Source organism: Neoarius graeffei, chromosome 2, assembly GCF_027579695.1.
Source record: "Neoarius graeffei isolate fNeoGra1 chromosome 2, fNeoGra1.pri, whole genome shotgun sequence".
NCBI lineage: Eukaryota > Metazoa > Chordata > Actinopteri > Siluriformes > Ariidae > Neoarius > Neoarius graeffei.
The window spans coordinates 106,904,888-107,032,606 of record NC_083570.1 but is presented as its reverse complement, the minus strand read 5'-3'; the positions used below and the strand labels follow the sequence as shown (position 1 = coordinate 107,032,606).

Sequence of the window (127,719 nt, the reverse complement as noted above, 5' to 3'; positions counted from 1 at the left end):
ACGGTGCAAGCCACTCATAAGCCTCAAGAATAAAAAGGCTAGATTGGACTTTGCTAAAAAACTTCTAAAAAACCAGCACAGTTCTGGAAGAAGATTCTTTGGACAGATGAAACCAAGATCAACCTCTACCAGAATGATGGAAAGAAAAAAGTATGGCGAAGGCGTGGTACAGCTCATGATCCAAAGCATACCACATCATCTGTAAAACACGGCGGAGGCAGTGTGATGGCTTGGGCATGCATGGCTGCCAGTGGCACTGGATCACTAGTGTTTATTGATGATGTGACACAGGACAGAAGCAGCCGGATGAATTCTGAGGTATTCAGAGACATACTGTGTCCTCAAATCCAGCCAAACTGATTGGTCGGCGTTTCATAATACAGATGGACAATGACCCAAAACATAAAGCCAAAGCAACCGAGGAGTTTACTAAAGCAAAGAAGTGGAATATTCTTGAATGGCCAAGTCAGTCACCTGATCTCAACCCAATTGAGCATGCATTTCACTTGTTAAAGACTAAACTTCAGACAGAAAGGCCCACAAACAAACAGCAACTGAAAACCGCTGCAGTAAAGGCCTGGCAGAGCATTAAAAAGGAGGAAACACAGCGTCTGGTGATGTCCATGAGTTCAAGACTTCAGGCAGTCATTGCCAACAAAGGGTTTTCAACCAAGTATTAGAAATGAACATTTTATTTACAATTAATTAATTTGTCCAATTACTTTTGAGCCCCTGAAATGAAGGGATTGTGCTTAAAAAATACTTTAGTTCCTCACATTTTTATGCAAACATTTTGTTCAACCCACTGAATTAAAGCTGAAAGTCTGAACTTCAACTGCATCTGAATTGTTTTGTTCAAAATTCATTGTGGTAATGTACAGAGCCAAAATTAGAAAAATGTTGTCTCTGTCCAAATATTTATGGACCTAACTGTATACCCAGAGCAGTGGGCAGCCATGCTAACAGCACCCGGCCTTGCTCAAGGCCATCCCATATTAACCAAACCGCATGTCTTTGGACTGCAGGGGAAACTCCACACAGAAAGGCCCCCGCCAGCCGCTGGGCTCAAACCCAGAGCCTTTTTGCTGTGAGGCAACTGTGCTAACCACTTGCACCACCGTTGCCACCCAGAGAAGTTACAGCTTTACTCCTTCCAAAAATCCAAAATAAATATCCCCTGATGGAAAGATCCATCCTTCCATCCATCCATCCATTATCTGTAGCCACTTATCCTGTACAGGGTCGCAGGCAAGCTGGCGCTTATCCCAGCTGACTATGGGCGAGAGGTAGGGTACACCCTGGACAAGTCACCAGGTCATCACAGGGTTCTGATGGAAAGATTCTCATTCTTATTCTTCACAGTTAAGGGTTATGTAACTATTGTGAAATAAAAGCTAAGCATGTATAGAATTCCATCAATCCATAACTGTTTATCCTGTGCAGGGCTGCAGGCAAGCTGGAGCCTATCCCAGCTGACTACGGGCGAAAGGCGGGGTACACCCTGGATGAGTCACCAGGTCATCGCAGGGCTGACACAAAGAAACAAACAACCATTCACACCTACAGTCAATTTAGAGTCACCAGTTAACCTAACCTGCATGTCTTTGGACTGTGGGGGAAACTGGAGCACCCGGAGGAAACCCACGTAGACACGGGGAGAACATGCAAACTCCGCACAGAAAGGCCCCCATCAGTTGTGAGATTCAAATCCGGAACCTTCTTACTGTGAGGCAACAGTGCTAACCACTACACCACCATGCCACCCTTATACGCCCCCCCCAGCTGCAAGTCTCTTGGGGTATGTTTCTATTAGCTTAGCACATCTAGTCACTGGGATTTTTGCCCATTCCTCAAGGCAAAACTGCTCCAACTCCTTCAAGTTAGATGGGTTGCGTTGGTGTACAGCAATCTTCAAGTTATGCCACAGATTCTCAATTGGATTGAGGTCTGGGCTTTGACGAGGCTATTCCAAGACATTTAAATGTTTTCCTTTAAACCACTCCAGTGTAGCTTTAGCAGTATGTTTAGGGTCATTGTCCTGCTGGAACATGAACCTTAGTCTCAAACCTCTGGCCGACTCAAACAGGTTTTCCTCTAGAATTGCCCTGTATTTAGTGCCGTCCATCTTTCCTTCAATCCTGACCAGCTTTTCTGTCCCATCAGATGAAAACCATCCCCACAGCATGATGCTGCCACCACCATGCTTCGCTGTAGGAATGGTGTTCTCAGGGTGTTGGGTTTGTGCTACACATGGCATCTCTAATTAATGTCCTCCTTGCCCGGTCTGTGAGTTTTGGTGGGCGGCCTTCTCTGGTCAGGTTTGTAGTGATGCCATATTCTTTCCATTTTGCTATAATGGATTTAATGGTGCTCTGTGGGATATTCAAAGTTTGGGATATTTTTTATAACCCAATCCTGATTGATACTTCTTCACAGCTTTGTCTCTGACCTGTTTGGAGGCTCCTTGGTTTTATGTTGCTTGCTTAGTAGTGTTGCAGAGTCAGGGTCCTTCCACAACAGGTTGATTTATACAGACATCATGTGACAGATCGTGTGACACTTTGATTGCACACAGGTGGATCTTATGCCCAGGTCAGACGGCAGGCTGCAACTAGTTTTCAACCACTTGCATCTACCTGCGATGATAAAATTGCAGGTAGACGCAAGACTGGTCTTGCGTCGACACACGACGACGCAAATAATGGCAGAGCTTTGCAGAGGGTCTTTAGTCGAGGCATGTTGATGCAAGTGGCTCACGATCTGTTCGAACTCTGGGACTTCCACAGTACTCATAGTTTATTAACTTTCTACAGCAAAATTCTCAGAGTTAATTTCCCAGTGTTGCGCAAAAGTGTTAAAATATAGAGTTGAAATGACGCTGTAAAAAGTTGATTTAACTTTAGGAAGTATTAAATTAACACTGCAGAGATTGGGACAAAATACACACCAGCTTAGTGTTAAAATTGACTCTCTCAGAGTTGATTTAACACTATAAAATTTGCTGTGTACACGTCGACCTTATGCCACACTTACAACCCGCCGTAGGTGTTTTGGAGACGCATGGGCCACGGGGTTTGGTAGCTCGCAGCAGGGTTGCGGTGAACCTGGGGTAAAGTTTGCGGGAGGAATGCAGGCAAAGTACTTGTCAAGTACAGGTTGCACGCCTGACTTCCTCGAGGCGTGGGGAAAATTGCGCCGTTAGCCCGTGGAAAGCCTATGTCTGATGCACGTGATCAGTGCGTGTTCAGTGAGTGTGGAGTGCGTATGACTTGCATTTTACCAGTTTCCTGCGCTAGGAGTACGGGCCCCACTTGTGAAGCACGTGTAACACACGTGATTAGCACGTGACAATCACTCATGACTTGCGTGTGATGCAAGCCAGGAGTGGGTATAAAACCAGCGTGTCTGCAGCATTCTGCAGCTGAAGAACAATATCGCTTCGTGCTGCTCCTCAGCTTCTATCATCTGCCTATAAGGGTCCAACTCCCTCAGTCGTTGCGGCGGTATGGCGACAGCCATCTTCTTCCCTTCTACAATGCTACATGTTACATGATCGGTTCCTTGGTTCTTCCCCAATGTATAGACCCAGAGTCTTGCCCCTCATGTCGCGTGCGGATCATGTGCGCTGCATGCACGCCACACATAGGGGTAGAAAGTGAGATGTACTTCTGTCTTGGGGGCTGCACAAATAGCAAGTGTGGCACGTCTCTTGTACAACGATTGTGCATCACTCGTGAGTCTTACTGTCATCGCAAAGCCCCTACTAGCCGTGTTGCTGACTTGATTCAGGCGTACAAAAGGAGTACGGGTCCCATATGTAGTGATTTTTCGCAAGACCTGTAGAATTTGCATGTGCAGGACCAAAAGTCTCCACGGCCAGTCTGCGACCTTCTACGGCGCTGAACACATGCGAGTGTCACGCAAGTCTCAAGCACGGTTTTGCCAAATTTTTTACCATAGACCGCCCGTAGTAGCATGTACAGCAGGTTGTGAGTGAACCTTTACCATGCCCGGTTAAACAGCTCCATCTCATCATCTCATCTCATCTCATCGTCTGTAGCCACTTTATCCTGTTCTACAGGGTCGCAGGCAAGCTGGAGCCTATCCCAGCTGACTACGGGCGAAAGGCGGGGTACACCCTGGACAAGTCGCCAGGTCATCACAGGGCTGACACATAGACACAGACAACCATTCACACTCACATTCACACCTACGGTCAATTTAGAGTCACCAGTTAACCTAACCTGCATGTCTTTGGACTGTGGGGGAAACCGGAGCACCCGGAGGAAACCCACGCGGACACGGGGAGAACATGCAAACTCCGCACAGAAAGGCCCTCGCCGGCCACGGGGCTCGAACCCAGGACCTTCTTGCTGTGAGGCGACAGCGCTAACCACTACACCACCGTGCCGCCCCCCCATCTCATCATACATGAACAAAACAGAGGTCGCACATTCCCTGAATGTTACTCTTGAGTTGAGGAGCGAAAAGAAAAGGAGCTCATTAACAGACATCCATTTCCAGCAAGGTGCACGGCTCAACAGAAAACACAAGCGCGAGCTGATGACGCCGCCATCTCTCGAGGTAACACAGCATGTCTTAAAGGCACATTTCACAACGTCTGACCACAACGAAGGATTCGGCGCAAAACGCCTTCGTCCACTCGCCACCCAACCGATCGCAGGTCGCAGCATGCGTCTTTCTGCCATCTGACCTGGACATAAATCAACTAATTATGTGACTTATGAAGTGAATTGGTTGGACCAGCTCTTATTTAGGGGTTTCATACAAAATGGAGTGAATACCTATGCACACTCCAGATTTCTGTTTTTTCATCTTAATTATTGTTTGTGTCACAATAAAGCAACAATGTGCAGCTTTAAAGTGGTAGGCATGTTGTGTAAATCAAATGGTGCTAACCTTCCAGAAATCCATTTTAATTCCAGCTTGTAATGCAGCAAAACAGGACAAACACCAAGGGGGATGAATAGTTTTGTAAGACACTGTATGCAGGTTTGGTAAACTACCCAGCCACTGAGGTTGTACAAGACAGTACATGCTTACTGCCAGTCTGGATAGATCAGGAAGGGTTGCATCAGGAAGGGCAGCTGGTGTAAAACCTATGCTAAATCAAATATCAATGTACAACGTATCTAGAGCAGCCTGGGGAGCAGGTTGGGGTTAGGTGCCTTGCTCAAGGGCACTTCAGCCATTCCTGCTGGTCCAGGGAATCAAACTGGTGACCTTTTGGTCCCAAAGCTGCTTCTCCAACCAATAAACCATGGCTTCCCCCAGATGATGTATAAACCAGTTGCTAGTCGTTGTTTTTGCACTGTCCTTCTTGTCTGCACTTTATGTTGTGTGTAGTTTATTGTCTGAAATGTTTGCCCTCGCTGCACTCTTGCACTTACATGTCAATCTGTAGTCCTGTGATGTTAATGTAGCACCATGGTCCAAGAGAAACGTTTCATTTTAACTGTACTGGACCAACTGTATATGGTTGGAATGACAATAAAAAAGCCTTGACCTTGACCAAAATTGAAAATTGTCCAGTTTCCTTCCACTGTCCAAAAACACGCCATACAGGCAGGTCTACTGTATCCACTGGACTCTGTGTGTGTGTGTGTCCCTGTGTCGTACCAGTGTCACATCCCATGTACAGTTGTGGTTAGAAGTTTACATACAGTGACATGAATGTCATCTTGGATATGAACGTCATGGCAATATTTGGGCTTTCAGTAATTTCTTTGAACTGTTCTTTTTCTGTGGCAGAATGTACAGCATACATCTTTAATTTTTAAAAAAAATCTAAACTAAAATTTGGTGCACAAGTTTTAATTTTCTTTGGGTTTTCTGAAATCAACACAGGGTCAAAAATTGACATACGCTCACTTAGATTATTAATTCAGAGGTGCTGAAACTTCCAAAATGTCTCATCTTGCCAAGGCCAAGGTCTCTTAACTTCCTGTCAGCGATCACGATTGACTACAGCTGGTAGCTTCTCTGTGCCTTCATAAAAAGGGTTTGTTTACAGCACTCATTGGATTAAACAACACATGGTAAAATGGGAAAGTCCAAGGAGCTCAGTGCAGATCTGAGAAAGAGGATTGCAGATATTCACAACTCTGGAATGTCTCTTGGAGCCATTTCTAAACAACTGCAAATTCCAAGATCAGTTCAAACAATTGTATCCAAGTTATTGTGAGGTGTAGTCACTTTGCCAAGCCACTTTGCTTCAAAAAAACCCCAAACGGTCACCCTCAGCTGAAAGGAGGTTGGTTTGGATGGTCAGGAACAACTTGGGAACCACCATGGTACAGCCCTGCCATGAACTGGAAGCTGATGGATGACTGTCTACAGTTCAGATCAACATGGACTAAGAGGCTGCTATCCAAGAAATAGCCCCCTGCTCCAAAATTGACACCTTCAAGCTTAAGTAAAGTTTGAAGCTGACCACACGGACAAAGAAAAAGCCTTCTGGAGGATAGCTGAATGGTCAGATGAGACAAAGATTGAGTTGTTTGGCCACAATGACCACCATGTACAGAGGGACACTGTACCAGCTGGTGGTGGTGGTAGGATCATCATGCTCTGGAGCTGTTTTGCTGCCAGTGGAACTGGTTCATTGCACAAAGTGAATGGAATAATGAAGGAGGAGGACTGCCTCAGAATTCTTCAGCATAAACCATCAGAAACTTGAATACAACTTGGGAGTTACAACAGGACAATGAAACCAAACACGCATCAGAGCTGGTTGTGGAGGATAAAGCCGGCTAACATTAAGCTTAAAACAAGTCCTGACTTCAACCCTATTGAAAATATATGGGTTGTGCTTATAAGTTGAGTCCATGCCAAGGAAAAAAAAAAAAAAAAATTTAATTGAACTTTACCAATTCTACCATGAAGAGTCGTGAAATATCCAACCAGAATTCTGCCAGAAGCTTGTTTTATGGTAAACAAAAATGTTTGGTCAAGTTGAATCTTGCGAAGAGACATTTTACCCAAATATTAGGCGTGCTGTATGTATAATTTTGACCCTGTGTTGATTTCAGAAAACCGAAAGAACATTAAAACTCGTGCACCAAATTCTAGTGGTTTTTTTTTAAATTAAGATGTATACTGTAGCAAGAAGGTCCTGGGTTCGAGCCCCGGGGCCGGCGAGGGCCTTTCTGTGCGGAGTTTGCATGTTCTCCCCGTGTCCGCGTGGGTTTCCTCCGGGTGCTCCGGTTTCCTCCACAGTCCAAAGACATGCAGGTTAGGTTAACTGGTGACTCTAAATTGAGCGTAGGTGTGAATGTGAGTGTGAATGGTTGTCTGTGTCTATGTGTCAGCCCTGTGATGACCTGGCGACTTGTCCAGGGTGTACCCCGCCTTTCGCCCGTAGTCAGCTGGGATAGGCTCCAGCTTGCCTGCGACCCTGTAGAAGGATAAAGCGGCGAGAGATAATGAGATGAGATGAGATGAGATGAGACGTATACTGTACAATCATTCTGCCACAGAAAAAGAACAGTTCGAAGAAATGACTGAAAGCCCAAATATCGCCATGACGTTCATATCCAAGATGACATTCATGTCACTGTATGTAAACTTCTGACCACAACTGTAAATGATCCCACCTCTGACCCAGTGTTCCTGCGACTGGCTCCGGATCCACCACAACCAATGATGTTTTCATTTTTGTTTTCTCGGCTCCACTTTGTCACGTGGACTTTAAAAAGAAACACAATAGTACAGTTTTCTTAAAATAAAATAAAAATAAAAGAGAGTCGATTTAGACTGACAAACCACCGTATCTCTACTGTAAAACTTTACTTATAATATTTTCATATACACAAAGGAGTACAGTACAGTTGAAGAGGATTCTAACATGGCAGCAATGACTTTGCCCCACTTTCCCCAGACCAAACCCGTGTGTGTTTCGTCTTCTTTGCAGCACCAAGCACACTCGGATTGGACAACTAACACGCCATACAAAAACACGCATGCACGCACACACGCACTCATACACACACACTGAGAAATGTACAACAAAAGTGTAAAACAGTGAGAACTCATTCTACAAAGTCCATAAATATGAAGAGACTAAAGGAAAGCAAACATGCTTCTTGGTTTGGGTTTTTTTGTTTTTTGTTTTTTTTTTGTGACAAGAGAAATGGCTGCTGCAAAGATTACAACAAAAAGGACAAAGACGAGCAGGGCAGGAAGTAACGTTAACATTCAGTGGATATCAAAAGAGAATGATTGTAAGGCCAAAACATTGTTCAAACAATAATTAAAAAAAAGTGTCCTTCATTTGAAACCACAGTCTGTCGCTTTAGTCGGGGAGTCAGATTTTCAGATCGAATGTTCTGTTGTTGAAAGTTTCATTGGATCGAAAAGAAAAAAAAAAAAATCACATCCAACCTGCATATAATGACTTTTTTTTCCATTATTTAAAGTCTGGTGAACAAGATTCAAAATATCCACGAGGACCCGATGTCGACCCTTGAGGTACGCCTTCTAAGCTAAAAATACAAAAAGGCACAAACCTGTGATCATCTAGTGCGTGTATTACGACGCTGAATTAAAATATCCGACGAGGCTATCTCTAATGTTGAAATCCTTCAACTTTTACGCTAGCTTTTGCCGTATTAGCGGTCACCTTTTCAGATTTCATACGTTCAGTACTGTCCAAAAGTCTTAGGCGTCCTGCTGTTTTCTTACAAACTTCGTTAGAGATTTCTGTTTTTTGACTTCTACATTATCGAGTGTTTAAAAACAAAAACATTTTAGAGTTCCAAACGTTCGTTTTTTCCAGCACAAAATTAAACATCACATTAAAAAAAAAAAAAGTTTCTGAGCAGCGTATTCCAAGGACTCCCTAAAGTGAATGACGCATGAAATGGAATGACAAGTAGCAAATTTGAACAATAAATGGTCCCTTGCCATTCAGATTCTTACAAATGGAATAACGATTGAAATATTTAGTTTTAGACCTCCCTAGGATAAGATAAGTGGGTGCTTGGTGGGATATCAGCTTTTACAAATGGAATGACAGGGTTTCTATATGTATTGACTTACTTTGAGCTAATGTTGTCAGTGATATCACCTTTTACAAATGGAATGATAAGGTTTCTAGGTGGAATGACATACTTTGAGGCAATGTTATCAGTGATATCAAATTAACAAATGGAATGACATTGTTTCTAGGGTTAGGGTTAGGTTATAGGTGATATCACTGATAACATTGCCTCAAAGTATGTCATTCCACCTAAAAACACTGTCATTCCATTTGTAAAAGGGGATATCACTGATAACATTAGCTTAAAGTATGTCATTCCACCTGGAAACGCTGTCATTCCATTTCATGAGCTGAAAGCATGTCATTCCACCTACATTTCAATCGTTATTCCATTTATAAGAACACTGTAAAAAAAGAATAGTTGAGAATACTTGAAATTTCAAGGCAACAGTCTGCATTAAGAATTTTATGTTTTGCCAATGATGTGCCCATGATAATCCAAACTATGATAAAACTGTTATCTTTATTAAGAATTCTTAATTAAGTCAATTTTCAATTCCTCATTCTGCCAACATAGATTTCTCTTTTTGCTGAACAGTGGCATTCAGAGTAGTACAAAAAGGCAATTGAGGTTATCAGACTTTTTGGGGGGCTTTTTTCACCTTTATTTGGATAGGACAGTGTAGAGACAGGAAATGAGCGGGAGACATCAGGAAATGACCTCGGGTCGGAATCGAACGCGGGTCCCCGGGTTTATGGTATGGTGCCTTATCCACCTGAGCCACGACGCCATACCCACGATGTGGGTTTTAAAAACTTTATTTCAATATTGAAGTTTTGTAATTGTGTAGAACAATGAAAAAAGGCATGTATAGTTTAATGATAAATTGTGGTGGCTCAGGTGGATAAGGCGCCATACCATAAATCCGGGGACCTGGGTTCGGTTCCGACCCGAGGTAATTTCCTGATCCCTCCCCGTCTCTCTTGCTCATTTCCTGTCTCTACACTGTCCTATCCAAATAGAGGTGAAAAAAGCCCCAAAAAAATCTAAAAAAAAAAAAATTGTGATAACCTCAATTGCCTTTTTGTACTACTGTGAATGCCACTGTTCAGCAAAAAGAGAAATCGATGTTGGCAGAATGAGGAATTGAAAATTGACTTAATTAAGAATTCTTAATAAAGATAGTTTTATCATAGTTTGGATTATCATGGGCAAATCGTTGGCAAAACATAAAATTCTTAATGCAGACTGTTGCCTTGAAATTTCAAGTATTCTCAACTATTTTTTTTTACAGTGAATCTGAATGACAAAGGACCATTTATTGTTCAAATCACTAGCTGTCATTCCATTTCATGCGTCATTCACTTTAGGGAGTTCCCGTATTCCACTCTTTTTTTTCAGATTAAAAAAGAAACCATAATGAAGGCTACTGGGTTTTTGGTGCTACATGAAGAAGCGAGCGTGACAGTCAAAGTGTCCAGAAGAACCGTGGCTGGTTCTGGAAGATGCTCGGTAAAACCTACAGCTCATTTCCGCATAAAACTGGCACTCGTTAGGACGTGAGACTTTTTTTTTTAAAGCAAAGGGAATTTCGTTTCACGCCAAATGCTGACTTTGTTATATTGATTTATTACGGCTTACTGTTTATTATTTTTCAATGTTGAAACATTTCATTGCATTATTTCTGAAGTCATTTTTGGTCGACAGGACTTCGTTACATGATGTGCCCAAGACTTTTGCACAGTACTGTCCTGCCTACTGATAGCAAGCATGACTGATAAATTACTGTCTAAACGTGCTTCTCACGGGAAGACATTTGAAGATCAGAAGCACGTTGACCTTGTTAGAGAAACCATGTAACAGAACAGAACAGAACAGAACAGAGATTGAGCGATGTAATGGAAGTATATTTCGTAAAACACTGGGAAAGGAGGAAGCAAAGCACCAGTGTGAAAACGTTTCATAAAAAGGGAGTCGTTGTTGTTGTTGTTGTTGTTTGTTTTCTGGTTAGGTCCAAATTTCTGCGTTGTGGTCTTTCCAAAAAAAAAAAGAGAAAAAAAACCCTGCAGATGAGGAAGCACAAGGAAGGGTACATTAAAAAAAAGACTAAAAGAAAGAAAAATTCCACCTAATTTTTTTTTTTTACAGTGTTTTCAAAAGATTTTCATTCTCAACTCGCACTTTCTTTGACTAGTTCAGCACAGATACTGATTTCTGCAAAACCCAAAACCAAAATGCTTCTTGAGAATATTTTTTGAAATGTTTTCACCGCATGCTTACACTGTGAACGAATTCAGTGCCGTGAGTACACGATTATTTTTAACTAATTAAACAGACAAACCAAACCATAAAGCTAGAAATAAGAACCGAAGAGTCGTATTTCCGTTAAAAGTGTCCATCAAACGGCGTTCACGAGTCCTGACGCCGAGTCGAGGCGTGTAACGTTTGTTATTACGACAGCAGTTTATTACCTCGGATGAATCCGTACGTACAAAACGAACGTGTCCCTACTCCGACGTGCAGCACAGTAATAACCATCACACCTGATGCCTGGAATGTCCGAATAAAGTTTGAACTGGTTGGTTTTGCCGTCGTGTCCACCGCAGAAGGCAGATCACCTCTTTAACGCTTAAAAAGTGATACAAAATTCACAGCTGGGGATTAAGTCGCTGAAAATCCTGTTTGGTCCACTTTAATCGCCACTGTACTCTTGATCACGTTCACCTTGTTTCAACACTGGCTATGTTTGTGTTCATCTGTTTAGTGCGCAATTTGAAATCGCAAAAAAAAAGGACTGGAAACGTGAATTTTGAACGAAACTCAAACAGTATCGCATTTCCCGACGATTCGATCAAGCCGTCTTTCGCAAAATTGAAACGGAGACATTTGTCGCGTTTGCGTCACGTGATCGGAAGAGCGAATGGAAAATGCTACCTTTTGCTGTGCAAGAGCTATCGCGAAACGAGAAAACTCACTCATCGCAGAACGTGAGTCGTGAAATTTTTGTTTTTCGAACGTCGCTTCTGTTCTGCGCAAAACTACGACGGAAACCCGGCGACTGTCAGGGTTTGTGATTGCCAAATGCTTTTGTTTTCCGCTAATTAAATTTATCGTCCCCGAATTCTGAATAGGACACGCAGAACCAGCTTACTGTTTATATACAAAAGCATGGTCAAGATCCGAAAGTGCTGAGGTCAGGGGTCGTATTACACTCGCCGGCCACTTTAATAGGAATAGGAACCCAATGTGTTCTGTTGCGTGACGAGATGCTTTTCTGCTCACCACGGTTGTAAAGAGTTACGATATCCTTCCTGGCCAAAAAAAAAAAAAAAAGCTCAAACCATTTTACTCTCAACAAGGCGTTGGTTTCCACCCACGGAACCGTCGCTCTTTCAGTCGCTCGAGAGACTGTTGTGTGTGAAAACCCCAGGAGATCAGACGTTTCTGAAATACTCAAACCGGCCCATCTGGCGCCCCTGGAGATGTTTAGATAGCTGCATTAAAAACAGCGGGTGGTTGTCTGGGTGTTCCTAATAAACTGTCCGGCGAGTGTATAACTTACTACAACTGGGTGGTACAGTTACAGCGTAGACACAAATGGGATTTGAGTCTCGATTCTGAACGAGATGTTCAAATCTGTCCGATATTTGTTCTTCACTTAATATTACCTCCCTGGATCGACGATCCCTGGAAACTTAAATAGCCAGAACCTGTTTTTTTTCGGGGGAGGGGGGGTTTGATGGAAGAACTGGGAAGCTTTTTGCCCCGAACGCCAATCAGAACCAGTGTTAACCATTTAAACCTTTTATCCTTTGAAACTCATGTACTCTAAGACATGGTGTCATCTTGGCAAGTGTTGCTGCTCCACTTCGAGCGTACCAGGTGTCTCCAGTCCCGTCCGTGGTTTACCAGAGATAAAAATGTAAACAGTAGGTGGAGATGACAAAACGAAAAGAAACACAAAGAAGCACCAGACGGTAACTCAGTAACTTTACACCCAATACAGGACTTCTGACTGAACAGCCAAAGGTCCACAGCACCACTGTATTGTTCTAGTCCCATTTGTCAATGTAGACTTGGGTCAAGAAGGCGAGCTGACTTCTGTCCCGATTACAGCACGTTGCCCGTGTCAAAACGTCAGAGTCAAAAACAGTTGCTTTGCATCCCGCTTCGAGTGCGTTCGCTGATCTCCGAGCCCCTCCAGATAAGAGCGCTGATCTGAGATCAGATTCCCTGCTTCGTTCCGACAGGCTACAAAGTGTAACTAACAGAGAAATGGCACTTCTCGCTGGCCGAGGCCGTCTAGTGAGCGAGCGAGGCGAGGGCGTGTCTGATGTATACATGGATGAACGGATGGATAGTAAACAAATTGCTCACTTCCCCCTGTATGACTCGTCCTCGAAACCGTCGGCGTCAATGTATTCGTCCACGCAGCTATCGTCATACTGCGCGTCCTCATCCCACTCCTTTTCCACTTCGTCGTCGTCTTCAAATTCGTCGTCGTCCATCTCCCCGTCCTCGTCTTCATCTCCGATGACCTCCAGGCCCACGTCCTCGCCCCCAATCATCCCTTCGATGACCTCTCCGTCCTCTACCTCGGCCATGATGCCATCTTTCACCTCTTTCGACAGAGAAAAGGCAGGAAGCAGGTCTCCGTCCAACACTACCTCGTCCTCGAAGGGCACTCGCTGGCTGCCGTAGGGCGCTCTTTTGGGGGCGGGGGGGAGGTAGAGGTCACTGGTGGGCGGGGTTAGGATGCACTTGGATGCATTAGATAAGATAGGCATTCTCGGGATGTACTCGCGAATCTCTCCGGGTTCCAGGGGGTCGGGGCCACACGGGTCGTGTTCGCTGCATGAGAGCTTGCCGTCCAGCTTGGAGATGAAGAGCATGCCGTCACGATGCTGCTTGCAGTACGAACTGGGGCACATCTCGCAGAACGATGCCGCTTCCTTGCCACACTCGTTACACTGGTGCCACGGGCACTCCCAGCGACCTAACAGCAAACACAAACACACACTTAGTTTCATCACAGGGGCATTTAGGCCTAGTTTCATATGTGTACCTATTATGATGCTCGCTCGCTCTCTCTCTCTCTCTCTCTCGTAATGCTCCTTGTGCCAAAGTGCCACCTAACCAGACAAAACCAAACTGACTTTTTTCAGAGTATTTTAGTCCCTCAAGTACATATCCACAGATATTCTATAACCCCAATTCAAAAAAAGTTGGGATGCTGTGTAAACTGTCAATAAAAACATAACGCAATAATTTGCAAATCATGGAAACCCTATAGTGCCTTTCAGTGAAAATAGTACAAAGGCAACGTATCAAATGTTGAAACTGACAAACTGTATTGCTTTTTTGAAAACTATATGCTCATTTTGAATTTGATCTCAGCAACGTTTCAAAAAAGTTGGGACAGGGGCGTGTTGCATCACCTCTACTTTTAACAACACTCTAAACGTTTGGGAACTGAGGAGACCAACTGCTGTAGTTTTGAAAGAGAAATGTTGTCCCATTCTTACCTGATATACAGTACAATTTCAGTTGCTCAAAAGTTCAGGGTCTCCTTTGTCGTATTTTGCGCTTCATAATGTTTTAAACGGGAGACAGGTCTGGACTGCGGGCAGGCCAGTTTAGCACCCGGACTCTTTTACTACACAGCCATGCAGGTTGAATATGTGCAGAAAGTGGTTTGGCATTGTCTTGCTGAAATAAGTAAGCCCTTCCCTGAAAAAGATTTGGTCTGGATGGCAGCATATTGCTCTGAAACGTGTATATATCATTCAGCATTAATGATGCCTTCTCAGATGTACGAGCTACCCATGTCATGTGCACTAACGCACCCTCATACCATCACAGATGCTGCTTTTGAACTGTGCGATGATAACAAGCCGGATGGTCCCCCTCCTCTTTAGCCTGGAGGACGTGGTGTCCATGATTTCTAAAAATAATTTCTACTTTTGATTCGTCAGACCTCGGGACAATTTTCCACTTCGCCTCAATCCATCGTAAAAGAGCTCGGGCCCAGAGAAGGTGGCGGTGTTTCTGGATATTGTTTATATCTGGTTTTAACTTGCATTTGTGGATGCAGTAATGAACTGTTTTCACAGACGATGGTTTTCTGAAGTGTTCCTGAGCCCATACAGTGATTTCCACTACAGACATGTGTCTGCTTTTAATGCAGTGTCGCCTGAGGGCCTGAAGATCACAGGCATCCAATGTCAGTTTTCAGCCTTGTCTCTTGCATACAGAGATTTCTCCAGATTCTCTGAATCTTTTAATGATATTATGGACCATAGACGATGTGATCCCCAAATTCTTTGCAGTTTTACATTGAGAATGTTTCATTATTCTTATATTGTTGCACTGTTTGCCTACACAGCCTTTCACAGAGCGGTGAACCCCGCCCCATCTTTACTTCCGAGAGACTCCACCTCTCTGGGATGCTCTTTTTATACCCAATCATCTTACTGACCTGTTGCCAATTAACCTAATTAGTTTTTTTTCAGCATTACACAACTTTTTTAGTCTTTTGTTGCCCCGTCCCAACTTTTTTTGAAACGTGTAGCTGACATCAAAATACAGTAATATTTCAAAAAAACTATAAAATTCTCAGTTTCAACATTTGATATGTTGTCTTTGTAATATCTCTCATTATCTGTAGCCGCTTTATCCTGTTCTACAGGGTCGCAGGCAAGCTGGAGCCTATCCTAGCTGACTACGGGCGAGAGGCGGGGTACACCCTGGACAAGTCGCCAGGTCATCACAGGGCTGACACATAGACACAGACAACCATTCACACTCACATTCACACCTACGCTCAATTTAGAGTCACCAGTTAACCTAACCTGCATGTCTTTGGACTGTGGGGGAAACCGGAGCACCCGGAGGAAACCCATGCGGACACGGGGAGAACATGCAAACTCCGCACAGAAAGGCCCTCGCCGGCCACGGGGCTCGAACCCGGACCTTCTTGCTGTGAGGCGACAGCGCTAACCACTACACCACCGTGCCGCCCGTCTTTGTAATATTTTCAATGAAATACAGGGTTTCTATGATTTGCAAATTATCGCATTCTGTTTTGATTTATGTTTCACTCAGCGTCCCAACTTTTTTGGACTTGGGGTTGTAAGAAGTGTTTGGCGTTTCGGTGTGACTACAAATACCGTACACACAAAACAGAACCAGGTACCTTCTACAGACTCGTGTGCATCTGTTCTCACCTGCGGGTCTCTTGGACAGGTTCAAACAGTCGGCGTGGTAAACTTTGGGGCAGCCAGGCTTCTTACAGGAGATAATTTGCCCGCCGTCGCCGCAGTAGAAACACTCATCCTCACGCTCCTTCACTACCTGGAGCTGGCTCTTCCTCTTTGCAGACATCTTCTTCTTTCCTTTGCGGGCCTTGTCCTCCGACGGGGGCTGATTCTGAAACGGCAGCATGTGTACAGGGTGTTAGGGGTGAGTTCAGTGTATTCAGGCTTTGGTGCATGTGGTGTGTAGGTCAGTGAGAACGTCTGAGGAAAATGGTCTGGGTCAGTTGCAGAAAGAAAGCGAGGAAGTGTATGAGGAAGCTTTTTTTTGGAGGTGCGAGCTGTTAAACGGACCTGCGGTGTGTAAACGGAGTCAAACGACGGAGCTGAGGTCCGACAGAAAGGCAGAGATTTTGACAGACAAACAACACGTGACGCACAAAATATTTCAAACTACTGTACTTGTTTCTATAATTTGTCACGGTGCCTGACGTTTTCCCTATGCTGTGTGCGCGCTTGTCACCTTTGTTCTCCTGATTGCGGCACACCTGAACCCCATCGAACCCGTCTTTTCATCCACTCATCACCAGATCGTTGCTTCACCCAGTGTGGTAGATCGTGTTTCTTTGGTACCTGAAACTGTCCGTTCCAAGTGCGACAGTTCTCGTGTCGTCCCCATCCTTTGAGATTATTTATTTACTTTGTCTCTCTGTGTCACAGGAGCCTCGCGTGCTGCCTGCCAACAACCATCCAGCCATGTTCACACCCCTCCTGCATCGACACTCTGCCTCGCTCCACCACCTGCCATCGCTGCCTGCGGTAAAAGTTCTCGCTGCAGCGTCCTGCGTGCCATCCCTCGTCAATATACACTCACTGGCCGCTTTAATAGGAACTTGTTCTTGATTCTAAGGTCCCTGTTCTTGGCTGCAGGAGTGGAACCCAGCGTGGTCTTCTGTTTTCTGCTGCACGCTGAGATGCTTTTCTGCTCACAGTTTGAGAACTGCATAAAACTGCAGGTGGATGGGTGTTCCTAACAAAGTGACCGGTGAGTGTATATCAGCCAAAATCTCAATTCCTTTTGTCACCCACATAACCCGCAATAAATTCTCCTGTCTTCACTTTATTCCAGAGTTTCTGCATTTGGGTTTCAACGGAACAAATTCTGGTCCTTTTCATTACGTGTAGTGTGAAATCAAACAGAAAAAACCCCACAAAAAAACAGCAAACAAACCAAAAGTCTGATTTTTGCTCTGATTTGGAGTCGATAAACAGAGTAACAGGGTGAAAGCCCTCTTTAGAAAAATGAGCCAGTAATGAAATAATCTACAATAACTGCAGGGAAGAAGCAGGGAGCAGGAACCATCATCCAATCATTCTGTTACCTCCATAAAATAGCGTCTACTATTCACTCTGTGTGTGTGTGTGTGTGTGTGTGTGATGAGTGTGTGTGTGTGTGTGTGTGTGTGTGTGTGTGTGAAATGAGTGTGTGTGTGATGAGTGTGCGAGACGAATGTGTGTGTGAGACGAGTGTGTGTGATGAGTGTGTCTGTGTGTGTGTGTGTGTGTGTGTGTGAGACGAATGTGCGTGAGACGAGTGTGTGTGAGAGACGAGTGTGTGTGTGCGAGTGAGATGAGTGTGTGTGTGCGAGACGTGTGTGTGATGAGTGTGTGTGTGAGACGAGTGTGTGTGTGTGTGTGTGTGTGAGAGAGACGAGTGTGTGTGTGTGTGTGTGAGACAAGTGTGTGTGTGTGTGTGTGTGAGACGAGTGTGTGTGTGTGAAATGAATGTGTGTGTGAATAGCCTTGTTTATAACAAGTGCTAATGGTGATTCCGAATAAAAATGAAATGAAATGTGTGTGTGTGTGTGGGGGGGGACGTACGTGTGTGTGTGTGTGTTTGTGTGTGTGTGTGTGTGTGTGCGCGTGCGTGGTGGTGTTGCCGCCTCTCCCTAATCTATTGATCAGTAGTTGATCATTAATAACCACGCTGCACGCTGTACCTTTGGTCGCACCCCCAGGAAGCCGCTGCAGTTTGACGCGCCGCATTTACACACCGTCTTGCCGTTCCCCAGACACTCCAGGTTATAGTTGAAGGTGAGCTCCACGCCTGCAAAACAGTCAGACAACGCCGTTAAACTTGGCAGGGAGGAACAGGAATGAACTCATAACATTCTCCATTTACCTTCACAGAAACGAAGGGCTTCACTTGAGTGATTCGTTTCGAAATCTTTTGGAGTCACACTGAGTGCACTGGCACTCAAAGGGTTACTAATGTACTCAAAGGGGCTCAAAGGGGCTCACGGTAAATATCGCCGAGATCGAAACACCAATCCAGCTGCAATTTTTGGGGAAAAGATGACGCACATGGAGCGACGAGTCAAAATACCAGCGTACAGAGCAAAACGTGTGGAAGTCAACAGCCACACACGGAGTGAATTACACTGCGGGTGAAGGAGTCGCTAAACGGCTTTCTCACCTGCAGGAATGTCCACGAGGGCGAAGAGCCCGACTCGCGTGTCTCCATTCACTGTCCATTTCTGAGTCTCACAGTTGGGCTGGCAGCAGTGGTTCATGAAGCGTGCCTGGTTTCCCTTCGGCCCTGCGTCAATGATGCGGTCCTAAACACGGGAAAATGACGTCTCGTGTTAGAAAGGGGAACAATCTGACATCACACGACGCTGAAAAAACAGATCACTTCGTAAACCGTGTGTTCAAGATGGAGACGTAGTTTTGTGCACAAATTCATTTATAAATTCACGGTCATGGAGTGGCATTAATATCGAAATGACACCATTTAAGCACGTATGAGTAAACGTAACAGTTTTACATAAGGAAATGAACATGAATAACTGGACAACCGGCTTCATACACTCACCGGCCATTTTAATAGGAACACGCAGACAAACATCTGCAGTTTTATGCCGTTCTCTAATCAGCCCAGCACTTGACCGCTGCATCAAATCGTGCAGATACAAATCAAGAGCTTCGCTTAATGTTCACAACGTTCAAACACCAGAATGGGAAAAATTGTGATCTCAGAGTGTGACTTTCACTCGGTGCCACATGAACTGGTTTGAGTATTTCGGAAACTGCTGATCTCCTGGGGTTTTCACACACAAGAGTCTCTAGAGTTTACACAGAATGGTGTGAAAAACAAAAAAAAACCACATCGGGCGAGTGGGCGACGGTTCTGTGGGTGGAAACAAACGCCTTGCTGGTAAGAGAGCTCAGAGGACCAGAACATCAAGGCCCGCCATCAAACAGAACTGAAATGTGACGACGTGAAAGAAGACCAACCTCCACGACAAATTGTTCACAACAGGAAAATCAACAAAGGACTACATTTTGTTCCCCGAGGAAAGGTCGACCCAAAACATCGATCAGGACTGAATTTGCATGATAAATGAGAGGAGATACAATTCTAATCAGAAGAAAATTCCTTAGGTTGACCTAATTACTAATTTGTTTGCAAAAAATTTGACAATACAATGACCAAGTGTAAGGCGGCACGGTGGTGTAGTGGTTAGCGCTGTCGCCTCACAGCAAGAAGGTCCTGGGTTCGAGCCCCGTGGCCGGCGAGGGCCTTTCTGTGTGGAGTTTGCATGTTCTCCCCGTGTCCGCGTGGGTTTCCTCCGGGTGCTCCGGTTTCCCCCACAGTCCAAAGACATGCAGGTTAGGCTAATTGGTGGCTCCAAATTGACCGTAGGTGTGAATGTGAATGGTTGTCTGTGTCTATGTGTCAGCCCTGTGATGACCTGGCGACTTGTCCAGGGTGTACCCCGCCTTTCACCCGTAGTCAGCTGGGATAGGCTCCAGCTTGCCTGCGACCCTGTAGAAGGATAAAGCGGCTAGAGATAATGAGATGAGATGACCAAGTGTTGTACAGAAGGTCTAGTTCTTTCAAACAAAACAATCAGAACTGAAATCCATTCAGAACTGAGGGAGGGAGGAAGGAGATATGATTTCACTGAAAAAAATAAACAAAGTTGTACAACAAGCAGGGCTTTGAACCAGAATTTTTTTCCTATTGGTTCGTTCCGAACAGAAACGGAATTTTAACGTTTCCGGTTTTGGGTTCCACCATTAAATAGACGTTCCCGAACCGGTTAGAACAAAAAAACTTCGTTCCCGGAACGGTTAATTACGTTCCCTGTCAGCTGTTTAACAAATGGCTATAAAGTTATGTCTCTGTCTCATCCGGCTTAAGCCAAATGTAGGCTAATTCTATTACAACCTTCATTAAATAAGACAAGAAATAATTCAAAACTATTATTATTTCAAATGTTGGCGATTTGGATTCTCAGTATGTCTTCCCATCTACACAAACAGAAAAAGTGCCAAAAATGAAAGATAATTCGTTTAGTGTGTTACCAAAGGCTAGTCAGGCCCTATAGAGGGTTCCCGCATGACGTCACCGCGCCGCGAGATTTCGGTAGTCGCCATATTGGAAGACCAAGTACACATCTATGCAAGTACATACATACATAAAACAAACTACACCTGAAATGTAGCCAGGGCCGGTTCTGCCCTAATCTGGACCCGGGTGCAACATCGCGCAACCCCCCCCCCAAAAAAAACACCAGTCTAAATCAGGACAACCATCACATAACTATAACTATAAACATTTTATATCAACTATTTTAACTAAATGGGCTATAATAAATAAGCCTGCAGGCAGCCACGGCGGGCTGCCTCAGAAAAGTAACCATTTGTCCTACCTTAAAACTCGTTTTGCACTTTCTGCCTCCTTTTTTGTATTTTCGACCCTCCGTTTATTTTCTTTCCTTTTCTGAAAACCCGATTTGTGTCCAGACATTTTGTTCTGCTACCAACGAACTAACTCGTCAGGTCTCGTCTCTCGAGCCCGCGATGATTCCCGTGGGAAGGGCAACAATTGCTACATTTTTACAAACAGCCAATAGGGAGGTTGCATCGTTGAGGCTCTTCTTTGCTCAGACACTCAGTAATTCACTTATTATCACATGGAGACGTGATAGTAGTCCACCTTCCCGCTCTCTCCATTCAGTCAGCGAACGTCACACAGGAAGTGAACCCCAGCGGGTCATAGAAACTTGCGCAGGAGAAGAATGACTTTTTTATTTGTAGGCTACGGAAACTTTGAGGAACGAAATAAAAACCGGTATTAACCGGTTACCATTATTTTTAATAAGCGTTTCTGTTCCGGAACATAAAAAATAATAAAGTTTCTGGTTTCGTTTCTGTTCCATGTGAAATAGAAAAAGTTCCCGGTTTTCGTTTTCGTTCCTTGAACCGGTTCAAAGCCCTGACAACAAGAAAATCAACAACCAACCAACCAAATTTGTTCTCCAAGGGAAGATCGACCCAAAACATCCATCAGAACTGAAATCGGGTGAGAACTGCAAGAGGAGATACAATTCTAATGAGGAGTCCCAAAAGTCCTTAAAGCAGATACGCAGAACCACGGCCTCACTGTGTGTTTATAAACGCCTTCAGACCTCAAGAACGGCACAGGAATAGTTTTAAGCGTTAACAATAAATCTAATATCGTAATTTTTACGATTAAAGTGATTCATATAGGTAGCGGTCTGAGTGAACGACCTTGACGTCTGTAATGTCACAACAGGAAGTCTGTCGGTCTCATGGCCATTTCCGCTAGACTAAAACACAGAGCTGGCTGCAACTCCGATCCTCCATTTTGAGCTAATTTATCGGCATGCCACGCAGATGTGTTGCTGGCCGGTGCAGCAACACGACAGAAGGTGGATTTACGTTGCATTCACGGCCCGAGAATGTTCAAACTGCAAAGATTTGGACGCGTTTTGCGAGGAGTTCACGGGCACATTGGGCGGCTATGAAGTGGTCTCTGCTCTGCACATTTTACTGAAGACTCGGACGAAACCTCTGATCTGTTGAGGAGTGTTGGCTATAAGCCCGGATTGAAAGAGGGTGCAGTACCGACAATTAAAGGAAAACTACAAGAAAAGAAAAGCAAGTTCCGTTGCACCAGTTCTCCCAGAGCGTGAGCCGAGGGTTGTTGGTAAAACCCGGGACGGAACAGGACATGACATATCGCTCGGGCAGTGACCTCCCCGCAGTTGTTGCTAAAACCGGTGATGTCCCGTTCCGTCCCTGGTTTTAGTACGGTAATTGCCTGAGCCGAGCAGTAATGGCGGAGTACGCAGGATGGAGAGAATGAGTGTAGCAGCCATCTTATTTCTAAACCGGATATCGCTGCCATCTCGCCCTTACGTGGAAGAAGCGAATGAATGGAGAACTGAACGAACAACTGAAAGTCAGATTGTTTCAAAAACAATCGGCCACAAGGTCGGCCTTCAAGAAGCGAGAACGCAGACGGGTAAGCTCCGACTCTCATTTGGATACAAAACGCGTTGCTTCCCTGCATTTAGATTAATCCATGTAACTTGTGTTGTGTGTTTAAATTAGCGGTATAAGATTATTTAATTTGCTTCAGAATGTGATCGTCTCAGTTCATCTGATTATTTAATGAGCCTTTTACGTTTTATCAGTGAAAATGCATGCATGTACATGTATGTTGCATAAGTTATAACACCCATCCTGTTTCAATGAGAGTCAATCCACAATCAATGAAGTCAAATCAGTCTTAGTTGAGCAAGTCGGTAACGGGATTTCTTTCTTTCTTTCACCATAAGTTATTTATATGACTTTGGTCTATAGCTGTAAAAGGCCTCGGCCTTAAAACCGGTTACCGCTGTGACGTCACGCGCTCAGGGCTGGCTGGCTCAGCGGGGCGGCTCCAATGCCAACTTTGCGGTCAATTTTAACTCTCAAAAATATATTTTTTTATTCCCATTTACGCAGCATACAAGAGTCAAGGATGGAGACACTATCCACTCAGAAATTTATTTAAAAATAAAGGTTCTGCGTATCTGCTTTAAGGTGACCCAATTAGCAGTTTGTTAGCAAAAATTTGACAATACAATGACCAAATGTTGTGCAGAAGGAGGAGTTCTTTCAAATAAAACAATCAGAACTGAAATCCATTGAGAACTGAGGGAGGGAGGAGACACGATTTAACTGAAAATAAACAAAGTTGTAAGCAAATTGTTTACAACAAGAAAATCACCAAGTTTTGTTCCTCAAGGGAAGATCGACCCAAAATCATCGATCAGAACTGAAATTGGATGAGAAATCAGACAGGAGATACAATTCTAGTGAGAGGCCTGGAAAATTCATTAAATTGGTCTAATTAGTAACTTGTGAGCAAAAGACTTGACAAAACAACGATCGAGTTCTGTGAGGAGTAACGAGTTCTTTCAAACAAAACAATCGGAATGGAAATCCGTGGAGAATCGACAGAGGAGATACGATTTAACTGAATTGTGGACGACAGACACTACGCCATGGCAACAGCTCATCGGCCTTCTGGACAGATGAGCTAAAAATGGCCAGATTCGTTTGAGCTTTTTTGCCAGGAAGGATATAGTAACTCATATAATCACTCTTTACAACCATGGTGAGCAGTAAGGTATTAGGCAGAGACCCGTCCACCCGTAAATTTGACGGGCGATTGCCGATTTCAGCGGGCAAGTATACACACAGACGGATACTGAAACGGACGATAATGCCGGAAATTTTCGCACATGAATACTCCCACATGTCATCCGATAAATCCAGTTATGTTCCGCCATCATTTACAAATCGTAAGAAACACAGTTTAATACGAAAAATACTGAAAACTTGAAATGAAAAATCAGAATATTTCATCGCTTCCCTCTTCGCTCGCCGCTACTGAGGGAATCCTGGTTAGTTTCTTTTCCTCCGCTTAGTAATATGCTTAAATTCAGCGGGTCGTCTCGTCTGATCTGAGGTCGCGTTCGGATGGGGTTTTCGAAAAAGGGAGAGGGGGCCCTCTCCCCTTCAGGCGGCCCCTCGCCTCTCGTCGTTCCGACCCCCGGCCTCAGCCTGAGCCTCTCGCGCCCGTGGCCGCAACCCCGTCTTGTCCCGGTCCGGGGCGCGCGCGGGCAGCCAGAGTGGAAGGATCCACCGGCAGCCGCGCGCGTCCGCGGGGGGTGGGCCGAGGCGTTCGCACGGCGTGACGCGGGAGGCGCGTGTCGGGAGGTCGGGGGAGAGAGCCTTGAGAGGCGCATCTGGGTTTAGGAGGACGGAGGCGCCTAGCGGGCGCCTGCGAGCCTCCAGCCGCGGAGGCCCCCCCCCCACGTGTGTGTGTGTGTGGGGGGTGGGGGGGGGGGGGTCGCCGTCCGATCGATTGGGATAGCGACCCTCAGACAGGCAAGAGGAGAATTTCTTGTCTTCAAGCGACTAGTATACCAGAACAGGTTCTCAACAGATGGTGATGATGAATGGCAGGAAGAGGGTCATTTTGCAAGACCAACTCAGCTCATGATGAAGATATTTGGAGGTCCAAACATGCCAAATCAGCAGCTCTATCCAAGCATGTTTCACCTCATGTCAATGGCAATATGTGTGCTTGTTGGCAATGCAGAGGCTGAGCGAGTCTTTTCTGTTCAGAACAGGATCAAAACCAAGTTGAGAACAAAATTAAGTATAGTTAGGCTGGAGCAGCTTATCAGACAAAGCTACGAAAAGTTAGATCGTCAGGAATTTGACTGATGCAGCAGCAGACCGATTCTTGCAGGCCCCTAGACGTCTGTAATCTTTGTGTAAACCAAAGAAACTCAGTTCCCGTTCTCTCAAAGTTAATTTTAATTTTTGAGTAGTTTGGTCAAAATATTATGGATGACAGTCAGTGACAGACATTCTGCGATTTAATTTGTGCCACGTAAAATAGAATACTGTTGGGTTTTTTTTTTATTCAATACTGTAACTAGATCAAAAGATTATATACAATTCATTGTTGTTTATTTTCTTTTCACTTTTGTTACCAAATCAAACACCATACATACATCTGATACATTCAGGAGTGAAACTGAAAAAAATACAAAGTAAAAATATGCAATATTTCTGATCAAAAATTACACGCCATTTCACCCTGAAAATGTCCTAGAATGCAGGAAATGAAGTCTAAATTTCAAAAATTTTCTGGGGGAGCATGCCCCCAGACCCCCCTAGAGGGACTTCGCGCCTGCGGCGCTCATCAGGATTATATAAAATATTATTTTTGACTGGTAATTTTCTTTTTCTGCCTAATACCCTAGTGAGCAGAAAAGCATATCAGCATGCAACAGAAAACAGAAGACCACATTGGGTTCCACTCCTGCAGCCAAGAACAGGGTTCTTAGAATCAAGAACAAGTTCCTATTAAAATGGCCGGTGAGTGTATATTGTATGTTTCATCTGCAGCGTCATGAAAGACAAAGAGAGATGGATCACCTCGCAGTCAGTACACAAATAAGAATTATGTCATTGTTCTCGTGCTGCCCAGACTGAGGAAGTGTGAGGACCAGAACATCGACGGCATCGTGTTTCGTGTGTTCTGAAGACTTGCTCACCTTATCTAGCGTGAGCATGTAGAAGTTGCTGATGTCGTTCTCCTGAGCATGTTTGATCCTGGTGCGGCACTCCTCCTCATCGATCACCTCGCCCACGTATTCAATCACAAACGCACCCTAAAAGAACATCAGAACAACCTGTCAGACAATCAGAAAAATCATATTTTCCACTGGCCTTAGTATAAAGTGTAATAAGTGCAGAAATCACTGGTTGGCCCAGTCGATAAAGCCAAAAACAGCAGAATGCCCTCTTACTTTCTTTATGTCACTGATGCTACGGAGCCCCCAACCACGTGACAGTGTTCTGAAGATCTCCACTGGAGTGTACTCGCGTTTGGTAAAGCACTGGTTCTGGCACCTTTCTCCTGCTGCACACACCTGCTGGTGGCACTCGTACATCAGCATGCGGTTTATACACTCTGAGTCCATGCCACATGGGTTCTCGTCTGTGGCCTTGCAGTTACAGCGCGGGATCTCCGATAGGTCTGCGGTCACGATCTGCGCCTTCCCTACTGGTCGGTTCACCTGGAGGAAACCAGTCAGCATAGGCTATAATGTAAATAAAGCTAGAACAGAAGAGCTACTGGAGCACACGCTGCTGAAAAAGTTACTTCTGACACCTCTCTCAATAGGACACAGATCTGGACTGACAGCAAGCCAGTCAAGCACACGCACTCTGTGTCTACGAAACCATGCTGTTGTAGCCCATGCAGAATGAGGCCTGGCGTTGTCCTGCTCAAATAAGCATGGACTTCCCAGGAAGAGACAGCGTCTTAAAGAATACAGTGGTGCTTGAAAGTTTATGAACCCTTTAGAATAGTCTATATTTCTGCATAAATATGATGTGGCAGTGGAGGCGTGGTCGAGCGTCAGTCTGTGAATGGAGGGTGGAATCAGGGAAGGTGAGTGGTTGTATCGCTACACCTGTTGTCAATTAACGTGTGTTTGTGTGTCTCTTACAGTGACGACGCCCTATAAAAGGAGTGAGAGGAATAGAGAAGGGGAGATCGGGGACCAGAACACGATAGTAGTCTGAGTGTGTATGAGTGTGTGTGTGTATATGAGTGTGTCCCCAACAGACAGAGTTGTGCTGAAAAGCAAAATAAAGAAAACTCACAAGCAAATAACAGCCTGCCGTACTTCTGTGCTCCACCCACATCCGGGACGTTTCTACAGTGGTGCCGAAACCCAGGATGCGGGTGGAGCACAGAAGTACGGCAGGCTGTTATTTGCTTGTGAGTTCTCTTTATTTTGCTTGTCAGCACAAATCTGTCTGTTGGGGACACACTCATACACACTCAGACTACTATCGTGTTCTGGTCCCCGATCTCCCCTCCTCTATTCCTCTCACTCCTTTTATAGGGCGCTGTCACTGTAAGAGACACACAAACACACGTTAATTGACAACAGGTGTAGCGATACGATCACTCACCTTCCCCGACTCTGCCCTCCATTCACAGACTGACGCTCGGCTATGCCCCCGCTGCGACATACCCCCACCGCCCGACTCAGATTGAGAACGTACTGAATTTCGTTCTTACTAGATGAAGGTCCCTCCTCCCAATTTTCACGTAGCACGTCCAAAATGCCACGCGGCTTACGCCCAAATAATAATTCAAATGGTGAAAAACCTGTGGAGGCTTGCGGGACCTCTTGTACTGCAAATAACAGGGGCTCGAGCCACTTATCCCAATTCTGTGCGTCTTCACTTACGAACTTCCGAATTATGTTTTTGAGAGTTCGATTAAAACGTTCCAATAAGCCATCAGTTTGTGGGTGATAGACACTGGTGAGGATAGGCTTAATCCCCAGTAACCCATACAGTTCATGCAGTGTGCGTGACATAAATGAAGTGCCTTGGTCTGTCAGGATTTCTTTTGGAATCCCGACCAGGGAGGTAAAGCGGAAGAGTGCTTCCACAATACTGTGTGCTGGGATATTGCGGAGAGGCACTGCTTCCGGATATCGCGTTGCATAGTCCACCAGAACTAAAATAAAGCGATATCCCTGTGCTGACCGATCTAATGGCCCGACGAGATCCATCCCAATTCTTTCAAAAGGGGTCTCGATTAAAGGGAGAGGACGCAAAGGCGCTTTTGGAGTGATCATGGGATTTACTAATTGGCATTCGCGGCACGCCGCACACCACTGACGGACATCCCCACGAATCCCTGGCCAATAGAACCGGGTCATTATTCGGGCTAATGTTTTATCCTGCCCTAAGTGTCCAGCCATGGGATTAAAGTGAGCCGCCTGGAATATGAGTTCCCGACGGTTCTTTGGGATTAATAACTGTTATCTTTTCGCCAGTTTGCGTGTCCTGCGTCACTCGGTATAGCCTATCCTTAATAATAGAAAAGTAGGGGAAGGCTGGCGTTGCATTTGGCTGAAGAATTTGACCATCGATTACTCTCACTTGGTCAAATGCATGCTGCAGAGTCCTATCTCGCGACTGCTCTAACGGGAAATTCCCAAGGGAATCCCCGAAAAAGGGAGGGGGGCGGGGTGCTCCTCACTCCGTGTATCGCTCTGACATGGTGCTGACGTAGACGGCTCTGTGACAGCTTCTCCCGCCAATGCTAGTCCGGGGTCTTCCTCAGACAGATTACTGCAGGACCCACTCCTTACTATATGTGTCATTAACTCCTTAAATCCTGTCCAATCAGTCCCCAAAATCAGTGACTGGGTGAGACGATGGTTAACCGCCACCTTTACACTATGCTTTTCTCCCCGAAATAGAATGTGGATGGACACTAAAGGGCAGTTGCCACTGTAGAAACGGCCCGGATGTGGGTGGAGCACAGAAGTACAGCAGGCTGTTATTTGCTCATGAGTTTTCTTTATTTTGCTTTTCAGCACAACTCTGTCCGTTGGGGACAGACTCGTACACACACACTCATACACACTCAGACTACTATCGTGTTCTGGTCCCCGATCTCCCCTCCTCTATTCCTCTCACTCCTTTTATAGGGTGCCGTCACTGTAAGAGACACACAAACACATGTTAATTAACAACAGGTGTAGTGATACGACCACTCACCTTCCCCGATTCCGCTCTCCATTCACAGACTGATGCTCGGCCACGCCCCCACTGCCACATATGACCTAAAACATCAGCAGATTTTCACACAACCTTTGCTTTCGGTATCTGGTGTGACCCCCTTGTGCAGCAATAACTGCAACTAAACATTTCTGGGAACTGTTGATCAGTCCTGCAGACCGGCTTGGAGGAATTTTAGCCCATTTCTCCATACAGAACAGCTTCAACTCTGGGATGTTGGTGGGTTTCCTCACATGAACTGCTCACTTCAGGTCCTTCCACAGGACTTTGACTTGGCCATTCCAGAATATTAACTTTATTCTTCTTTAACCATTCTTTGGTAGAACGACTTGTGTGCTTAGGGTCGTTGTCTTGCTGCATGACCCACCTTCTCTTGAGATTCACTTCCTTGACAGATGTCCTGACATTTTCCTTAAGAATTCGCTGGTATAATTCAGAATTCACTGTTCCATCGATGATGGCAAGCTGTCCTGGCCCAGATGCAGCAAAACAGGCCCAAACCATGATACTACCACCACCATGTTTCACAGATGGGATGAGGTTCTTATGCTGGAATGCAGTGTTTTCCTTTCTCCAAACACAACGCTTCTCATTTAAACCAAAAAGTTCCATTTTGGTCTCATCCGTCCACAAAACATTTTTCCAATAGCTTTCTGGCTTGTCCACGTGATCTTTGGCAAACTGCAGACGAGCAGCAATGTTCTTTTTGGAGAGCAGTGGCTTTCTCCTTGCAACCCTGCCATGCACACCATTGTTGTTCAGTGTTCTCCTGATGGTGGACTCATGAACATTAACATTAGCCAATGTGAGAGAGGCCTTCAGTTGCTTAGAAGCTACCCTGGGGTCCTTTGTGACCTCACCGACTATTACACGCCTTGCTCTTGGAGTGATCTTTGTTGGTCAACCACTCCTGGGGAGGGTAACAATGGTCTTGAATTTCCTCCTTTTGCACACAATCTGTCTGACTGTGGATTGGTGGAGTCCAAACTCTTTAGAGATGGTTTTGTAACCTTTTCCAGCCTGATGAGCATCAACAACGCTTTTTCTGAGGTCCTCAGAAATCTCCTTTGTTCGTGCCATGATACGCTTCCACAAATGTGTTGTGAAGATCAGACTTTGATAGATCCCTGTTCTTTAAATACAACAGGGTGCCCACTCACACCTGATTGTCATCCCATTGATTGAAAACACCCGAGTCTAATTTCTCCTTCAAATTAACTGCTAATCCTAGAGGTTCACATACTTTTGCCACTCACAGATATGTAATATTGGATCATTTTCCTCAATAAATAAATGACCAAGTATAATATTTTTGTCTCATTTGTTTAACTGGGTTCTCTTTATCTACATTTAGGACTTGTGTGAAAATCTGATGATGTTTTAGGTCATATTTATGCAGAAATATAGACAATTCTAAAGGGTTCCCAAACATTCAAGCACCACTGTCTGTCTAAAAAAAACATTCTCCTTTATTTTATTGAGTATTTCTCTCTAAAATCCCAATATATGCCCCAGTATATCAATGGTACCTTCACAAACACACAGAAGAGCGACTGTAGCACAAGCTGCTGAAAAAGTTACTGCTGACACTTTTCTCAATGGGAGACAGATCTGGACTGGCAACAGGCCAGTCAAGCACATGCACTCTGTGTCTACGAAGCCACCCTTTTGTAGCCCATGCAAAATGAGGCCTGGTGTTGTCTTGCTCAAATAAGCATGGACTTCCAGGGAAGAGACGCCGCCTTAAAGAATACGTCTCTCTAAAATCCCAATATATGCCTCAGTATGTATGGCTTCATCTACTGCGTAACGCTCAGCCACCGCTTACTTACTGAGGCAGCCAATCAGAGCAGATGTCAAGATGTTTCCTTGGCAGTGGAAAAGTTAACAGGAAAACAGGGACCCACCTTAATGTGTCTGTATGGTGGAGGCTTCTTGTCGTTCTTCCTATCTTCCTGAAGCTGCCTCATCTCCTTCTCTGCCTGAAGCTCTCGGAATCGCTCAGCAGCCTCGTTTAAAGCTGTACAAAGTAAACATGGGTCGTATCATCCCTCAGTTCAGTTCACATGATCATTCTAATAAAACCATCACTGGTGTCCAAATGTAGTTGATTTTCCATGGCAGTTCAAAAACACACTACATAACGTGAGACTCAGGAGCAGGACAGGTTCTAAAGTGTGCAGAACTGGATGAAAAAACCTTACTCCAAAACTCTCAAAGTTCTTGCAAAGTTTATTACGGCTTATCTGAGCACCTTTCTTGTAGATAGCGTCTGTGCCTTTGCCCATTTTCTCCTTGTTGTGGGCATCAACCTCCATATAGGGAAAGCAGCGGGCTTGGTACGTCCACACGTAGTCCTTGGAGCCGAAAAAGTGGACGGGAAACTCGCCTACCTCGTGCCTCAAGCGTGAGATCTTCTCGGGTACGTTCTTGGGTTGAGTCACCTCTGCTGGCCACCATCTGCTCGAAACACAAAGGCAGAGAATGGAAAAGTAGCGTTTGAATATCAAGGATATTCATTTCATATGCTTTGGAAATCACTGAAGCTGAAAAATACTGACCTATAGCGGCCCACTTTCACCCACAGGATGTCCTTGTAGTGGGGTTTCTTGCCTGCACGACAGTCATTGCAGTACCAGCTGTCTTTGGGCATCTCGATTTTCAGACACTCGCGATGGAAGGCAGCAGGGCAGGATTCGCAGCACAGCAAACTGCCCCCTAAACCAAAGCTCAAGTGTTACACAACAGAAACCGATTTCTAAAATGGGGTTCTGGCTAAAGCTTCACTTCCTTAGGAGACTAAAATGTCTTCTCTTCGCAGGGGGGTCTTTGGTATTTCGGAGAAAGGCTTTGCAGTGCTTTAAAGGTGCAGTTAGCTCATATTTAACAGTTATTCCACGAAATCGAGTCGTACATGAGCTCATAGCCAATGAGGCACGTAGCACCGAGTTCTCTATAAGCCATGTACAACGAGATTGAGTGGAATAACTGTTTTATTCTATCCACATTCACTGGATTTTGAGAAACAGAGCATTTTTATTTTTTGCAAATTCAAACAAGAACTTTATACAAAACATCTGAGAAAAATAATTTCCGCTTAGATTGTAAACAAACCGGAGAAATGACAGGAGCAATTTGTGAAAATGCGATGATAATTCTTGAAAAATAAAGAAAGACCAAATACTTTCATTCCATATTTTGTTGCTTTTTTTTTTTGTATTTTTTTGGGTTTTGTTTTCGAGTAGAGTTCTTATTTCGTCCTCGGTGGTTTCGGCAACACGTTCTGCCATTTTGTTTTTCTCTACTCACGGTCTATGAGCTGATATCCTAATAGTAGAGTAGCCAATCAGAGCACGCAATTGCTCATATCCAGTGAATGTAGATAGAATAATTAAAATTATGATAAATACAGGACGGGGCGGCACGGTGGTGTAGTGGTTAGCGCTGTCGCCTCACAGCAAGAAGGTCCTGGGTTCGAGCCCCGGGGCCGGCGAGGGCCTTTCTGTGTGGAGTTTGCATGTTCTCCCCGTGTCCGCGTGGGTTTCCTCCGGGTGCTCCGGTTTCCCCCACAGTCCAAAGACATGCAGGTTAGGTTAACTGGTGACTCTAAATTGACCGTAGGTGTGAATGTGAGTGTGAATGGTTGTCTGTGTCTATGTGTCAGCCCTGTGATGACCTGGCGACTTGTCCAGGGTGTACCCCGCCTTTCGCCCGTAGTCAGCTGGGATAGGCTCCAGCTTGCCTGCGACCCTGTAGAAGGATAAAGCGGCTAGAGATAATGAGATGAGATGAGATAAATACAGGACACTTTTTCGATGGAATAAAAATGTGTTCTATTCCCTTCTAGCAGGTTTCATTCATTTGGTTTGATAGCATGCAATATTGTTAGCATATCGCTTATCCTACATATATTACGTCACTCTACCCAATGGAGAATGAGCGTTGAATATGGTTTACGATATTGCATGGTTGTCAAGACAACATGATGTCACACGCCAGAGACGTAAAACTTCTGCGCTAGTGACGATTTGTAAACAAACATGGCTGCCAGGTTTGCTTTGTTAAACACGGAAGATTTTGAGAGAATTTTGAAAGAGAAAGACGCGTTGAACACCCGAAAGGAATGTGTATGTATGATAATAATAATAATATTAGCTGGCTGTTTTTCATGGTATATCAGATATATTCTATTCAGCTACTCGTGTTCGACTCGTTCATTCAATATCATGCTCGCTGAATTGAATATATCTGATATACCACAAAAAAAAGCCAGCCAATATTATTTAAATATTTCTCGACCTGCAATCTCATAATTTTAAGGAAACCCTGACAAGAGAGGAGTCATAATATAACTATATATTGGTTCTTGCTCGTTTCTTCATTTCTTGTTTTTTTTTTAACTCCGCCCCCACTGAAGCTCTCTCTACGTCACTACTTCTTATACTTTGGTGCTTTATAAAGAATATTTTTTTAAGATACTCTACTATATCCACATAGTACAGCATTGTATTTAATGTGTAATTCAGACGTTTTGACATCAAACCAACACCCTTACAAGCGGAGCTGAAAGCCTCATAAAATTAATAAAAGACATAAAATGAATTTTTATTGTCGCAATGAGGGAGGTGAGACCTTCAGAGCAGACGAAGCACCAGCTGACGTTGATATGCTCGTGGTTCTTGCAGCCTTTGCGTGGGGTGAAATGGTTGGGACACAGGAAGCTATTGTTGGCCAGTGGAATACTGCCAGCGGCCATACAGTAGTCATTTGCATGGTACGCCACCGGACAGCGCACACAGCGGGTCAGTCGACCTGTAGCGCACACACACACACACACACACACACAGAGAGTCAGACAAACTGTCTGTCTTCAGAGGTGTTTGGATGACAAAGCCATTTTTCATCCTAGCTTCTTCTGTGCATTAAATACTTGAAATTAACACTTTCAGAAGCGAAGCAAGAAGTTCTGACTTGGAAAACTGTCATGAATGGAGCATAAGTAACATCACATGACGGTGTACAGTGATATACAATGGTGCTTGAAAGTTTGTGAACTCTTTAGAATTTTCTATATTTCTGCATAAATATGACCTAAAACATCATCAGATTTTCACACAAGTCCTAAAAGTAGATAAAGAGAACCCAGTTAAACAAATGAGACAAAAATATTATACTTGGTCATTTATTTATTGAGGAAAATGATCCAATATTACATGTCTGTGAGTGGCAAAAGTATGTGAACCTCTAGGATTAGCAGTTAATTTGAAGGTGAAATTAGAGTCAGGTGTTTTCAATCAATGGGATGACAATCAGGTGTGAGTGGGCACCCTGTTTTATTTAAAGAACAGGGATCTATCAAAGTCTGATCTTCACAACACATGTTTGTGGAAGTGTATCATGGCACGAACAAAGGAGATTTCTGAGGACCTCAGAAAAAGCGTTGTTGATGCTCATCAGGCTGGAAAAGGTTACAAAACCATCTCTAAAGAGTTTGGACTCCACCAATCCACAGTCAGACAGATTGTGTGCAAAAAGAGGAAATTCAAGACCATTGTTACCCTCCCCAGGAGTGGCCGACCAACAAAGATCACTCCAAGAGCAAGGCATGTAATAGTCGGTGAGGTCACAAAGGACCCCAGAGTAACTTCTAAGCAACTGAAGGCCTCGCTCACATTGGCTAATGTTCATGAGTCCACCATCAGGAGAACACTGAACAACAATGGTGTGCATGGCAGGGTTGCAAGGAGAAAGCCACTGCTCTCCAAAAAGGACATTGCTGCTCATCTGCAGTTTGCCAAAAATCACGTGGACAAGCCAGAAAGCTATTGGAAAAATGTTTTGTGGACGGATGAGACCAAAATAGAACTTTTTGGTTTAAATGAGAAGCATTATGTTTGGAGAAAGGAAAACACTGCATTCCAGCATAAGAACCTTATCCCATCTGTGAAACATGGTGGTGGTATCATGGTTTAAGCCTGTTTTGCTGCATCTGGGCCAGGACGGCTTGCCATCATTGATGGAACAATGAATTCTGAATTATACCAGTGAATTCTAAAGGAAAATGTCAGGACATCTGTCCATGAAGTGAATCTCAAGAGAAGGTGGGTCAGGCAGCAAGACAACGACCCTAAGCACACAAGTCGTTCTACCAAAGAATGGTTAAAGAAGAATAAAGTTAATGTTTTGGAATGGCCAAGTCAAAGTCCTGACCTTAATCCAATCGAAATGTTGTGGAAGGACCTAAAGCGAGCAGTTCGTGTGAGGAAACCCACCACCATCCCAGAGTTGAAGCTGTTCTGTACGGAGAAATGGGCTAAAATTCCTCCAAGCCGGTGTGCAGGACTGATCAACAGTTACCGGAAACATTTAGTTGCAGTTATTGCTGCACAAGGGGGTCACACCAGATACTGAAAGCAAAGGTTCACATACTTTTGCCACTCACAGATATGTAATATTGGATCATTTTCCTCAATAAATAAATGACCAAGTATAATATTTTTGTCTCATTTGTTTAACTGGGTTCTCTTTATCTACTTTTAGGACTTGTGTGAAAATCTGATGTTGTTTTAGGTCATATTTATGCAGAAATATATAAAATTCTAAAGGGTTCACAAACTTTCAAACACCACTGTACAGGACAACCCGATGTACATTTTTGCCAAGACTATGCCCGACTCGGCGACTCACCCTTTGAGCTGGAGGGGTTTGTTGGGTTGGTGATGTAGCAGGACAGACAGACGTGGAGAGAGCAGCGGAAGCCTCGGTTCTGTTGCACCGTGGGGGTGGATTTCATTATACACTCCATGTGGTAGAACTTCCCACACACTGGGATCATACAGCGGCGGACGTCCTCGCCTGGCTTCTTACACACGAAACATGTGTGCACACCTTGCAGAGAAATGAAACAGATGTAAAAATTTATCTTAGCAACAATGACATATCCTTTTTCAATCAACAGGGAACGGGTTCTTGAACCAGTTCTGTTCAGGATTCTTTGACGCTTGGTGCCAGCTAGCGAACCAGCCTATGTTTTCACCAGAACTGTTGTAATCAAAGATGCATCATGAACGGAGGGCGTGGCACAATTCACAACGGACTAAACAGTCGTAGCAAGATGGCAGAGCACACTGATTACCTCCGAGCCTTTATTCTGTGATTGCAGATATTTCTTTTCGGTCCATTTTTTTCTGAAGATGTCTCCTTTCCCATTGCGTTCTCTATTGCTGCACGCCACTTCCTCTCCAAACCAATGACGCCTTCTAATGTCGTCATGGTTTGTGCTGGAAAAAACAGCTATATTTTGGTTCTAGCTGGGGACCAACTTTTCAGGTTCTGGACCAGTTATTTTTGCTCGAAATGCTTTGCACAGTTCAAAATTTGGTGCGCGAACCAGAACTGAATCTGTTCCCCATGGTGAAAAGGGGGAATCAGGGAACGTAGCGCTAAACTGCTCACTAAAGCTACCCAACTGGGTTAACTCACCAGCACAGGTTAGTTACAGTGTTGCCAGATACTGCTGACGTTTTCCAGCCCAAAACATGTTCAAATCCGCCAAAATGCACTTAAAACCGCCCAATCTGGCAACACTGGTTAGTTAGTAGACAGTGCGCTCACCTTGAGTGCACGTCGAAGCATAATTATTTGCCAGTAGTAAGTGCTGGGAGATAATGAATACAATTTTTATGTTCTTACGGTTAAGACATGACTTTAAATATTCTATGATTTTATACTTTTTTCAGTGAACGTCCTGCTTGATTCAGATCTGAATCACAGCCCCAATTCCAAAAAAGTTGGGATGCTATGTAAACTAACAATGCCAAACTGCTTTCTGCACACATTAAAACTGCATGGCACCGTAGCAAAAGAGTACAGGTGCTAAACTGGCCTGCCTGCAGTCCAGACTTGTCTCCCATTTAAAACATTTGCCGCATTCTGAAGCACAAAATATGACAAAGGAAACCCTGAACTGTTGTGCAACTGAAACTGTATATCAGGCAAGAATGGGACAACATTTCTCTTTCAAAACTACAGCACTTGGTCTCCTCAGTTCTCAAATGTTTAGAGTGTTGTTAAAACTAGAGGTGATGCAACACAGTGGTAAACATGCTCCTGTGCCAACTTTTTTGAAACGTGTTGCTGACATCAAATTCAAAATGAGCATATATTTTAAAAAAAATTTCTCAATTTCAACATTTGATATGTCGTCTTTGTACTATTTTCAATGAAATATCGGGTTTCCACGATTTGCAAATCTTCACATTCTGTTTTTATTTATGTTTTACACAGTGTCCCAACTTTTTTGGAATTGGTGTTGTAAAAAGGCCATTACTACTCAAAATGTACGAAGAAGTTTTTTCATTTCAGCATATGATGTAAATGTCGAATGCTTCATGTCCTTACAAATAAGCATGAAAAAAATCCCACCATGAAACGTAAAAAAGTACAATATGGTGTCCTACAAGGCTCTGTTCTAAGCCCTGTATTTTTTCCCCTTGTTATATTCAAACACTCACTGCGTTTCAGTAATAATTGCAACTCAAGTAAAAACTTCTCACTAAAACTTCTAAGCTTGCAAATTTCCAACCTCTGACTATAACAGACAAGGGACGCTAACAAAGCTCATACAAGATTACAGGACTACAGTAAAACACTATTCTACAAACACTTTGTTTTCCGACAGAAATTTTAATCATCCAAGGAAGTTATATAAGGAGTAATCACACTCGTTCTACGTATGGAGGTAGAACATACAGTATCATTTCTAAGTAGGGCTGTCAATCAATCAAAATATTTAATAGTGATTAATCGCATTATTGTCCATCATTAGCTCACGATTAATCGTGATTAAGTGCAAATTAATCACACATTTTGAAAGTTTGTGAACTCTTTAGAATTTTCTATATTTCTGCATAAATATGACCTAAAACATCATCAGATTTTCACACAAGTCCTAAAAGTAGATAAAGAGAACCCAGTTAAACAAATGAGAAAAAAGTATTATACTTGGTCGTTTATTTATTGAGGAAAATGATCCAATATTACATATCTGTGAGTGGCAAAAGTATATGAACCTCTAGGATTAGCAGTTAATTTGAAGGTGAAATTAGAGTCAGGTGTTTTCAATCAATGGGATGACAATCAGGTGTGAGTGGGCACCCTGTTTTATTTAAAGAACAGGGATCTATCAAAGTCTGATCTTCACAACAAATGTTTGTGGAAGTGTATCATGGCACGAACAAAGGAGATTTCTGAGGACCTCAGAAAAAGTGTCGTTGATGCTCATCAGGCTGGAAAAGGTTACAAAACCATCTCTAAAGAGTTTGGACTCCACCAATCCACAGTCAGACAGACTGTGTACAAATGGAGGAAATTCAAGACCATTGTTACCCTCCCCAGGAGTGGTCGACCAACAAAGATCACTCCAAGAGCAAGGCGTGTAATAGTCGGCGAGGTCACAAAGGACCCCAGGGTAACTTCTAAGCAACTGAAGGCCTCTCTCACATTGGCTAATGTTAATGTTCATGAGTCCACCATCAGGAGAACACTGAACAACAATGGTGTGCATGGCAGGGTTGCAAGGAGAAAGCCACTGTTCACTGTCCAAAAAGAACATTGCTGCTCGTCTGCAGTTTGCTAAAGATCACGTGGACAAGCCAGAAGGCTATTGGAAAAATGTTTTGTGGACGGATGAGACCAAAATGGAACTTTTTGGTTTAAATGAGAAGCGTTATGTTTGGAGAAAGGAAAACACTGCATTCCAGCATAAGAACCTTATCCCATCTGTGAAACATGGTGGTGGTAGTATCATGGTTTGGACCTGTTTTGCTGCATCTGGGCCAGGACGGCTTGCCATCATTGATGGAACAATGAATTCTGAATTATACCAGCGAATTCTAAAGGAAAATGTCAGGACATCTGTCCATGAACTGAATCTCAAGAGAAGGTGGGTCATGCAGCAAGACAACGACCCTAAGCACACAAGTCGTTCTACCAAAGAATGGTTAAAGAAGAATAAAGTTAATGTTTTGGAATGGCCAAGTCAAAGTCCTGACCTTAATCCAATGGAAATGCTGTGGAAGGACCTGAAGCGAGCAGTTCATGTGAGGAAACCCACCAACATCCCAGAGTTGAAGCTGTTCTGTACGGAGGAACGGGCTAAAATTCCTCCAAGCCGGTGTGCAGGACTGATCAACAGTTACCGCAAACGTTTAGTGGCAGTTATTGCTGCACAAGGGGGTCACACCAGATACTGAAAGCAAAGGTTCACATACTTTTGCCACTCACAGATATGTAATATTGGATCATTTTCCTCAATAAATAAATGACCAAGTATAATATTTTTGTCTCATTTGTTTAACTGGGTTCTCTTTATCTACTTTTAGGACTTGGGTGAAAATATGATGATGTTTTAGGTCATATTTATGCAGAAATATAGAAAATTCTAAAGGGTTCACAAACTTTCAAGCACCACGGTACCTTAAAGGGATATTTTTCAAGTTTTTGTGGAGTAGGAGTCGACAAATCTGCTTGCTTTATGCAAAAGTATGTGGCCAGGTCAGGATAAGGCTGGACACAGCAAAAATTGTGACTTCCTGATTCCCCAAGCTACGGGGGAGGGGGTACAGAATGCGCATGTGTTAATGGCACATCAAAAAAAAATAAGTGGCGTTAAAAGGAATTTGCGTTAACGTGTTATTATCGCGTTAACTTCGACAGCCCTACTTCTCAGCTCACCTTTAGTGCACTCTTGGCAGATGAAGCGTCCTCTGGGGGTCTCGTTGAGGCCGATACACTGTAAGTGAAAAGCTCCACAGCACTGTCCCTCACACAGCAGCAACTCGCCTGTCTTCTCACACACCTACAACACACACACACAGCTTTTACACACCTCGATCTGGCACTGAGACATTACAGCTACAGGTATACAGGAGTGCGTTTCTATCGAATCATATGCATTAAGCGTCGACATTATTCACTAAATATTGATCCGTAAATCATTTACCTGACACACGTTCTCCTTCAGCGAGGCGCCTCCTCCTTTCTCTGATACCTTTTTACTGTTAGACAGAGCTGTTTCAGCAGTTAGTGACTCTCTGGCCTGGACGATCCCCTCATTCAGTGCGGGAACAAACACCTGAACAGTGACGAGAGAGGAGCGAGGGATCAGAGATCACGCCCATCGTCTTCATTTGTGATATTTTACTCTGGTAATTTAAGGCAGTGGTTCTCAAAGAGGGTCAGTATAGCCATGGTGTGTGTCTGTTTGTTTGTTTGTTTATTTACTCACTGAGTTCGTTCGGTACAGTGGTGGAAATCACGTCATGACCAAACGCTAAATTTATTATCAAGTTCTTATTGTTATTCGCCTGTTTGACTGATCACTAATATTTAAAAATATTACCCTGATTTAAGAGCTTGTTATATTTCCACCGGCCACTTTATTTGGAACACCCAGGCACCCACCTGCTGTTTTATGCCGTTCTCTAATCGGCCGATCCCTTAACAGCAGCACAATGCATCAAATCACGCAGACACAAATCAAGAGCATGTTCACAATGTTCAAACATCAGAATGGGAAAACTTGTGATCTCACAGTCAAGTGAGACTTTCTTTCACTGTGGCATGGGTGTTGGTTTGAGCCAGATGGACTGGTTTGAGTATTTCAGAAACTGCTGATCTCCTGGGGTTTTCACACACAGCAGTCACAGAATGGTGCGAAAAACAAGAAACATTCAGTTGAGTGAGCGACAGTTCTGTCGGTGGAAATAAACGCCTTGTTGATAAGAGAGCTCAGAGGAAAATGGACAGATTGGTTCGAGCTTTTTTGCCGGGAAGGATATAGTAGCTCATGTAATCACTCTTTACAACCGTGGTGAGCAGAAAAGCATCTCAGCATGCAAAAGCAGAACAGAAGAACACACTGGGTTCCACTCCTGCAGCCAAGAACAGGAGTCTTAGGCCATTATTAAAAAATGTTCTGTTTCCGGTCCACCGGCCGGGTGAGTGCCGTTTGTGCGGTTGAATTTTTTTTTTTTAACGCTGGTTTTTCGACATTTTTTTTCGGGTTCGTAAATCTAAAATCGAACTTGACATTTATGCATTCCCAGGGCTTTCCACTAATGGCCCTTTTCCACTACCCTTTTTCAGCTCACTTCAGCCCGACACGGCTCGCGTTTCGACTACCAAAGAACAGCACGACTCAGCTCGCTTCAGCCCTGCTCAGCCCCAAAACTCGCACGGTTTTGGAGTGGGGCTGAAGCGAGCCAAACCGTGCCGAGTGAGACTGGGGGTGTGAGCAGACACTCCCCTGTGCACTGATTGGTGAGGAGGAGTGTCCTCACATGCCCACACACGCCCCGCGAGCACACTGGGATCTGTAAACACCGTAAACCCGGAAGAAGAAGAATTACGAATTACGAGAATTTCTGAAGCCTTATGCGCCTCGCCTCATCTATACGCTCTTGCCAGTATCTGTTAGCGTTGTCGGTGACAACAAGCCACAGAACCAAGACCAGCAACACTGACGACTCCATGTCCTCCATGTTTATTGTTTACTATTCGGGTCGTGAGACTACCGCTTAAAAGCTCACTGATGTCACTGTTTGCGCTGCTTAACGACATCACGTGACGTCCACCCACTTTCGCTAACTCCACCCAATGTGTCCACCCACTTCCAGCCAGCACGGTTCAGCGCGATTGTAGTCGAAATGCAACTCCAACAGCCCCGCTCAGCCCGACTCAGCACGGCACGGCTCGGCCCGACTCAGCCGCGTTTGTAGTGGAAAAGCGGCATACGGCTCATACTAGCCATTGGGGGGGCTTCACACAAAATAATCTCCTGTGCACGCAGTTCCCAGGATTAAATGTATTTTCCACAGACCATTTATTTATTCACTTTACTCAAATACAAAGTAAAATGGCAGTAGATCTTCTTTCTTTTCTTGCGTATTGCATCATGAGGCGTTCCTGGCTTGTAAATCTCTTATTTTCGGTGCATGACACATTCACGCAGCTGAGCATGCTATGAATTAACAACGACAACGGTCTGCAGTGGGGCTACACAATTACACACTCAGCCAACATTTCTCCATTTGTGTATGAAAATACACTCCAACCACTCAGTTTGGCTTCATTTACAACCAACGGTGTCTTTTGATGCCAGCACGTAATTGAACAAGAGAAGACTGGTTTACCGGAGACAAAATAAGCGTCATCTCTGCTTCTGTCCCCTCCGATGTCGCCTCCGACACACTACTGCCTCCGCCGAGTGCGCGCGCACACACCGCATGTCGGGGCCGCGGATGAGTTACTCTCCCTTGATCAACGAAGTCGGCGGGGAATTTGTGGTTATTATCGGTACAAACAGTGCGAATCACAACTTAAATGAGTGCGGTTCAGTTTGACATTATTGTCAGTCCGTTAGATAAACATTTAATTTTATTAAAATCGAAAATTAATATTTAGAGCCTGTGGGCTACAAAAATAAGTCATTAAAGTAGCCGACTGGACTTAATTGTGTAGTCGGCTGTACGGCCGGCAGCCGGCGCTTGTGGAAAGCCCTGCATTCCGCGCAGAATATAGAACTGAATCAGCTCTGCGCATGCACCGTGCGGCACAAAAAAATGGCAGCCACCATGAAGGAAGGAGATCCGGAGTTTTCAAACATTTGCTTAAGTGTGAAATCGCAAAATGGTATTCTAGCGAACAACAAAATAGTAAAGATTCAGAAAAACAAATCATTCAGTGATCATTTTAATAGTGTAATTTCATCCGAACTCGGCCTAACGCTCGATTTAGAACTACAAAAAGTCCGTGTGTTGGACATTTTAAGTACCTTTGTAAAAGTTTTGCAAACGTTGCAGTCAGCATTTAAAATGCTAACTTAAAGTTTTTGTACAAGTTTCAGTTGATTAAACTGTCATATTTTATTAAATGTGTCTGCTTTTGTAATAAAAAAGTACTGAAAGAAAAAGCAAACACAGCATTGCGATTTCTTATCCATCCATATATTAAAAAAAAAAAATCCCTCCCTCCCTCCCGAAAATGTTTTTGCTCACCCGGTGGACAGGAAACGGATTTTTTTTAAGGATGGCCTTAGAATCAAGAACAAGTTTCTATTAAAGTGGTCAGTGAGTGTATTTAAGCTGGCTTTTGGGATATTAGGGATTGGAACACAACCGCCTGGCTGGATCTCACCTCTGCGTTTAAAGATCCTGCGTTGTCACATGGTTTCTGCTCGGCTGTTTTGGGCTCAGCTGGACTGCAGTTCTCTGCTGCTATGTGGCTCTGGAAGACGCTGGGCGTTGCAGGCTGCTCTAAGGGCGTCTGTGCATCACCCGGTCTGGGTGTTATACCTTCAGACAAGAGACAAATGGAAGCTGTTCAAATTGTGGCAGCAGATCAGAGACGCCACGAAAAAAAATATCTGCATGCTCACCTGATTTAGACAGGGCGTCGGACAGAGTGGTTCCAGGCACTTCATTATTCTAAAAATCAAAAATACAAATTTCTTTAACAGCTAATCAATTGCTAACACGATCATTTCTTTTTAAAGTGAATGTTCAGGGGGGAAAATCCGAAACATGTCTGCATGCAAGTTTTAGGAGATGGTTTAAAGTGCTGATGACGCGTTTTTGACATCTTTGGCGATGTTTTATAACATAAAAAGTAATTCCCGATGATCCATATATTAATTCACGAAGGCGCCTATTTTACAAGTTATGATAAAAAACGCGGCTATTTGGGCAAATTTGACGGGGCTGCAGCACCCAGGAGACGAAAGAGGAGGAGGAGCTATATGACGTCAGCGAAAGAACCTTCCTCCTAACTTACCAGTTTGTTGTTGATGCGACAGGTGTTCAGTTTATCATTATTAGTATTTTTATTAGACATTATATATATATATATATATATATATATATATATATATATATACACACACACTATTCAAAAAAAGTAGGGGATATTTTATTTTGAGATCCAAATTTTCACATATACAAAGGGATACGAAAGCATGTTGTATAGTTCCTTACTGAGGAAGCATTTCCAAAGAAATTCATCACCCAAACACATCAACGACACTCTCATGATCAGCACGGGATGCTACTGATGATCAAGGGGGTCGTGCCACAAATTTGCATGACTCTGAATTGGAAGGTTAGAGCCACTCCAAAGGAAGATTTTGAAGAGAAAACATCAGATTATCAGTGGTTGAAGTCGTTAATTAAACAGAGTCCATGCGCCGTCTAACACAGGATGAGAGGTTACGTGCCCTTGGCATGCTACAGGTTGGCACAAGACAGGTCGTTGTGGCAAGAGCATTGAATGTTTCCCAGTCTGTCATCAGCAGATTATGGTCCAGACATCGTGCTACAGGGTCTGTTCAGGATAGACCACAATCCGGTCGACCAAGGGCAACAACTCAGGCTCAGGACAGATTCATCCGCACTATTGCCTTGAGAAATCGTATGGTAACAGCAAATCAGATAAGGTCTCAACTTCGAAGGGATACTGGCTTGGTAGTGAGTGGCCAGACCATCAGGAATCGACTGCACAGATTTCACTTACACGCCCGACGTCCTCGTGTCAGTCCCTGTTTGAGGGATCGTCACATTAGGGCCAGACTCCAATGGTGTCGTCATCATCAACGCTGGGATAATCGCCGATGGAACCACGTAATGTTCTCAGATGAGTCGAGGTTCACTGTGGACTTCCTGGACAGACGCAGGAGGGTTTGGCGCCGACGTAACGAACGTTTCCATGACGTTAACGTCATTAGACATGATCCGTGTGGGGGTGGCTCTGTAATGGTGTGGGGAGGCATCACTGCTGCTGGCAGAACAGACTTGCATGTTGTTGCTGGACGTGTCACAGGGCAGTACTACCGGGACAACATCTTGGCACCCCATGTTGTGCTGTTTGCACGTTGTTATGGCTGCCGTTTCATTTTCCAAGATGACAGTGCCAGATGTCATAGGGCCAGGATCGTTACAGATTACCTCCAGCAGCAGAATATCACCAGATTACCATGGCCAGCACTCAGTCCGGACCTTTCCCCCATCGAGCATGTCTGGGACATGCTTGGACAGCGGCTACGCCAACGTCAACAACCTCCTGCCAATGTCCAAGAACTTGCTGCAGCATTGCAACAGGAATGGAATAACATTCCCCAAAATGACCTGGGACGTCTCGTTAGGAGTATGCCACGCCGAATTCGAGCTTGTCTAGCCAACCGAGGGGGTTTTACCCGCTACTGACTCGGTTTCAAAATGGTGGTAAATTTGCTGTGTGACCCTGTGTTTGTGTTGACCCTTATTCTGGAGAATCTGTCCTTTACTGACTGTACACAGGGTTTCGAATAAATTGACAAATGTTTCCTTAATGTTTTTCTGTCATTTGTTTCCTTCCTGACCTCATGATCTGCATTTCATTCTACTTGTAAATCCAATATCCCCTACTTTTTTTGAATAGTGTATATATATATATATATATATATATATATATATATATATATATATATATATATATATATTAGTTATTATGCCTTCGCGTTGTGTTGTCGGCTTTTGCTCCAAAACCCACAAGGATGGGGTAAGTTTATTCAAGTTTCCCAGAGATCCCGAGCTGCATGCGAAGTGGGTGAGGCAAGTCAGGCGCACTCGTGACAAGTGGGAGCCCTCACCAACATCCGTCCTGTGCTCTGAACACTTCGATTTGGATTGTTTTGACACCCTTCCCAGCTTAAAAGAATCTCTTGGGTGTGCAGTTCAGCACAAACGTGTGTTACTACCATCAGCAGTGCCTACAGTATTCCGGAGGGGGTCTACTAGTAGCTATGCCGGATCCAGCAGTCGCCTGGGACAAGCCGACTCCTCCAAAGACAGTCCTCCTGTCAGAACATGTGTTGAGAAATGACATAAGATAAAGGCACGTAGAGCTATAGAGTGCTCCGACATGATGCTAAAAATAGTAACCATGCGGTCTGCGCGGCCATCTTGGAAGTGACTCGCTCCAGAGCGCTCATAGAGTACACATCATAGAGTACACATTCATGATAATCATAAATGTAATCATAAAGTCGGCGTGATATCAGTCATGTATTTGCTTGTGAAAGCTTGCGGCTTTCATGTAACTGCCGCCGAGCAACGAGAGGCAAAGGGTAAAGAGGGTAGGCTATCATAGATTCTATTCGGAAGAGATCAATACATGATTGCTTAAAAATGAGGTATTTTAACAATCTGCATCTGTTTTGTGATTATCGTGACACTTGTGTGTTATATTGAACTGTATGTCTTATCAGCACATCGAGGATCTTCCACCGAAGGCTTTAGCAAGTACTCGTAGCAACACTACACTTTACCCTTTGCCATGCGTTGTTAGGGAACGGTAGCAAGTACCCCGATGACCGACTTCAAGAATATGTAGAAAAAATTTAGAAATTATACTTTCCAAAAGTCATTTGAGCTTAGTGTATTGCATTTCCATTTATATTGTAGGTTCTTGCTGATGTTTTTGCAGAGTATGATGCAGCTGCTGAATCAGAAGCTGCAGAGTTTGTATGTACTAGTTGTGAACATTCACATTATTATCAATCTCATTTACAACCCCGATTCCAAAAAAGTTGGGACAAAGTACAAATTGTAAATAAAAACGGAATGCAATAATTTGCAAATCTCAAAAACTGATATTGTATTCACAATAGAACATAGACAACATATGAGATGTCGAAAGTGAGACATTTTGAAATTTCATGCCAAATATTGGCTCATTTGAAATTTCATGACAGCAACACATCTCAAAAAAGTTGGGACAGGGGCAATAAGAGGCTGGAAAGGTTAAAGGTACAAAAAAGGAACAGCTGGAGGACCAAATTGCAACTCATTAGGTCAATTGGCAATAGGTCATTAACATGACTGGGTATAAAAAGAGCATCTTGGAGTGGCAGCGGCTCTCAGAAGTAAAGATGGGAAGAGGATCACCAATCCCCCTAATTCTGCACCAACAAATAGTGGAGCAATATCAGAAAGGAGTTCGACAGTGTAAAATTGCAAAGAGTTTGAACATATCATCATCTACAGTGCATAATATCATCAAAAGATTCAGAGAATCTGGAAGAATCTCTGTCCGTAAGGGTCAAGGCCGGAAAACCATACTGGGTGCCCGTGATCTTCGGGCCCTTAGACGGCACCGCATCACATACAGGCATGCTTCTGTATTGGAAATCACAAAATGGGCTCAGGAATATTTCCAGAGAACATTATCTGTGAACACAATTCACCGTGCCATCCGCCGTTGCCAGCTAAAACTCTATAGTTCAAAGAAGAAGCCGTATCTAAACATGATCCAGAGGCACAGACGTCTTCTCTGGGCCAAGGCTCATTTAAAATGGACTGTGGCAAAGTGGAAAACTGTTCTGTGGTCAGACGAATCAAAATTTGAAGTTCTTTATGGAAATCAGGGACGCCGTGTCATTCGGACTAAAGAGGAGTAGGACGACCCAAGTTGTTATCAGCGCTCAGTTCAGAAGCCTGCATCTCTGATGGTATGGAGTTGCATTAGTGCATGTGGCATGGGCAGCTTACACATCTGGAAAGACATCATCAATGCTGAAAGGTATATCCAGGTTCTAGAGCAACATATGCTCCCATCCAGACGACGTCTCTTTCAGGGAAGACCTTGCATTTTCCAACATGACAATGCCAAACCACATACTGCATCAATTACAGCATCATGGCTGTGTAGAAGAAGGGTCCGGGTACTGAACTGGCCAGCCTGCAGTCCAGATCTTTCACCCATAGAAAACATTTGGCGCATCATAAAACGGAAGATACGACAAAAAAGACCTAAGACAGTTGAGCAACTAGAATCCTACATTAGACAAGAATGGGTTAACATTCCTATCCCTAAACTTGAGCAACTTGTCTCCTCAGTCCCCAGACGTTTACAGACTGTTGTAAAGAGAAAAGGGGATGTCTCACAGTGGGAAACATGGCTTTGTCCCAACTTTTTTGAGATGTGTTGTTGTCATGAAATTTAAAATCAACTATTTTTTCTCTTTAAATGATACATTTTCTCAGTTTAAACATTTGATATGTCATCTATGTTCTATTCTGAATAAAATATGGAATTTTGAAACTTCCACATCATTGCATTCCGTTTTTATTTACAGTTTGTACTTTGTCCCAACTTTTTTGGAATCGGGGTTGTATTTAAAATCAGATAAAATCATGCCATCATGATCACTGCTTAAAATACTAGTATTTGGTTGTTGAAGAGCTAGCACTAGAAAGTTCACCGGCGTTTTCATGCGCCATTTCCATTGAGTAGAACAGCCAGTGAACCGCAGCGTGTTCTTCCGCTGACGTCACAACATGGCCGCGAGCCACGGACCCAGTTTTCTTGCGCTGTGCAATTAAAAGTTGGATATTCGCGCAACAACAGCTTCTTTTCACGTAATTATAACAGAAATCTAACATGTTTGCCATGTTGTATAGTTTATTTAAGAAATTGCATAGAGTCATGTTCGTGTCATCAGCACTTTAAACGTGTGGTTTGTCCAGATGCTAAATTCAAGTCTTACAGCTTGTAGGGTGAGGAGTACTAGGGTGCATCAGTTGCCCTCACTTTCATAAAATCTGATGCATTTTTGTTTGGGTGTTCCTTTTCACCAATAAAGACATCCTGTACAATTTTTGACCATATTCAAAAGTCTAATGGTGGCACCATGAGGTTCATTTTTTGCCAAAAAACGCTTATTTTATGTTTTCGCGTAAGGTTTGAATCACAATGTTGGACTCCATTTATTGATTTCTTGTGAGCCAGAGATCATGTTAAGAACCTTTGCAAGGGATTGAGAAGCATTAATGCGATTCATAATACATTTGTATTGCTTAAAAGTAGTTGAACAATGATTCAATGAACAGCTAAAACTCAAACTGTGCTTGATAATATATTTAGAATATGTACTAAAAATGTGTATCTAAGATATTTGGTATACTCTATAAGGTGCCATAATGTTTCATGAAAAGTGATCGAAATTTTGTCATAAAAGTCATAAAATAGCAGCTTTTTCCATAACTTTGAGCTCCTGGTGCCACCATTAAACTTTTGAATTTTGTCAAAATATTTCACCCAGTGTGTTTTCTTACCAAAAGGAAAATAAAAACAAAAATGCATCATGATCGGAGGAACTTTTCATTTTTAGGGGGCAACTGATGCACCCTAGTGAGTACAAATCTAAACAACAACAGACACTGTTTGTTGAGTGACTGCATTTGAACTTAGCGGGACATTTTCTCCGCAATTTGGTCACCTGATCTCCCCTATTACATGGCTATGGAGAGTGATGCTTAATCCAAGACACGTGAAGCCAAACAACTGTATCTTTTCAGTCTGCTGTTCAGGGCGGTGTAATACGCTTGGAAGAAAGCGCCATCTGCCCTCTTCTGCATACTTGAGCTCACAGATGCCTGTGACTGGGTAGTGCCATACTCACTGACAAAGAGAGAGCATGACCAGTTTTGCTCTTGGGACTCTCATACCACTTTTCGACCAACATGGAGAGGGTTCCTTTCTAGTTCTTGCACCAAGTTTTGCACCATTCGGAACATCCATCCATTATCTGTAGCTGCTTATCCTGTTCTACAGGGTCGCAGGCAAGCTGGAGCCTATCCCAGCTGACTATGGGCGAAAGGCAGGGTACACCCTGGACAAGTCGCCAGGTCATCACAGGGCTGACACATAGAGACAAACAACCATTCACACTCACATTCACACCTACGGTCAATTTAGAGTCACCAGTTAACCTAACCTGCATGTCTTTGGACTGTGGGGGAAACCGGAGCACCCGGAGGAAACCCACGGGGAGAACATGCAAACTCCACACAGAAAGGCCCTCGCTGGCCGCTGGGCTCGAACCTAGGACCTTCTTGCTGTGAGGCGACAATGCTAACCACTACACCACCATGCCGCCCCATTCGGAGCATTTCGACCAAAAAATAAATTGTTCGGAACCTGAAAAGTTGGTTGCCAGTCCCCTCCCGTAACAAGACCTGGTCTTCCCAGGCAGTCTCCCATCCCAGTACTAACCAGGTCCTTAAGGCACACTGGGTGGCACTGATCTCCGTTTCTATAGCCCTCAGTCTCTCGCCTATTACATAGCTAGGGTTAGAGTAGGGGGCTGGTCCTCTGGTAACCGTGAGAGTTTGACTCCCTACTCACATCTGTATTGCAGCACCTCGTCAGATGGCAGTAGGTACCATTTTTATGATGGTCTTTGGTATGACCGGACTGTGAGTAGAACTCGCAGTCTCCTGGTCACGAGGGGACATACTAACCACTAGGCCAACTCATGGTGTTGGTTCCCAGCTGGAAGCAAAATATAGCTGGTTTTTCCAGAGTGCTCTGTGACGACACCAGAGGGCATCATTAGTTTGGAGAGGAAGCGGGGCGCAGCAATGAAGAACACAACGGAAAAGGATATGTCTTCAGAAAAAAATGGACCACAAACAGATATCTGCAAAAACAGAATGAAAGCTTGGAGGTAATCAGTGTGTGCCGCCATCTTGCTACTACTGTTTACTCCCATTGTGAATTGTGCAACATCCTCTATTCATGATGCATCCTCGATTAGAACAAAGTCAAAGTCGTTCCTGTGCCAGGACCTGGTCTTCCCAGGCAGTCTCCCATCCCAGTACCAACCAGGTGCCAATCTCCACTTCTATAACCCTCAGCCTCTTGCCTATTACACAGCTAGGGTTACAGTGGGGGGGGGCTAATCCTCTGGTAACCATGAGAGTTTGACTCCCTACTCACATCTGTATTGCAGCGTGACTTGCTGGATGGCAGTAGGTACCATTTTTATGATGGTCTTTGGTATGACCCAACCGCAAGTAGAACTTGAGAGGCGGACACGCTAACCACTAGGCCAGCTCGCAGTCTTGATTAGAACAGTTCTGATTAAAACTGGTGGAAACGTGGGCCGGTTCTCTACCTGGCACCAAGGTCCAAAGAATCCTGAACAGAGCCGGTTCAAGAACCCGTTCCCTGTTGGTCGAAAAGAGGTACCCGCGACTCTAGTTGTGGTATTGTCATAATCCAAACTCGTGATCTCCCACCAACAGAGCAAATGCTTTTCTGCTGCGCTACTCAAGGTCCTCAGTACATTTTATTTTATTAACACAATAAGCTTGTACCTGAAAATCTCTGACCACTGCTTCCTCTGACCATTGACCCTGTTCCTTCGACTCCTAATTTGACAGAGAAAAGACAATAAACAGACCATAAATATCCAAATAACTCATCAACTCTCCTTAAAATGTGTGCAGGAAGAAAGGTTCTCACTTTCTTCTTTGGGATCCTGAGAACCTCGTTCTCAAAAGCAGAGTCCAGCATTTTATGCGTGGGCTTCCTTGGCTTTTTTCTTTCCGAAGATGCTGCAAGATTGAGTGGCAGTTAACGCTCTTGGAGTGAGACACAACACAAACGGAGTGAGTGCACCTCCATCAAAAGCACAACTCTTACCTGTTTTCTTTTCAACGGATTCTGAGTCGACCATGGGAGCTTTCTGGGGCGTTGATAAAGGTGGGGAAGGAAGAATGTTATCTGCTTCATTCTGAGCAAGCTGCCGTTCGGGTATCCAAGCCTCAGACGGCTGACCTGCTTCTGAGTTCGCACCATCAGCTAGTGCAGGTTTTTGGGTCTGCTCGCCAATATTAGTGTTATTAATTAAAGATGCCTGTCGGAAAACACACCATTGTAAATTTTAATAAATTACAGGGTGAGATGGGTAAGTTTCGTATGTATCTCAATCACAAAGTACTCTCGCGTTTTAAATGATACTTTGGTATAATTTAGATTTCATTAAACCTGCCTGTATTCATAACCTATCAGGGATCATGTTAACACAGAAATTGTGCACATTTTTACGCACAAAAATGGCAAAAAAAAAAAATGCATGTTCAGAATTTTAATGTGTCCTGGACCACAGGGCTTCGACTTGAAGAATTTTTCCCAATTGCCTTTGCAAATCTGTTACATTATATGCTGTTTAACAAACAAAGCAAAAGTGAACAGAATGAAAAGGTCACAGCATCGTGGTCTTCATATAGAGGACTTTCACGTGACATCATCGCAACTGCCGATTTGTTTACGTGGCCATGTTGCCTGGTGAGCTTTGTGTTTGCCAGCGACCGGCACAAGTGTATGCGAGTGACTGTAATCCAAATTCAGTAAACATCTACAGATAAACCTGTAGACGTTCCATCTAAAAGAACAATGCCAGAGACCTGTAGTGCTTTTGGATGTAATAACAGACGTGGAGATGAGCCTGGTTTGACTTTTCACCGCTTCCTGGTGAACCCAGACACATGAGAAAAATGCCAAGCTGCAGTTAAATGGGAAGAAAAATATCCCAGTGTGTGTGGAGAACATTTGATATCAGGTTAATGTGAAAGCTCTATGTAATGTTAAAATGTATTTCTGGATGTGGGCTTCGGATGCGATATATTTTATTAGACCTAATGCTTAGCTCAACTACCAGCATGTTTGTTATGTACTGATAATGTAGATGAGGCTAAACGCCATAAAATATGCTAGATCTAGGCCCTGGCTTCTTTATTAATGTTATAAGTCCACATTTGAGCTTACCTTTGTCATAATAAGGTATTTTTCTTTATCAGGATTTTTCCATAACTTGAAACCTGCCTCGAAATATTGGTAGGCATCTGTACTTTTGTAAGCCTTTAGCATCACCAGTGTATTTAGAAATCCCAAATACTAAGTAGTTCAGGATGTCGTAGTGTCCCAAATCTGGTAGCTGGTTTGCCGAACACTTTTCAAATGGAATAAATACATTTGTGGATAAATTAAGAAGAAGTAGTCTTTATTTTTGTCACATGTACACTCAAGCACAGCGAAATTCCACCTCTGGATTTAATCTATCTGAAGCGGTGAACAAACGTGCATGCATAAACCCAGAAAGACAGAGAGAGACAGAGAGAGAGCGAGCGAGAGAGAGCGCAGTGTACAGAATAAATAATAAATAAATCCATTTGTGGGTAAATTATATGGATCTGTGATGCCTGCAGGTTTCAGCTTTTGGATGTAACGCGATCTGCTGGTATAATATACATTTTTAATCGTTTCAGAGAGATTGTACTGACTGCACTCGTCTCGATTTTCATTATTAATTGTCACGGCTGTTTCTTTGTTTAGCTGACAGTATGGCGGACACTGCTTGAAAAACAAAAATCTGTGACGGCAGTGAAAGTCCTCATATTCTATTCCAGGTTAAACACTTGCAAAGAATGACTGGAAAACCTTTAACTCCATGGAGTGTCAGTGGAAAAAATGGCAAGATCGTGACCACACAGTGCGACTGTATGGCTAGTTAACAGTTATTCCACGAAATCGAGTCGTACATGAGCTGATAGCCGATGAGGCGCGTAGCACCGAGTTGTCTATAATCCATGTACAACCAGATTGAGTGGAATAACTGTTTTATTCTATCCACATTCACTGGATTTTGAGAAACAGAGCACTTTTATTTTTTGCAAATTTGATCAGTAAAAACTTTACACAAAATGTCCAACAAAATCATTTCCACTTAGAAAGTAAACAAACCAGCAAAATGACAGGAGCAATTTGGGAGAAATGTGATAATAATAATTCATGAAAAAAAAAGATATGTTCTTACCATCAAATACTTTTATTCCATATTTTGTTGCTTTTTTTTTTTGCATTTTTTGAGATTTTGTTTTCATGTAGAGTTTTTATTTCGTCCTCGGTTGGTTCAGCAACATGCGCCGCCATTTTGTTTTTCTCTACTCACGGTATACGAGCTGATATCCTAATAGTAGAGTAACCAATCAGAGCACACGATTGCTCATATCCAGTGAATGTGGATAGAATTTAATAAATGTATAAAATATTTGGGAATCTCAAAAAATGCCAGGGACCCCAATCTGCCCAGTCATATGGCTCTCTGGACCCAGAACAAAAAATCCTAGTGTCATCCCTGACTATATTTGTTGGTTAAACAGCTTCCTTACTCAGTGTACTGTAGATTATACAGAAAATAAAATGATCCCAAAGGGTAAAATATTTTTATATTTTCTTAAATGTGAGAAATAAACGTGTATTATATTACAGGCAGAAAACGCAGAAATCAGTACAACAACCATTTTTACAGGAAAAAAAAACACAAAATTCTAACAATTATAAAACAAGCACTGATAAAATATCACTGAAGAGAAAACTGAAAAAAAATATATACACAGTGCCTTGCAAAAATATTCATCCCCCTTGGTGTTTGTCCTGTTTTGTCGCATTACAAGCTGGAATTAAAATGGATTTTTGGAGGGTTAGCATCATTTGATTTACACAACATGCCTACAACTTTAAAGGTGCACGTTGTTTTTTTTTTTATTGTGACACAAACAATAATTAAGATGAAAAAAAAAACAGAAATCTGGAGTGTGCATAAGTATTCACCCCCTTTCGTATGAAGCCCCTAAATAAGAGCTGGTCCAACCAATTCACTTCATAAGTCGTTTAATTAGTTGATTAAGATCCACCTGTGTGCAATCAAAGTGTCACATGATCTGTCACATGATGTCTGTATAAATCAACCTGTTCTGGAAGGACCCTGACTCTGCAACACTACTAAGCAAGCAACATGAGAACCAAGGAGTCTCCAAACAGGTCAGAGACAAAGTTGCGGAGAAGTATAGATCAGGGTTGGGTTATAAAAAATATCCCAAACTTTGAATATCCCACAGAGCACCATTAAATCCATTATAGCAAAATGGAAAGACTATGGCACCACTACAAACCTGACAAGAGAAGGCCCCACCCACCAAAACTCACAGACCGGGCAAGGAGGACTTTAATCAGAGATGCAACAAAGACACCAAAGATAATATTGAAGGAGCTGCAAAGATCCACAGCAGAGATGGGAGGATCTGTCCATAGGACTACTTTAAGCCATACACTCTACACAGTGGGGCTTTATGGAGGACTGGCTAGAAAAAAGCCATTGCTTAAAAAAAAAATCACGTTTGGAGTTTGCCCAACAGCATGTGGCAGACTCCCCAAACACACAGAAGATGATTCTCTGGCCAAATGAGACAAAAATTGAACTTTTTGGCCATCATGGGAAATGCCATGTGTGGCGCAAACCCAACACCCTGAGAACACCATTCCTACAGTGAAGCATGGTGGTGGCAGCATCATGCTCTGGGGATATTTTTCATCTGCAGGGACAGGAAAGCTGGTCAGGACTGAAGGAAAGCTGGATGGCACTAAATACAGGGCAATTCTGAAGGAAAACCTGTTTGAGTCAGCCAGAGGTTTGAGACTGGGACGAAGGTTCACATTCCAGCAGGGCAATGACCCTAAACATACTGCTAAAGCTGCACTGGAGTGGTTTAAAGGGAAACATTTAAAATGTCTTGGAATGGCCTCGTCAAAGCCCAGACCTCAATCCAATTGAGAATCAATGGCATAACTTGAAGATTGCTGTACACCAATGCAACCCATCTAACTTGAAGGAGTTGGAGCAGTTTTGCCTTGAGGAATGGGCAAAAATCCCAGTGGCTAGATGTGCTAAGCTAATAGAGACATACCCCAAGAGACTTGCAGCTGTAATTGCAGCATAAGGTGGTTCTAGAAAGTATTGACTTTGAGGGGGTGAATACTTAAGCACTCTCCAGATTTCTGTTTTTTTTTTTTATACAACCCCGATTCCAAAAATGTTGGGACAAAGTACAAATTGTAAATAAAAACGGAATGCAATGATGTGGAAGTTTCAAAATTCCATATTTTATTCAGAATAGAACATAGATGACATATCAAATGTTTAAACTGAGAAAATGTATCATTTAAAGAGAAAAATTAGGTGATTTTAAATTTCATGACAACAACACATCTCAAAAAAGTTGGGACAAGGCCATGTTTACCACTGTGAGACATCCCCTTTTCTCTTTACAACAGTCTGTAAACGTCTGGGGACTGAGGAGACAAGTTGCTCAAGTTTAGGGATAGGAATGTTAACCCATTCTTGTCTAATGTAGGATTCTAGTTGCTCAACTGCCTTAGGTCTTTTTTGTCGTATCTTCCGTTTTATGATGCGCCAAATGTTTTCTATGGGTGAAAGATCTGGACTGCAGGCTGGCCAGTTCAGTACCCGGACCCTTCTTCTACGCAGCCATGATGCTGTAATTGATGCAGTATGTGGTTTGGCATTGTCATGTTGGAAAATGTAAGGTCTTCCCTGAAAGAGACGTCGTCTGGATGGGAGCATATGTTGCTCTAGAACCTGGATATACCTTTCAGCATCGATGGTGTCTTTCCAGATGCGTAAGCTGCCCATGCCACACGCACTAATGCAACCCCATACCATCAGAGATGCAGGCTTCTGAACTGAGCGCTGATAACAACTTGGGTCGTCCTTCTCCTCTTTAGTCCGAATGACACGGCGTCCCTGATTTCCATAAAGAACTTCAAATTTTGATTCGTCTGACCACAGAACAGTTTTCCACTTTGCCACAGTCCATTTTAAATGAGCCTTGGCCCAGAGAAGACGTCTGCGCTTCTGGATCATGTTTAGATACGGCTTCTTCTTTGAACTACAGAGTTTTAGCTGGCAACAGTGGATGGCACGGTGAATTGTGGCCCGAAGATCACGGGCACCCAGTATGGTTTTCCGGCCTTGACCCTTACGCACAGAGATTCTTCCAGATTCTCTGAATCTTTTGATGATATTATGCACTGTAGATGATATGTTCAAACTCTTTGCAATTTTACACTGTCGAACTCCTTTCTGATGTTGCTCCACTATTTGTCGGTGCAGAATTAGGGGGATTGGTGATCCTCTTCCCATCTTTACTTCTGAGAGCCGTTGCCACTCCAAGATGCTCTTTTTATACCCAGTCATGTTAATGACCTATTGCCAATTGACCTAATGAGTTGCAATTTGGTCCTCCAGCTGTTCCTTTTTTGTACCTTTAACTTTTCCAGCCTCTTATTGCCCCTGTCCCAACTTTTTTGAGATGTGTTGCTGTCATGAAATTTCAAATGAGCCAATATTTGGCATGAAATTTCAAAATGTCTCACTTGTTCTATTGTGAATACAATATCAGTTTTTGAGATTTGTAAATTATTGTACTTTGTCCCAACTTTTTTGGAATCGGGGTTGTAGTTTGTGTCACAATAAAAACAACAACGTGCACCTTTAAAGTTGTAGGCATGTTGTGTAAATCAAATGATGCTAACCCTCCAAAAATCCATTTTAATTCCAGCTCGTAATGCGACAAAACAGGACAAACACCAAGGGGGATGAATACTTTTGCAAGGCACTGTATATATCCTTTTACATCTCTAATAATCTCTAATCTTAATACACATCTGGAGACGTGAGTGAAAAAGCCTGGCTTAAGCATGTTGAGGAATAAAGTCGGTTTGAAGTTTCTAAACCAATCCAACGCCTTGTGAAGGCGGAGCTCAAAACAGGGGCAGCAATCGACAGCAAACATACTGTCACATAGATTTCACAAAAAAAAAAAAAAGACACTGGTTATGCATGTATCTGTGCGTCATGACGTGCATTAAAAAATGTCTTTTGCAAGTCAAATGGTTCAGTCAAATGCATGAAAGTGCTCAAGAAGCAGGAAATCGGAGCAGGTTTTGGAAGCCCTTGAGAACATGATGCTTCAGGGCTTATTCTTAATGTGGTTTTTTTTGGGGGGAAACAATGTCTCCAAATATGTCAGAAATAAACGCAATAACGCACTGTTTACTGTTCCATGAACAACCTAGTTGTAACACTTACTGTTTTAGAGGACTCGGGGGTTTTCTTGGTTTTCTTCTTTGTAGTGAAGAACGTCTCATAATCCTCGCTCCACTCGATCAGCCTCTTGCTTGGCTTCCGAAGCCTTTTGCTCTCTGACAGATCGTTAGCATGAAAAAAAATATATATATATATATCGATTAATTAATACCTTACTAATGAATCAGACAAACAACACAAACCCCACCCGGTGTGACAAAAGATTCTCAATCAAAGCATGAAGGTAACATTCATCTACATGCTCCTGCAAGTCAGGAATAAAACACTCGTTCCATCGCCAGCATCTCTTTTTTTTCTCTTTCTTGAAATTAATAAGGCAAAAGTAAGTGCAACGTGTGAAGACTTACCTGTGGTGGAAAACCTACTGACCATTGCCAAGCGCTGACACTGGAGACTCCTGACAGAAATGTCTCTTTATAGAAACCATCATTCATTTATCAGAATCGGAATCAGAATCGAGTTTATTGCCGAGTAAGTTATGTCGGCTTAACGGTGCACCCGCTGCTGCTCTGATCGACCGAGAACAGCATGCTTTCGTTCGGCCTTTAAAGACATTTAAAAAAGCGCTTACATAAAACTAGTGTCAATTCAAGAATAATAAATAACAAATTTACAGAATATATTGTTCATTTTGTGCGGCGTTGTGATGAACGTTTAGCGTTTTTTTAACGTTGTGTAATGCAATACATCAAACTCACAGGCGCCGCCATCTTGTTTTTTTAGTGATATTCGTCACCGGTCCGTGTGTTTTGTTGTTACTTCCAGCTCGCTCACTGTTGGTTCAATCCGTTTGAAACTCATGATTCCCACCTAATGGTCGAATCTCTCATGTTGACTTGTTTTTCCGACAAAATCAGCCGAACACTTTGCTGTCTAGCACCCCTGAAAGGTCGGCTCACTGGGGAAATTTTGTATCCTTCCTAAAAGTCAGTGATTTTCCGCATTTTTTTTGCATAATAATAATAATAAGTTAAATTTATATAGCGCCTTTCAAAAAACCCAAGGACGCTTTACAATTATGGACAAGGAAAGAAAAAATAAATAAATAAATAAATAAATAAATAAAAGTCCACCAAGTAGGGGTCAGGATGTAATTCCCGTGGTGTAGCAGCCACAGTCTCACCAAAAGGCGCACAAAAACAAGTCCCACATCTCCAGCACCGCCGCCAGCAACATCGCTCGAACACCACGCCGTGGATCCACACAGCGAGCAGAGAAGCTCTGCCATGCAGAGCGCTGGTGTGTCCCAAACCGCCTGCACAGCCGCCGCGACGCCACCGAGCAACATCGCTCGGAACATCACGCCGAGCGTTAAAGCACAGAGCGCTGGACAACCACGATGTAAATTGAGCAACAAGCTCACTGCAGTCCACAGCTGGGAGCACAGGCATCACCCACAGCGAACCAAGGCCTGGAGGGAACCGACGCCCAAAACTAGGTCCAGAGCTACACCACAACCGGCGGACAAAACACTCAAACAAACACCAAACTACACAAACACACAGGAAAGAAAAAAAAATAGAAAAAGAAATAAAATAAGAGCTCCGGTGAGAAGCGGCAGCCAGAACGCGCACGACGTACTCTCAACCGGAAACGGAAACGAAAAAAAAAAGAGAAAAATGGAGAAAAAATGAGACGGTGTATAATACCCTGTCCACACTAGGGATTTTGTACCGATACGAAACTACTTTCGTACCGCAACACCTGTCCACACTAGCAACTATACCGGTACTGTAGCGGTATAACTGTATCGGTACGAAACCCACAAATGTATGGGTTTCGTACCGGTACAGTATCGGTACTGTAGCGCTTCGCTGTAGTGTGGACAGATGAAGCGGCTCTGTATCGATACAAATATAATGCGCAAGCGCAATGAACCATTCCTACGTCTTCTGGGTTATTCATACAATACAATACAATACAATACAATACGCCCGTGCTTTCCAGCTGTAAATAAAACGTCAAAATGGCTCAAAATGACCGTGGAGCTACATGGAGCAAAGAAAGGGGGAGAAAGGGAGGGAGGGAGGGAGGGAGGGGGAAAGAGGGAGGAAGAAAGGAGGAAGAGGGGAAAAGGGAGAGAAAGGGAGGGGAAGAGAAGGGAAGACGGAGATTCGTTTTCTTTGTTTCTTTCTCAACTGCCTCGCGCGTTTTATACGATTCGACTGAATAAATGACCACCAGAAATACAGACTGTACACTGACAACAAAAAGCACACACACGTTGTTTCATCCGCCATATTCTCGGAAGGAAGTTACTCGGTAACCACGGAAACATTTCGCGCACGCGCATTTCAACTACCGTGAAAGAAAACCGCAAACATTTCTCGCTAGTGTGGACAGATGCACTAAACTGTACCGCTATACTTTGTATCGATACAGTTATACCACTTTCATACCGGTATAAGTGTGAACACAGCATTAATATCAGTGATACTGTTGGGAAGAGAATGAACAAAAGTTTGACCCTCATATCTACAGCGCATTCGAGCCCCACGGTCATTAGTCATGCTCGGTGGCCACAATTTAAAGTGAACATACCCGACAAATTCTGGCTTTTATGTTTAAACACAAAGGACGGACCGATTTCAGTGACGTGTTAATTTTAAGCCTTCGAACTGCAGAATTGTGATCTACAAGAATAAGCCTTGATCTGTAATTCTTACCCTGATACTCAAAACTCTAAATTTCTTTATTTTTGGCTTTCTGGTTTATTCAATTCTGATTGAGGGTTTTTGTTTCTCTCTTGAATGGAAAATTAAACCAGTGGAAAATTATTGCTGGTTTGTGACTGGGGCAACGGACCGAAATGGAAATGTTATAAAACAGTGGATATTCAAATGTTCATAACTTTTTTTTTTTTTTAGACGGACAGTGGTGCTTGGAAGTTTGTGAACCCTTTAGAATTGTCTATATTTCTGCATAAATATGACCTAAAACATCATCAGATTTTCACACAAGTCCTAAAAGTAGATAAAGAGAACCCAGTTAAACAAATGAGACAAAAATATTATACTTGGTCATTTATTTATTGAGGAAAATGATCCAATATTACATATCTGTGAGTGGCAAACGTATGTGAACCTCGAGGATTAGCAGTTAATTTGAAGGTGAAATTAGAGTCAGGTGTTTTCAATCAATGGGATGACAATCAGGTGTGAGTGGGCACCCTGTTTTATTTAAAGAACAGGGATCTATCAAAGTCTGATCTTCACAACACATGTTTGTGGAAGTGTATCATGGCACGAACAAAGGAGATTTCTGAGGACCTCAGAAAAAGCGTTGTTGATGCTCATCAGGCTGGAAAAGGTTACAAAACCATCTCTAAAGAGTTTGGACTCCACCAACCCACAGTCAGACAGATTGTGTACAAATGGAGGAAATTCAAGACCATTGTTACCCTCCCCAGGAGTGGTCGACCAACAAAGATCACTCCAAGAGCAAGGCGTGTAATAGTCAGCGAGGTCACAAACGACCCCAGGGTAACTTCTAAGCAACTGAAGGCCTCTCTCACACTGGCTAATGTTAATGTTCATGAGTTCACCATCAGAAGAACACTGAACAACAATGGTGTGCATGGCAGGGTTGCAAGGAGAAAGTCACTGCTCTCCAAAAAGAACATTGCTGCTCGTCTGCAGTTTGCTGAAGATCACATGGACAAGCCAGAAAGCTATTGGAAAACTGCTTTGTGGACGGATGAGACCAAAATAGAACTTTTTGGTTTAAATGAGAAGTGTTATGTTTGGAGAAAGGGAAACACTGCATTCCAGCATAAGAACCTTATCCCATCTGTGAAACATGGTGGTGGTAGTATCATGGTTTGGGCCTGTTTTGCTGCATCTGGGCCAGGACGGCTTGCCATCATTGATGGAACAATGAATTCTGAATTATACCAGCGAATTCTAAAGGAAAATATCAGGACATCTGTCCATGAACTGAATCTCAAGAGAAGGTGGGTCATGCAGCAAGACAACGACCCTAAGCACACAAGTCGTTCTACCAAAGAATGGTTAAAGAAGAATAAAGTTAATGTTTTGGAATGGCCAAGTCAAAGTCCTGACCTTAATCCAATGGAAATGTTGTGGAAGGACCTGAAGCGAGCAGTTCATGTGAGGAAACCCACCAACATCCCAGAGTTGAAGCTGTTCTGTACGGAGGAATGGGCTAAAATTCCTCCAAGCTGGTGTGCAGGACTGATCAACAGTTACCGGAAACATTTAGTTGCAGTTATTGCTGCACGAGGGGGTCACACCAGATACTGAAAGCAAAGGTTCACATACTTTTGCCACTCACAGATATGGAATATTGGATCATTTTCCTCAATAAATAAATGACCAAGTATAATATTTTTGTCTCATTTGTTTAACTGGGTTCTCTTTATCTACTTTTAGGACTTGTGTGAAAATCTGATGTTGTTTTAGGTCATATTTATGCAGAAATATAGACAATTCTAAAGAGTTCACAAACTTTCAAGCACCACTGTATTTACAAAATTAAACAAGTTTTCAATTCAGACCTTCACGCTCTTTAATTTGATACATTACACAACACTATGACAACTACTTTAAAAAATAGGTACCCTATGGGTCCATGCGGCTACTGCTTATAAATAAAATAGTTTTTTGATCCCATGCTCCTCCAGTAAATATAGAATATACAGTATATTTACTCTACTCTATGAGGCAGTAGCCAAAAAAATGAAGTGTGATCCAAAAATGAACAATTTAAAAAAATCACAGTCATGGATGCAAACGGCGCGCCTTTTGGCGGATGCCGCCTTTTTCACGGCTGTCTGGGGGACTTGTGTGAATCGTGCAGATCTGATGAGGTTTTTTTTTTTTTGGAGGGGGGTGTTGGAGTGTCTGATTATAATTTCATCAGAGTAAATTCTGTATTAAAATCACTAAATAAGCAAATGCCGTTACAGTCCATGAAACATAGGAAGTATAAGAGAAGAAAACAGTAAATCAGAAAGCTGCGCACGTAAAGCCAATTGGCTGCGCGCCATTATCTGCTGCTGGCTGCACTTCACTGCACGCGCAAGGATTTCCATCAGTCCAACGCAAGTTACGTAATTGGCTTTACGTGCGCAGCTTTCTGATTTACTGTTTTCTTCTCGTACTTATACTTCCTGTGTTTCATGGACTGTAACGGCATTTGCTTATTTAGTAATTTTAATACAGAATTTACTTTGATGAAATTATAATCAGACACTCCAACGCCCCCCCCCCCCCCCCCCAAAAAAAACAACCTCATCGGATCTGCACGATTCACACAAGTCCCCCAGACAGCCGTGAAAAAGGCGGCATCCGCCAAAAGGCGCACCGTTTGCATCCATGAGAAGTAAACTAGATAGAACTCGACGCCAACGGCGTCGATGGGGATGCCTCTGCCTGGTAGATTACACGCCTTATTAAGTTGTGATTTGCGGATGGACATTTGACCTCACAGTAATCTTGACCTGTGACCTTTTAACCTCAAAATCTAATCAGTTCATGTTTGTCCCCAAATGCACAAATGATGAAAGTTTGGTGAAATTCCTTTCATTTGCCTTGGAGATATTGTGTTCACAAGGTTTTCGGACAGACATTTGACCTCACAGTGACCTTGACCTTAGACCTCTTGATCTCAAAATCTAATCAGTTCATGTTTGTCCCAAAGCGCACAAATGGTGAAAGTTTGGTGAAATTCCCTTCATTAGCCTTTGAGATATCGCGTTCACAAGGTTTCGGGACAGACGGACAACCCGAAAACATAATGTCTCCTGCACCTTAAGGTGGCGGAGGCATAAATATACCAAGTGTCTGTACTTTATATTGTTCTACTCTGACCTCTGGGCGGCACGGTGGTGTAGTGGTTAGCGCTGTCGCCTCACAGCAAGAAGGTCCTGGGTTCGAGCCCCGTGGCCGGCGAGGGCCTTTCTGTGTGGAGTTTGCATGTTCTCCCCGTGTCCGTGTGGGTTTCCTCCGGGTGCTCCGGTTTCCCCCACAGTCCAAAGACATGCAGGTTAGGTTAACTGGTGACTCTAAATTGACCATAGGTGTGAATGTGAGTGTGAATGGTTGTCTGTGTCTATGTGTCAGCCCTGTGATGACCTGGCGACTTGTCCAGGGTGTACCCCGCCTTTCGCCCGTAGTCAGCTGGGATAGGCTCCAGCTTGCCTGCGACCCTGTAGAAGGATAAAGCGGCTAGAGATAATGAGATGAGATGAGACTCTGACCTCTTACAGTTTTCAAAACTGAAACCTCCGAACCAAGGCTGACATACACACGTTGTCGCCAAGACCCAAACTCTTATTGATGGGAAAAAGGCCCGGCGCTAGAGCTCAGTGGTCTCAATACTCTTTTCAACAACTTCCTGTAACAACTTGGAAGTGCGTCACATCTCCATCACCCATGGGACCACTGACCGAAGAAGGCGAGGAAAGGGGGACGACCTGGAGTATATTTTAAAATAGGAACACACTTTCCCTCGGTAATAAGCATAAACATGCCTGAAAGCAATTTCTTTCGTCTAGTTCATTTATTTCGAATGGTGAACCGAACTGTATACACTCACCGGCTATTTTAATCGGAACATGTGTATGCGCATTGCGCAATTGTTACAGTAATTCGTGCAGCACGATGACATCGTGGCTACAGCCTCTATATGAGGCAGCAGCCACAAAATTAGAAGAATCTGAAATATACAAATTTGAAAAGGTGACATATTTAAGGGGTATGTGCATGAGCTGTTGGAGTCTGAGCTGTACAGTATGTCCCGAAATGAGCAAAAATAGGCCACATGATGAAGATGAAGATGGAGAAGAGTCATGATATGAATGTGTGAGAGGAAGAAAATATGTGTAATGGGTTAAATAAATACAGTTAGGTCCATATATATTTGGACACTGACACAAATTTTGTTTTTTTACCTGTTTACTGAAACATATTCAAGTTATAGTTATATAATGGACATAGACATAAAGTCCAGACTTTCAGCTTTCATTTGAGGGGATCCACATTAAAACTGGATGAAGGGTTTAGGAGTTTCAGCTCCTTAACATGTGCCACCCTGTTTTTAAAGGGACCAAAAGTAATTGGACAATTGACTCAAAGGCTATTTCATGGGCAGGTGTGGGCAATTCCTTCGTTATGTCATTCTCAATTAAGCAGATAAAAGGCCTGGAGTTGATCTGAGGTGTGGTGCTTGCATTTGGAAGATTTTGCTGTGAAGAAAACATGCGGTCAAAGGAGCTCTCCATGCAGGTGAAACAAGCCATCCTTAAGCTGCGAAAACAGAAAAAAAACCCATCCGAGAAATTGCTACAATATCAGGAGTGGCAAAATCTACAGTTTGGTACATCCTGAGAAAGAAAGAAAGCACTGGTGAACTCATCAGTGCAAAAAGACCTGGACGCCCACAGAAGACAACAGTGGTGGATGATCGCAGAATAATTTCCATGGTGAAGAGAAACCCCTTCACAACAGCCAACCAAGTGAACAACACTCTCCAGGAGGTAGGCGTATCAATATCCAAATCTACCATAAAGAGAAGACTGCATGAAAGTAAATACAGAGGGTTCACTGCACGGTGCAAGCCACTCATAAGCCTCAAGAATAAAAAGGCTAGATTGGACTTTGCTAAAAAACATCTAAAAAAGCCAGCACAGTTCTGGAAGAACATTCTTTGGACAGATGAAACCAAGATCAACCTCTACCAGAATGATGGAAAGAAAAAAGTATGGCGAAGGCGTGGTACAGCTCATGATCCAAAGCATACCACATCATCTGTAAAACACGGCGGAGGCAGTGTGATGGCTTGGGCATGCATGGCTGCCAGTGGCACTGGGTCACTAGTGTTTATTGATGATGTGACACAGGACAGAAGCAGCCGGATGAATTCTGAGGTATTCAGAGACATACTGTGTGCTCAAATCCAGCCAAACTGATTGGTCGGCATTTCATAATACAGATGGACAATGACCCAAAACATAAAGCCAAAGCAACCCAGGAGTTTATTAAAGCAAAGAAGTGGAATATTCTTGAATGGCCAAGTCAGTCACCTGATCTCAACCCAATTGAGCATGCATTTCACTTGTTAAAGACTAAACTTCAGACAGAAAGGCCCACAAACAAACAACAACTGAAAACCGCTGCAGTAAAGGCCTGGCAGAGCATTAAAAAGGAGGAAACACAGCGTCTGGTGATGTCCATGAGTTCAAGACTTCAGGCAGTCATTGCCAACAAAGGGTTTTCAACCAAGTATTAGAAATGAACATTTTATTTACAATTATTTAATTTGTCCAATTACTTTTGAGCCCCTGAAATGAAGGGGTTGTGTTTAAAAAAGTGCTTTAGTTCCTCACATTTTTATGCAAACATTTTGTTCAACCCACTGAATTAAAGCTGAAAGTCTGAACTTCAACTGCATCTGAATTGTTTTGTTCAAAATTCATTGTGGTAATGTATAGAACCAAAATTAGAAAAATTTTGTCTCTGTCCAAATATTTATGGACCTAACTGTAAATAAATAGCCAAGCTGTGTAGTGTGAGCTGGAATGTGCAGTAAAAGTTCACAGAATGAAGATGTATGACATGACCTTGGAATGTGCAAAACAGTTCAGAGACAAGTCAGGGTTGAAACTTGGCGGTCGCACGGTCGCCAGTGGCGACTAAAAACTGACCACGGCCACTAAAAGTTGAGGTTTGGTCACCCGAAGGTCGACTACGATTTGAGAAGTATGAAAACAAGAATGCTCTGAGAGCACAATATCCCCCGCTGGCAACTATATCTACGCTATAAGTGCTTAATACACCCTCATGAAATTGTTGAAGTACAAGTTTAGGAATCAAGGGACAGAACTCTGGTGAAATGTGACCGACTTGAACGAAATTGTAATATGCGTATTACTGACAGATACCAAAGCCTTTTGCAAAGTTTCGGAAAATTCCTGCAAAAACTGTGAGAGGAGTTGATGTCAGAAGACGAGCACACTTTCATGAAATTGTCAAAGTACAAGTTTGGTAATCAAGGGCCGTAACTCTGAAAAAACTGAACTCGATTGTAATATGCGTGTTACCGACATAGAGCAAAGCCTTTTGCTAAGTTTCGTGAAATTCCTCCAAGAATCGTGAGAGGAGTTCATTTCAGAAGACGACCACACCCTCATGAAATTGTCAAAGTACAAGTTTGGTAATCAAGGGCTGTAACTCTGGTAAAATAGGACTGAATTGAACGAAATTGCAATATGCGTATTACCGACATATAACAAAGAATCCTGCCAATTTTCGTGAAATTCCTCCAAAAATTCTGAGAGGAGTCGATTTCAGAAGGTGAGCACCTTTCCTGGGACTGACGGACATCGCCACGACATAATCCCCCTTCGGGCCTTTCGGCCAGCGGGGGATAAAAATTACAAGAAATATTAAATAAAACGTTCCTTCCTTCCTCAACTTGTGAATTCTAGTAAAAGTTTAGTTCCAAAGTGCAAAATTCAAAGCCGTTCGTGAGTTTTCAGATTGCGCCATGATAATAACAACTTTCCTGAACTCTGACCGTTCCCATGATTCATTGCCAAGTCATCGCGGAAGCCGGGATCTTTCTTCCGCTCCACTGTGTTGGCGTTTGTAGCTGACGCTAACTGCTATGTAGGTAAGATCAAAGATGACTAAAAGATGGATGACTGCACGGGTCCGATTTTCTGATGTGCTCTGAGGATAATACGATCAAAGTGCCCCGTCCGTCTACCCTCACGGAACGGATAGACGACATGAAGTTGTGTCCCGACGTCAGCTACGTTGACATTGTCAATTATTTTATCCTTAGTGAGGGTGTTCATGGCGAGGAGCTAAGGAACTACAGAAGCATGGAGGTGTACAATTATCTACACGGAAATAAAATTGGCAAAATTAAAGGCTTAAAGGGATAGTTCGGGATTTTTGACATGAATCTGTATGGCATCCCCATCAATAGTGTCGTGCAAACACACTGACTTACCCCCGACAGCATCCTGTGAGTCCAGTTTTGGTCCAGACGAAAGTAGTCCGGCAAGTTTGTTGGGGTTACGAAAGTAAAACGTTTTTCGTCTCAGAACAGTATGTGTTCAAAAGAGTGATATATTTGCATCACAAAACCGTTGCCAAATAAAAAGTCAGACCTCGAAATCGCTTGGCACTATTTTCTCTCCCTTCTTATCACTGCGCGCTGCCGCCAGGTGACAGCGAAACGCAGACCCGCTAAGCTGGTGGGAGACCAAGGCTGCACTCGATCCACGGCTTACACACGTGATGGCACGGAGGACGTGTATAGTGGCAGCATCTGTCCCCCCAGAGAGGATCTTTTCAAAAGCAGGACAGATTATAACTGAGAGGAGAAATAGAATCAGAATTAACTAGTTAATTGCAGCAATTAAAGGAATAGGTAGGAAAAGGAAGGCGCAAAGACACCGCGCAGCGCCTGAAAACGGGTTTTCAGGCGCTGCGCACCCGTTTTCGGGCGCTGCGCGGTGTCTTTGCGCCTGCAGCGGTGCTTTGCCTGTGCTGTGGCTGAAAATAGTTCCAGATATAAATTGGTCCAGTAAATCCCTTCGTGTTAATTTGCATTGATATGTGTACTCGATGTGAATGTACAAGTCATGAGAAATAATTATAAAAAAATCTTGAGTTATTTAATTCACTTTTGTAACGACAATGCTAGCTGGACATGCCGGATTACAGCGACTACGCTAAGCTAAGCTAACCGGGGCGTTTATAGATCAGGACAATGGCTGGGTCGGCTACAAAACGCTTTGGCTCACTCATCCAACTCTAGGGACTGCAGGGACTGACTCAATTTCATCTGGGGGTGGCGTATTCCTTTAAATCAAAAATGAAATCTCAGGAGCCAAAAGAGCCGGCTCCCGAAAAAGAGCCGAAATTCCCATCACTAGTAAACGATGAATGAAACAGCCGTGGCTGTCACCTGGCGGCAGCGCGCAGTGATACCTCATCTCATCTCATTATCTCTAGCCACTTTATCCTTCTACAGGGTCGCAGGCAAGCTGGAGCCTATCCCAGCTGACTACGGGTGAAAGGCGGGGTACACCCTGGACAAGTCGCCAGGTCATCACAGGGCTGACACATAGACACAGACAACCATTCACACTCACATTCACACCTACGGTCAATTTAGAGTCACCAGTTAACCTAACCTGCATGTCTTTGGACTGTGGGGGAAACCGGAGCACCCGGAGGAAACCCACGCGGACACGGGGAGAACATGCAAACTCCGCACAGAAAGGCCCTCGCCGGCCCCGGGGCTCGAACCCAGGACCTTCTTGCTGTGAGGCGACAGCGCTAACCACTACACCACCGTGCCGCCCGCAGTGATACCGAGGGAGAGAAAATAGCGCCAAGCGATTTCGAGGTCTGACTTTTTATTTGGCAACGGTTTTGTGATGCAAATATATCTCTCTTTTGAACACGTACTGTTTTGAGACGAAAAACGTTTTACTTTCGTGACCCCGACAAACTTGCCGGACTACTTTCGTCTGGACCAAAACTGGACAAGAACTGGACTCACAGGATGCTGTCAGGGGTAAGTCAGTGTGTTTGCACGACACTATTGATGGGGATGCCATACAGATTCATGTCAAAAATCCCGAACTATCCTTTTAAAGGCTGAGGTTGAGCCTAGCCAGAGCAAAAAAAAAAAAAAAAAAGGTCAGGTCTGTCAGAGTAGTGCGATTGTATTGTATTGGTTTACAAATAATATAGTAAGTCGCTTTGGACAAACGCGTCTGCCAAATACCAAACCATAACTATAACCATATTAACCATAAGCCCCGAGCGCTAGTCTAATAGAACTCTACCAGCCTACTGTACCGTAATGTCTCTTGTATAGGCTCAAGAAGAAAAAGCTAGGACAGAAGCATCGGCTAACCATTTTAATGCAGACGCAAATGCGGTCAAACTTTGGAAACAATAAACATCCCATACTTTAATAATTCTTTGTCTATGTATTTCTCTAAGCGTCTTCAACTTCTTAACTCCCCTGATCTTTCCAGATATTGGATGGGATTCGTAGGCTATTTGTTTACACTCGCGCTTCAGCATCGGTCGCTCTTGGATTCTCTCGACTACACACATTTATTTTTCGTCGCTTTGAATAAAAACGTCAGCTAAATGACTGTAATGTTTGAATAATGTACAATATCTAAATAACAATTCCACAGAATTAATGTTGATTAATCCATTTCTGGGGGTGTTGTTCAAGTAAAAATGGTTTTAAATTTTTTTTGTGTTTGACTTGAGGGCCGGGCAGCACGGTGGTGTAGTGGTTAGCGCTGTCGCCTCACAGCAAGAAGGTCCTGGGTTCGAGCCCCGGGGCTGGCGAGGGCCTTTCTGTGTGGAGTTTGCATGTTCTCCCCGTGTCCGCGTGGGTTTCCTCCGGGTGCTCCGGTTTCCCCCACAGTCCAAAGACATGCAGGTTAGGTTAACTGGTGACTCTAAATTGAGCGTAGGTGTGAATGTGAGTGTGAATGGTTGTCTGTGTCTATGTGTCAGCCCTGTGATGACCTGGCGACTTGTCCAGGGTGTACCCCGCCTTTCACCCGTAGTCAGCTGGGATAGGCTCCAGCTTGCCTGCGACCCTGTAGAACAGGATAAAGCGGCTAGAGATAATGAGATGAGATGAGATGAGACTTGAGGGCCACTTCATTTTGACCTGGGCCGCTAAGAATTCAGGGACACCAGCCCGAGTGGCGACCAAGCACTGAAGCTAATTTTCAGCCCTGCAAAGTGCATTAATGTTACAGATTGACGTGTGAGGTTCGAGTCAGTGGGGGTCTCTGACCTTAACAAGCTACCTGACAGCTAACTCATTTACACAGCTATAACAGTGTTTGTAGATCGCTATCAATCATTCTCATATCAGACAAGATCAGCTGTGAGCTACTGCTCACTTACGTATCCCCCCGCTCTCGCTTATATCAGAATGCAAGCAACTGAAGGAATAGGAAACTTATTATGAATGTTGACTTCAACAAATAATTAACGCTGAAACAAATAAGTAAAGAGCCGTGTCTCTCTCCGGGGATTTCAAACAGCATCCCGGGAAACCGTCATTTTGAAATAGCATTTTGCTTCTTGAAATAGCGTCAAAATCCGGCCTATTGAGGTATTTCACCTGACGTCACAGGGTCACGTGACACCCCGGTGTCCGCCATTTTGAAGGTCAAGCTAGCTAATGTCAACAACATAGTAGCTAGTATGTTACTGTAGCAATCTTTATGTTCAGTCATTTGGATGACTGTTAAAACCTTTCAGTCTCAAGTTTTTCCTTTACTGTATTTACTAGTTTACAGTAATTATGATCCGGCAGCTGTTTACACCGGATCCAGTATAAATAGCTGCCGGAGCGTGCTCCGGCTTGCTCCCCCTCAAATTAAGCAGCGCGCTCCGGCTTGCTCCCGGAGTGCTCCGGCCGAGGTTCTGGAGCGCGCTCCGGCTTGCTCCCCCTCAAATTAAGCAGCGTGCTCCGGCTTGCTCCCGGAGTGCTCCGGCCGAGGTTCTGGAGCGCGCTCCGGCTTGCTCCCCCTCAAATTAAGCAGCGCGCTCCGGCTTGCTCCCGGAGTGCTCCGGGAGCAAGCCGGAGCGCGCTGCTTAATTAGTCTCAAGTTTTAATTAGTCTCAAGTTTAGTCTCAATTAGCTGCTTAATCAGTCTCAAGTTTTTCCTTTACTGTATTTACTAGTTTACTGTAATTATGATCCGGCAGCTGTTTACACCGGATCCAGTGTAAATAGCTGCCAGAGCGCGCTCCGGCTTGCTCCCCCTCAAATTAAGCAGTGCGCTCCGGGAGCAAGCCGGAGCGCGCTGCTTAATTTGAGGGGGAGCAAGCCGGAGCGCGCTGCTTAATTTGAGGGGGAGCAAGCCGGAGCGCGCTGCTTAATTTGAGGGGGAGCAATCCGGAGCGCGCTGCTTAATTTGAGGGGGAGCAAGCCGGAGCGCGCTGCTTAATTTGAGGGGGAGCAAGCCGGAGCGCGCTCCGGCAGCTATTTACACTGGATCCGGTGTAAATAGCTGCCGGATCATAATTACAGTAAACTAGTAAATACAGTAAAGGAAAAACTTGAGACTGAAAGGTTTTAACAGTCATCCAAATGACTGAACGTAAACATTGCTACAGTAACATACCAGCTATGATGTTGTTGACATTAGCTAGTGCTAACAGCTAGTTGCTAATACACTGCTACAACTACACCGACCCTAAGAATACAGTTCTTGGTCATTGCCTGGTAACAGCAAATTTATAACGGGCCATGTCTCAACAGACTAAGAAGTTATTTCAATGACATTTAATAACATTTTGTTTATCCTGAGGACCGAAAGTAAATGAAAATGTGAACAAACCTTAGCTGTAATAAGATGGCGACCACCGGCTCCAGGGACGACCCGCTGATGTAGGCATGTTACCCAACCTGACACAAAATATTTGTAGGCATCCAAACTCTTATACGCTTTCAGATCAATACCTGTGTATGGCGATGGGTTTTTAATGACATAGGTATACAGATCATGTGGGCCGAAGTCAGGTAAAGACGAGGGCTTCGTGTACTTCCGTACGTCAGTGAACAATCCTGGTGGAAGCAGGTAAACGTCGTTCTCTAAGCCTGCTAACCTCAATTTTTGCAAATACCTCTCCCTCTGCTCGCCCTGTAAATGCCCTGCGTCGCTGGATAGTGAAGGTGTTTTCTGCATCTCGCTCCTTTTTCTTTTATGTTTTTCGTTTGTCGCCTTCCTCGCATTCAAACTGATTCGAGCCGTGACGTCCAAAATGGCAGCCTAACGATGCATCACATGACTTGGTCACGTGGGTGAAAAACCTCAATATGTTTCGTAAATACATTCAGTCGGTAACCAGCAAGTCGATGTGCGACAGACCTGAAATCGGTATATACGGTATAGAACCCCAAGCTGAAGCTCGGTACCAAATATCAAGCAGTTGTAATTTGTAGTTGCTGAGAAAAGTGTTATGAAAATTTTGTAAACCCACCCTATACGTTTTGTAAATACATTCAGTCGATAAACAGGAAGTTGATGTGCAACAGACCTGAACACAGTATACACGCTAAAGAACCCCAAGCTGAAGCTTGGTACCAAGTACCAAGTGGCTATGATTTGTGGTTGCTGAGAAAAAGGGTGTTTCGGACGGACAGAGGTAAACCAGTATACCCCCCTCCTTCAAAGCGGGGGTATAAATAATAATTATAGATAACAAGTAGGGCTGTAACGATACACCCAACTCACGATTCGATTCGTATCGTGATTTTTGACCCACGATTCGATACGCCCACGATTTTTTTAAAATATTTTTTTAAAGTAGTAAATTTGACTTATTAACATTTACTTACTTACATTAACTATTTAATAACAAATAATTCAGACCACTGCAGAGAATGAGTAATATGTATGCAAAAATGAACAAATGTATATCCAAAGATTGTTTTATTTCTCAAAATAATACTGTTGAGCCGGAAGCTCTGTTTTTTTCGGTTCTGAAAAAGTCATTTTTCCAAATCGTATAAATCCGTTAAGATTTTTTTTTGGGGGGGGGGGGGGGGGGGGGGGGGGTGGCTCTCTCACTGTCTCACTCTCATAGGGCCAATGATTTTCTGTGATCGCGGAAAACAGATGGAAATTACGGAATTTTTATGGTGAAACATTGCTCGCGTGTCAAAATGTAACTGCCGCAGAAGGCTTCCGCCCAAGCAGACACGCCTTCAGTGTTGCCAGATATTGCTAACGTTTTCCACCCCAAAATATGTTCAAAACCAGCCAAAAAGCACCTAAACCTGCCCAATCTGGCAACACTGCATGCCTTTCCGGCCAAGTGATTGTGATTGGCTTGTGGCACACCTAGCCAGCCAATGAGCTGCTTGTTTACAGATTCGCTCCCCGCGTCGCAACCAGAATGGCGACCGCTTAAAAGAAATGAATGCTCTGCCAGTGGCGAGTGTGGACGTTGCGTGACTCGCAGAAGATTGTCGCAGGTCGGGGAAAAACGACTTACTAATAGATATAAAAAAAAAGTAATTTAAGTAAGTTTAAAATGTAATTTAAATAAAAAGTAAAGTATTCATAAATTGAAGTTTGGAAGCGCCTCTGTTTTTGGGCTGAGGAGAAGTTTGAAAGGGTGTACCACGATTCTGCCTTCTTGTATCGCGATACGGATCGTGGCTCTGCGTATCGCGATTTTGATTTCGATACGCATATTGTTACAGCCCTAATAACAAGGCAATTTTATGAGCAGTATGTCAAGCTTTCAAGCTAGCATTAGCTACCTAGGTAGTTATGTTAGTCAGCTAATCATACAATACAAAACCTAACCTTATTTTTAAAAAGCTTCACTCGGTTTTTATTTAAACTGAGATGAGGCAGGGCAAATCGCTAACTAAGGGCTATATTTTTGAACCAATGCAACTCTAATTTGCTCGTTAATACTGGAGTTTTGTATTTGTTTGTATTTTATTTGTATTTTGTTAAGGCACACGCTATTTTTCAGTATATCTGCTCTGTTACTATGGCTGCCTGAGTGCAGCAGTGCAAAAGGAGGTGTAACAGTCTAAATCTGTTGATGCAGTGGGATATTTTTGTACCCATCTTAGTCCAAAAATACACATTACTGCCTCCAAAAACCCATCTCAGCGCAGGTGCAGGGATAGGACAACGTTTTACTGACAAAGTCCTGTCCCAGTTATTAACACCCAGTTTTGTGGATGTATGTAATATTTTTTTCACTCTTCTCCAACATGAACAGGCAGCCTCACCAGAATACTAACTAATAAATAAAACTAGAAGGGCATGCGGTAAAGTGCCTACTTCCGCCAAGCCACACATTATCAATATCAAAATCAGATCACTGGAACCTAGGATAATACTAAAGCTGGACACCAAAATTCATCAAAATCCATTCACTACTTTTTGAATTATGTTGGGAAGAGAGGGAAAAAAAATTCCTGGATCTGCATACATATCTGGATCCTGGATCTGCATACATATCCGGATTTGCATCAAAATCTAATCGATTGTTCCTTGGCCCATGGCCCACCTTTCCACCAAATTTCATCTAAATCAATTCACTAAAATATAATCAATTGTTCACTGGCACATGGCCCACCTTTCCACCAAATTTCATCAAATTCCGTTCACTACTTTTTGAGTTATGCTGGGAACAGGCAAAAAAAAAATCCTGGATCCGCATACATATCTGGATCCTGGATCTGCATACATATCTGGATTTGCATCAAAATCTAATCTAATCTATTGTTCCGTGGCCCATGGTCCACCTTTCCACCAAATTTCATCCAAATCAATTCACTAAAATATAATCAATTGTTCATTGGCACATGGCACATCCGCATACGTATCTGGATCCATACACACACATCTGAATACTGGATCTGCATACATATCCAGATTTGCATCAAAATCTATCAATTGTTCTTTGGCACATGGCCCACCTTTCCACCAAATTTCATCCAAATCCATTCACTACTTTTTGAGTTATGTTGGGAAAAGGCAAAAAAAAAAAAATCCTGGATCCGCATACATATCTGGATCCTGGATCTGCATACCTTTCTGGATCCACATACATATCCAAATTTGCATCAAAATCTAAGTAATTGTTCCTTGGCCCATGGCCCACCTTTCCAACAAATTTCATCCAAATCCGTTCACTATTTTTTTGAGTTACATTGGGAACAAAAAAAACCCTTCGATCCGCATACGTATCTGGATCCATACACACACATCTGAATACTGGATCTGCATACATATCCAGATTTGCATCAAAATCTATCAATTGTTCTTTGGCCCAGGGCCGACCTTTCTACCAAATTTCATCCAAATCCATTCACTACTTTTTGAGTTAGTTACATTGGGAACAGATAAATAAACTTGACAAATGGAGGTGAAAACATAACATCCTCCAACAAAGTTGGTGGAGGTAAAAAAAAAAAATGAAAAAAATTACTTGGCTGTCAATAACAAAAGGCATGAAGCCTAAACTGCACAGAAATCCAATCTCCGACACACAGTAACAAAATAACCAGCTTCTTTTACTTAATAGTCTCAGCATGAATGTTGGAAGGAAGCCAAAATCATTCAAATTTGCATTTTACACAAGGATCAATTCCCTGCTCTCAATGTATACTCTACTTTCACTTTCTCTCTCTTGCACTGGCCTTCCTTTACATTGAGCCTTGCCCTACATTCAGCAAATCTAAAAAAAAACTAAAACACACACACACACACACACACACACACACACAAAGATGCAACAGCTCTACACTGTACACAAATACAACTATAAAACACAAAGTGCTTTTCACTGTTGCGAAGCAGATTATCTACAGTTCTCTCGGGCACAGGGCTTTAATACAACCCCGATTCCAAAAAAGTTGGGACAAAGTACAAATTGTAAATAAAAATGGAATGCAATAATTTACATATCTCAAAAACTGATATTGTATTCACAATAGAACATAGACAACATATCAAATGTCGAAAGTGAGACATTTTGAAATTTCATGCCAAATATTGGCTCATTTGAAATTTCATGACAGCAACACATCTCAAAAAAGTTGGGACAGGGGCAATAAGAGGCTGGAAAAGTTAAAGGTACAAAAAAGGAACAGCTGGAGGACCAAATTGCAACTCATTAGGTCAATTGGCAATAGGTCATTAACATGACTGGGTATAAAAAGAGCATCTTGGAGTGGCAGCGGCTCTCAGAAGTAAAGATGGGAAGAGGATCACCAATCCCCCTAATTCTGCGCCGACAAATAGTGGAGCAATATCAGAAAGGAGTTCGACAGTGTAAAATTGCAAAGAGTTTGAACATATCATCATCTACAGTGCATAATATCATCAAAAGATTCAGAGAATCTGGAAGAATCTCTGTGCGTAAGGGTCAAGGCCGGAAAACCATACTGGGTGCCCGTGATCTTCGGGCCCTTAGACGGCACTGCATCACATACGGACATGCTTCTGTATTGGAAATCACAAAATGGGCTCAGGAATATTTCCAGAGAACATTATCTGTGAACACAATTCACCGTGCCATCCGCCGTTGCCAGCTAAAACTCTATAGTTCAAAGAAGAAGCCGTATCTAAACATGATCCAGAAGCGCAGACGTCTTCTCTGGGCCAAGGCTCATTTAAAATGGACTGTGGCAAAGTGGAAAACTGTTCTGTGGTCAGACGAATCAAAATTTGAAGTTCTTTATGGAAATCAGGGATGCCGTGTCATTCGGACTAAAGAGGAGAAGGACGACCCAAGTTGTTATCAGCGCTCAGTTCAGAAGCCTGCATCTCTGATGGTATGGGGTTGCATTAGTGCGTGTGGCATGGGCAGCTTACACATCTGGAAAGACACCATCAATGCGGAAAGGTATATCCAGGTTCTAGAGCAACATATGCTCCCATCCAGACGACGTCTCTTTCAGGGAAGACCTTGCATTTTCCAACATGACAATGCCAAACCACATACTGCATCAATTACAGCATCATGGCTGCGTAGAAGAAGGGTCCGGGTACTGAACTGGCCAGCCTGCAGTCCAGATCTTTCACCCATAGAAAACATTTGGCGCATCATAAAACGGAAGATACGACAAAAAAGACCTAAGACGGTTGAGCAACTAGAATCCTACATTAGACAAAAATGGGTTAACATTCCTCTCCCTAAACTTGAGCAACTTGTCTCCTCAGTCCCCAGACGTTTACAGACTGTTGTAAAGAGAAAAGGGGATGTCTCACAGTGGGAAACATGGCCTTGTCCCAACTTTTTTGAGATGTGTTGTTGTCATGAAATTTAAAATCACCTAATTTTTCTCTTTAAATGATACATTTTCTCAGTTTAAACATTTGATATGTCATCTATGTTCTATTCTGAATAATATATGGAATTTTGAAACTTCCACATCATTGCATTCCGTTTTTATTTACAATTTGTACTTTGTCCCAACTTTTTTGGAATCGGGGTTGTACTTCTGCAGTTTGTTCAGCATAAAACCAGAGTCATTGCGGATATCACAACTTGAAGAATAACTCAACCTTTCACACTTCCAACGACACAGCAGATACATAATTAGTGTATCATGACCCGTAAGCACCCAGTTCCACTGATGGGCATTTGACAGGAAACAAATAAAGGATTAAATATGACTCATATACACTCACTGGCCACTTTAACAGGAACTTGTTCTTTATTCTTCCTGTTCTTGGCTGCAGGAGTGGAACCCAATGTGTTGTTCTGTTTTCTGTAGCATGCTGAGATGCTTTTCTGCTCACCACGGTTGTAAAGAGTGATTATATGAGTTACTATATCCTTCCGGGGCGGCACGGTGGTGTAGTGGTTAGCGCTGTCGCCTCACAGCAAGAAGGTCCGGGTTCGAGCCCAGCAGCTGGCGAGGGCCTTTCTGTGCGGAGTTTGCATGTTCTCCCCGTGTCCGCGTGGGTTTCCTCCGGGTGCTCCGGTTTCCCCCACAGTCCAAAGACATGCAGGTTAGGTTAACTGGTGACTCTAAATTGACCGTAGGTGTGAATGTGAGTGTGAATGGTTGTCTGTGTCTATGTGTCGGCCCTGTGATGACCTGGCGACTTGTCCAGGGTGTACCCCGCCTTTCACCCGTAGTCAGCTGGGTTAGGCTCCAGCTTGCCTGCGATCCTGTAGAAGGATAAAGCGGCTAGAGATAATGAGATGAGATGAGACTATATCCTTCCTGGCAAAAAATCTCGACCCAATCTGGCCATTTTCCTCTGACCTCCGTTACCAACAAGGCGTTTGTTTCCACCCACAGAACCGTCGCTCAGTCACTCGGTGTTTTTTTGTTTTTCGCACCATTCTGTGTAAACTCTAAAGACTGTTGTGTATGAAAACCCCAGGAGATCAGCAGTTTCTGAAATACTCATACTAGGGCTGTGCGATATGGGAAAAAATGAATATCCCGATACATTTTCTCCATTTCACGATATACAATATATATCTCGATATATTGAAATCTCCTCTAAAGGACCCCATGAAATCTAACTTTTACTCTTTACTGTTTTCACTACAATCCCTGCAGATTAAATAACATTCTTGGTTAACTTTACAGGTGGGTTTCAACAACACATTTTAAATTTTCATGTTCGTGATTAATCACAATTGAGTTGAAATAAGACTATTTTTATTCAACAAAGATGTCGCACAAACTGAAAAAACAATCTTGAAAATTGCTACATATGGGGTGGCTTTGGAGAACGAGGCCGCTATGGTCATTTGTTTAGCTTGTGGGGGGGTTTAGCTCGTGGGCAAGTAGTTCGGAGTTTAAGAGACTCTTCATACTGTACCGGGTGAGTTTTCAGGTGATGGAACATATTTGTAGTGCTGCTGCCTTTCGTGATGACAGGGTTTTTTTTTGCACACTTTACAAACTGGCATTTGCTGTTCCACGTCCTCCTCGCGATATCCAAAAAAATGCCAGATGACTGACCCCTTACTAGTTCTTTTAGGAACCAATTCGTCCGCTTCCATTTTTAATTTGTCGCTGAAATTGCCAGAGCTTACACGGTAGCCTATGCAACACCAGCGATTGCACGAACTGAGTCAGCGCTGGAAACCGAAACTAGAAAATCTTCCCGCAATTTCCTTTTAGCACCTAGATGTCGCCCGGGATTGGTTGGCGAGTGCGTGATGTTATTGTTTTTTTTACCCTTAGGCAGCCCCTCACGTTACTGCCTGAGGGACAGGGAGAAAACCACCGGAGAAGGTTTTAAACAAACGCAACAAACACGAAACAAACGCAAGTCGGCAGATGACCATAAAATACTCGATAGTTGCGATATAATAATTTTATGTATCTCACACAGAATTTTCAGAGATATATCGAGTATATTCGATATATCGCACAGCCCTAACTCATACCAGTCCATGTGGCACCGAGTGAAAGTCACAGTCTGAGATCACAATTTTTTCCCATTCTGATGCTTGAACATTGTGAACATTAACTGAAGCTCTTGATTTGTATCTGCATGAATTGATGCATTGTGCTGCTGTCGAGATGATAAGAGAACGGCATAAAACAGCAGGTGTATGTATGGGTGTTCCGAATAAACTGGCCGGTGAGTGTCATGTTTTAATTGTCGGCACACACGGCAAATCACAGCGCTATTCTCGTATTATGCTGTATTGTGTTTATCGATCCTGTGGGTTTTGAACTCTGTCATTCTGTCAATATTCATCATTGATCTTCTGCACGTTTCTCTTTAAAGCCTTTCTGATCTCTCTGTTAATCAGATATCTTTATATTTAACTCCTTGCGTGTTTTTAATAACCGTATTTTTTAATAATAAAAAAAAAACACGCACTTGTATGCAGGTCAGCATGTGCATTAGATTTCCACAAAAATATCTACAGCAGGGTTTTTCTAGAAAAATTTTTCTAGAAAAATTGTGCTCACCATGGCAAGGGAGCGAAGCGAAGCGACGGGGGGGGGGGGGGGGGGGGGGGGGGTATGGTGCCGGTTGTCCGTCCCCCCCCCCCCCCTCCGCCGTGCGAAGCCTTTGAAAAATTGAGGCTCCAATGGGACATTCTGAGGCTATCTGAGAGGGAAATTGTAACAAATTGTCTGTCAACATTGAAAAAGAAAGAAGTAATCTTCTTCTGCCCCGGACAGTCTTTGGCTTTCTTCCGTTTCGTGCCGCGGGATGACATCTTTAAATGCCCAAGTGTCAACAAAAACAACTCGCGAACTACTTCTGTCAAAAGCTCCGGCGCCGGTGGGTGAAAGGTCATTCAGTCTCGAGAAATCTCGCTCTACAAGTCAGCTGACCTTGTATGTAGCCCATGTCAAATCTCGCGAGAGCAGCCGCGACAACTAAACAACACGGCGCCTCAGTCTGGAAAACGCCAATTCGGATTGTTTTTGCACCGTCTGGCGGTGTATCTACTATGATTGGAATATTTTTGGAGTAATTATAACGTATTTGATGATCAGACACATTGTCGCGTGGTGTTGCTGGGATGTTTTCACGGAGAAAAGATCGTTTTGAGAAAGACTGCATGTTGTGCAGTAGCATATAAGTGCATGGCCTAAGTGTGACTTGGGGTTCAATCGGCATTTCGGTAAGGGGGCGCACGCCGAGAGTAAGAGGGCGCAGCACCCCTGTTCCCCGGTTTAGACGAAAGCCTGTACAGAGACAGAAAATATATTTGCTGAAAGTTCTGTCAGCCAGCTGATTATTTCCACAACCAAAAAAAAAAAAAACCTGCAAAAGCAATCTAATGGTCATGATGGAAACATCTGATCTGACTGGTTAATACAGTTGGACGTCTAACCACACCCTTTAATAACGCATCCATTCAAACGTAACCTCTCTGTACGACAAAGATACAAAAAATAAATTAAAAAATACATACATACGACACAGTAATCTAATGCCTTGTTTCTGATCATGAAAACACCATGACAGGATATAATACAACGGCTGTCAAGGTTCCTGTTCTACTTTCTGTCTTCTGACAAATCATCCTGGCATTAAAGTCTGATCTCCATCACCAAGATTCCTGACAGCACTGCCAATAGAGGATTTCGACGTGACGTCACAGGTCACGTGACGCCCCGGTGTCCGCCATTTTGAAGGTCAAGCTAGCTAATGTCAACAACAGTAGCTGGTATGTTACTGTAGCAATGTTTACGTTCAGTCATTTGGATGACTGTTAAAACCTTTCAGTCTCAAGTTTTTCCTTTCCTGTATTTACTAGTTTACTGAGCTAGCGCGCTCGGGCAGGCTGGGAGCGAGCGCGCTAGCTCCCAGCCTGCCCGAGCTAGCACGCTAGCTCCCAGCCTGCCCGAGCTAGCGCGCTCGCTCCCAGCCTGCCCGAGCTAGTGCGCTAGCTCCCAGCCTGCCCGAGCGCGCTAGCTCAGTAAACTAGTAAATACAGGAAAGGAAAAAATTGAGACTGAAAGGTTTTAACAGTCATCCAAATGACTGAACGTAAACATTGCTACAGTAACATACCAGCTACTGTTGTTGACATTAGCTAGTGCTAACAGCTAGCTGCTAGTGCACTGCTACAACTACACCGACCCTAATAATACAGTTCTTGGTCATTGCCTGGTAACAGCAAATTTATAACGGGCCATGTCTCAACAGACTAAGAAGTTATTTCAATGACATTTAATAACATTTTGTTTATCCTGAGGACCGAAAGTAAATGAAAATGTGAACAAACCTTAGCTGTAATTAAGATGGCGACCACCGGCTCAAGGGACGACCCACTGATGTAGGCATGTTACCCAGCCTGGTTTTTAATGACATAGGTATACAGATCATGTGGGCCGAAGTCAGGTAAAGACGAGGGCTTCGTGTACTTCCGTACGTCAGTGAACAATCCTGGTGGAAGCAGGTAAACGTCGTTCTCTAAGCCTGCTAACCTCAATTTTTGCAAATACCTCTCCCTCTGCTTGCCCTGTAAATGCCCTGCGTCGCTGGATAGTGAAGGTGTTTTCTGCATCTCGCTCCTTTTTCTTTTATGATTTTTCCCTGGTATTTCCCACACGCCTGACTGCAGGTCAGGAAGATCACCCGCGCTGCAAAGCCAGAAAAAGATAGCCTGGTAACGTGTACGGATCACGTACACCAGCATCATTGATTTTCTGGTGATATCGCTTCTTACTCGCATCATCTAGACCGGATAAAATACTCGACAATGAGACTTCGTCATGATCAACATGTGTATCGCTACCGGTAGTCGCCATATTTGTGACCGTCAAAATGGCGCCGTCTACTTGTTGACATGGCAACGGTCACGTGGGTCGAAAACCTCTATACAAGCCTAATACACAAAAAAGACGTGCGTTCTCGACAATATATTTAGCCCGATGCATCTCCTGATGTGCATATGGAGCACTTGCATGTGACGTCACAGCCGATCCAGATTGTGACAGACGCCATCTCGTCGGTCAAACGCCATATTCCGCCTTCTACTTCTACTTTTACTTCTACCTTTTCTTCTGGAAAACCCTACTATATACAATTCTACTACAACGGCTGCGGCTACAAGCTCTCCCTACCTGTGCACGTTTTTTATGTTTTTTGTGTGTATTTTTGCGTGTTGTTCGTCTGTACCGGACTTCAATATCCACTACAACCGTATGGACTTACTGGACATTGGTTTCCAGCAGAAAATGACGGTTTGTAGCGATTTCCATCGCATGCACAACATTCCGGATGAGAAAAAAAAAACATTCCGGACGAGAAAAAAAAAAAAACATTCCGGACGAGATAGCGAGACCAGCGGGGTCTCCGTGGATTGTTATCGGAAGCAAAGCGAAGGAGGCGGCGCCGGGAGCGGAAGCAAAAGCGAGGCTGCAGGCAGAGCCGGCCTGTTGACTAAGCTCAGAAAACAGCCACTCAAATCTCCACTGCCAAGCCTCTACCTCTCCAACGCCAGATCCATGGTAAACAAGACGGACGATTTGGAATTACCTTATTCTATTCTATAATCGGCTGGTCAGTGCTATACTCAATACTTAAGTGACTTACCCGTCCGATGAGGATTCTTGTTTACAAGATGCCACATCTGAGTCGCTGACAAATCCTGAATTTCTGTAGAGATAACTGTCCAGAGATTTATAGGCACGCAGTGCGTCACCACTGAACAGCGAGGGAAAGTTAATGAGGTAATTATACACGTCCGGGTATTCCGCTGGCAGTTCAAAATCCGGTCGTGAAAACTCCGTCCGGAAAGCCATAAGGGTCATAAATCTGTAGATCGTTTATTTGAGACATATATCTAGTTATCTGTTCATTAAAAAATGAGCCGTGTAGTCCGTCGGTTGAAATCGATCCATTCTGTACACGAGTGCAGCAGTATTCAGCGGTGTTTTTGACCGACAAGATGGCGGTTGTGTACTTTCCAGTCACGTGACTGCAAGATCTCTATACTTTTGAAAATCTGACACCATTGATGTATTTCATATAAACAGATTATAAACTCGAATGAATAGTGAGCAGAAATCTCCATCTGTGATGTGTAACCCTGAGTAGCCGCGATGTTCCTGACCTGCCGTTATCAAACATGGCGGACTTTAATGAACTGATTGCTGACAAGAATTAAAAGTCATCGTCATAGCTCGGGCGAATTAGACGTAATAAAAATGCTGACCTAGAAAAAAAAAAATTCAAAAGATTATGACACTGACGGTCACGTGAATAACATTGATGGCACCTGTCGAGGGGTGGGATATATTAGGCAGCAAGAGAACAGTCAGTTCTTGAAGTTGATGTGTTGGAAGCAGGAAAAATGGGCAAGCGAAAGGATCTGAGCGACTTTAACAAGGGCCAAATTGTGATGTTTAGATGACTGGGTCTGAGCATCTCCAAAACAGCACATTTTGTGGGGTGTTCCCGGTATGCAGTGGTTAGTACCTACCAAAAGTGGTCCAAGGATCCAAAGGACAACCGGTGAACTGGTGACAGGGTCATGGGGCATGAAGGCTAGCCCATATGGTCCATACCCACAGAAGAGCTACTGTAGCACAAACTACTGAAAAAATTAATACTGGCTAAAACAAAGGTATCCTTCCTTGGACCACTTTTGGTAGGTACTAATCACTGCATACCAGGAACCAGGCTTGTAATACTCGAGTCCAGAATTCGGACTCGAGTCTGACTCGTGCCCTAATTTTAAGGACTCATGACTTCATTTGGACTTGAGCGCTGATGACTCGGACTTGTGCATTAACTGCATTCGGACTTGTAAATTGGAGACGAGGACTTGTGTTTCTTCTTTATTTTTTGTAACATGACGTAATTTGGCATATGATATTTATATCTACATTAATTTTTATACTAATTTTGTGCAAGAGAATACACATTCACCTGTTCATACATCATGCTCAGGAACAAACTAACGTTAACGGTGCTAAAATGCCTGGAGAGAACGCCCTAGGATTGTCCGCTTTGCTTATACAGACTTCTTGTGCAGTGGGAAAAAATGCACTGCTACGTGTTCCATATGTAGAAGAACTATCATTTGGCAAGACTCCACCCAGAGAAGGAAGTGACACTTTATGTTCATTGCTCTGTTGATAGCGGGGCTTGCATGCTGAGCGATAAACTAGTCAGTGTTAACCCTCTCTCATGTTATTTGCCCTGTTGATAGTGGGCGGGGCTTGCTGAGCGATGAACAAGCTTTTTATCTGTAGCCTATTAATTAAAATGGGGCAGTCGAGCAGTAACGTTAGTCCGACACAGCAGCAGAGACGCTTTCACATAAAGGCAGCAACAGCCACCGTCAAATGGTGCAGTTAGAGTCTTGTTCTTGGATTCGACTCGGATCAGTAGGGGACTTGACTCAAATGCTGCTTTTCCACTACAAACGCGGCTGAGCCGTGCCGTGCTGAGTCGAGCTGAGCGGGGCTGTTGGAGTTGCATTTCGACTACAACCGCGCTGAACCGTGCTGGCTGGAAGTGGGTGGACACATTGGGTGGAGTTAGCGAAAGTGGGTGGACGTCACGTGATGTTAAGCAGCGCAAACAGTGACATCAGTGAGCTTTTAAGCGGTAGTCTCACAACCCGGATAGTAAACAATAAACATGGAGGACATGGAGTCGTTAGTGTTGCTGGTCTTGGTGCTGTGGCTTGTTGTCACCGACAACGCCAACAGATACTGGCAAGCGCGTATAGATGAGGCGAGGCGCATAAGGCTTCAGAAATTCTCGTAATTCGTAATTATTCTTCTTCCGGGTTTACGGTGTTTACAGATCTCAGCGTGCTCGCGGGGTGTGTGTGGGCATGTGAGGACACTCCTCCTCACCAATCAGTGCAAACACAGGGGAGTGTCTGCTCACGCCCCCAGCCTCACTCGGCTCGGTTTGGCTCGCTTCAGCCCCACTCCAAAACGGTGCGAGTTTTAGGGGCTAAGCAGGGCTGAAGCGAGCCGAGTCGTGCTGTTTTTTGGTAGTCGAAACGCGAGCCGTGTCGGGCTGAAGTGAGCTGAAAAAGGGTAGTGGAAAAGGGCCAAAAATTTTCTTTAATGACTTGGACTTGACTCGGACTTGAATACTGGGGACTCGAGATTGGACTCAAGGTTTCGTGATTCGACTACAACACAACACTGCCGGGAACACTCCGCAAGATGTGCCATTTTGGAGGTGCTCAGACCCAGTCATCTAGATATCACAATTTAGCCCTTGTCAAAGTCTCTCAGATCCTTATGCTTGCCCATTTTTCCTGCTTCCAACACATCGACTTCAAGAACTGACTGTTTTCTTGCTGCCTAATATATCCCACCCCTTGACAGGTGCCATTGTCATGAGATTATCAATGTTATTCACTTCACCTGTCGGTGGTCATAATGTTATGGCTGATCAATGTACGTCACATGTCTCAAAAAACAAGTCGTGTAACACAATGACATTGTCTGTCCCCGCATCTGTTTAGCGCTATAAAATCTGTATCGTATCAGATTTAAAACCACAGTGGGTGTGGCCTAAACCACGACTTTATGTTTTTAAATCGATTCCAATGCCCCTGAAAGCACCATAGAAACCCCAGATGTAGAAATATCATGGGGGCACCATGGCTCAGTCGACTAAGGTGCCATACCATAAATTCGGGGACCCGGGTTCGATTCCGACCCGAGGTCATTTCCCAATCCCTCCCCGTCTCTCTCTCCAGCTCATTTCCTGTCTCTACACTGTCCTATCCAATAAAGGTGAAAAAAGCCCCCCAAAAATCTTTAAAAGTAAATAAATATCATCACTGTCACCATGCTGTACGAATTCTGGCTCTAACAGTTCCTCAACCTCAGCTACATCACTCCAGTTGATAATAAGCGGATGTGCAACGATGTTATTTTTGTATGTACCTGCCCACTTTATTAAAATATACAAAATATAAACAAACTGGTAGACCAAGTTAAACCAGCACAACCAAGACCAGGCAGTTACTAAGGAAAAATGAACAAATGTTGTAGATGTATCGAGCATGGTATTTCTTTATCCCGTGAGCTTCAGACTGTATTTGCATGCTTTCTCATTCCTGCACGAAAGTAAAAACCTCCCACTTGCTCGAGACATACCACTAGTATCAACCAGGTTCCCTCAGAAAATAATGAACTGTTCATCCCTTATTTGTATTTGTATCCATTTAAGACATTATCTGTTCATTCTTAACAATGTATTCATATCCCAACAACCAGTCACAGAACTAGCCTAATACGCAGACTGCACCATTTCTACAGGATCCTTAATCTTTACTCCAGATCCTCATTCCAGGCCTGCGACTAAGCATTGCAGGACACCAATGATACAAGATACCTATGCTCCTTTTTCAGACAAGTAAGGGTATTTGGCTGTGTAATAGCATTTCATTTTTGAACCACTCACCAGAGCTATCCTTCCTCTCCAGAGCAGTGACCTGAGGGCTTTGGTGGCTCTCCTCAAATACTCCATTGAGTTTGGCAGGAGGGATGACCTTGTCCTGCTCAAGCAGACTGCTCTGATCATGCTTTGGCTTTGCCCTCTCCTCGATCTCAGCATCAAACGTCTGCCAGCGCTTCTTCGGCGCCACGGCCGACATCGTACCCTTCCCACTGCTATCAAGGCCAGACTCTGTTTGGGATTTTGACAGCTTCTCAATTGGAGCTGCTCTTGCATCGACCACATCTAGCAAGTTCGGTTTCTTAAGGTCTGAAACCAGAGGAAGCAAATTGCTCGGGCAGTCATGTTTTTGAGCCTCCTTTTTTCCTATAGATTTAGGTTTAGATTTGTTTGGCTTCAGGCTGCTTGCGGTTTTCCCCTGCAGCCCGTTCTGAACCCCAGGAGTCTGATTATCATTCTTGTGAACCATGTCAGGATTTGCGGGCTCAAGGTGGAGCTGTGTGGGCAGGAGTGAGGGTTCTTGCTTGATAAGGGTAGATGGAGAGGTGGGGGGCAGCGTCAGAGGCTGTCCCTCCTTCTCCCGGGTGTCATGCAAGTCCTTTAACAACATAAGGTAGGTGGTGAATTTGTACTTGGAGTTGTGATCATCTGAACCAGACTCATCTTTCACCAGAGTATGTAAAGAGAGGTCTTTAGGCTCCCGGAGAGCCTCCAAGGGTGAAGGCGATGGGGATGAAACAGTGGAGGAGGAGGAACATGAAATGCTTGATTCTTTCTTGATTTTTAAACTAGTAACTGGCAATTCTGAAGGCCCAACAGTGGAATCTTTACTCTTTAGTTGAAACTCATTCTGAGAGGGTTCCTTGCTGGACCGGATTCTTGTTAACTTGAGCAAAGTCGGGTTTGGGGAGCCTCTGCAACACTGAGACACTGGGTGAGTCGGATCAGCAATGAGTTCAGTTTTTACTTGCCATTGGTGTTCTGTGCTCTCAGATATGTCCAGGGTGGGAGAAAACGAATCATGCTCATCAGACAGAGATGGAGAAGATGATTGGGATTCATGGCTGGAGTCAAGATCATTCTTCTCTTCGAATTTCTCATACCTTGCAAGGGCTCGGAACATGAGGCCAGAACTCGCTGGCAAGTAGAAAGAGTGCATCTCAAATGTGCCGTCTGATAATCCTGGCAAAGTGCTACCCAAACTCCTACCATTTGAAGTGGTGTACCTTTTGTTTTTGATTGTAGACTTGTTGTTCGGCTTGTGTTTTGGCAAAGAGGCTGTTTCTTTCTCCGTCTTGCGAACTTTTTTCGCTTTTTTATTCACATGTTCTGCCTTTGGTTCAGCACAGTGTTCTTTATCTGACCCCTCTTTGAGTTGCTCTTCCAGGCGTTTGGGACACAGTATCCTGGGAACTGAATCGATGTCCGAGTAAGGGCAATCCCTGGAGTCAGACACCGGATCATTTGCAGGAGCAGCAGGAGGTTTAAAAATGTCCAGTGTGGGACTTGACATCCGAATGGAGAACTCGTCTTTGATTTTACCAGGACCTTTCAGCAACGAGCTGTTTTTCTTTTTAGTCGATGATTTCTTTTTGCTTCCTTCCGTAGTTTTGGGTGAACCGACGGCAGGAAAACTGTGTCCATTAGAGAAAACTGGACTCTGAGAGGACAGATGAAGGTCGGAGAAGGTCGGAGAGGTGGAAGTCCTTTCCTCCATGACAGGAGAGTGTAACTCTCTGACTGAAGGAAGTTGTAGTTTACTCCTGAGATACTCGGGCAGAGCTGCCTCTGCCTCCACCACACTGGCCTTCCATAGAGGCATCAAGCGCTTTGGAACCTGCAGGAAAGGTAAAAACACTTAGACCATGGGTAATAATAAAGCATTTCATCACGTATGCATCAGAAACGGAGGAAGTAACTGAATTAAGACTCTTTTTTTTTTTTTTACTAAAGTAGTAGAAGAACAAAAAGGGACTCGCCGACATTACCATGTATTTGTAACCCTTGTCTCTCTGTCTCCCTCGCCGCCTGAGCACAGGAAGTTTATCAAACTGCTGTCCTCCTTCAAAAGCATACGTGGCTTTCCCAGAAACCCATGCTTGGTCCACGATCTCCCCGAACGTCCTGACGAAATACATTCGGCATGGCCTGCTGCTGGGCTCTAAAAGGTCACATCATAATCAGATCTCTTAGGGTTCTAAACTCGGCTCTTATTTCACATCATAAGGTCAACAATATGGACCAATATGGTGATGCTGACATCACTGTATCCCTTTGAGAAATATGTGAGAGTTTGCACCAGCAAATCTCCATACCTACCACCACACCACACTTGGAGCTTAGACTGTTGCCATGCCCATAACGTTGAGGATGAATCTGATAATCAGTAGACAAACTAACCTTTCATCCTGGTGTGGCTTTCACTCCGGGGGTCAATGGAGATGCGACAGGGCCACCAAGGCCGACGATTAAACTTGGCCCACACCACATCACCCACGGTAAACTTCACTTCTGGAAGAGGCTTCTTCTTTGGGCTGTCGGACTGTGGAAGAAAAGGCGGCGTATTATTACATTGCAGGCATTTAGCAGACGCTCTTATCCAGAGCGACGTACAACACACCTGGAGCAGTTGGGGGTTAGCTGCCTTGCTCAAGGGCATTCCAGCCATTCCTGTTTGCCCAGAGAATCGAACCGGCAAACTTTTGGTCCCAAAGCTGCTTCTCTAGCCATTAGGTCATGGCTTCACAGGAATGAGTATTATAACTTGTTTATAAAGCATTGTTAACAGTAGCAGTCTGTAAGGTTGGAGATGACTCTCTGGACAGCCAAAAGGGTCAGAAGAGCGGATGGTACACTCAACTAGGTATTACATCATAATAACTATACATACTCTAACACAGACCCCTTAGTTGTTATCAGTGAGGGGACTCTTACGGTGACATCATCATATGTTGCAGCAGTGTCACAAGTGCTTTCACAGTTACACACATCGGACAGTTACCAGTGACATTTTCAAAAACACTGATTAGAAAGGGCATCCAGGATTACATAGTAACTCTGGATGGCCTTTGTTTCTTCACATGCAGCAGTAAAAGACCTCGGGGTAATTATTGACCCGTCTTTCATTCGAAACTCACATTGATAACATTACCCGGATAGCTTTCTTTCATCTCAGAAATATTGCTAAGATAAGAAATTTAATGTTACTACGTGACGCGGAAAAACTAGTTCATGCTTTTGTTACCTCCAGGTTGGATTATTGTAATGCCTTACTGTCTGGATGTTCCAATAAGTGCATAAACAAGCTCCAGTTAGTTCAAAATGCAGCAGCAAGAGTCCTTCCTAGAACTAGAAAATATGACCACATCACCCCTGTCTTATCCACACTGCACTGGCTCCCAATCAAATTTCGTACTGATTATAAAATACTACTATTGACCTTTAAAGCACTAAATGGTCTCGCACCACAGTACCTGAGTGAACTTCTGCTCCTCTATGACCCGCCACGCCTACTTAGATCAAAAGGTGCAGGCTATTTGCTGGTACCTCATATTGTGAAGGCTACATCAGGGGGCAGAGCCTTTTCTTACAAACCCCCACAGTTATGGAACAGCCTTCCAAGTAGTGTTCGGGAATCAGACACAGTCTCAGTGTTTAAGTCTAGGCTGAAAACATATCTGTTTAGTCAAGCCTTTTGTTAATGGTGTTTATGAGGTAAAGGTGTAGATCTAGAGGGTCCTCAGACAGAGTGTTTTGGTAAACTGGGATGTATGGATGCTGTCAGTCCCCACTCACTTGCTCACTCGAGTTTGTTGACGGTGTAGTGGCTGGCTGCTTTATGTCTCGGGGCTCCCTCATGCCTGTGTTACCTTCTAGCTCTCTCCTTTTAGTTATGCTGTCATAGTTAGTTGCCGGAGTCCCTGCTTGCACTCAGTGCAAAATGTATACTGTTCCTACTTATTCAGGTGACATTGGGCATACCTAACAACCTGTGTTTTCTCTCTCCCCCCCAAATCTGTCCCTCTGAGTTACATGTCGGTCCTGGGATCGAGATGCTGATCTCTTCTGCTCCTCGGACCTGCCTGATCCATCCTGGTGCCCCGTGTCTGGTTGGAGTCTCATCACATTGCTCCTGTGGAGGACGGCCCCATGTGGACAGTTGAGGGTCACACCTGGAGGACGCTCTGGACTCTTACAGTAATGCTTTTATGGCTGAGGACTACAGTTGACTTGCTAACTTTAGGACTGCAGTTGGTCATGAACAGTTTTGCACTCAAGTTTCCATCAATGAAGAGTTACAACATCAACGAAACTGACTTCTTGTTAAAACTGTTAATATTATAGTCATGCTGTCTGTTGTTGCCCAAATGAGGATGGGTTCCCTTTTGAGTCTGGTTCCTCGAGGTTTCTTCCTCATGTCGTCTGAGGGAGTTTTTCCTTGCCACCGTCACCACAGGCTTGCTCATTGGGGAGAGATTAGGGATAAAATTAGCTCATGTTTTAAGTCGTTCAAATTCTGTAAAGCTGCAATGTTTATTGTTAAAAGCGCTATACAAATAAACTTGACTTGACTTGATTAAAATGCCGGTCTATTCTTTTACCCAATCAACTTCCTTACTAGCTGGGCTTGGTTCCACCGCGAGCTGGTCTAGTGATTAGCGGGTCTGCCTTTCGATTGGGAGCTCACAAGTTCTATTTGTGGTCAGTTCATATCAAAGACCATCATAAAAATGGTACCAACTGCCGTCTGGCAAGGCCCACTGCAATACAGATGCAAGAGGGGAGTCAAACTCTTGTGGTTACCAGAGGACTAGCCCCCCACTGTAACCCTAGCTGTACAGGTGAGAGGCTGAGGGCTATAGAAGCAGAGATTGGCACTACCCAATGTGCCTCAAGGGCCTGGTTAATACTGGGACAGGAGACTGCCTGGAAAGATCAGGTCCTGGCACGGGAAGGACTTTGATTTTTTAGGATTGTCTCTAGCTCACCTGCAACCTGAAATGGATAAGCGGCATAGAAAACATACGAATAAATGAAGTTCCTGACTCCAATAGTCCTCCTCCCTTCTCTGTCCGGCTACGACATCCCAAATATTTAATAACTCCTTCCTCTTCGGCTTGTCCGAAACATGATACTCTAGCAACTGCCATTATTTTCACACAAGGGACACAAATGTAATAAATACCATTGGTTGTGTGATCCATTACTCTGATAAACAGGTTACACTGCTGCCTAATCTAGCATATTCCTAACTTTTCCATACACGACAGCTATCAAAGGCACAGGACGCAAAATGGCATCATTGACCAGAATTTAAAAAATAAGACGTTTGGCTAAGCAGCACTGTACACCACCATGCTAGGTATCTAACATGCTAGGGGCGGTGGTGGCTCAGTGGTTAAGGCTTTGGGTTACTGATCTAACAGTTATGGGTTCAAGCCTGAGCACAGACAAACTTCCATTGTTGGGCCCTTGAAGTGTATGTAATACCTTAAAATGAATATATATATAATTTCTAACAACCAAACTGAATTAATAAAGCGGGGGGAAAATAATATTTGTTATTTTATTATCAAGCACAAAACTATCAATAAATCGCAGAATCCGGATCTCGGAAAAAAGCAGCCTTGCCCCAGGACTAAGCTCGCATGACGTCACACATGGAACCCTGATTATCTGGGTCATTTCCGTTCATCTGACTCCGTGCTTGTTTACTTGATGAAACTGGGTATTGTTGTTGAAATCTTACAAAAACTGATGTGAAAGCACTGCGTTGTGTTTGGATGTTCAAATCCATATACAACAGGACATTCAGTTCACGAATTTCTGAGAAATGACACTAAAGCGACAGTGGGTGAGGTTTGTGCAAACGAAGCGGGCAGTCTAAAAAAAATTGACTTTTTATTTATTTATTTATTTTATTTATTGAATTTTGATTTATCGTTTTTGATATTTCAAAAGTATTGTATGAACATTTTGGTACAAAATTGATTCCAAACATCTTGCGTGTCTGCTAAATGCCTGTAAAGTATATTTTTAAAATTCTGGCTCAATGTATCACCTTCACCTCATCGCCACGCTGTCAATTTATTCAGCTTATAAAGACAACGTAACGACAAGAACACTAACAGTGTGCCCGGCTTTTATAGAAAAGTCTTTCTCAAAAAGCTTGCAGGAATAAAAATGATCAATTAGTCGTAGATTTGATCATTTTTTTTCCTTTTGATTATTGTTTTTGGAACAAAAAAAACTTTGTAGAATTTGGAGCAATTTTTTTTTCTTGAATTTTCACCAATGGGTCAAACGCATTCTTTTTTTTTTTCAAGAAGAGTTCACGTCAGCATAGAAGTGCATCAACGAATCCAACTCATTCTATCCAACCTGTCAACGGAAAGTTCACAATCTCTTCCTTTCGTCGGTCCGCACCGAACAACTCTACAATCATTCACAGACACCCAGTAAGTACTGTCCAAAAGTCTTGGCACCCTATTTCCCCCCCCCCATACAAACTTTGTCACAGATTTCTATTTTATGACTTCTACGTTATCGAATCGGTACAAAAACATTTTAGAGTTCCAAACGTTCGTTGTTGTTTTTTTTCCAGCACAAAATTAAACGTGACAGGAAAAAAAATGTTGTATCTATTCCATAAGACAGCTCTTTTCAGATGAAAAAAGAAAACATGATGAAGGCTGCTGGGTTTTGGTGCAAAATGAAGAAATGAGTGTGACAGTCAAAGGGTCCAGAAGAACTGTGGCTGGTTCTGGAATGCCCCCTTTTCCACCAAAGCAGTTCCAGGGCTGGTTCGGGGCCAGTGCTTAGTTTGGAACCAGGTTTTCTGTTTCCACTGACAAAGAACTGGCTCTGGGGCCAGAAAAACCGGTTCCAGGCTAGCACCAACTCTCTGCTGGGCCAGAGGAAAGAACCGCTTACGTCAGCGGGGGGCCGAGTTGTTAAGACCAACAACAATAATAAGACCGCGAAAGATCGCCATTTTTAAGCGACGAGAAGCAGCAGCTGTACAAACGCGAAGTCATCCATTATTATTAATATTACAGGGAGTGCAGAATTATTAGGCAAATGAGTATGTTGACCACATTACCCTCTCTATGCATGTTGGCCTACTCCAAGCTGCATAGGCTTGAAAGCCTCCTACCAATTAAGCATACCAGGTGATGTGCATCTCTGTAATGAAAAGGGGTGTGGTCTAATGACATCAACACCCTATATCAGGTGTGCAAAATTATTAGGCAACTTCCTTTCCTTTGGCAAAATGGGTCAGAAGAGGGATTTGACGGACTCAGAAAAGTCAAAAATAGTGACATATATTGCAAAGGGATGGAGCACTCTTAAAATTGCCCAGCTTTTGAAGCGTGACCATTAGGGTTGGGCGGTATCCAAATTTTGATACCTTTAAACTGTCTCTGTGTTTTCCCGGGGTATACGGTATTACCGAGAAAAAAATAATATTTTGTTTCGGCCTACTGTGTAACGTGCGCCTATACCGGCGGACCTTGTCCAGACCTGCGCCTATCCCTCAAATGTACTATTTAAAAGCAGCATAGCGAATTATGTGCATTGTGGTATGGATTAAGCAGCAAAGCGAATTTTGTGCATTGATGAATGGATTAAGAGATATTTCAAAGCATCACGCAACTCTTCCTTCATCTTGAAAATAGCATTCAACTGTCGTTTACACATGTCTGCGTTGAAACGCCATTTGCAGCACTATTTCACCTACTCCATCAAAAAAAAGTACACGATGAGCAGGATCATACCCTTTCAAGCATGGGAAATAAAAAAAAAAGAAAAAGAATCAACCAACACCCAAGTCCGTTTAGACTGCGCGATAAACCATATTCTTCAGCGCAAATGAGGCGAACCTAATTCAAATGCGTGATAGCTGCACAAGGCAAAATCATATGGGCCCACGTCATGCCATGGCGGGGAAATTAATAATCAAATGGCCTTACCTTGCTTAAAACGTTGTCTTGATCACATAACTCCTTACAATTATTCCACTTAAATCCATACGGTTTAACACACCCAACAAAGATAGCAAGCGCATTGCTAATTCCCACCAGAAACCGAACAGTTTACACTACGATGTTTTCTTCCGTTTCTTCAGTAGATGACATTTCAAACGTTTATTACCCACATCCCAAATGTCATACGTTATATTATTTTACCTTGTTGTTACTCATGTAACCTACTCAAAACACAACTCATTGGAGAGATCTCGTGGAAGTGGAGTACCCCAGGCTATGGTGTGCCTTAGGGGACATATTAGATTTTTTTCGATTTTGCGCGGTCATTTACATTATTGCTGGCTCTTCCTTTTCGTTTGGTTTGAAACCAAAATACTGCCACACTGCCGATGTTGTATTTTTTTTTTTTTGCCACTAACTCGTTATCTTGACTTGCCATCTTTCAACCGCGGTCTCAGTCTCTTGCGAAGCTTTCTGTCAGACTCCCAATGTCACGCAGGGTTGCCATGGTAACGACATAAACAACCCTGCACGCGATGAGAACTTCTTTAGGAAATTGATAGAATTAGTGAAAATACGATCACACAGTTATTCGGGATGATCTTCAATTTATTATTTTATATTATGACCTCATGTACTCCATATTTATTTAGATATTATATATTTTTTTAAAATGACGGTAATGAGACCGATACCATTGGTACTTTTGGATACCTCGGGATACCTTCTTACCGTAATACCGCCCAACCCTAGTGACCATCGAACAATCAAGCGCTTCATTCAAAATAGTCAACAGGGTCGCAAGAAGCACGTTGAAAAAAAAAGGCGCAAACTAACTGCCCGTGAACTGAGGAAAGTCAAGCGTGAAGCTGCCAAGATGCCACTCGCCACCAGTTTTGCCATATTTCAGAGCTGCAACATCACTGGAGTGTCAAAAAGCACAAGGTGTGCAATACTCAGGGACACGGCCAAGGTAACAAAGGCTGAAAAACGACCACCACTGAACAAGACACACAAGATGAAACGTCAAGACTGGGCCAAGAAGTATCACAAGACTGATTTTTCGAAGGTCTTATGGACAGATGAAATGAGAGTGAGTCTTGATGGGCCAGATGGATGGGCTCGTGGCTGGATCAGCAAAGGGCAGAGAGCTCCAGTCCGACTCAGACGCCAGCAAGGTGGAGGTGGGGTACTGGTATGGGCTGGTATCATCAAAGATGAGCTTGTGGGACCTTTTCGGGTTGAGGATGGCGTCAAGCTCAACTCCCAGTCCTATTGTCAGTTTTTGGAAGACACCTTCTTCAAGCAGTGGTACAGGAAGAAGTCAGCATCCTTCAAGAAAAACATGATTTTCATGCAGGACAATGCTCCATCACACGCATCCAAGTACTCCACAGCATGGCTGGCCAGAAAGGGTCTAAAGGAAGAAAGATTAATGACGTGGCCTCCTTGTTCACCTGATCTGAACCCCATAGAAAACCTGTGGTCCCTCATCAAATGTGAGATCTACAAGGAGGGGAAACAGTACACATCTCTGAACAGTGTCTGGGAGGCTGTGGTTGCTGCTGCACGCAATGTTGATCGCAAACAGATCAAAACACTGACCGAATCCATGGATGGCAGGTTTTTGAGTGTCCTTGTAAAGAAAGGCGGCTATATTAGTCACTGATTTGGTTTTTTTTTGTTTTTGAATGCCAGCAATGTATATTAGTGAATGTTGAGTTGTTATATTGGTTTCCCTGGTGAAAATAAATGAGTGAAATGGGTATATGTTTGTTTTTTGTTAAGTTGCCTAATAATTATGCACAGTTATAGTCACCCGCACACACAGATATCCTCCTAAGATAGCTAAAACTAAGAAAGCCCTACTCCAACTTCCAAAAATACTCAGCTTTGATATTTATGAGTCTTTTGGGTTCATCAAGAACATAGTTGTTTTTCAATAATAAAACTAATCCTCAAAAATACAACTTGCCTAATAATTCTGCACTCCCTGTATTGTTGTTGTTGCTGTTGCTGCTTCTTCCGTGTTGTTTTTGCTTCGATATTCGCGCCAAGGTTTATGCAAACGTAGCGACGTAACTGACGTATACAGCGACGTAATGACGTATACAGCGACGTAACTGACGTATACAGCGACGTAATGACGTGTCTTCTCTTAGCACCGCGAGCGATGGAAAAGCAAACTGGTTCTCAGCTGGCTCGCAAGTTGAACGAGTTGTGAACCAGCACCAGCACTGGCCCCGAACCAGCCCTGGAACTGATTTGGTGGAAAAGGGGTAGAAGATGCTCAGTAAAACCTACAGCTCATTTCCGCATAAAGCTGCACTCATTGTATTTTTTAAAGCAAAGGGAATTTTGTCTCACACCAAATATTGACTTTGTTTCATTTGCTATGGAGCACTTGCATGTGACGTCACAGCTGATCCAGATTGTGACAGACGCCATCTTGTCGGTCAAACGCCATATTCCGCCTTCCACTTCTACTTCTGGTTCTACTTCCGCTTTTACTTCTACCTTTTCTTCTGGAAAACCCTACTATATACAATTCTAATACAACGGCTGCGGCTACAAGCTCTCCCTACCTGTGCACGTTTTTTATGTTTTTTGTGTGTATTTTTGCGTGTTGTTCGTCTGTACCAGACTTCAACATCCACTACAACCGTATGGACTTACTGGACATTGGTTTCCAGCAGAAAATGATGGTTTGTAGCGATTTCCATCGCATGCACAACATTCCGGACGAAAAAAAAAACCATTCCGGACGAGATAGCGAGACCAGCGGGGTCTCCGTGGATTGTTATCGGAAGCAAAGCGAAGGAGGCGGTGACGGGAGCGGAAGCAAAAGCGAGGCTGCAGGCAGAGCCGGCCTGTTGACTAAGCTCAGAAAACAGCCACTCAAACCTCCACTGCTAAGCCTCTACCTCTCCAACGCCAGATCCATGTAAACAAGACGGATGATTTGGAATTACAGCTGGAATTACCTTATTCTATTCTATAATCGGCTGGTCAGTGCTATACTCAATACTTAAGTGACTTACCCATCCAGTGAGGATTCTTGTTTACAAGATGCCACATCTGAGTCGCTGACAAATCCTGAATTTCTGTAGAGATAACTGTCCAGAGATTTATAAGCACGCAGTGCTTCACCACTGAACAGCGAGGGAAAGTTAATGAGGTAATCATACACGTCCGGGTATTCCGCTGGCAGTTCAAAATCTGGTCGTGAAAACTCCGTCCGGAAAGCCATAAGGGTCACAAATCTGTAGATCGTTTATTTTAGACATATATCTAGTTATCTGTTCATTAGAAAAATGAGCCGTGTAGTCCGTCGGTTGAAATCGATCCATTCTGTACACGAGTGCAGCAGTATTCAGCGGTGTTTTTGACCGACAAGATGGCGGTTGTGTACTTTCCGGTCACGTGACTGCAAGATCTCTATAGCTTACTTATTATGGTTTATAGTATTTTTTAATGTTGAAACATTTCATTTGATTATTTTTAAGCCATTTTTGGTCGACAGCATTTCTTTACACGATGTGCCTAAGACTTTTGGACACTACTGTATGTGTGTAAACGGTCACCCAGCAAACCTTCATTTTGGGAACTTAACTCTAACCATAATCAAGATTACCTCATCAATCTCTAAATGACTTCAACGTTACATTTCTCAGCCAATGACACACCTAGAACCAGGAAACATGGCAAGAAAAACGCTGACAACACTTTGACAACCACCAAGAAGGCGTGCCAATATGTGTAACGGAAATGTGTTTTTCAGCCCTGCCTTACTCATAAGCACCAATTAGATGTTATGAGTAGTCTGAATGTTAACTTGTTGCCCTAATATGTACCCTGTCCACACTAGAGATTTTGTACCAATACGATACTACTTTTGTACCGCAAAACCTGTCCACACTAGCAACTATACCGGTACTGTAGCGGTATAACTGTATCGGTACGAAACCCACAAATGCATGGGTTTCGTACCGGTACAGTATCGGTACTGTAGCGCTTCGCTGTAGTGTGGACAGATGAAGCGGCTCTGTATCGATACAAATATAATGCGCATGCGCAAAGTCACACACCTCAATCGCTGTCTTTGCTGAATAAAATAGTGAAGAACGGAGATTCGTTTGTTTCTTTCTCAACTGCCTCGCGCGTTTTATACGATTCGACTGAATAAATGACCACCAGAAATACAGACTGTACACTGACAACTAAAAGCACACACGCGTTGTTTCATCCGCCATATTCTCGGAAGGAAGTTACTCGGTAACCACGGAAACATTTCGCGCACGCGCATTTCAACTACCGTGAAAGAAAACCGCAAACATTTCTCGCTAGTGTGGACAGATGCACTAAACTGTACCGGTATACTTTGTATCGATACAGTTATACCACTTTCGTACCGGTATAAGTGTGAACACAGCAATGGTGTTCACTTGTCCGTTTATGACACACAGTTAATCCTACGAATGGACACCAAACCAAATGGGTCACCAGCAGCTAAAAATACAGCAAGCCTCAACGCCAGGCATTGCCCAAATGCCTGATTTGCCCAACCAAGCACTTGGGCAGAAATATTTTCATGAGTTAGGCCCATTCGGGCACACCTATTGTCAGCTTCTTTAAGCACAAAAATGATTTTTGAGCGAGTATGTTACAAAAACCAAGGCGTATTAACCAGCATCCTTGCTTCCCCTGTGATTGCCGTTTTGTTTTTTTCTTCCCGATTTGTAACGGCGATTCTGACTGGCTCGCTTCAGGTGTGTGCGTATTAGTGCTTTTCATCACTACGAGTGGTCGCTGGTGCCCTCTACGTTTTCCCGGGTTGACTTTAGGACGTCCACATATATATGTAAAAAAAAGCTAGTGGTAAGGGGTCATCCATAATTTTCATCATTATCACGAGCGTACAAACCATACACGGGGGGGAGGGGGTTAATGACCAGGCGTACACTTTTTAAAAATGAAAAAATGATGATCCGTCAATGTGCGACTCGGCGGCCGCCATGTTAAAAATTTCGCGCCACGTCGGTGTTGCCAGCTAGCTCTACACGCTTTCTTTCTTCAATACAACAACAATGGCTGACCCAGATTTTGACTGCGTTTATAAATTTGTGAATAGCAGAAATACCGCTATTCACAAGACTCCTTCAAACGAGTATGAGCAATTTTTAAAAATGTATTGTTTCCTGCATTCATCTGAGAGGAGGCAGTTAGGGCAAGACAGGCTGCTTGGAAAGAATCAAAAACGAACGTTTCAAAGCCAAAAAGCAACAGCTCCCCTTAAAAAGAAAGTTCCTAATTTTCAAAAAACAGACCCTCCAGGATGTTGCGATTTGCAAATTCAACCAATCCCCGCGAATTCAGGGCGGTGTTGCAATTATATCCAATCACCGAAACTTTCCCGCAAATTTGACCAATCGTTGGCGTCGTCTTGAGGTGACGTCGACAAACTACCTTCCGCCTTTACTTCCAGTGTTGCCAGATTGGGCGGTTTCCCGCCCAGTTGGGGGGTTTCAAGTGCATTTTGGCGGGTTTTGAACATATTTTGGGCTGGAAAACGTCAGCAGTATCTGGCAACGCTGCTTACTTCCGTGTATACGTTCAAGAGAAGCAGCATGTGCAAGTCAGTGTTTATATGGGCTTAAATTCTGTTACTGAAAGTGTGTGATGTTTACAGTGAAGGACTGTGTGCACTTTACATTATTTTTTTTACTTAATACAAGAAATTAATGGATGCCAACATTTTTGCCAAAATGGTATTTTATTTTCCATTGTTTAGGCAGCTTCAGCATCATACTGTGAGATTCTGTTCAAATTGTTTTTTTCTTCTATGAAGCCTGAGCCATTTATTTTATTAGTTTATAATTATTGTTTAATTTAGTCTTCAGGAGAGACTGCCTGCACACAGTACTAGTATTAATAGTGTTTTTTCTTACATGAAAGCTGAGGCATTTATATTATATTTTAAGGTAACTTCATGTTGTGCTGTGAGGTTCTCTGCACTTTAACTTTTGAACCAACAGGTGCATTTGGATAAGTAAAGCCTATTTTTCTGCATTTTTGTAGTCCTGGTAATCTTTTATATTGGTAAAGTTGTTTATAGGACCATTTCTCAGTGTCTTTGTTTTTTTAATCAATAGTTTTTCGGTAATAACTTAATATTTAACATATCACTCAATTTTAATCACAAAAAGAGAAAATCGCAACAATTTCTCGCAACTTTCACTTCCTCCCGCAACGTAATCGCAACAAAAACCTAAAAAACACCGCAACTTTCATCGCAATTTTTTGGAAAAACCCCCCGCAACATCAGACATTTTAGCCCGCAACAATCACAAAAAAGGCCCGCGGAATCCTGGGGGGACTGAAAAATGAATCGCCTACTTTCTATGAAAACTTCTGGACTCGTCTTGTGTCTTCTTTTCTTCTCTTGTGAATCTTTGTATTGTCCTGTCATCTGATTTTAATAAAAAGTAATACAAGACATGGTTTTATTTTGAATTCCTATTCCACGTAGATCCATCATCATTTTTTTGTCCGCTAATGTACACTTTTGGGGGGGGGGGGGGGGGGGGGGGGGGGTTGCTCAAAAGTCTACTCTTTGTAGACTCATGATAATGATGAAAATTATGGATGACCCCTAAGTACATTCGATGAATGGAGAGACATGCTTTTGTGTCTCAAATAGTAAACCACGCTATAAAGGTTGTTTAATTTCCTCCTAAATGCAACGGCAAACTGAATGATAAGACAGTACGAGTACGGCAGTACAGACTCCTGTTTTATCACGTTTTCAGTTTTATAGCTCATCTTTGCGATATTGCTAGTCGCTGTTATAGGCAAAACAAAGTGCGTTTGTGTCCTAAACTCTATATAAAAAGACGTATTACGTACTAGTACCGTACGCAAGTCTTACATTTTTGATATTGATTTGTTTCATGTTTTCAGGGCTTGTCTTGTTCTTCTGTTGCAGAAATAAGTGGTGTTTTTAAAGGGGAACTGAAGTCCTTTTTAAACTTGCTTTATTTCTTAATTAACGTGTAATTCAGTTACGTTTTCGGTTTTAGTAACCTTATATCGTGACTCGTATTGGCAACTAATCGCAATTAAATATTATACTTATCGGCCTATTCGGTTTTTAGCCGTGTTGAATTTAGTTCGTTTGGTCGACGGCAGGCGTCGCTTATCCGCACGATCTTCACGAGACTTGTGCGAGACTTCGAAACGTCAAGTGTCAGCCAGGTGTCAGTGCCGCCATTTTGAAAACTGTTTTCCAAACGAAATATCGCACAAAAACGAGTTTAAATGACGATTACTGCCTACTTTTTTCAAACTTTCCTGATTGCTATCAAAACAAACAAAACTTCCGGCTTGATTACGTCAGCATTCGAAAGAGGGCGCGCGTGTCTTTGGACAACCCGTGTCCGAAATCGCTCCCTACTCACTATATAGCGAGGACGCCATTTTGTAGTGCTGTCCGAAACCTTAGTGAGGATTATTTACACCCTATATAGTGCACTCAAAGTATCCCACGAGAAGTAGTGTACAACGATGGTCACTAACCAAAGCAATATATCCCATCATGCACTGCGGTCGCGCTGAAAGAAATCAAATTAAAAGTCTGAAATGTGATTTAATAAAAGGCAGCGGCGAAGAAGAAAGAAAGGATTCAGCCTTGATTTAAAAGAACTGAAAGCTGCAGGTACTTTGTATTGATTAATGTGGGAAATGCGCTCAGTATAATATGGATTTATCACACAAATGCACGCATGTATTTATTATTTTGAAACCCACCAGCCGACTGATCTGGCACGTTTTAATTGTGCGACAGTAATGACGTAAATACCAGCGTGACGGACTAGTGTCCGAAAGCGTTTTTACATTTTACCAATGAGCTCACTATATAGTCCTCTATACAGTAATTCCCTCTATAGGGAGTAAGGAACGAGTGAGCGATTCCAGACACAGGGAACGTTGGCACATGTTGGTCACTTTGATTTCTGCTGTACGTTTTACTTCCATCCTACGATGTCTCACACAGGTCTCGACGAATCTCGTTTACGGCTGTTGCTTTGACATATGGACTGATGTATTACGTAGCGCATTTCAAACACTCATAACTTGCTATGGACCCTTTTCACGTGACGTCACGACAAACGCGGCCGCCATTTTGGACATGTACTACCAGTAGTTTACCACAGCCAGCATTGAGGAACGGCAGCAAAGAAAGTGTTTATTTTCAGCAAGACTTCCATCATGCCACTATATTGTTGTGCACCTGGATGTAGTAACCATCAACAAACAAGGCAAGGTTTATCATTTTATCGGATCCCGACGGAGAAGATGGATAGCGGCCATTAACAGATTGGCAGCCCTCGGCATACAAGCGCTTGTGTAGTGACCACTTTGTTGGAGGTAAGACGAATAAAATTAGCCAGAAAAGGCATTACATTGCTGTTAACATTCTGTGGCGGCGAGTGTGTAACCAAATAGGCTAAAATAACCCATTGTAACCTCTTTGTTCTTCTGTAGTAGCTATTAGCTAACGACATTAGCTAGCGTTGTGTTCCTTTGCTGTTGGTAGACTGTAGGACAGATCAGAGGCAGTGTCCTACAAACAGCGCTTAATTTGAGGGGGAGCAAGCCGGAGCGCGCTCCGGAACCTCAGGCGTTGGCTCCGGCAGCTATTTACACTGGATCCAGTGATCCGACACCTCTCTTGACTATGTAACAAAAAAAAAAAAAAACGATTGTCTTTAGGCTTGCCATCCTTCCACTTGCGAGTGGTAAGTGATCTGTGCTGGGATCACACACACACAGCGGCTCAGTCCCGAATCGTGGCTCGTGCACTTCACTCGCGCGCTCTGTGAGCTGCGCAGGGCCGGAGTGCGCACCCTCCAGAGGGCACTCGCTGTTCAGGGCGGAGTGATTTGGAGCGCAGGATGCCTGCGGAGCCGAGCGTATCCGTGTATTGGTGTTGCTGTGTGCAGACGAATCGTGTATTGGTGTTGCTGTGTGCACACTAATCGCTTTTAAAAACGTTAATCTGATGATCCGCTGATACGGTCTAATGTAAACATGGGCTAAGTGTTCAAAACAAGAGGAACATGTATTTGTCTCTTAAATCCAGGCCGTTCCCTGTAATCTGTAACAACGGTTGGAGAAAGTAATGGCAAATAGTGAGTGCACAAGCCATAGAAGGTAAACTGTACACAGCGCCAGGGCAGTGTGATGGTATGTCTACTTTTAGATTGTGTTAGCTTATCAATGAACACACTCGTCACTCGACGAGTTTCACGTCTTTACGACGGATACTTAAATGTGTGTTAGGTATTATTGTTGCAGTCTAAGCAGTCATTGTAGCAGCTAGATGAGCGAGAACCGAAAGGGTCTGTGCCATAAACCGTTATTTCTGTACGGCGTTGCTAATGTGTCGTTACTGTTATTTCTCCCTCTGCTCGCCCTGTAAATGCCCTACGTCGCTGGATAGCGAAGGTGTTTTCTGCATCTCGCTCCTTTTTCTTGTATGTTCTCCGTTTGTCGCCTTCCTCGCATTCAAACCAATTCGAGCCGAAGTCCGCTACATGTCCAAAATGGTGGTCGCGTTTACGAAGGTCACGTGACTGAAAAGGGTCTATAGCAGCGACAAAATAGCTATCAGAAACGCGTTCCTATATTTAATAAAATTACAAATAGAATTTTGATAAAAAAAATTTGCCTTCAGTTCTCCTTTAAAAAAAATTATATCTATTTAAACATGTACTTTTGTCTAAATAACTCGGTTATATTCCGAGAAAACATATCAGTATTGCCTTGAACCAATACCGCAAAATTTTAGAGCAAAGGGAAATTCAAGCAGGGCACAAAATAAGGTGTCAGAAGTGAACCTTGAGGCCTGTACAGCTGCGTATTTCAGGATGTGGATATTCAGTTGGCAATGTAAGCGTGAAGTGAAAATTATTTTCATTTTCAGTATGCCATTTCCATTACTTAATAGCCCGAATTTTGCAGAACAGTTTCTCTGTTATCTTATTTCCTACCAATGCAAAATTAGTCTATAAATGGACATTTTTTGTAGCGTGTATGAGAAACCTGAGAAATGAATCAGAGGGATTTTTTTTTTTGTGCATGATGTCACTGTGCTGCAATAATGACACTCGTTTCATCAGATACAATTACCGATGTCGCTGAAACATCTGCTGAAAACAGTCCACCACCCTCCTACTACTACCTGTACGGCAGTTTACAACACTGTAAACTCAAGGACGTAGAGAGTAGACAGTAATTAATAACTCTATCTCTACAAAGTGCACTTGGTAAAATGGTGAATGATTGCAGACACAGGTTAAGTGTGCCTGGTGTGCCTACGTTGGTGTAAGAGTAGGGATTAGATTAAAATTTGGCTTCTATGCATATATCAGATATAGCTTTCTGAAGCAGTATTCAGATTGGACCAGGTTTACATATGGAGGTGGGTTTACGCAATTCTTCGTTTGCACGTGACATCATCGCTAATTACGCGTGACGCTTTGAACCGGAAGTGGACCGTGTTTGGAGGATATACGCAAATTCACCCGGCGCGCATTTACTACAGAAGATATGCTCGAGACGTTGTTATGCTCGAGAATTCAAATACTGCAGCCTCCTCGCCCAGTGAGTGCTCTTTTAGAACTAAATATGTTAAACAGTGTATTAGATACCTATCTTTTGAAGCTTTCTTTTTTTTATCTTTCTGAAGCAGCAAATAGTTCACGATGTCGTGATATCCAACGGAGGGAATTATGGCCGAATCTTCGCAATAATCAGTCTTTTTTAGAGCATATGGACCAAATCCAATCACCTCTACTTTCTCTTCTTGAACAGGCCATCCAGTGAGTTAAAATAAGTTGAATAAGTGATGTTATCGCTTGCAACGCTGTTTACAGACGCTATACTGTTTGATCGTATATCCTCCGACATGGCGGCGGTCAGTGACGCAAGCAGTTTTGGTCACGGAGTTGCAAACGAAGGATTATTATTGGAGTTTCTCTGGGATTTTATTTCCATCCAAACCCGTCATGTCGGTAACATAACGGGTTTGAGAAAATTATGCCCAAAGAATGAATGAAAATTTCACGACTAGTTTGCTAGTTCCTGCACTAGTCTTCGGACATATTACATTTCCGTTCAGAACTGGATCACTCGCTGGGTTTACGCTCGCCTTCTTGTGATGATCAGTGTGGTATTCCTGTACCCACGAACCTCTCATCCTAATGTGCTAACTTCTTTATGGTAAAGAAACATTCTGTCTCAGAGGTGACTAATGTGTGTAAAAGCAATTACCGAGACATATATGGCGCTTACAGGATCCGAGTAGGTGCTGCTAGGTGAGCTTGGCCTTTGAGAAAGGCCTACGTTGAACATCGATGCGCAGTTTTCAGTGCTCGGAAGGCCACAATCGCTATCCGAGTAGCCATCCGAACTGTCAAAATCCCTTAGCATGACTTCAACAGGCAGCGGAGGTGGACTCGGAGGTGGGTCTGGTGCTGGCTGTGGAGTATTTTTTGAAACTGGGCCAAAATATTCATGTCTGTTCAAGCTTAGGTTTAACCGTGAACCAGAGAAGCTCTTTGTATTCACAGAGTCCCGTTTCTGGCATGTTTTGGCCGAAGGTTTGAACGGCATCACACGCTCCTCTTCCTCATGGTCATCCTTACTGTCCCCACTGTCAAAGAGGCTTGATTCAAAATGCAGGAATCCGTTAGGGATTGGGGAGATGTGCTCCACGCTGTCCGTGCTCACAGGGGAAAAGCCGTTCTTGTCCAGATTTTGGACGTTTCTGAACATGCCGTCATCAGCACCACGGTTGAAGGGTTGGACAAGGCCGAGGCCAAACTCTGAGCTGCGCACATGTGCCTTAGTTCGTCCGTGGAAGTCCCTGTCCTGCAAGCTCATATCAGGCCTGCTCACCATAGCCGTTAGGTCCTGCAGCTTCCTGAGTGGACTGTAGCTGGAGGATGATTCCCTTTGGCTGTATCCAAACGAGGACGAGTGCTTTGCGCCGTGCTGGAGTCCGCAGGAAGTGACCTGCGGACACTGCGGGCTCGGGTGGCATTCCGAGCCGTTCTTGGCGCCCAGTTTATATGACCGATTCATGTTGGCATGGCTTCGTCCTGTGGGAAAAAAAAAACAAACAAAACATTTTTAACATCATGAAAACTTTCAAGTTGAAGGTGGTTCTTGAGCAACTGGGTACAGATTTTGGATACTTTACAGTTTACCGTACTGCGTATTCAGAAATCTAGGGTTATGATTAGGGATTAGGGTTATGCCTAGTTCCAGCGGTACCGTAAAGTGTAAAATAACCAATTTTGGATACTTTACAGTTTGCCGTACTGTGTATTCAGAATTCTAGGGTTAGGGGTTAAGGATTAGGGTTAGGGATTAGAGGTCAGGCTTAGGGTTAATCCTAGTTCCAGTGGTCCGGTAAAGTGTAAAATAACCCATTTCAGATACTTTACAGTTTACCGTACCATGTATTCAGAAATCTAGCGTTATGGTTATGGGTTAGGGTTAACCCCAGTTCCAGAGGTCCGGTAAAGTGTAAAATAACCAATTTTGGATACTTTACAGTTTACCGTACTGTGTATTCAGAAACCTACGGTTAGGGTTAGGGGCTAAGGATGAAGGTTGGGGATAGGGTTAGGGTGAGGGGTTAGGATTAACCCTAGTTCCAACAGTACGGTAATGTGTACAATAACCAATTTCGGATACTTTACAATTTACCGTACTGTGTATTCAGAAACCTAGGGTTAGAGTTAGGGGCTAAGGATTGAGGTTGGGGATAGGGTTAGGGATTAGAGGTTAGCATTAACCCTAGTCCCAGTGTTATGATAAAGTGTAAAATAACTGATTTCAGATACTTTACAGTTTACCGTACCATGTATTCAAAATCTAGGGTTAGGGTTAACTCCAGTTCCAGTGGTACGGTAAGGGTAATAACCAATTTATGATAGTTTACAGTTTACCGTACCGCATATTCAGAAATCTAGAGTTAGGGTTAGGGTTAACCCTAGTTCCAGCAGTACGGTAAAGTGTAAAATAACCGATTTCTGATAGTTTACAGTTTACCGTACCACGTATTCAGAAATCTAGGGTTAGGGGTTAGAGGTTAGGGTTAACCCCAGTTCCAGCAGTATGGTAAAGGGTAAAATAACCGATTTCTGATAGTTTACAGTTTATCGTACCACGTATTCAGAAATCTAGGATTAGGGGTTAGAGGTTAGGGTTAACCCCAGTTCCAGCAGTACGGTAAAGTGTAAAATAACCAATTTCTGATGGTTTACAGTTTACCGTACCACGTATTCAGAAATCTAGGGTTAGGGTTAGGGGTTAGAGGTTAGGGTTAACCCAGTGGCGGCTGGTAGTCTTTCAAACAGGGGAGGCTGGTTGGTTACAATATTTCCAGATTTTAAAAGAAAAAACACATCCATTTTGCCCATACTCTTGCCTCTGATCTGGCTGATTGTTGGCAGGGTCACAAACTGTGAAATAACAGGTTCTTTTGGCCCATTAGCCTACTGTCCAATATACATGATGGTGGTGTTGGGGGGGGGGGGGGTATATTTTAACATTTTATATTTTAAAATTGTGGCATGTGGTTTAAAAATTGATCATTATTGAAAGCAGCTCTTTGTCAGGAACCTCAGCAGTAACAGCAGAGTGTTCTGGAATAGGCACAAGCACTGACCTTGGGGAGCCAAACATAGAGCTGGGTGCCACACATTTCATTCAATGACACTTTCTCTATATTTTACTTATTTTGACTGAGAAATGTTTTATTGACAATTCTGATAACCCTTCACTTTTAATCCAGGTCTGTAGTGTGAAATGTTCTCGGCTGTGTTTTTGTTTAAAAATGTTTTCCAAATTGTAGCTGTGTTTAATTCATATCCAGAAAAATATATATTCCAATATAATATACTCAGCATAAACATTTTAAATAGATTCTATATTTTTGGTCCAGGGGCGGCACGGTGGTGTAGTAGTTAGCGCTGTCGCCTCACAGCAAGAAGGTCCTGGGTTCGAGCCCCGGGGCCGGCGAGGGCCTTTCTGTGTGGAGTTTGCATGTTCTCTCCGTGTCCGCGTGGGTTTCCTCCAGGTGCCTCTGGGTTTCCCCCACAGTCCAAAGACATGCAGGTTAGGTTAACTGGTGACTCTAAATTGACCTTAGGTGTGAATGTGAGTGTGAATGGTTGTCTGTGTCTATGTGTCAGCCCTGTGATGACCTGGCGACTTGTCCAGGGTGTACCCCGCCTTTCACCCGTAGTCAGCTGGGATAGGCTCCAGCTTGCCTGCGACCCTGTAGAAGGATAAAGCGGCTACAGATAATGAGATGAGATTTTTGGTCCATCCATGACATATTACTAAAGTAGCCTATTTACTGTTGTTGATGTGGGTCACTTGCTGTTAGCCAATTCACTTTCTCGTACCAGGAGAGCTGAAAGGAACGAGTATTATTCCCTACCTTTTTCACCAAGTCAATTTGAGGCGTTGGTCTACCCTGCTCGTTAATTTTAATTTTTTCCTCGAAAGGAAGACTGGCAAATGGCTTCACCAAAATTAAATCAGCAATGCTTGGCATCCGTGCGCAGCTTTCTTGCTAGCTGACTAGCCCCCTCAAGTTCAAGTTCAGTCACTCAAATAAACGAAATTTCTGGAACTAAGATAGCAAACTTGACAACACTATATTTACACTTTATTTACAATGAAAATATATACAAACTAAAAAAGCTGGTAGAAACCATATGTAATGAATGAAATCGAAATGTAAGCCGATCTCTTACAATACACCACAGCACTTGCGAATCCGCATGGGACTGAACTGAAATTCACCGCTGCCTGTCTATAGTTGAAACGAGCTGTCAATCAAAGAAAATATCCGGCCGCTTTCACCAATCACCAGTCTCCTCGCGGAAACTGCCACGTCCCTCCCACTGTGAGGCTGGGAGTCCGTGGGGCGGGCGTTTTCGCAGTATTTGTCCAATAACCGTCTTGCATTTTGATATTGAAAAGCGCAGAGCTCCCAAATGCCATTGAAGTCCACTGAGGCTGGGAGTCCGGTGGGCGGACGTTTTCGCAGTATTTGTCCAATAATCGTCTTGCATTTTGATATTGAAAAGCACATAGCTCCCAAATGCCATTTAAGTCCACTGAGTCTGGGCTGCATCGCGTTGTCACGAGGGGGAAAAACTCACGCACACATTAGGCAAACTGGGGAAAGTTATAACGGAATGATTTCGCACTGTAGTTGGGTTGAGCACATACATTTCTATGATTCTGGATCTGAAATAGCAATGTTATAAGGTCGGCTATAACATAAGCCTAGCGCAATTCATCCTACACGATGTTCGTCATTTTTAGAGGAGGCTGAGCCTCCCTCGTTGTCTTAGCGCAATCGCCCGTGGGTTAACCCCAGTTCCAGCAGTATGGTAAAGTGTAAAATAACCAATTTCTGATAGTTTACAGTTTACCGTACAATGTATTCAGAAATCTAGGGTTAGGGGTTAAAGGTTAGGGTTAACCCTAGTTCCAGCAGTACGGTAAAGTGTCAAATAACTGATTTCTGATAGTTTACAGTTTATCGTGCCACGTATTCAGAAATCTAGGGTTAGGGTTAACCCCAGTTCCAGCAGTATGGTCAAGTGTAAAATAACCGATTTCTGATAGTTTACAGTTTACCGTACCGCATATTCAGAAATCTAGGGTTAGGGGTTAGGGTTAACCCCAGTTCCAGCAATACGGTAAAGTGTAAACTAACCGATTTCTGATACTTTACAGTTTATCGTACTGCGTTTTCAGAAATCTAGGGTTAGGGTTTAGAGGTGAGGGTTAACCCCAGTTCCAGCAGTACGGTAAAGTGTAAAATAACTGATTTCTGATAGTTTACAGTTTACCGTACCACATATTCAGAAATCTAGGGTTAGGGATTAGAGGATAGGGTTAACCCCAGTTCCAGTGTTACGGTAAAGTGTAAAATAACCGATTTCTGAAAGTTTACAGTTTACTGCACCATGTATTCAGAAATCTAGGGTTAGGGTTTAACCCCAGTTCCAGCGGTATGGTAAAGTGTAAAATAACCGATTTCTGGTAGTTTACAGTTTACCGTACCACATATTCAGAAATCTAGGGTTAGGGGTTAGGGTTAACCCCAGTTCCAGTGTCACGGTAAAGTGTAAAATAACAGATTTCAGATACTTTACAGTTTATCGTACTGCGTATTCAGAAATCTAGGGTTACGGGTTAGAGGTTAGGGTTAACCCCAGTTCCAGCAGTACGGTAAAGTGTAAAATAACTGATTTCTGTTAGTTTACAGTTTACCATACCACATATTCAGAAATCTAGGGTTAGGGGTTAGAGGTTAGGGTTAACCCCAGTTCCAGTGTTACTGTAAAGTGTAAAATAACAGATTTCAGATACTTTACAGTTTATCGTACTGCGTATTCAGAAATCTAGGGTTACGGGTTAGAGGTTAGGGTTAACCCCAGTTCCAGCAGTATGGTAAAGTGTAAAATAACTGATTTCTGATAGTTTACAGTTTACCGTACCACATATTCAGAAATCTAGGGTTAGGGGTTAGAGGATAGGGTTAACCCCAGTTCCAGTGTTACGGTAAAGTGTAAAATAACCGATTTCTGATAGTTTACAGTTTACTGCACCATGTATTCAGAAATCTAGGGTTAGGGTTTAACCCCAGTTCCAGCAGGACAGTAAAGTGTAAAATAACTGATTTCTGATAGTTTATAGTTTACCGTACTGCATATTCAGAAATCTAGGGTTGGGGGTTAGATGTTAGGGTTAACCCCAGTTACAGCAGTACGATAAAGTGTAAAATAACTGATTTCTGATAGTTTACAGTTTACCTTACCACATATTCAGAAATCTAGGGTTAGGGGTTAGAGGATAGGGTTAACCCCAGTTCCAGTGTTACGGTAAAGTGTAAAATAACCGATTTCTGATAGTTTACAGTTTACCGTACTGCATATTCAGAAATCTAGGGTTAGGGGTTAGAGGTTAGGGTTAACCCCAGTTCCAGCAGTACGGTAAAGTGTAAAATAACCGATTTCTGATAGTTTACAGTTTACTGTACCACGTATTCAGAAATCTAGGGTTAGGGGTTAGAGGTTAGGGTTAACCCCAGTTCCAGCAGTACGGTAAAGTGTAAAATAACTGATTTCTGATAGTTTACAGTTTACCATACCACATATTCAGAAATCTAGGGTTAGGGGTTAGGGTTAACCCCAGTTCCAGTGTTACGGTAAAGTGTAAAATAACAGATTTCAGATACTTTACAGTTTATCGTACTGTGTATTCAGAAATCTAGGGTTACGGGTTAGAGGTTAGGGTTAACCCCAGTTCCAGCAGTACGGTAAAGTGTATAATAACTGATTTCTGATAGTTTACAGTTTACCGTACCACGTATTCAGAAATCTAGGGTTAGGGGTTAGAGGTTAGGGTTAACCCCAGTTCCAGCAGTACGGTAAAGTGTAAAATAACTGATTTCTGATAGTTTACAGTTTACCGTACCACGTATTCAGAAATCTAGGGTTAGGGGTTAGAGGTTAGGGTTAACCCCAGTTCCAGCAGTACGGTAAAGTGTAAAATAACCGATTTCTGATAGTTTACAGTTTACCGTACCACGTATTCAGAAATCTAGGGTTAGGGGTTAGAGGTTAGGGTTAACCCCAGTTCCAGCAGTACGGTAAAGTGTAAAATAACTGATTTCTGATAGTTTACAGTTTACCGTACCACGTATTCAGAAATCTAGGGTTAGGGGTTAGAGGTTAGGGTTAACCCCAGTTCCAGCAGTACGGTAAAGTGTAAAATAACTGATTTCTGATAGTTTACAGTTTACTGTACCACGTATTCAGAAATCTAGGGTTAGGGGTTAGAGGTTAGGGTTAACCCCAGTTCCAGCAGTACGGTAAAGGGTAAAACAACCCAGATTTCATTCAATTAAGTAGGTCTGTAGGTCTAATGTTGACATGATGAGGATAATCAGGACCAAAGGTGTCCAGTGGTCGTGATTTCGCTCTGTAATGAAACTAAAACGGTCTGGTTTGGTTGGGTTTCCTGGTTGGCTTTAATTAGGCATGCCCGAGGCGCCCTCGTTTAGGCCGTCATGTCCATCAGAGCAGACAAAAGACACCTTAAGATTGAAGCAGAAAAACCAGGACGTTCCGGGCATTTCAGAGCACACGGACACATCCGAGAGGTGAGGTTTTGTCGCGAATAAACTTCATTAATCCGGACATTATCAGGCAGTGCGCTGCCATCCTGGGTAAGTAAAGTGTCCAGGAAGCTAGTTTCCTTCATCAAGAGACCTGAAAAGCCTTACAGCCTGCACTGCACGGCCGACAAGGAACCGAGTTACTGAGCAAAAAAACAACACTGGAAGGAAAAAGTGCCCGAAATCTTACCATTTACAGCTCGGTCAAGACAAAAGCATCCGGTATCCGGTCACAGGGGAAGCCGAGGAGTCACTTTTTGGCGATTTGTGAAAGCCGGATCTACAGAAAGCGGCGCTACTAACACGAACAGCAGCGTTAGGCCTGGACTCGGCTTTCATTTCTACTCCACTGTCGCGCTTTACTTAGTCCTTAAGGAAAATAAAAAATAAGCAGCAAATATGACGAGATGAGTTCATTAGCGATAGAAATGCGATAGAAGTCGTTTGCTTTCACTACCGAGCCATCTTTAAACACGGTGCAAAGCGTGAGCAGGTCGGAAGCACGTTTTGCATGGAAATGCATGGCTTGTTTTGATCGTGGCCCTGGTCATGTTAAAGCAAAAGCCTTGACTGCTGTGTGTGTGTGTGTGTGTGTTGGAGAGAGAGAGAGAGAGAGACAGACCGGCAGTGCCACCCAACCCCCAGTCTACTACATACAAAACACTCCATAATACTCATATTATCCCGAGGGGAAATATTACACACCAACACTCACTCATCCTGCCTTCTTCACTATCTATCTGTCTATCTATCTATTTATTCAATAAAGTCATTAAACAGCAAGGTGATGGTTTTCTTCCTCTTCTTTAAGGTTATCCAAGCCACCGTTATTTCCTGGTCCAAACAAAAGACACACTGCAAAAAATGATCTCTTGTTGAGAGAAAATATCTTTAATATGGGTGATTTTATCTATTATTTCTTATTAGAAGTTTACTAGAACTCAAATATAAGATTATTTCGCTTACTTTGAGACGCTTTTACCAATTTCAAGCCCTAAACTATTTTTATGCATACTTATATTTGTGTGTGTGTATATATATATATATATATATGGGGCGGCACGGTGGTGTAGTGGTTAGCGCTGTCACCTCACAGCAAGAAGGTCCTGGGTTTAAGCCCCGTAGCCGGTGAGGACCTTTCTGTGTGGAGTTTGCATGTTGTCCACGTAGGTTTCCTCTGGGTGCTCTGGTTTCCTCCAAAGACATGCAGGTTAGGTTAACTGGTGACTCTAAATTGACCGTAGGTGTGAATGGTTGGAATGGAAAGGTGATGGCTTTCTTCCTCTTCTTTAAGGTTTTCCAAGCCACCGTTATTTCCTGGTCCAAACAAAAGACACACTGCAAAAAATGATCTCTTGTTGAGAGAAAATATCTTTAATATGGGTGATTTTATCTATTATTTCTTATTAGAAGTTTACTAGAACTCAAATATAAGATTATTTTGCTTACTTTGAGACGCTTTTACCAATTTCAAGCCCTAAACTATTTTTATGCATATATATATTTGTGTGTGTGTGTGTGTATATATATACATACATACATATGGGGAGGCACGGTGGTGTAGTGGTTAGCGCTGTTGCCCCACAGCAAGAAGGTCCTGGGTTCGAGCCCCGTAGCCGGCGAGGACCTTTCTGTGCGGAGTTTGCATGTTGTCCACGTAGGTTTCCTCTGGGTGCTCCAGTTTCCTCCAAAGACATGCAGGTTAGGTTAACTGGTGACTCTATGGCCCTGTCCACACGGCAACGGATTCAGGTGACTCCGATACAATTGCTTATCGTTTAGGCCTGGCGTCCACACGGCACCGGCGTTTTGGGTGCCCAAAACGCAATCTTTTTGAAAACGGGTTCCAGAGTGGAAAGATCTGGCAATGTTGCCGTTGTGAAGTCGACTGGATGAGTAGAACGGATTTGTTTATGATGACGTCACAACCACATGACTGTGAGTGCTTCACGCCAGGTAGAAGTGTAACGAACTCTATGTGAGTTGTCAACAAATCCTATAACTTGGTTCATGAAACGCGCTTACAAAATATTTTCACTGTGAATATTTATTGTGTAATGGTGCAAAGTGAGAGAGAGAGAGAGAGAGAGACTCTGTCCTTAGGGCAGAGTCAATCCCGCCAGCAAAAATAGGGAAAAAAAAGGAGCGATCTCACCTCTTCAGATGTTGGTTTAAATCCTACAATACATTCCTCAAAAAGGGCGTAGAAGAGCAAATTAATCCATCAACGTGTAGCATTCAATTTATTCCGGACCATTAAAGACGCCGCCTTCTGCGTAGAATCATACGTCATCCTCGCTGCCACATTGGATAGGTCAAAGCGGAGAATAAAGATTCATGTGCTGCGTTTAACTGTACCAACAGGTTTACCGTCCAAGCGAGATCACATGGGATTACCTTTCACAGGTGAGAAACAACAAATTAATCCATCAACGTGTAGTATTCAATTTATTCCGGACCATTAAAGACGCCGCCTTCCGCGTAGAATCATACGTCATCCTCGCCGCCATATTGGATAGGTCAAAGCGGAGAATAAAGATTAGCTGCGTTTAACTGTACCAACAGGTTTGCCGTCCAAACGAGATCACATGGGATTACCTTTCACAGGTGAGACTGGAAAAATACTTTTCATTGTATTTGGTCATTATAATGTAATTTTACGAACAGATTTTCCTGACTTTGTGGCTAATATGAAGTCTCGCGCATAATAGTTTATGCGCATGCGTCCTTACTTCTTCTATTGTTCTAGTGTCTCCGAAGGGACCGTCTTACAGCGCCCCTAGAGGTGTGGCATGTGTATTGCATCGTTTTCAGCAAGCGTTGCGTTGCCATATGGACCTGATATTTTACTGATCGTTGCCCATTTGGACGCGATATATTTTTAAATAACATCTCGTTGCCATTGTCGTGTGGATGTAGCCTAAATTGACCGTAGGTGTGAATGGTTGGAATGGAAAGGTGATGGTTTTCTTCCTCTTCTTTAAGGTTTTCCAAGCCGCCGTTATTTCCTGGTCCAAACAAAAGACACACTGCAAAAAATGATCTCTTGTTGAGAGACAATATCTTTAATATGGGTGATTTTATCTATTATTTCTTATTAGAAGTTTACTAGAACTCAAATATAAGATTATTTCGCTTACTTTGAGACGCTTTTACCAATTTCAAGCCCTAAACTATTTTTATGCATATTTATATGTGTGTGTGTATATATATATATATGGGGTGGCACGGTGGTGTAGTGGTTAGCGCTGTCGCCTCACAGCAAGAAGGTCCTGAGTTCGAGCCCCGTAGCCGGCGAGGGTCTTTCTGTGCGGAGTTTGCATGTTCTCCCCTTGTCCACGTAGGTTTCCTCTGGGTGCTCCAGTTTCCTCCACAGTCCAAAGACATGCAGGTTAGGTTAACTGGTGACTCTAAATTGACTGTGAGTGTGAATGGTTGTCTGTGTCTATGTGTCAGCCCTGTGATGACCTGGCGACTTGTCCAGGGTGTACCCCGCCTTTTACCCGTAGTCAGCTGGGATAGGCTCCAGCTTGCCTGTGACCCTGTAGAACAGGATAAAGCGGCTAGAGATAATGAGATGTGTGTGTATATATACAGAGTCTACCTGTAATGTGCAATTTTTCCGAGCCTCTCAATAAGGCAATTTTTCTATACTTTTTCACGGTAGATAATGCAAATAGCCCTCTGTATTTAATCCTTCACTTGTCTAATTTTTATTTCAGTTTTATTTGTTATCTGTTTGACATTTTCTTGCTACTGTAACACGTGAATTTCCCCGATGTGGGATGAATAAAGTGAATCTAATCTAATCTAAATTTTCTTATTCTATTGGCAGATAATTTTGCTCATTTTAAGCATTCGATTCTAGAAAGAAGCAAAATTATCTGCCAATAGAATAAGAAAATTTAAGGCTTGAAATTGGTAAAAGCGTCTCAAAGTAAGCTAAATAATCTTATTGAGTTCTAGTAAACTTCTAATAAGAAATAATAGATAAATTCACCCAGATTAAAGATATTTTCTCTCAACAAGAGATCATTTTTTGCAGTGCATGCGGTTTAATAAACTAATAAACTTCCTCCATTTTAGACAAACCCCTTCAGCCACACCGAACAAGCCCTTTACACCGTGATAACACCGTAATAATCTACTTTAAAGTGCCATTCCACCATTGGATGTATTTTTTTGGCATAAAATACAATATATTTTATGACAACATGACTAGACAGAGAAATCTTTTAGCTTCAAAATGATATATCAAACATAATTTTTTGACGACAAGTATATTAATTTTGCGACCAAAGTCACCTACCCTTTTAATTTCCGCACGGTAGTGAAACGTGATGTCATCAGCAGGTTCCCCTTCTTGTGTACCACGTCATGTGTGACGTGGCACAGATTATCAGCAATGGCGGATAGAACGCGATTGTCAGCTTCGGAAAAGAAGCGAAGGAAAATAGCAAGTGATGCCCAAAGGAGACGGTCGATGGTGAATATCGGCACAGCAATCGACAAGTGGAAATCGCGTTCTATCCGCCATTGCTGATAATCTGTGCCACGTCACCATACCTGTCAACCCTCCCGTTTTTCCCGGGAAATCCCTTATTTTGACTTATTTCCCGCTGTCTTCCCGTTTTTTTATTTTCCCGAAAATATCCCGTATTTTCACAATATAAAAAAGTCGGTAGGTCCAGAATTCATGACGCGCCTCTGACAGGAGTTTACAGCAGGAAGTCGGGCCATGAATTCACGTCCCCGCCCTCTCAGGCATAAGTAATTACATAACTACGTCCGGAGGCGAGGCTGAACAAGTGATTAGGTCCAGTGTTGCCAGATTGGGCGGTTTCCTGCCCAAGTTGGGCGGTTTCAAGTGCATTTTGGCGGGTTTGAACATATTTTGGGCTGGAAAACGTCAGCAGTATCTGGCAACACTGATTAGGTCTGAGGTGAAGATGGCGATGCTAATAGCTAAGAAAAACATTAGCCTCTCTTTCTTTCATGATTTCAACACGTGAGTGGCTGGAATGTTCCCAGACTCTTCCATCGCAAAGAAATTTTCCATGGGGAAAACGAAAGCCTCCCAAATAATCAAAGGTAAGCTACACATGTTTACATTAAGTATGTCCTAGCTAAGACCTCATAAATAGCCTAGTGTAAACTAATTGGTGTATTAACTGTTTTATCCACTCATTGTCTATTTTATTTTCTATCTGAAACTTACCCATTTTAAATCACTCTTGGTTTAATATCTTATATTACTCTTTATCTCTTTATTACTCTATCTATCTATCTATCTATCTATCTATCTATCTATCTATCTATCTATCTATCTAGTGTTCCGAGGCCATGACTATGGTAAAACCATAATAAATTGCAATGGAATTGAATTTATTGACTGGTTATATAATGACCTTTCTTATTTTAACATAAGATACGTATTTTAGCCCTTAATTTGGGAAATAACTGGTACCACTGAAAGCAAATAAAAATAAATGTATAGTTTATTCACAAATGCACTCTATAAACCATAAGCATATTGAGTTTGGGTCTTGGCTATCACCAACATGCACCATCTCATCTCATCTCATTATCTCTAGCCGCTTTATCCTGTTCTACAGGGTCGCAGGCAAGCTGGAGCCTATCCCAGCTGACTACGGGCGAAAGGCGGGGTACACCCTGGACAAGTCGCCAGGTCATCACAGGGCTGACACATAGACACAGACAACCATTCACACTCACATTCACACCTACGGTCAATTTAGAGTCACCAGTTAACCTAACCTGCATGTCTTTGGACTGTGGGGGAAACCGGAGCACCCGGAGGAAACCCACGCAGACACGGGGAGAACATGCAAACTCCGCACAGAAAGGCCCTCGCCGGCCACGGGGCTCGAACCCAGGACCTTCTTGCTGTGAGGCGACAGCGCTAACCACTACACCACCGTGCCGCCCCAACATGCACCAGAGTACAGGAAATCACAAATACTAGATAGAAAATTGCCCCCCATTCAACTGCACACCCACTTTTGGTGAAGGGTATGACTTTCCAAAATTTTCCCTTATTTTGAGTTAAAAATCTGGGAAATGTCCCTTTTTTTCAAACCTCAAAGTTGACAGGTATGCACGTCACACAAGAAGGGGAACCTGCCGATGACATCACGTTTCACTACCGCGCGGAAATTAAAAGGGTAGGTGACTTTGGTTGCAAAATTAATATACTTGTCGTTGTCAAAAAATTATGTTTGATATATCATTTTGAAGCTAAAAGATTTCTCTGTCTAGTCATCTCATTATCTCTAGCCGCTTTATCCTGTTCTACAAGGTCGCAGCCAAGCTGGAGCCTATCCCAGCTGACTATGGGCGAAAGGCGGGGTACACCCTGGACAAGTCGCCAGGTCATCACAGGGCTGACACATAGACACCTACGGTCAATTTAGAGTCACCAGTTAACCTAACCTGCATGTCTTTGGACTGTGGGAGAAACCGGAGCACCCGGAGGAAACCCACGCGGAGAACATGCAAACTCTGCACAGAAAGGCCCTCGCCGGCCCCGGGGCTCGAACCCAGGACCTTCTTGCTGTGAGGCGACAGCGCTAACCACTACACCACCATGTCTAGTCATGTTGTCATAAAATATATTGTATTTTATGCCAAAGAATACATCCAATGGTGGAATGGCACTTTAAATGGTTGTTTTGGCCACCTTTAAACGCCATTTTGCTAAAAACAGGCCACTGTGTTGACATCAGGCAGACAGACAGGCAGACAGACAGACAGGTATCAGGACGGATTGAAAACAAACAACACATGAATTGCTGTAACCTCTACTAGAAAACACTGATTAGGTGAGAAAAATTATTGATTAATAACATTATTTTATTGTTATAGGCGCAGTGATGTATAGCTCAGGATCTCCTGAGGGGAAGAAGAAGAAAAAATGACCGTTTAACTGACTATAAATAAATAAATAAATCCAGCACGAGCGCTTTTAATTTAGATTTAACGCATGCGCGTTCATTCCTAGCGCCTTTGCCACAGCTCCATCCGGGTACTGACTTCCCTGTTGTGGTATTTTCTCCTGACAGAAATATAAAACAAAACAGGATTTTTTTAAAAAAAAAATCTGTTTTTTCTTTCCCTACGAAGCCATTTAGACTCATTTCCTTCTTCTCTAACATGAGACCGAGGCAAAATAAAACCACAATTCATTAGCAAGCTAGCAAATGATAACGCTGAACTGATCTGTTTTCCTTGGGATTTACCTGAACAGACAAGTCTTGCTGGCTGTGGCCTAAAAAAGAATGAGTGTCCTGATAAATCTCATAGAAGGAGCATCACCATATTATGTACTGTATCATGTATACCATAAGCACAATTACCATCATTCATTCATATGTAGTGGTTAGCACTGTCCGGGTTCGAACCCAGCAGCCGGCGAGGGCCTTTCTGTGTACACTACGGTTCAAAAGTTTGGGGTCACTTTGAAATCTCCTTATTTTTGAAAGAAAAGCACTGTTCTTTTCAATGAAGATCACTTTAAACTAATCAGAAATACACTCGGCGGCACGGTGGCGTAGTGGTTGTCGCCTCACAGCAAGAAGGTCTGGGTTCGAGCCCCGTGGCCGGCGAGGGCCTTTCTGTGCAGAGTTTGCATGTTGTCCGCGTGGGTTTCCTCCGGGTGCTCCGGTTTCCCCCACAGTCCAAAGATATGCAGGTTAGGTTAACTGGTGACTCTAAATTGACCGTAGGTGTGAATGTGAGTGTGAATGGTTGTCTGTGTCTATGTGTCAGCCCTGTGATGACCTGGCGACTTGTCCAGGGTGTACCCCGCCTTTCGCCCGTAGTCAGCTGGGATAGGCTCCAGCTTGCCTGCGACCCTGTAGAAGGATAAAGCGGCTAGAGATAATGAGATGAGATCTACATAGGTGTATAGAGGCCCATTTCCAGCAACTATCACTCCAGTGTTCTAATGGTACAATGTGTTTGCTCATTGCCTCAGAAGCAGGACTTTGAACCGGTTCAAGGAACGAAAACCGGGAACTTTTTCTATTTCACATGGAACAGAAACGAAACCAGAAACTTTATTATTTTTTATGTTCCGGAACAGAAACGCTTATTAAAAATAATGGTAACCGGTTAATACCGGTTTTTATTTCGTTCCTCAAAGTTTCTGTAGCCTACAAATAAAAAAGTCATTCTTCTCCTGCGCAAGTTTCTACGACCCGCTGGGGTTCACTTCCTGTGTGACGTTCGCTGACTGAATGGAGAGAGCGGGAAGGTGGACTACTATCACGTCTCCATGTGATAAGTGCATTACTGAGTGTCTGAGCAAAGAAGAGCCTCAACGATGCAACCTCCCTATTGGCTGTTTGTAAAAATGTATCAGTTGTTGCCCTTCCCACGGGAATCATCGCGGGCTCGAGAGACGAGACCTGACGAGTTAGTTCGTTGGTAGCAGAACAAAATGTCTGGACACAAATCGGGTTTTCAGAAAAGGAAAGAAAATAAACGGAGGGTTGAAAATACAAAAAAGGAGGCAGAAAATGCAAAACGAGTTTTAAGATAGGACAAATGGTTACTTTTCTGAGGCAGCCCGCCGTGGCTGCAGGCTTTCAGTTGCGTCATTGAATGGTTACTTTTCTGAGGCAGCCCGCCGTGGCTGCCTGCAGGCTTATTTATTATAGCCTGTTTAGTTAAAATAGTTGATATAAAATGTTTATAGTTATAGTTATGTGATGGTTGTCCTGATTTAGACTGGTGTTTTTTTTGGGGGGGGGGGTTGCGCGATGTTGCACCCGGGTCCAGATTAGGGCAGAACTGGCCCTGGCTACATTTCAGGTGTAGTTTGTTTTATGTATGTCTGTACTTGCATAGATGTGTACTTGGTCTTCCAATATGGCGCTGTGGCAGCGGGGGCGTGGTCAAGCGCCGGTCTGTGACAGGAGGGTGGAGCCGGGGAAGGTGAGTGGCAGAATCGCGACACCTGAGGATAATTAACCTGTGTTTGTGTGTGTGTTTTCCCAGTAACCGCTCCCTATTTAAGGAGGCAGAGAGAGAGGAGAGGGAGCGCAACCCGGGACCAGACGACTGTGTGTGTGAATGAATAAACGTATAGTTAAAGATTTTGAGACTGAAAAGTTGTCAGAATAAATCACCTTGTCTGCCTCCAAACGCTGTCCTGCCGTCCTCTGTGCTCCACCCACACTCTATACGCGCTACAGTGGTGCCGAAACCCAGGAACAGGTGGAACACCAACACAGCAGCCCCATGGAATCCTCCCCGTTCACGGACTTGGTCCACGCCCTCGCCACGGCTCAGCAGAGCCAGCACCAGGCACTTGTCACGCTCCGAAAGGAGCAGGAGCGCCGCTTCGAAGCCCTGGTGCTGGCCCAGCAGGAAGATCGAGAGGCGTTCCGGCGTCTCCTCGCGTCGGCGGGGTCCACCAGCGCCCCGGCCGCGGGCCCGTCTCCCCTCACCGTGACCAAGATGGGCCCGCAGGACGACCCCGAGGCTTTCATCACATTGTTCGAACAGGTCGCCGAAGCCTCGGGGTGGCCGATGGAGCAGCGCGCGGCGCGCCTCCTCCCCCTCCTGACGGGAGAGGCGCAGCTGGCCGCGCTACAGCTCCCCGCCGATCGCAGGCTGGCCTACGCCGACCTTCGCCGGGCTGTCCTCCAGCGCGTGGGGCGCACGCCGGAGCAGCAGCGCCAGCGCTTCCGCGCGCTGCGGATGGAGGAAGTCGGCAGCCCGTTCGCGTTCGGCCAGCAGCTCCGGGACGCCTGCTGGCGGTGGCTGAGGGCCGAAGATCGCGACGCCGAGGGAATCCTCGACCAGGTGGCGCTGGAACAGTTCATCGCCCGCTTACCAGCTGGAACCGCGGAGTGGGTCCAGTGCCACCGCCCGGCGTCGCTGGATCAGGCCGTGGGACTGGCGGAGGATCATCTGGCGGCTGTTCCTGCAGCAGGACAGCGGACGGCAGCATCTTCTTTCTCCTCTTCTCTCTCTCTTTCTCCCCCCCCCCCCCCCCCCCGTGTCCCGTCCTCGCCCCATTCCCCCACCGCGGAGGCGGGGGCCGGCTCCACCTCAGCCGGCCCGCCGCACCCGTGGTGCCCTCCCGTTTCTCCCTTCTGTGTCTGTCTCTCCCCCCCCTCAGGTGAGTGAGCCCCAGAACACAGCTGCAGAGGGAAGGCCCGGGCCGGTTTGCTGGCGCTGCGGGGATCCGGGCCACCTGCAGCAACAGTGTGCAGCGATGGAAGTGGGGGCGGTGGTGCGGATCCCCGACGCGCCAGAGGCTGCCCTCGATCGGGCCGGAGCGTATCGCATACCGGTAAGTGTACAAGGGGCTACATATCAGGCGTTGGTGGATTCAGGTTGCAATCAGACCTCAATCCGCCAAAGCCTGGTGCAAGGCGAGGCATTGGGGGGAGCACAAGGGGTGAAGGTGTTGTGTGTGCACGGGGATATTCACAGCTACCCGTTGGTGTTGGTCCACATACATTTCAGAGGGGAGAAATCGATAGTGAAGGCGGCGGTTAATCCTCGCCTTACCCACTCTTTGATCTTGGGGACTGATTGGCCGGGATTTCGGGGTTTAATGGCACGCCTAATAAAGAGTGGGTCCTGCCGGTTAACAGGGGAGGGTCCCGGTGTCGCTTTGGCTGGAGCTGCGGTCGCAGAGCCGTCTACGTCATCTCCGCGACAGAGTGAGGAGCCACCGGCCCCTCCTCTTTCTATTGGGGAATCCCTCGCGGATTTCCCACTGGAACAATCGCGAGACGAGACTCTGCGACACGCGTTTGACCAAGTGAGAGTAATCGATGGTCAGACGCTCCCGCCGGGCGCCACCCCGTCCTTCCCCTATTTTGCCATTTTGAAGGATAGGTTATACCGAGTGACGCAGGACACTCAGACGAAAGAGCGAGTCACCCAATTGCTAATTCCAAAGAGCCGCCGGGAATTGGTATTTCAGGCGGCTCACTTTAATCCCATGGCTGGACACCTCGGGCAAGATAAGACACTCGCCCGGATAATGGCCCGGTTCTATTGGCCGGGGATTCGCGGCGACGTCCGTAAGTGGTGTACGGCGTGCCGCGAATGCCAGTTAGTAAATCCAGCGGCCATTCCAAAAGCGCCCTTGCGCCCCCTACCATTAATCGAGACCCCGTTCGAAAGGATTGGGATGGATCTCGTCGGGCCATTAGATCGGTCAACACGAGGGTACCGCTTTATATTGGTTCTGGTGGACTATGCAACGCGATACCCGGAAGCGGTGCCTCTTCGCAATATCTCAGCACGCAGTATTGCGGAGGCCCTCTTCCACGTTATCTCCCGGGTTGGAATCCCGAAAGAGATTCTGACTGACCAGGGCACCTCGTTTATGTCACGAACACTGAGCGAACTGTATGGGCTACTGGGTATTAAGCCGATCCGCACCAGCGTTTATCACCCACAGACGGACGGTTTAGTTGAACGGTTCAACCGCACCCTCAAGAATATTATCAAAAAATTCGTAAGTGAGGACGCACGTAACTGGGATAAGTGGCTCGAACCCTTGTTGTTTGCAGTGCGAGAGGTCCCCCAAGCCTCCACGGGGTTCTCCCCGTTTGAATTATTATATGGGCGTAAGCCGCGCGGCATCTTAGATGTACTGCGGGAAAATTGGGAGGAGGGACCTTCACCGAGCAAAAACGAAATTCAGTACGTTATGGATCTGCGCGCAAAACTCCACACTCTCACCCACCTAACTCAGGAGAATTTGCGGCAGGCCCAGGAACGGCAAGCCCGCCTGTACAACAAGGGCACGCGCCTTAGAGAGTTCGCTCCGGGAGATAAGGTACTCGTCCTGTTGCCCACGTCGAGCTCCAAATTAATCGCCAAGTGGCAAGGGCCCTTTGAGGTCACACGGCGAGTCGGGGACGTCGACTATGAGGTTAGGCGAACGGACAGGGGGGGGGCACTACAGATCTACCACCTCAATCTGCTGAAACTTTGGAACGAGGAGGTCCCCGTGGCGTTGGTGTCGGTAGTTCCGGAGAAGGCGGAGCTGGGGCCGGAGGTCCAAAAAGGGTCATTGGCATCGCGTACCTCTCCGGTCCCCTGTGGAGACCACCTCTCCCCGACCCAACTCACGGAGGTCGCCCAGTTGCAGGCCGAGTTTTCGGATGTGTTCTCGCCCCTGCCCGGTCGCACTAACCTCATAGAACACCACATAGAGACGCCCCCGGGGGTGGTAGTGCGGAGCCGTCCTTATAGATTACCCGAACACAAAAAAAGGGTGGTTCGGGAAGAACTTCAGGCCATGCTCGAAATGGGCATCGTCGAGGAGTCCCACAGTGACTGGAGCAGCCCGGTGGTCTTGGTTCCCAAGGCCGACGGCTCGGTCCGGTTCTGTGTGGACTATAGAAAAGTCAACGCGGTGTCTAAATTTGATGCGTACCCAATGCCTCGTATTGATGAGCTGCTCGATCGACTAGGCACGGCTCGCTTTTACTCGACACTGGATTTGACGAAGGGATATTGGCAGATCCCCTTGACTCCATTATCCCGGGAAAAAACGGCCTTTTCCACACCGTTCGGCTTACACCAGTTCGTCACACTTCCTTTTGGGCTGTTTGGGGCGCCCGCTACGTTTCAGCGGCTGATGGACAGGGTCCTCCGGCCCCACGCCACCTATGCCGCCGCTTACCTAGATGATATCATCATTTATAGTAATGATTGGCAGCGGCACCTACAACACCTGAGGGCCGTCCTTAGGTCGCTGAGGCGGGCGGGACTCACTGCCAACCCGAAGAAGTGTGCGATTGGGCGGGTGGAAGTACGGTATCTGGGCTTCCACTTGGGCAACGGGCAGGTGCGTCCCCAAATTAATAAGACGGCAGCGATTGCGGCCTGCCCGAGGCCCAAGACCAAAAAGGGGGTGAGGCAGTTCCTGGGGCTGGCTGGCTACTATCGTAGGTTTATACCTAATTATTCGGACGTCACCAGCCCGCTGACTGACCTCACTAAAAAGGGGGCGCCAGATCCGGTCCAGTGGACGGAGCAGTGCCAGCGGGCTTTCTCTGAGGTAAAGGCTGCACTGTGTGGGGGGCCACTTTTACACTCCCCTGACTTCTCTCTCCCTTTTGTGTTGCAGACCGATGCGTCGGACAGAGGGCTGGGGGCCGTTTTGTCCCAGCAGGTGGAGGGGGAGGACCGCCCAGTCCTGTATATCAGCCGGAAGCTGTCGGTGCGTGAGGGGCGCTACAGCACCATTGAAAAAGAGTGCCTGGCGATTAAGTGGGCGGTCCTCGCCCTCCGTTACTACCTGCTGGGGCGCTCTTTCACTCTCTGTTCGGACCACGCGCCCCTCCAGTGGCTCCACCGCATGAAGGATGCCAACGCGCGGATCACCCGTTGGTATCTGGCACTCCAACCCTTCAACTTCAAGGTGGTCCACAGGCCGGGGGCGCAGATGGTCGTGGCGGACTTCCTCTCCCGTCGAGGGGGGGGGGAGTCGGCTGCCGGCCGGACGAGCGCCCGGCCTGAGTCGGGCGGTGGGGGTATGTGGCAGCGGGGGCGTGGTCAAGCGCCGGTCTGTGACAGGAGGGTGGAGCCGGGGAAGGTGAGTGGCAGAATCGCGACACCTGAGGATAATTAACCTGTGTTTGTGTGTGTGTTTTCCCAGTAACCGCTCCCTATTTAAGGAGGCAGAGAGAGAGGAGAGGGAGCGCAACCCGGGACCAGACGACTGTGTGTGTGAATGAATAAACGTATAGTTAAAGATTTTGAGACTGAAAAGTTGTCAGAATAAATCACCTTGTCTGCCTCCAAACGCTGTCCTGCCGTCCTCTGTGCTCCACCCACACTCTATACGCGCTACAGGCGCCTAACAAAATCTCGCGGCGCGGTGACGTCATGCGGTAGCCCTCTACAGGGCCTGACTAGCCTTTGGTAACACACTAAACGAATTATCTTTCATTTTTGGCACTTTTTCTGTTTGTGTAGATGGGAAGACATACTGAGAATCCAAATCGCCAACATTTGAAATAATAATAGTTTTGAATTATTTCTTGTCTTATTTAATGAAGGTTGTAATAGAATTAGCCTACATTTGGCTTAAGCTGGATGAGACAGAGACATAACTTTATAGCCATTTGTTAAACAGCTAACAGGGAACGTAATTAACCGTTCCAGGAACGAAATTTTTTTGTTCTAACCGGTTCGGGAACGTCTATTTAATGGTGGAACCCAAAACCGGAAACGTTAAAATTCCGTTTCTGTTTGGAACGAACCAATAGGAAAAAAATTCTGGTTCAAAGCCCTGCTCAGAAGGCTAATGGATGATTAGAAAACCCTTGTACAATCATGTTAGCACGGCTGAAAACAGTTTAGCTCTTTAGAGAAGCTATAAAACTGACCTTCCTTTGAGCAGATTGAGTTTCTGGAGCATCACATTTGTGGGGTCGATTAAATGCTCAAAATGGCCAG

At 43.9% G+C, this 127,719-nt stretch overlaps 1 protein-coding gene across 2 annotated transcripts; it reads right to left on the bottom strand.

The window, feature by feature from the left end:
* Positions 1-10,340: 10,340 nt before the first annotated feature.
* nsd1a (nuclear receptor binding SET domain protein 1a) lies at positions 10,341-113,840 on the bottom strand. Of its 2 annotated transcripts, none has more exons than XM_060915338.1 (24): positions 113,447-113,840; positions 106,311-107,140; positions 89,389-89,530; positions 88,977-89,149; positions 86,995-88,825; positions 57,579-57,691; positions 51,272-51,485; positions 51,092-51,183; positions 50,944-50,997; positions 43,188-43,236; positions 42,947-43,104; positions 39,753-39,884; positions 39,485-39,608; positions 35,438-35,638; positions 33,383-33,562; positions 31,312-31,468; positions 31,005-31,210; positions 30,658-30,770; positions 25,945-26,214; positions 25,690-25,806; positions 18,732-18,873; positions 18,256-18,362; positions 16,229-16,430; positions 10,341-13,998 (listed from the first exon to the last, which is right to left on the bottom strand). In XM_060915338.1, exons 2-24 carry the CDS (start codon positions 107,121-107,123, stop codon positions 13,376-13,378), a joined length of 6,213 nt encoding a protein of 2,070 aa, XP_060771321.1. In that variant the 5' UTR covers positions 107,124-107,140; positions 113,447-113,840; the 3' UTR covers positions 10,341-13,375. The 2 variants fall into 2 exon arrangements, with proteins under 2 accessions (XP_060771321.1, XP_060771322.1); XM_060915339.1 differs by having other exon boundaries at positions 106,332-107,140.
* Between the last annotated feature and the right edge of the window lie 13,879 nt (positions 113,841-127,719).

Excerpts from the sequence above, each read along its gene's own strand:
- nsd1a (XM_060915338.1), bottom strand. The coding sequence starts at position 107,123 with ATGAATCGGTCATATAAACTGGGCGCCAAGAACGGCTCGGAATGCCAC. Across the intron at positions 30,771-31,004 it reads AGACGCTATCTACAAGAAAG|CTTTAAACGAGGCTGCTGAG; the intron begins GTGCTCAGATAA and ends TACTTTGTACAG. Across the intron at positions 16,431-18,255 it reads TCCTGGGGGTGCGACCAAAG|AATCAGCCCCCGTCGGAGGA; the intron begins GTACAGCGTGCA and ends CTGCCGTTTCAG.